The sequence below is a fragment of the Vicugna pacos genome, chromosome 3, assembly GCF_048564905.1.
Source record: "Vicugna pacos chromosome 3, VicPac4, whole genome shotgun sequence".
Classification (NCBI taxonomy): domain Eukaryota; kingdom Metazoa; phylum Chordata; class Mammalia; order Artiodactyla; family Camelidae; genus Vicugna; species Vicugna pacos.
In genome coordinates, this window is record NC_132989.1 from 35603939 (window position 1) to 35724768 (window position 120830).

General features: G+C 41.4%; 1 protein-coding gene across 2 annotated transcripts; it reads right to left on the reverse strand.

The window, feature by feature from the left end:
• Positions 1-3269: 3269 nt before the first annotated feature.
• On the reverse strand, positions 3270-98711 carry PRDM6 (PR/SET domain 6). Of its 2 annotated transcripts, XM_072957709.1 has the most exons (8): positions 98419-98711; positions 97344-97932; positions 88048-88355; positions 35083-35210; positions 31435-31559; positions 19848-20190; positions 10944-11120; positions 3270-4233 (listed from the first exon to the last, which is right to left on the reverse strand). In XM_072957709.1, the coding sequence occupies exons 2-8, from the start codon at positions 97915-97917 to the stop codon at positions 4119-4121; spliced, it is 1770 nt and encodes a 589-aa protein (XP_072813810.1). In that variant the 5' UTR covers positions 97918-97932; positions 98419-98711; the 3' UTR covers positions 3270-4118. The 2 variants fall into 2 exon arrangements, with proteins under 2 accessions (XP_072813810.1, XP_072813811.1); XM_072957710.1 differs by lacking the exon at positions 98419-98711 and having other exon boundaries at positions 97344-98042.
• Positions 98712-120830: the final 22119 nt, after the last annotated feature.

Sequence of the window (120830 nt, forward strand, 5' to 3'; positions counted from 1 at the left end):
GAAAAGCAACTAAATACAAGTATCTTACATGAACACAGCATAGTCAATTATTAGCAATTAGTTTTGCAATAATGTACCAGGTACTTGGGTGCCACTGAAGAGGAGGAGTCTCCAGTTTTACCGCGCCAAGAGCTTGATACTGAGGCTCAAAAGCAAACTTAATCCAACGACTGCTATTTTTAAACCAGCGGTAAATATCCCTTCTGACACTGCTCTCTGAAGCCTCTGAGTACAATTTAGGAGTCCCTGCCTCTGACAGCACCACAGCCACACCCTGGGGACAAGGGCTACACTGCCAAGGCTTGACGCTAACGAGCCCACTCAGACACACACAGAGTCTACAGAGCTCCTGCCCTGAGCAGTTCCAGCCCTGTCCTCATTTGTTGCCGTATCACTGGAATAGGGTCATAAAAACCTTAAGACCCAAACTCTAATCCTAGGATCTTGATATTGTTGCTAAGAACCAATAGCCAGGTTGGTCAGCCAAAGACAACCAAGTCGTGTACTGTAATTTGTTTTGAAATTTTCTACCTTCTGGTTTCCAGCTGAGTTTACATCTTTCTGATTCTCCCAGTTGTAACTTCACTGAGACCACAGTCTAAAAGACTAAAATACTCATGCTATTAGCCAGCCACTTACAAGAAGAATATTATTTTCTCACCAATAGTCATTTAAATAAAGCTCCTTATGGTGAACACCTAAAATGGAGTCTCTATACAAAATAAGAGTTCAAAAAATATTTGTGGAATAAATGAATGAAACAATGAAGCAACCAATTGATGAAAAAAATTTGATGACTTGGTAAATGTTAGTAAATCTTTCTATATCTGGACTAGAATGAAGTTCTTCCAAAGCACAATCCAATAAATTTGCCAGCCCCATGAGGATAGACATGTATCATAATCCTTTTCTGTTAGCTTCCCCCCATAAGGTTATACTTGAATGGATGTTCAATAAATATTTACTAAGTAAATCAAATGATATAAACTATACAAGATTTAGTTTTACCGCTTTAATTAGCCATACAGTAACTCTATAAAAGTGTATCTCCTCTGAAAAAAGTCATTTTTAAAGATAAAGACAACCCAAATGCAAAGCTTATATTAAAAAAAAAAATCATGCACATTTCCTGGGGAAAATATTCAGCTTTCCCTAAGGTTACTGAGATTCTTCTAGAAATATGATGTCTACAGGCCCACCAGGCATTACCCATTAGCTTAGACTCCTAGCTAGAGCATGTGCTAGGATGGCATGTCTTATTCTGGGTGAAAAAAGAAAAAAAAAATTCAGTCCTCATTGATAGAAAGGAATAAAAAAGAATTGCTTCGTGAGCCAAACACAGATTCAGCCCTGACAGTCTTCTGTCTCATCACAGATATCCTTCCCTCTCCTTAATAACTCAGTTTTTCTTCTTTTTATATCATGATTAATTAGGAAACTGCTAATCAGGGAAACCGGCAAATCTTGATGGCTGCAGTCTCTGCCACCCATTTGCAGTGTCCCTCGGGAATATCTGTCAGTTTTAAATAGAAAAGGCGAAAGCAGTTGCTGGGAGGTTTTAAGGAGTATCTCCCTCCCCAGCACATACTTCAGTGACCGCAATAGCAACTCCAGGGTTCCATGTCACTTTGGGCTCAGCAACGTGGAAATTCTGAATGTCCTCAATCTCCTATTCGCTAAGTAGCAAATATTTTTGGACCAAATTTGGTGGACAATACATGCCCCAAGTTTCCCCTACGAATAAAGGAGAAGAATAGACTTACATAAGCAGTAGTCTAGAAGACTTTTGGTAGAAAGGTTACTGCCACGTGAAGTGGGAGTTTGGGAGCAGCTGGCAAAGCCTTTAGAGTGGCAGGACCACTGTTAGGGAGACTCTGCCCACACTAGCTATGAAGAGAGGGGTGAAGGCTTCTCACACTCGCTTACAAACTCTGAGGGGGTGCACTGTGTCCACCTGTGAAATGAGGCAAATAGCCGAACTGACTTTTCTCACTGAAAAAAATATTAGAAACATACAGGTGAGTCCCTCATGATTTGGAAAAAGCACAGGCAAAGGTTTCAACTTGCATAAATGGAACAGCTTGCTCATGTGTACAACCAATCTGTTGTTTTCTGGCAAGTTTCGGGTTAATATGGCCACAGATTTTCCCCACCCTTGCCAATGGCACACATGTTTGTCAAAGGTCTCCATCACTTAGAACGAACAACTGTAATATCAGAACACATTTCAATCTACCAGAGAAAATATTTTCCATCCAAAACAGTTACATAGCAGCACACGTTGCTTATTACTCCCATGACAAGGAGTCGGCAAGAAATGGGGGTAAATCTGAATGACTTCAGATTGGACAACAGTCAAAATTAGCCAAATTCCTCTGTGGGACCGATCATCTTAGAGATCATTTTGAGAGCGATAATAAATAAATTACAAACACAGTTAGTGAGGCCCGGTTTTACTCCATTTTAAATGTGACAGCTGGGGGCTAAGGGATGGGGACAAGAAATGAAAACGGGAGAGAAATTTTCTGAGAATCAAATACACAATGACAGATTAAACCAAACCACGAGCATCCTCGCCTTTCAGCGGCCAGTTCAGTTACAGGTCTCCTATTTTTGTTAAGGGAAGATGATGGGAGGGCTCCTTAAAGGCTGTGTCCTGCTATCAGGTGATCAAGAAATCTACAAACAGAGACAGCTTCTGTTCAGCATCTAAACTGTTCAGTTTTAAGCTAGACTTGATCTCCGCGACGCTGCTGGGAGCTAACAGCCAAAAATGCGAGAGCCATCAGTTCTTCCTGATGTTGCATCATTGCGTGGAAGGGGACCAATCTGACAGGGTGCTGCTGATGGACTTCCCAAAGGCTAGCGGAGGTAATGCTCACTTTCCTAGCCCTCAAACAAAGATCCGAGAAATCGTTTACACACTCCTTTCTCTTTCGTGGGTCAACGTTGAGAGAAGAATATTTATCAAGGGCCAAAGGAGATGAGAAGGTAACTCTTCTTGATAAAATGAGCTGTTCCGGGGGCAGTCTGTTCTAACCACCACCCTCGCCGTGGCTCCTCCTCTCCAGGTTTCCTTGTTTGGGCTCTTTCCACCTATTTTTGCCGAAATGCTCCTCTGCACTCAGGAGGGCCTCCCAGGCTTCACCTGGAGGTATGAGGAAGATGCACCTGCCTAGAAGGATCTGGACCGGGGGGCTTGGCACTATTTTTGCTGACATATTTAACACTTTCACAGACACAACAAAAATTACTGGAAACCTAATACCTTATATTCAGCCTCGTACTTAAGAACTTTATTTTTGTGGGTTTTTTTTTTAAGCTAAAATGTTATTGATAACAAAATTTTCTCAACTAGCTGCTTCGGAACAAGATACTGTATTATGAAGCTCCATACATTTGAAATGTTTTTGAAATCCCGCCAGGACACAGTGAGTCCCTCCTTTTTTTTTTCCCTTGAATTTTGAAACCATCTTCTTCCTCTTCCAGGCTCTTCTGCATCAAGACCAGGCTGATAGATGGAAGGAGCCATGAGAAAAGTGCATGAGAAAGAAGTGTGGAAAACACAGAGATGGAGAGCCCGTGGGGCTGAAGATGGCCCGGACTCAGAGAAGGCTTCTGCTTCTGCTCCCTTGGTCCCCACTGGGGCAGTCCGAGGCAGGCCAGGCCGAACTGAGACAGCAGGAAGACGGGCTGTACAATGGGTCCCCGCGAATCATGCTACTAAAAAAGGTGCAATGAGAAACAAGTCCCTGTGCATTCTCAGTCACGACTGTGGGCAGAAGAACCCATACGATTCCTCCCTTTGGTATTAAATAACAGTTTAAAAAAGCTTTTTAGAAACAAAGCAAAAACACGGTGGGACTTGAAATGTGAGGCATCCCAGGTTAGTTGTCCACTGAAATGAGTTTCATCCCTAGTCATAAATAAATAATCTCTCTCCTGGTCTGAATCCCACGCCAGGATCAATATCTCTTAACATCTTACTTATTTTATTACTGCTTTTGGTTTTCTGGGACTGATTGAAAGTTGCTCAGAGGAAATCTTTGGTTTTGCTTAAGTGTCCATGACATTTAATCATGACTTTCCTTGCAGTTTAATTCCAACCAGTCAATCAGTTAATCCACTTCAATTGATTCTGGGCTCTCAGTTATTGGCTTGCACTCATTGGGCATCCGCTGGTGTCGACTCAGCTGGGTGGCCTGCGTGAAGCTCCTCTCACACCTCTCGCACCTGGTGGAGGCAAGAGAGAAAATTGAGACCAGGGAGCAGGGCCCGCTGGGTGATGGGCTTCCTCTCATCCTGCCTAATCAGAACAGACACTCCAAAGTGGCTTCAGATTTTACCGGCTCAAGAGGTTTAATTGGTGGCTCCTTCCAAGGCCTGGATGCCTGTGATGGGACAAAGCCCGTCTGATGCAGAACAGAGGGATCTGTCAATAGGCAGGGGGAAGGTGATTTCTCCAGAGAGCCCTGTCCTGCTGCAGCTCTGATCACTGTCAGTTCAAATAGATAAAGAACAAAAAGAGATTTTTAGGAGTGAGCCATCAAAGAAGCAGCTTGTCTGCAGTTTTCTGCTCCGTAACCCCAAAGAGAAATTGATGACAAATAGAATTTCACCTGCTGCTAATTTAAAATCGGGACTTCTACTCCCTTCAGCACAGCAGCCAAAGAGTGATTATCTCTGAATTTGGAAAAAAGAGGAAGCAATACATTAGTTTGCAGTGACTACATGGGTGGATGGGGTGGATGTGGGCAGCTGCTTTTGTGCAAAAGCTAGTTAGAGAAACATAGCCCAACCAAACGCAGGGTTAAAAAAGGTTTGTGGTGAGATAGGGGACTTGGGAAAATCCAAAATCATCCAATGTTAGTGTGCTTCAAGTTCACCTCACTAGTAGGTAGAAAAAAATGTACACGGGGGCCATAATTAAGGATCAGGGTGTCTGATAAGGAGAAAACTGGCATCACATTTCAAGAATATCTCCCCTCCTAAACCTAAAAAAAAAAAAAAAAAAAAGATGGTAGTCTAGAGACCCTGGACCCAATCCACCTTCCATGCAGCACACATTGACTAGATCGATGGCTACACAATCTTCAAAACACATACCCATACATATACACGAATCTAATGGTGGCCTCTGGTATTTCCGTGGTGCTTGTCACTCCTGGCTGGTTGTCTCAGATTACACACACACACACACACACAAACTGCAGCAAGCAAGCTGGGCATAGACAGTGACTTCCCTTCACCACTCTGCTCCTCGTGCTGCCGGGAGCACTGTGGCCACCCCGGCTCTCCCCTTAATATCCTCTCAAAACTTTGAAGGAAGGGATATTCAGGAGAGTTGCAGACCACTGTTTCTCTTTTAAGTAATGCAACCTGTGGTCTCAGGTCCTGGCACAAATTGGGGCTGTGGAAAAACCATCACCAGAAAGTCCAAATTGCCCTATCCCATACCATGTGCCCCAGTGTCAGCGGGCAGTCCTCTCTTTCTCCTTTTGAGTAAATTATACAAAGTGCCTTGCCACAGAAATAATTACCTGTAAAAAGAGAACACGTCCATCCATACTGGGGATTCTTGCATATCTTTAAGGCTGGGAGGCTGGAGCTGGACTATCACGCTGAGATTTTTCAGGGCTCCTGCGCCAGCTGCACGTGTCAGGGTGAGGAAGTTGTGTTTCTTTGATTGTCTTTCGGGGAATATTTTTAGCAGCCTGTTCCACTGTTAAAAACTGCACTGTGATCTTGACAAATGTATAATGTCAGCTTTAATGTATCCGACCTATCAGCTCAATGAAAATAACTCAGAAGTATTGATCAACTAATGATTTTTGGTGTATTCATTAACGTCCACGGGCAGCTCACCCCCTCTCCAGAGCTCGTGAAGGGCTGATGACAGGCTAGCGAATTGCTGATTGTTTATTAGAAAACTGATTACTTACTGGATTAGTGTGTCAAAATATACTACCTTTCACTGCTTGACAAACTTTCAAATTATTACATTCCTTTTTTTAAATTTTGAAGCTCTAGAATCAATTTCAAAGACAGCAGGATAATTTGAACAGTTCTAAGCAATGACCAGTTACCCAGGTCATGATTTTGCATCTCTGCTCTTGTGTATTAGAATATAAAGAATTCATCAGTGGGGAGTTTAGTGCTTCATCTAAGGTAAATGTATATGTCTCTATGTAATATTTAAACATCCATATTGGACAAAGACAGGAAGAGTGGAGTTAACATTTTTCTCCTGTGTTTCCCTAAGTACCTCACAGATATTTACACTCATGAAACCAGTTGTCTTAATAGTTGGGAAATTTACTATATCTATAGGACTCCTGAGATCAACACTGAAAAATTATCTCTAGTGCCATCTGCCCACCAAGTGTGAGTAAAAACACACACAGATGTGTAGAAAATTACCTTAACTTAGATCCCTTTCCTAGGAATCTCCCCTTCTTGAGGAAAGTGGGCTATTAGAATAATACCTATGTGTGTTGGTAATTATAAAAATACAGTTTGCATAATTAAGGAAGTAAAGTTCTTGATACAAAAATAATTTTTAGTAAGGGAAGAGCCTCAGTTTTATGTTCACAATCTTTAATTTTAGGGGAAAAAAACTCTTCACCAATTATTTTCATAGTTTAATGGAACTCATCAGAAAGACAAACTTAGGTTCTGGCAGGTCAGAGCAGAACTTCAGCTGGGCTGGCATTTAACTAAAGCTGAACTACAATCTCACCAAGTGACCAGGCGTGGGTACCTCTGAGCCCAGATTTTACACAGTTTAGCAGAATAAGAAAGGGAAAAAGATGCAGGTAATGATCTGGGAGCAAAAACAATGTTCTGACATACAAGGTACCTTATGGTGCTGGCGTCACAGCCTTGAAAGGAACATTGCACGAACAATGAAATGAAAAGTCATCCAAATATTTCAGCAAAGAGAAAGCCCCCAACTTTCTAACAGATGGACATCTTAATTACACTTGATTTCCTTTTAGTTTTGAGATCATTCTTTACTTAACATGATAGTTAACTTGCTTCTAGGTACAGAGGGAGCTTAACAATTGTTATCAAAACTGACAGAGGTGCAAACGATATCAAGTTCCTTTCTGTTACACAGAAAACCCATGGGAAGCTTGCTTTCTATTTCTTTATGGGTTGTCTCGAAATATTTTCTGAGTTGAACCAAACTGCTCCATACTTATGTGCTTAATGCATATTTACTGATGTGCTTTTTTGATTTGCTCTGATTTTGCCTAGATCTTGTTAAAATATCAGACGCTCTTTGGCATATCCTTTGTTTTTCATACTAAGCCAAACTTTACTTATGGTAAAAATGCCATGATGAGTATTTTCCCTGCTTCTAACGAAGATGAAGGAAAGAAACTCTCCTATGGAAAGTTCTGGTCTTCCCAGATGTAGAAGCCAGGCATTGGGCAGCTCACACAGATCCCAGGCAGAGCAGCCTCCTGAAATCTCGAGAGATTATGTTTAGTAATAGAGAAGGAAAAGCAGTCCTCACTGTAGAGAGTAAGTTTTAGACTGACAGTTTCCTTCTTTCCTCTTTTCAATAAAGCACTTGGCAATTGCTGTGAGATGAAATGATGTCTTGTTTTGGTTCCTTGTTCTCCACGACTTCCAGTCTCACAGCACAAACTCAAAGTACAAACTTCAGTATGATTCTGTGATACATGCTTTTCCTATGAGCTCCTTTGGCTTATAAATTCTGAATCCACAGCCTAGGTTAGATGTCGACAAGGCCATGATCTACCTACAACTTGGGGGATGGAGTCTTTCAGTGGGATTTGAGCCAATCAGATTGTGAGACAAAGCCAGACATGAAACTCTGAACTCTTAGTGTCAAATCTTCTCCAGCCTTCTTGTATGGCAATAATCTTGATCTGCCTTAAAAAGACACTTTTCAGCAGAAGATTTTTGGAAGCTGGAAAGGGCTTTCCCCTATTGTGATCTGGCCCCTGAGAATTCCTGTGAAGGCCTCCAGGGCCCAGGGTGGGTGGGACAATTTGGGGACAGAGCTGTTTGGGGCATCTATTTGGAAGCTGTCCAAGGAGTAGAGTTTAGGGCTGTGCGTCTTTACAAGATTCTTATCCCTCTTTGCAACATTGTTTAAGCCAATACCCATTAGTTAAAGCAGTAAAATTAACTGTTGTGGCAAAACCCATTTTATTGACTAATCTGCAACAAAAGTTTTTTTGAATGTTTGTTTTATAAGCTTGTAAAAGGATATCTTCATAATATTTACAAATGTCCACAGGATGGATACCCATGAGCTATGATTGGAAGCGTCCCAAAATTCCCTTGGGATAGTTCAGTTGTGAACGATCTGTTGTATACACTGAAGGATTTAGCTTTCCATTTCCTAGAAGACGTTTAAACTTTGCATTTATAAAATAAGTGTACACTCAGTTCTCCCTGGCAATATATATTTGATAAGTTAAAAAAAAACTTACAGCATGTGGCTATCTTAACACGAGAAGCAGCAGAAGGAACTAAAACATGCATGTAGAATCTAATCCAACCATCTCTGGTGTTTCCTTAGTTGTTTTTTCCAGATGAAATTAGGTTATGGTCCCCAAAAATACTTTGAGAAAGGAAAAACATACAAGTACTAAAGCCCTTAAAGGATTAATCTGATGAATTAAAATTAAGTTAAATGGCATCTCTATTGGAAACATGACAAAAACAGGATGTTAAAGAAAAAAAACTGAGTGGAGTCAACGAGGTTACACTTAAGTAACACCTTAACATTAATAGAAATCTATTTCCCATTTTGACCCTGGAACCTCTTCAATTAATTACTAAAATCTATTTACACAGCAACAAGATAAAAATCAATCTGATTCTTGGCACTGTGTCCGTCTGGCTACCCGCTCTAACATAAGGGGCCAGAAGGATTGTTGGTCCTCCTGCATCTCTGCTTTTGAAAAGCTCTCTTGCTCAAAAGCACGGGAAGTGTGCCATTGTCACCTTCCACATCCCAAGCAGTGGTGAAGACAGAATCTGTGAACTCTCTGAGGGCCTGGGGGGCGATAACACAGTCCACTATGCAAGACACCAGCACCTGCAAGGGGAAACTCTGCGATGGTGCTAGCCCACCTGGCCCTTAGAAGAATAGGGCCCCTGTGGGCTGTGGCAGCCCTAGAGGGCACTGCATGGCTGGTGTCGTGCAGCCTGGACTTTTAGACCGCATCTGGTCCCCTTAGCCAGATGTGTTTATGCAGTAAAGTGCACAGACAAAAAGTGAAATGTTTAATTATTAATGAATATCATAAATTAAACCACAAAGGAAAATAGTTAAGAACAATGAATAAAAGTAACTAATTCATGGGGAGGTGGGGGGAGATGACAGCCTTTTATGAGCTTCTCCCTCTGTTAGCAGACCCAGAGTCTGGCAGGACCGGGTCCGGCAGGACTCTACTACCCCAAGCCAAGCCTGGCTTCAGGCTGAGCACTATGGTGACCATGCGCCATGCCAGCAGGTCCAGAGGAAAATCACAGATTTTGGGAAACTCCCAGGCTGAGACCAAGCAAGGGGATTCGCCTCCTACTGCCTGAATTATTTCTTTTCTTGCAGGATCTTGTGCCACTGAAGGCAAATAGGCTGTACCTCTATGCCCTTTTAATGTTCCTTCTTAATCAGGGAAAGTCATTATGACAAATGAGCAAAGAGAGGTATAAGAGGGCTGAACAAGAGAGAGTCTATTACACAGACAGTAAAAACTGCTCTGAGATGAGCAACCCATCACATACGCTGGTTCACACTCCTAAGCCTTTCTATGTCCCAAGTGGGCTCCCAGAAAGCCTCCTTGCCTGTGTATGTCTGGAAAATGCCTATTAATCATTTAAACACATCTTGAACATCATCTCCTCCAGATAGCACTGATTATTCCACTTCCATGCTACCCTGAAACATGGTACATGCAAGTCTTAGGTTTTTCACTTTTGTACCTTTCACCCCATGTGGTAATACTTGTTTATTAACTGGGCTTCCCCATAAGCTATGAGGTCTTCAAAGACTGGGGATGGAGGGTGCTGAGTCTCACTCAACTTTGTAACTCCTGTGTCTAGCAGGGTGTCCAGCATAAAAGAAGGTGCTCAATAAATATCTGCTGTATGAATGAACACATACACATGAATGAACAAATGAAAGAGTGAGTGAATGAACAGGCCATCTTGCATGATTCTGAAGTCCACTCTTTTCATGATGGTGCTATGTCCAGAAACACACTCTCTCGCTCAAGTGCCCTTACCTTGCCAAAGCTCTTGGAATTCAGTTCTGTCTTTTCCCACATTTCCCAAATCCTCAAGAACTCAGACATTGCCCTGTGTTTGGTTTTGTTTTTCTTTTTCACCAACAGGGTAAGTCTAAGATCCAAAGGGCAAACTGAAAAGTCACCAGTTGGCTGCTATTACAGATTCAAACCTCCTTAACACATATGAAAGATGAGGAAATAGTCCACCAGAATCTTCTAAAGGGTTCAAGTTTCCCAAGAGACGATTACTCAGCTGTCCTAAATTGTGGCCCCACTACTGATGGTAATGGGACTGGCTGATGGCCACAGATGGCACTCTGCATGGCTCCTGGCTCAAATTCTAGAAGCAGAGACCCTCCAGAACTAGAAAAAAAAATCTTTAAATTATTTACTCCTACTTCCTTATTTTACGGATGAGAAAGCAGACCCAGAGAGACTGTCTTACATCCAAGGTCGCACAGCTCAAGCCAGGATCAGTGTTTAGGTTTCCTGACTTCATTTTCCCAGTGTCAGCCATTCAACAAGTAGGTCCTTTTGCAGCCTGGATGCTGATTTCCTAAACAGCCTCCTCCACCAGCTGGCTGAGCCGGGCAGTGCTGTGCCACTTTGTCTGGCAGCTCTCAGAAAAGGCTAAGAGAAAGAAGAGAGGCAGTGCAAGCCACTACTTACTTGAAGGGCTTCTCTCCAGTGTGGGTTCGGATGTGGTTGTTGAGGGTGGTGGCCCCAGCAAAGGCACGACCACAGTAGCCGCATTTGAAAGGCCGGTCACTGGAGTGAGTGACCACGTGGTTCCTCAGTTCTGAAGGCTGGGAAAAGGACTGGGAGCAGTGGCCACACTGGTAAGGTCTGAAACAAATGAAGAGACTGCCCAGTCATTACGTTCTACCTAAGTCAGGGGAAGTCAGCATCATGAGGCAGGGACCAAAACATGTGGGTGACATTCTCTCAGGTTTTGAAACAAAGCACAGAGCTTTGGCTGCTGGGATCCCATAAGTCCACTTGTTGCCACAAGAACGAAATTCACAGAGCTGCTGAGACACATTAATCCCCCTATGACTGTTCCTTTCCGGTCTTACTCAGATCATTTCAAGAAATCCTACTTTCCTGTTTTCATCCCTACCCCCGGGCAACTCGGGGAGCCTGGAGAGTATAGACTTGATGAAGCAGAATGTTACAAGAGAAAATATGTCGTTGTCTCTCATAATTCCCCAGCAATTCAACTTTTCCCAGCACTTCAACTTTTCAAAGGGCTTTAAAATCAATTATATAGTTTAATCCTTACAATAATCCTCTCAGGGAAAGCAGCTGTTATGATCTCTGTCAGTTCAGAAAAACTGAGGATACACTGTCCTCAGAGGAAAGAAGCTCTTGATGCCAAGGTTACTTGAGGGTGACTAGACCTTACTCTAAGTCCCAGGTAAACATGCAGGTAATTCAGCAAGGTGCACGTGTGTTTTAAGAGATACTAGACTGTCCTGGGGTCTATCTATATGACATCCCCAACTTGGGGTCATCTGATTGTGCACAGGTGAACACTGGTGTGCACCCAGATTTCTTTGTAAAAGAAATCCTGACTTCTACTTACTCTCTCCTCACCCCCAATCACAACGAATATTTATTCACTGGATCTTTTTCGTGAACTTCAGCTCCCCAGTTTCATCTGGTAGCAAGCAATGATTTATAGAGGCAGAGAGATGACAGGATATCACTGTGTCTGCCAGAAGGAGGACTAGGATGCAAAAGCAAATGGGAGGAAGTTGTGACAAATACCTGATAATTAGCAAGATTATCAGAGAACCTGCTTTTCAGCTCATGAGAAGAAAATCAATTTTTGGTTTTCTTAAAGTAGATTAAAATTCTGTCTTCTCTACAGAAGTTCTGCTTACTTAAGCAGAATCTGGTGAGTGATATAAAACCTGGGAAGTTTTCCCTATTCGAGGCTATTTCATAGCATTCCTTGACAGGGCTCTAATTTGTTTATCAAAATTTTTGTTAAGAAAATGAATAATCTGTCATGAGCGATATTAACCGAACTCAGGAAATCCTGGTTTGTGGCCCAGACACTGCTGGCTGCATTTAGAAAGCCAGTGGCCAAAGCAGATGTAATTGTTCTACCTTTAACAAATGCATAAGCTCTAACGACCAGAAACTGAAATGAAGGGCTAGGAGACAATGGTGACTGAGCATGTACAACAATTCAATTAAGTGCAAAATAAAGTGTACCCTCTCATTTGTCAAGTGAAGTGCTTAATTGTGGCTACTTGCCTCACTGAACACAAATACTATTATTTTACCAGGATTCAGCACACTGAGCACTGATTGTAGAATTTTTTAGCTTGATTAATAGTCCAGGATTGGTCAATAACTCAATACTATACAATTTTAATTACTTACATTTAGAAATCTATATAACTGCTCTCAAACAAGTTTCAAAGAAATATGTAAGAGTCCTTGGTAAGGAGTTTATCAATCTTGACAAATTGCACATGCATTTTATTACAAGTATAAAATAATGCTTCAAAGCCATTAAAATCACACGTAGATGAAAATACCCTTTTGCCAAATCTGTTCTTTGTAGTAACCATTAGCTTTAAGGGACGCCTCAAGAAATCATTCTCTTGGCATGAATTTTTAAAATTTTATTGAAGATTATTATAAGCAAAATAATACATTAATATATGCTATACCCACTGACAATTGATTTTTCTAATAGTGATGGACCATTAACATTTATTAGCCTCTGGTTATCTATTTTTAATAGCTATCACAATATACAATAAGCCGCTAAATAAAACCAATTAATCTTTTCTTTTTTTTTCTAACATTACTGTCAAAAGTTGGGGTGATTTATTTCAGAAGTCATTCCATCCCTTTTATGCTAAAAGTCACAGTGGCAAAATTTTACACACAGAAGAGGAGAAATGACCACAGAGAGACTTATGATGAATTCTTATCTCAAGGTAGTACTAATGAAAGGCAAACATCACCTTGCCCAGGACTGGCCTAAGAGGTTCTTATGAGGTACCCACTGGCCGACTGCACAGCTTTTAAAACTTTGTAGAATTGAGCTGACTGACTGGAAGGGCCTGGATTGGGGCAGATGGGAGAGGTGAGTCCTGCTTCAGCTTCTGATCCCAATCAGCTGTAGTACTTGACAAGTCACCCAACTTCCCTGACTCTCCATCTCCTAATCTCTCTGGTAAGCAGGATGGACTGAATCACATATCCTCTGGCAACCCATCATACTCAGCTCCTGCCTTCAGATAACCAACAAACGTGTGGATACAGCCTCACAGGACAGTATCAACGACGTGACCTCCAACCTCCATTGTGTGTACTAGCCAGTGCCGTGTATGGAGAGCTATCCATGGTTTTGTGTGTCTAGTCATGCTAATTAGAATATGGACCATTTAAACTTACTTGGGAAACAGCTGAGAATTCAGAGCAACAAGAAAATCTAGTACCAAGATACAGGACCAAACCTTACTCTAGTTGATTTTCAAAAAACAAAATGATAGCCCTTCAATTCTGAGGAACCTTGAAGAATAAGATTTTAGACCATATGGTCCTACTCACCTTTGTAGAAACTGTTTTAATGCCGAATTCAGAACTAAAATGTGTACTCTACTTGCCACTATAAAAACAGACTGTCTCCCTCAGTCTAGAAATGTACAGAAAGTTAGCCCTCAGAAAATACAGACAAAATCCTTCTTACCCTAGATTTTCAGTATTTCCTAAAAACAAATAAAAGGAAATGATCATAAAGTAATTTCAACATTGATTGTATCCTAGGGTTGCATCTAAAGACACAGGAATACATTCAAGACAGAATGAAATCTTCAAGTCCAAGAGCAGGGCTTAGAAAACATCACCAGTACAGAATCTCAGACATCACAACTTCTTTTAGGACAACTGGCCACAGGAGTTAAGACTCTGCGTGCACATTTCTATCAGCACACTATGACTCCTTACATCTCAGTTTACTGCTGAGGCCTTTAGGGCACAGAATCAGTTGGCACAACTCAGCTTTTTATTCTGATGACCAACATTCCCATTAACTCTTCAAGGTCTGGTTAAAGGGGCCTTACAGGGTGGGGAACGGAAGGCACAACCTGTTGGGTGTAAGATAGGCTCAAGGATATATTGCACAATGCAGGGAATATACCGAATATTATGTAATACCTGTAAATGGAAAGTAACCTTTTAAAATTATATTTTAAAAAGACTCAGAATAAAGCGTGGGGGTTTGTAAAGTTCTACAAATAATAAAGTGATAAAAAAGTGAAAAAATGAAATAAAATACATCATCAGCAATAAAAAAAAAAGATAAGGCTTAATTTATTAAACTTTGGATATAATCAATTCCAACTCCAAAGTTCTGTCTGCCTTCGATGTGTCACACCAAAGCGAGTAGGGAGGGCTGTGTTCAGCTTCACTCTTTGCAGGATCTGATGTCACTGAACAACTGTATCTCTTTTCTAAAGCACTTTGATTCTACCCAGGTCATCATACACATATTCCATCTTATTATTCTCAAAACAAATGCAATGAGCACTCTTCACAAAGTGATAACATCTCACAACCAGAGGAAGCTTTTGGTTTTTTTTTTTAATAACAAGTCTTGAGACATCTAGCAGTGTGGTCCAACGATGGAAATGTTCTAGATCCACACTATCCAATACAGAAATCACTAACCACATGCGGCTGAGGAACTAAAGTATTATTTTACTTAATTGCGATGCCTTTAAACTTAAATAGCTTCATGTGGCTTGTTCCAATCCAGAAATATCAAGCTTCATGAAAAACTAGATGGTGCTCCGTCCTCAACAATGAAGTATCTAAAAACCAGACAAAGCCTGCGTCAATTTAGTTAGCATATATCAATGCCTGGTAAATTTTTAAGAAGCAAGCAAGCCGTGAGACAGTTTTGCACAACCCCTGGCATTCTCCCTAAGCAGCAGCTCCTCTGCCAAAGACGACTCCAGTAAAACGTGCAATCCATTTACTTTGCATTCGTAATTAATTTGGTGTACACATAGGAAAAGGATGAAACATTTAACAACATTAAGTGTGGTTTAGTTTAAAATATTATTAAACCTTTGATTTTTCTTTCACAACATGAAAGCCTCCAAAACAAAAGTTGATCAGTTGGGCCCCATTCTTTCCTCACACCCCATCAGTCAAGCCCAAATGCACATCTCCTGAGATTTCAAACGGGGCACTACTGAGGTCACTGCTGGCTGTGTGGAGGGAGAAAAGACCTGAGCTCCACATAAAAAGAAAAAGATTTCAGGAGAGCGGCAAAAGTGCAGAGCCAAAACACCCGGAGAACATGGGACTCTAGAAAGAAGATGACCTTCACACTTGGGAGGGGAGAAGCTTGGAACTCGAGAACATGGACACAGTCCAAAGAAACTATTATGGGATAGATGATCTCCAGGCTCCTCCCCCCACACAGCACCTCTAGCATCATCTTCCCCTCTGGTACCACCAATTATAAACAGTGATGCTCAAAATACACATTTGAGCGGCTGACAGTGTGCCCTGGAGGCTAAAGGCAAACTTTCCCCAGGTGGCACAATCAATAAGGAAAAGAAAAGGATGCAAAATAAAGATAAGCATTACAAAGACGCTCTGCAGAAAAAAAGAGAATATATTCATCAGAAAATAATCCACTGTGACTAAAGGCTTTGCTTAACCCTTTCTGGAGCACTGCCCCACACTCCCTATGAGACTATTGAGAGTTTCTAAGCAGAAAAACAGAAGAAAAAAGGGATTTCTAATTCCTGGTTCAAGCACAAGTCAGTCAAGCTGTTCTAGCCTAGGTAATAAGCTTATCCTTCAAAACTTTATGAAGTCCCTAAATAAAATCTAGGTTGATCTAGATTCCAGCAGCTTTTTCCCTCTGAATTAACTAAAGAAAAGGAAAAGTCAGTAGGCTGAGAAAAAGGAAGACGAGATTTTTGGCTTTGTATGTTTTGTTTGTTTGTTTGTTTAAATGGAGGTACTGGGAATCGAACTAAGCACCTCGCACATGCTCAGGGTTCATGTACTCCACCCACTGAGCTATACCCCCACCCCCTGGCTTTGTATGTTTAATAATGACAAATCAAGAAACAACAATTCTGGGGCCCCTGGACCCTCATACGAATGCATTTTTATCTTTAGCACTAATTCCTAACTTTGCCAAGTGGAATTTTTTTCTGCGTTCAGCATAAATAACATGGTAATGAAAAATGGTAATGTTGGCAACCCTGGGTTTCCTCGGGTCTCTTTCCATCATATCAACATGTAGACTTACTGATGGTCCCTCACATGAAAAAACTTACAAATAAATTCATACACAATCTCTTTGGTGAAGGTTCAAATGTCTTGGGTTTCACGGCCAAATATTCAGTCTGTTGAGTGAAAACTCTTTTGGACCTGAGATTCAGGGGCCTGTTTCAAATCTGGACCTGTTTGAAACTCTAACCTGTTTACTTTCTGACTTTGTCTTCTGTGTCTCCCTTTCTTGCCTCTACTTCTAGCAAGATTATCCTATCAAAAAAAAAAAAAAGCATTTGAGTTTTTCAAACAGAAAGGAAATGGTTTCTGACTGGTATGTTCTAAGCTTTTTCAGTGTATTTGGCTGAATGGGCACAAACTGCCACTAAAAGCCAGCTAATTTATGGAGTCAATCACTAAGGAAAATATGTAGATTCAGCAGTTGTAACTCTCCAAATGGACAATAAGAGAAAAGACTCTGAATTTTACAATCATGCACAAACTAATGTTCCATTTGAGTTCTGTATATTTCTCCTCTTTAGAATTCACCTATGTGGTTAAGAATTACGGAGTGTACCTTCTACTTCCAAACTTGTTGGTACCAAGGGAGCGTGCTAGGTTCTGGAACACCATACAGCTTATCCAGGCCTGTGTGCTAAAAGTAAATTATGTACCTAGAATGAAACTAGTGGGTCAAAGCCACTGGGCATCTCCCTCTATTTCCCTTATCTCCAATAATCAACTCCTGTGTGAGGGAGTTATTCAAGCACCTCCCCATGAGAAGTAAGAAACACTGTATATGATTACGTTGCCTTTAAAGGAGTTAATTTTTTGAAGTCATAATTTTTAATTTTAACTTATTCATGAATGATGGTGATCACCTCTCAAGTTTTCATCAACAAGGCACCGGGAAAGGCAAAGTAGGAACCCACTGTTTGGGCAATTTGATCTCACCCTGGCGATCTAGCTGAATATCAAGCACCCATTACTTCACCTCATCTGGGAAGGCTCAACCAAACCATACCTGGGCATCAGCATCAAATAAGCCCATCAGGGTCTAGAATGGGATGGGAGTCTCAAACCACTTAGACTTTGGCCAGTAACTCTAGATTAGCTTGGAATCAGCACTGATCTAACCATCTCTCATGGAAGTGCATTTTTGTATATGTAAGTTTTCTAAATTTATCAGGTACTTTTCTGACAGTTTACAGAGATGCATGACAAATTCTGACCCTATTATTTGACGGGACACTTCATAGGGACTTAAACCACAATACACATATGTCTTTCTAAGTGTAATGGGGGTCAGACAAAACAGTCTGTTTCATTATCTTTCTATTTACCATGACATATTTTCATTGCTTTATGTGACATTCAGCATGAAATCGTATTGTATTGAAAGCTAAGCTGTGAGTTTCAGTATCCAGAAACTTTCAACTATCATTCTATCTTAACTTCTATGTTGTTATTATGATCACAATGAACTTTTACAAATAATAAAATAGATCCATACAGTTAGAGTCACTCAATTTAAAAAGCAAGTTGATAATAACAAGATTTTAGTGCACTTTTTGTATTTAAAAAAATAACTAAAATGCCTTGCAAACTTCGAATAAATATCTCGAGGCTATATGCATACTTGCAAGGAAGGTAAGCGTTCAAAAAACTCCTTCTGGAGTAAGGAAAACCTTTTCAAAACTTTTGTGTCTCCCCTAAAGCCAATAATACTGAGATGTGAAGAAGTCTGTTGATACTCTCACCAGGGGCTCTCCTATTGAAAGCAAAAGATTCTAAAGACACAGCTGCCTTCATAGCCCTAATACAAATGTTTCAACATTAATTAGTTACAGCAATGATTGATGCCAAGCATGTGGTTTCTAGAATGGGACAAATAAAAGCATATACACACGTAAGTGTGCACATGTATCGTGAAATGGATCATTATTTCAAAAAGGATCCACCTCCTCTCTGCTACCTTTCCATCCTCCCTACCTGCTTGGGTTCTACCACCTGCCGTATCCTGCAGACCTGGGAGGGGAGAGTTGGATGCAAATTATAAGGCAAGGAGAGCTGAGTGGTTTAAGGGTTAATCAGTGGCCAAATTAAGAAAATAATTCAGGAGTCCTGCTTCCGAGTCTCCTATCCTACCTCCAAAAATCAGTTTCTGCTTTTATATTCAAAACAGTCTAAGCTATTTGGGGTTTAATCAAATTTTCATAGGACGTGAACAGATAAAACACAATCCTTTCTCATTGCATTAATTTGATTTTTGTCTTTTGCGCTCCCAGCTATCAAGACTGTCGAATAAACCAGTTTTGATTCATAAATTATAGTTCCATTATATCTCCTGTGCCACTCGTCAGAGTACCTGAAATTTTAATTCACTTGTTCAGCTAAATTTCATCCTCAGTTCACGGCCATAAAATTCTTTATTGACAAACTTTCAAACCAACTTTGACTCTGAGGTATCTAGTCAACATTTTTCTTCTGTGTGGATATTAGTTTATTGAATAAGTGGCATCTGTTTTCCTCCACATCACTAGCAGAGGAGGTATTTCCTTTTGACAGCTTTGCAGGATTTATGGGTTTGCATGCTCTGAAGAAAAATAGTACTAAGCAAAAAATTCCAATTCATTACCTCTTAGTACTTAATTAAGTTCATACCCATGGCACACTGGAGGTGAACCCTGAAACAACTGTGACAGCAGCCGAGCAGCCAGCTAGATTATCTCTGGGAGACAGAGGGGATTCTAATTATCCTGACCTCATTTTTTCCATCTATGATATTCATAAATGTGCCTTCTATTTTTTTTTCCAGAGTACGTATCTTTTTTTTTTTTTTGAAGTATAGTCAGTTTACAACGTTGTGTTAGTTTCTGGTGCACAGCACAGTGATTCAGTTTTTTTTATCTATTTATATCTATATCTATATATATTCCTTTTCATATTCTTTTTCATTATAGGCTATTACAAGGTATTGAATATAGTTCTCTATGCTCTACAGTAGGACCTTGCTGTTTACCTATTTTATATGTAGGAGTTAGTGTCTGCAAATCCCAAATGTGCCTTCTATTTTGCTTCCCTTTAGACCTGGACAAAGCTGCTTAGAAAGGGGGGGCAGATTTCTCTGTGCAGCTACTATTCCTGCAGCCCTTCCAGACAATAAAGTCAAAGAGGGGCCAAACATTACTCTCTGACCTTACAGAACGCAGACCTCTGATTCAGAGGGCTTTCCCTGAGGTATGGCTGGAAGGCAAGCAGTGAGTCTCACTAAGCAAACACCTGGTGAGAAGTGAGAGGTGGGCTTACCTGTCGGGGTTCTGCGTGCACACATGCATCTGTAAGAGGATCCGCTGCGTAAAAGTCTTAAAGCACTGTCCACATTTCCAAAGATGCCAGTCACTGAACTCCGAGTGGAGCTGGCTGGTGGAAGTCGGGCTCGCCAGGACTCGCTGGTTTTTCACGTTGATTTGGTTAAATCCTGATTCAATGGGCCCGGACTTATCCAGGAGGGAGAAGTTCCTGCTGCATGGAGTCTGTGGGAAGACAACGGAGCGCTGCTGGGTGGCAGGGGAGAGTTTGCTGTTCTTGCTGAAGGGCTGCAGGGCGTCCTGTCTGCACATGGCTTCCATGACTGTCGAGGGTACATTTACTGGGAAAACAGCAAGAGTTTGAGAAGATCAATTTTAGTAGCCCTGAAAATAAGCATAATAGCACACACTTCTAAAAAAATCCCTCTAAGTCAACATTTTAAAAATTGGTGTTTCTGGACTCACAATGAACAAAAGAACAGCCAATTTGATTTGAGGGGGAAATCACTGTTATTGCCAGTTAACTCAGTCAGTGCCTATTTATTAAGCAACTACTGTCTGCTCCAGGTTTTTCCTAACTGGTCATTGCCCTCACTTACGACTTGAGATAAAAAGACTCCATAACTGGGGGGATTTGAGCTCGGAGGCACAGCAAGAGACAGGGAGAGAAAATGGGGCTCCCTAGAGAGGGTGGCCTTCAGCATGGCAGAGAAGGTAAATTCAGGCCTTCAGAATTTCAGGCCTTTCAACAGACCCTGCCAGCACAGGACAGATTTTCAAGGAAAAGTGACTAAAGAGGTGAAGGCAACCATATGAAAGACACCTGGAGACAGAAGTCTGGTACGCTGGTGGGATGGTGAGGCAATCAGGCTGACTGAACACAGTGTGGGTTTGCCAGCACTGTGGGAATAAAGGGTTGGGAGGGTAGACCTCAGAGGGCCTTTAATGTCCAAATAAATAAATACACAAAAGACTTCAGGCCTAAGAAATAGACACTGACTGTTTCTGAGCAAACGAATAGCAAGAAAAAAGAATCCATGTTTAGGGAAGGCTTGACAGAGGCAAAATTTACACGCAGGGTGCAGGCATAAGGTAAGAGTAGCAGGCATCAGAGTATGTGATCACAGAGGATGGTGCTTGCAACTCGGGCTTTGGAATCAGAAAGACCTGTGTTCAAATCCTAACTCTGCCTTTTACTAGCCTGGTGATCTTAGGCAAGTTACGCAGTCTCTCTGTGCTTGTGTCTCCATCTGTAAAATGAGGACAATGAAACTAATAATTTTAAAAGTAATGGCATGGCTTAGTGGGTGAGATGGTCTAGATTTTAACTCAACTACCTACAGCTGTCCCTTGGTATCCACGGCGGGGTTGGATCCAGAACCCCTGCAGATACCAAAATCTGCAGATGCTCAAGTCTCTTATATAAAATGGCATAGTATTTGCATATAATCTACTCACATCCTGCCGAATACTTTAAATCATCTCTAGACTAGTTATAATACATAATACCATGCAAATGCTAAGTAAATAGTTGCCAACATATGGCAAATTCAAGTTTTGCTTTTTGGAACTTTCTTAAATTTTTTTTCCCCAGAATATTTTCCGTCTGTGGTTGGTTGACTCTGCTGGAGCGGAAGCTGTGGATCCAGAGGGCTAACTGTGGGCAGGTATGGAATACCTAAATCCACAGTTTAGTCCTCGGTAAAATGTAAAGTGGTCACGGGAAGGAGTGAGAGATAATGCACAGGCAGCAGCTAGTAAATGCCAAGGTTGTCACTCAACAGATACTGAGTTCTATGAGCCCTGTCTTCCTCATCTTTAAACACCAGTTTGAGGTTTAAATGAGATAATGATAGTACTCATCACAGGGCCTACTATCAATATCAGTCACAATTCTTACTATTACAGAAGGAAAAGAGCCTCGAATGAAGGGAGATGGACCCAAGCGGGGTGGTGGCAGTTGGAGTGGGGAAAGAATGAGAAGAAACATTTTTGAGAAGGGAAACCTAATATATTTGAATTTTGTTTTTCTTTTTTCTTTGTCATTGTATTCATAATATACATCATGCGTTCACTTGTCAACCCACAGGTTCAGAGGTGATGAGAATCTTTACATTATGCTTAAAAACTATTATTCTTACTTTAATTATCTACTCTGGCAATAAAATTTGTTTCTTGGTATTTCAGGGATCATAGAGATTCAAGGTTACAGCATGGTCAAGAGAAGGAATTTAGAGACCAAAAAGTTTGAAAAGGATGATTGGCAAAAACGGTGGTGGTGGGAAATAAATGATGGCTGTTGACCATCGGGTTCAAGGTCATGTGAAAAGGAACACGTGAACTGGGTGCTCTCATTCTTCCCTGCAACAGACCATCTCTGAGATTCCAGTGGAGCAAGAAAACTCAGGTGTCAACTACAAAAAGAGAACAAGAGAGGACCACTACCGCCAGGAGGCTCCATGCTTGAGTGGATATGTAGACACCACGTGTGGCGGGGTTAAGGATGCCACTAAGGACTCTTCCACCCTGAGTGTTCTACACTTTCACATGTATTAGATGAATCCAACAAATGGAACAGCTCATCCTCTAGGGCTCTGTTGGCATGGCCCATTCTGTCTTATGAAGAAGAAATAAAGCAAGAGACTCACAGACCAGGAAAGAATGTGGAGTTTGTCTACTTGGTAGTTCTTTATCCTGATTGTATATTATACTCATAGAGATTTTTTTAAAATACCAGAATCTCTTGGTAGTGCCTGGAAATCTGCACTTTAAGTTCCCCAAGTGCTTCTAATATAAAATCAGAGATGAGAACCACTGATCTAGTCCTACCCTCTCTTATTACAAAAAAAAAAAAAAGCTGAAGCTCAAGCAGGTCTAATAACGCGTCACACATTCAGTTAAGGTCACAGCTAAGCTGGAAGCTTTAGCTTTCTTTCTGATGTGCAGGGTATTTTTTTTTTTTTTGACCATACTCCTATTCTATGTCTGCTCAATTGCTGTGGTGCAAAAATAAAAAGGACATTTTACAGCTAGTACAGACATTTGTGTGTGTGTGTGTATACACATATATAAATATACGTTATACAGGCATCTATGTGTGCACACATACACATATTTATGTACATGTCTATATTTTATATATAAGTATTTATGAATAATTTCAACTTTTGTGGCAAAAGTGTATAATCAATATGAAATGTGTGCACACATTTTAGACTTTCAAAAAACCTTTGTACACAGACTGTTAGTTTTAAAATATATATTGAAAAATAAGGAGAAATGTCTTATGTTTTCGCTCTTTCTTAATAAAAGACAAAAACAGCAGCATTGTCACAGACGAGGGTAGAACCCATCTTACTTAGCCTGTTTATAACTAATCTGGAAGAGACAAAGCACAGGGAAACCCACAAGTTTTCAGGCAACACTAAGCTCTTGCAGGCTAGGAAGGCCAGACTAGCAGGAAGGAAGACAGGGTGGGGAGACTGCGGAATGAAGATGTCATCAACATGCAGGAGGGCAGGAAAACCAGCCAGAAAGGAAAGCTTTCTGCTAGAAAGAGGAATATGATGCCTCCGGGGAAGTCACACAAATAACACTGTAAGTAGAGACTGTAAGTGCTGACTTCTTACTTAAGCCCCTGGAAAGTAACCGAATAAATTAATTCTCAAAAATTATTAAGGTCACAGAACCTTTCTATTAAACAAAAGAATATGCGGGCCAATGGAATTTTTCTAAGTTTAATAATCAATGTCAAAACAGTAATAAAGAAAAATGTCTACCAGTTTGTATAACAATCTGGGATAACGGGATCTGAGTTAATGATGATAGCATTTAGGCCGTAAGCATGGAGATGGCTGGAATAAAATGATTCTCTGTCTTATTATTTTCTCCTATGGGACACCTCTAAACAAATATAACACGTTTTTGGGACACAGTAGCAATGCTTGCTCTTTCTACTTTTGGCATGATCCTTTATTGTACTTGGGAATTAATTTAATTCTACTGAATGAAATGAGCTAGGAACAGCCTTAATAATTTCAGGTAATTTTCACAAAAGCAACCATATTTGACCCCAAAGCTGCCCTGCAGAGCCCTCACACACTTCCACAGGACCGGAGAGGTCAAGCTACAAAGCATACTTTTTTCAGCAGGACTTAAAGGACACAGAGGATCACTCTTCTTAAAAACCAGTCTGATTGGCCCAACAATTCAAAGTATTAACAAAACACAGGGAATTCACAGAAAGAGAATAGAAAATGAATCAGAAAACACTATCATATCCCAACCCAAGATAGGACAAACTGCAAGAGGCCAGAAGTGACTAATGAAAAGACCAAAAGGATGAAGAGATTTCTGTCTGAAGACGTACTGAGCAAGTAAAATCATTTCAGTCTATAAGACAGAGATTAAGGGGAAGAGGGCAAACTCTCAAAGCCCTAAAGGATTTATAGTCAAGGAGGATAATCAACTCATCAAATTTTACAGAACTATAACACTGAGAGAGTGAAATGCAGGATCCATAAAACAAAGTCCTACTTTACTCCCTCATCCATTCACTCAGTCCACAAGTGCTTACTGAGTATCTATGACGTGCCTGACACTGCTGGGGCTGTGGACACAGGGGAGCGAGAGTTACAGCTCCTATTCTCAGGTCACTTAATCTTTAGTGAGAGAGACAGATATCACACAAATGCTCTTACAGGTAAATACTGACTCAGTTTCATCAGATCTAAAATTCCATTCATTTTAAGTCACACCATCAATTGTAAGTCTCCCTGCATTGTGAGATATTTGCCAGGTCCAGAAAGATTAAAATGTGAAAAATATGTGAATTTGAGAACTGACAATATTCAGTTGCTCCAAGTGTAATAAGTGCTATGATAGAAAAGAAACGGGGCCAAGAAAACGTCTGTCAGAGATGGCTAAACCTGGGGTGGGAGAGATGGCTTCCCTGAGGTACTGACCCTGAGTGTGAGTCCTGAAGATGCGCTGGCATCAGATGGGGGCAAAGCAGGGAAAAGGCGATATGAGAGGAGATGGACTGTTGGCAGCTGTGCCACTGAGTCTGTGTGGCACACGAGGTAAGAAGGAGCTCAGGACACGGAATGGAAATAGGTGAGGGGAGGGAGGTTAATACAACAGAGGATGGTGGGGTCTGTAGAAGACTAAATAGAGCCAGGCTAGTCTGAAGATGTTTGAATTCTCATTTTGTAAAACAGTATGTGAGCCATACGAATATTTCTGGAGACTACGTAGCCCATTGGCTATCATATTAAAGAGGTGGGGACTGAGATGAAAAGGAGTATGAAAAAGTGTGTGTGTGTGTGTGTATAAATGAATTATTATGCTGTACACCAGAAACTAACACATTATAAATCAACTATACTTCAATTAAAAAAAAAGAGTAATGCCAAACCAAAAAAGGGTTTTAAGCTAGGGTATGAGGTCATCAGATTGATACTTTAAATGCACCATCACTCTATATCATTAAATGAAAAAGTGAGGTGCAGAACAAAGTATATAGTATTACTATCTGAATAAAAGGGGAAGGGCAGAGTGAGAGCCCAAGAAAGAGTGTGAGAATATGCTCGAATTCAAGAATGGGCAAAAAATACGCCCAGAAGGACACCAAAGAATCTGTCAATGGATTGCCTCTTGGGCGGACAATTACATGTCCACAGTACTTTCTGGATTTTGATCTATGGGACCAAACTCTCTTTTAACAAAACATGTGAGTAAACTGAGACAATAAAATCAGCAAATCAGTGAAACTCCACTTTTGCTGCTGTGATACCAAAAGAGGGAAAATGTGACCTGCAGGAGGCTACCGCAGGGGTCCAGGCCGAAGCTGATGGGGAGGCTGATCAGGAGGTGGCAGTAGCAATGAAAAGAAATGTATTTAAGAATATACAAGCAACAGGGCTTTCTAAATGCCTGGACAGAAGGGTGAGGAAGAGCGAGGTGTCAAGGTTTCTAGAAAGAGCAACTGGATGAATGAGAGTGAGAGGTAATGCACTAGGGGAGAGGCAGCTTGGGCGACAGAGTAGAATGGTTTTGGTTCTGAGATGTCTGTGAGACATGCAAGTGCAGATGGAAATCAGACAGGTGGATGGGAATCTGGGGCTCCAGTGGGAGAGGTCTGGATTGCCAGTATAAATCTGGGAGCACCTGTCTTAAGTCAGGTCCTTGGGAAACAGAATCTGAAATGGAGATTTGCAGTTTTGTGTGAAGGAAGTTTACTGGGGAGTGAAATGAGTGAAGACTTTGGCAAGGGCGATCAATAGCTCTGGAGGGCCTTCAGAGCTGTTCTGCTTTGGGGTAAGGGAAGCAGTCCTTCCTACCCGCCCACACTGACCAGTCATTGGACACAGGCTACGTGGGGAGGGAACATGACTGGGGGTAAAGCAGCTCTCAGAGGCTGAAGGCAATTCAGCTGTCAGCTGTCCCCAGAAGTAGGGGAACAGGGGCCTCAATCCTAAAGCAAGGTTGGGATCTAGGCAGGACACCACACCATCCCACAGCACCCAAGAGGTCAAATCTCTCATGATGGTAGGTTCCTATGTCCTCTGCCACTTCCTTCTGGGAAGGTGTTTTCAGTGGCTGCTGCCTTCTGTTAGGAGTCCTGTGCAGACACGAAGCCATCTCCCTGGGGTGACTTCTCTGTTTCTTCTGGGATCTTACAGGTTTCTCCAGTTCTGAGGCAATTTTTATACTAGCTTCTTGACCCAGGGTTTCCACAACTGGCAGGTAATGCAAAATCCAACCCTACACCTTCCCACAGTTAGGGCTGGTTTTTGGAGTGTGACACGGTGTTTTTACCAACAGCCCCAGATGGACAATTCCTTGGCCTATGGGCTTGAGGGTAGCACATTCCTATGTCCCATTTAGGGACAAAACAGTAACTTCTGGTTCCTGAGTTTATGTGAGGAGTCCAATGCCAGCTGCCCACTGAGCATGAGGGGCCAGAAACCTGACTTCTCTCAACTGCATTACTACTCAGCCAAACACCTGCCCAGCTCAGGCTCCCTGCAGTAGCCATCTCACAGCCCTGCATTAGGTTCTGTACTGTAGTTGCTTGCTTATGTGCCTCCTCCTACACTGAGGTGCTGGAGGACAGGGTCTGAGTGTCTGTACCCCATCACAGTGCTCCCACAGGGCCCTGCAGAGATGTTCTCATTGTCCTCAATGTTCACAGACAGAAGGCTTGAGTGAGGCCTGGTTTCCCACTGCTGGTGGGACGGTGGGGGGTGGGGTGGGGAGGGCACTCTGTAGAAGTGCTCCTTTTTATTTCCTGCTCTTTAAAATCAAAAGAAAAAGGAGGGCCTCTTAGAGGGAGAGTTGACTTTGGTGCAGCAACTCCTGCACTGCTGTCCAGTTTCACATTCTGCTACCTCAGCTTCCCATGCCAAGACCGAAAAAGCAGCAGGAAGACTTGTTTAACATTTATTCCCAGGTTTTTTTTTTAATTTCCTCTGAAATGAGTATGAACACACTAGGGCCTTTACACTCTGCAGGAGCTGATCCCCTACTGGAAGCTTTGGGGAACCTCATTCCTTCTTGCGGATACAATCTGTCAACAGAGGCGTTCCTTCATGGTCTTCTGAAAGGCCCACAGTGGTTGGAGTGGCTCTCTCTTTGGAGCTCTATTACACTTAGAACTATGGTTTTTTTTTTTTTTAACAGAAAATAACATAGGAATTGCTTCCAGAATCCAGATGCCTATGGGAAACGCTGCCTTCTCTTTCAATGGCTTGTCCAGGCAGTGAGTGTGCCCCACTGTTCTCCGGCCCCTGCCGGAGGGGCCGGTTACTGAAGCCTGAACCCACCCCACACACTCCATAGGAAATGTGTACTTTCAATGTTGAAAGAACCATGGGCAGAAAATGATATTTTTATAAATGAAAGTGCTTAATAAATACCATTCACTGAGTTAAATCATATTTTCCTTGACTGTCTTGGGCCATGTATCAATTCCACTAACAACAAAAAAAATAGAAATCTGGTCGAAATATTTCTCCTTTCTAACAATGGCAATATAATTCTCAGTATTTCTCCAGCGAGCATGTATTCATTGTTTGCTCTGTGCATAACCCTGGTAAGGAGGCTCTGTGGAGGTATTTTGTCAAGCAAGTCTTTGATCTCAAGAAGCTTCTTTCTAAGATACTTAATTTATTTTTGTGGCTAGCTCAGTAGGATAAAAATTGTCTTAGAATTGCTAATCCCGTTGAGATGATTTAAACTACTAAGGGCTGGGGAAGGCTATCTGTTAAATTATCTGTCCATGCCCTTTCACACATTTGTGCTTTTAAATCACACAGAGAATTTTCTCGGTACAGAATAAGGAACCCTCATTATAAAGCATTCCCAGGTCTCTCCGTCTCTCCCATATGAATCATACAGGAGAATCTATCTTAGAGACAACATCATATATCACCCCCACGCTATCTGATGAAGCTTTCTGCTGGTTTCTTGGGTGGCCAATCACATGACAGATATATGACTTTGAGACAGGAACTGAAATAAAATTCCTATAATACCCTTAGGGGGAAGGGGGATTGTCACTGTTGAGCACTTAAGTTAAAGAATTAATTCTCTTTAAACTTCCCTCCACCCTTACTTAGAGCTCTGAACTCAACCCAGAAGAGCTGCTCAGTTTACCTACTGAAGCCACAATACTTCAACCTGCTGTGGCTTTGTGAATTTTCTCCCAAGGTTTTCAGGTGCTAAATGATATATAACACATGTCCTGGTAGGGTTGATTCAATACTCTGCTCAGCAGCCTCAGGAATGCTTCACACAGGTTGGCCTACAAGGGAAAGGAGGCTTGAAAAGTAAAGCATGTGATGTGGCCAGAAAGTACACTTTTTGATGACACTATCACACTGAACCTGAAGCTAGATGGTACACTGTTAGATACCACTGGCAGGTGGCTGTGAATGGCACAGAGAACCCCAAATCTTCCAGTCCAGCTCCTAAATCCCTTTCGTCCATGTAACCACATCACAAGGTGGAAGCAATGTTGTAGATGTGTGACTTCCACCCTAGAGATCCAGGTCAAGGGTAAGAAACGCGTTCCCTGAGGAGTCATTCCAGTTTCCATTTCTGACTCATCACTCAGTAAATGGTCATTCCATTCATCCAGTTCCTCAGACCAAAGCCTCAGAGTTCTCCTTGCCTCCTTTCTCTCTCACTCAGTACCCCAAGTGTCAGCAAATGATGTTGACTTTCCTTTCAAAATATATCCAGAATCCAACCACTTCTCACCACCTCCACCACTTCTGCACTGGTCCAAACCACCATCACCTCTTCCCTGAATTCCAGGAAGAGCCTCTAACTGGATTCCCTGCTCCATCCTCAACCTATCTAGTCTCCACTCAGTAGCCAGAGTAATCCTGTTACAACTTTAGTCACATCACTGTTCAAAACTCTGCAATAGCCCCCTTTATCCAGCCCACACAGAGCAAAAGCCAGGGTCTGGACAAGATCCCTGCCCCCTCCCATATCTAAGTCTTCTCCCCACCTCATTCACTCTGACACACCTATGTCAATAGCTTTGTGATGCTCTCCCAGTAGGCCAGTCATATTTCCATCCTGGAAATAAAAGGAACTGAGTCTAGCTGCCTGCAACACTCTGCTCCCAAACAATACATGTCTTGTTCCTTTGCCTCCGTAAGTCTCTATCCAAAGGCTACCTTCCTTGTAGAGCTCACCCTGATCACAGCAACTCCCAACTCCCGGCAATCCTTACCCCTTCTCTGCTTTATCTCTGTGACACTTATCATCACCTGACACACTATCTATTTACTCATTTATTTGTTGATAATCTGCCTCCCTCTACTGAAGATATAACCCATGAGGGTAGGAATTCCTGTCTGCTTTGTTCACTGCTGTTTCTGTGGCACCCAGCAATGACACTGGCCCACAGTAAATGTGCAACAAATATCTGAGCATTTAATGAATGAATGAATGGAAGAAATTTCAGGCTGTGTGCTATATACACTAGAACTCTAGATTCTGATATGTTTATTCCCAGACATTCTGCAGCACACACACACCACAGTATGCTCAGAGTCTGTAATACGCTGTATTAAAGGAAGAAACGGAGAGTCTTTCTGGAATCTTTTGGGATCAGATTCCATCCTTAAGAAGGTGAAGTTATGCCAAGGTTCTAACGTACAGACAGGCCCCTGTCAGCAGATCGGGAAGCTGATACTGGTGCTCTTCCACACGTGGACCTAGATCTAGCTTCAGGGGAGCCGGGGCATGGAGCCATTCTGGGAAGACAGAGCATCCTGGCCTCCACGTCCATTTCTGCCTCTAACATCAACCACACACTCTTGTCCAACACTGAGATTTTCTCCTATGAAAACAGACACTCTCTCAAATAGGAGTATCACTGTGGAAAAGAAACTTTCCAATGGAAACTTGGGAAGTAAGAGGAATGTACTTATATGTCCAAAGATTCATTTTTTGATTTGAGATTGGTTTGGGGTTAGGGTAAAGTAGAAAAGGAAAGTTGAGAGTAATACGCTTTTTGAGGATTCTGGGTTTTTTTTTTTTTTGAGGATTCTATTTTTAACAAAGAAAATAAAGACAACATGGAAAAGAAATATCTGATCATCAGCATTTTGATTAATAGCATTATGAACATTCTTTTATTTTTTTGGAGTTTGTGTGAGTGAGAGAAAGTAAGTGAAGGAGGAAAAATTAAAATAACACTGTTTTTCAAAATGAAGTTTCTTAAATAGATCTGTTCCCTCTGCTTCATTTTCTACTGCATAATCCCAATTACCCGTTCACAGATTAGTCAATTTGGTGACAAGAAAAAAATAGCATCGTTGAAACCAGCGTTTCTCACTGAAGCATGGCAAAACAACCTAATTCTGTGCCAAACACTGGAAATCACCTGATAACATTTTCCCAAGAATTGATAAAAACAAATATATAAAGTTTAGGTGAAAACTGCTTTGGAAGTTGGCACTTGCCCAGACGTTAGATTATTTTTTAAAACATAATGATGGCCATGGTAATGATCTAAAATGAACCATGTGACTTTCTTCTAAGAAATTTAGAGAGAGATAAATTCCTCAGTCAGATGTCTACGGTTTTTACTACCCTTCTCATTCCCATGCCCACTTAGGAGGAAGCACAGCCAATCAGCCACAGGGCTGTTATTCCTGATTAAACAGCACTGTTTTCTCATTATTTCATTTTTGCAAACAGTGTGACTCCAGCAAGACTGTGCACCCCTTCAGAGCAGAACTCGTGCCTTATGCTGCTCTTGTAACCAGACACAGAGTAGGTGCTCGGTAAATAACAGTTGCCTTAACATTCCTGCCAGCGATGATTTAAAACTAAGACTGAGGTTTTGAAATTATCAACAGGCAAAGAAAAACTGGCCTGTACAAGTTAAGATTCCCTGTGAAAAAGCAAAGGACATACACGGAAGATGATGGAACAGACTTGTGCACGTTTCTGTTACATAGAATGGATCACATTTTTGGAGTTTCAAACAACACTCTTAAAAAGTTAGCTTTGAGATAGGTACTGTGAAATGTGAATTCAGAGCTAAAATAAATTCTTACAGTTTTCATCCTGGGCAATGCATTGTAAAGGGATCCCAAAGAAAGACGTATAGCTGTCATTGTACCACACCAGAAGCTCGGTACCCCTGGGAATATCTATACAGGCTCGGTAGAATATATTCGACCTATTCAAAACAAAAGAAAACCCAGCTTAGTAATCGGTAGGACTCATGTGCCCCATCCACATTTTTATTGCCCCCAAAAAGTTCTGCCCAGCTCCACCTAAACAATTTCTGTTTGTAATAAAATCTGCACCCACCTTATCATTCTCGGCAACCAATTAGAGCCTGTAACCCAGTAAAATAAATAGCTTACAGTTTACTACCACAATGTCTCTCCACAGAACATCTTGGCTGAAGAGACAGATATTTGGCCCAAGAGACAGCAGAAAGGAAGAGTTCGTTTAAAAAAAAAAATCTCACACTAATGAGAAAATTCTCTCTTGGCAAATTGCAGACTCTGGTTCCTCAACATCACATATAAATTAATATTATTGATTTTCTTATTTGAAAGAAAAGCAGTAGGTGTATTCTTACAACTTGGCATTGGGAGTTCTCAACTCTGTAATAAAATTAAGCAGCTTTGTGATGTAAGGGTTGAAAGAAATAAAAAATTTCCCCCTTGCCTTTCTCCTAAAGTTTGATACCAGAGAAGAGAGAAACACTCTTATGTGAAATGGATGGAAATTCAATAAATACAAGGGGAGCACTCTACTCTGGCTGAAAAATTACACTCTGAAATGATAGAGTGAAGGGATCAAAAAATAAACATTTTTTTTATAGTGGCTGTGGTATAGTAAAGAAAAATCTATTTCTAAAAAAAGATTAAAAAAGTAAGAGGAGTCTGCGACCAGTTTTCTCAATGAAGAATTGCTACAAATATTAGCCTCCAGTTCAAGATAAAAGTGTTTAGGGTTGGTGGACCTTAAATTTAGCCTATCTGTAAGGAATTGGCTGGAGCAGGGCAATTTGTTCCTTGTATAACACTGCAGACATAAGGCGAATCCTTCACCACATTTTTCATGGCAGTGAGATATGCACTTGTCAACATATTTTGTCACCACAAAGTGGCTCTTGGCAATAGGATCATAAAGATCAATAAAAAAGTGCAGATTCTCAATATTTTACTTGCAGCTGCAAAAATTTCATTTATCTTGTTATTTTCCTTACTTGCTGCCATTCCGTCTCACGAGGGCACTGCTAGCTAAGCAGAATGTTTTTTCCCAACATTCTATGAATATCTGACAAAAACTCCAGCCAGTGGTCCAGACCTCACTACCCTTCCTCCCGCCGCATCTCCAAGAGCTGTACATTTTATTAATTCTTTCCACTGCTACATAAAAAAATCAAAATGGGAGTCGAGCTATAAATCACTGGCCATCTCCTAACTTGAGAAAAATTGAGTCTACTTTGTACTTCACCCCTTGTAACATTTCATCTCTCGGTTTGGCTTCCCTTAATATAAACACAGCGCCCAGCAAATGAATGTGTTAAAACCAAATGACATACTTTGCCGCTGAAAGGGCAGAACTGTTTTCGAGCAATGGGTGGTCTTCTGAGGCTCGGAGGAGGCCGAAAGGGGGAAAAAAAACGTGTAAGTGTACACCGTTCCTTACAAGCGGACAGAGCTTCCAAAACTCGCAGAAATCTCTGCATGTTAAAGCACATCAAAGGGATTTTTCCCTTTTCAGATAATATTTCCTTTGCTGACATGTATTTAGTATTGTGGTTGGATGACTCATAAAGATAGCTTCATGGCGTCCCAACGCAGTTGAAGTGGAACACATGCCAACAAACATTATTGTCAGCCTCAAAATAAAAACAAAACGTTCAGCGAAGGGTCAATCAATCAAGGGCGCTTTGAAGAAAATTCCATTTAGATATTACAAATCATAACAGAATGAATCTAAACCAGCTGACTTTTTGTGAAGAGGACGTTCATGTACAATAAAAAATTAGGCTGGCTCTTCGGGGTCCAACTTTTCTATTTTCTTACTCTTGGACATGGTCACTGGTGAAGGATGCCAGTTTTTAAATTGTGTTTTTGTAGCTCATTTTATAAAGATCTGAAGTAATCAAAAACAGACTGGCAGGGAGAACTCGATGTGTGAGCGCCATTATGAAAGGGAACCATAAACCCTGCTCGATTTTGACAGATAGGTAATGACTAATTCGTGCCCACCTTCCTGTAGGGGCTTCTCCTTTTCCCAGATTCCAAACTCGTCTCAAGAGCTCCCTGGGTGCTCCTTACAGAACCAGCCCAGCTACCTCTCGCTGAATGGACAACCTTTACTCCTTTTCTAGCTCCAAGTTTCATAAAAACTTCATGGCAGAGATGCAGCTGCAGTGAAGGTGGGTGAAGCCAATATACAGACTGTAACCAGATACCCTGGTGTGCAAGGTCATTTAAACCCTTATGTAATGAAAGATAACAGCCTAGGAAACCACGACAGTGAGTCACACGCTGCCTAAATATGTTCCTTTTGAATTGAAGGCCTTTGGAGAGTGAGCCAGATTTGTGCAGCCTTTGCACACATAGAAGGGGAATCAAGTTTTCCTTTTTTTAAGGCTTCATTTTTTAAAATTAAGGGAAAAAAGAAAGAAAACGAAAATAAATAGTCATAGGCAGGACTCCAAGTCGCCGAGCAAGGGCGCTTCTACTTTGATGTGTCTGTGGTGCCTGATAAAGCTAAACAGTTGCTTCTGACTCTAAAGGGAACACGGCTGTTTATAACTGAGCTCATATATTTACATGGCACATGTTTTCTAGGGATTTTGAGAAAAGAAGGCTTAGTGGTAGGGCTTTTTTCCTAGGGGATGGATTTCTGCCCTCTTGTCTCCACTCCAGCCTTTAGCACAAAGTAGAAAGAAACGCTGACCAACAGGTGTGCTGGGCTTAGCATCTGGGAGTCCACTTTGCTTCTCTGTCTCTACCCCATCCAGGCCTCCCTCTCAGACTCCAGGCAGTGAGAGTGGCTCCACTTCATCTTTGTTACTCTTTGGGCTTTGCCCAAAGATCTCAGGAGACCAGGGGCTTCTCTATGCTCTGGAACCCCCTCAACCCCTGAAACAGGCTCTGAATCATCACAGGGCCAAAGCCAAATGCTTTGGCACCTTTTGAGGGATCAAGAGAGGTTACTCTGTCTCAACCAAGGCTGTCGAACAGAATGGTTTTGGAAAAGCAGCCTTGGGAAGGTTGAGAGTTCTTGGTTTTTCATGCCTTTGTGCAAATGAAACTATTTCTTCTGGGAGACAGCCTGACTGAAGGTGATTAAAGCAAAGGATCTGGGGCTGCACCTCTGAACGCCTATTTATGTGTGCACACATCTGCCGGGGGACTCACCCCAAGTCAGTGAGTTCGCTGGGCTCACTCTGGTCACTGTCAAAGGTCAGGTGATGATGTGGAAGTAACTTTATCCTAGGGACCAAGTACCTAGCATCTTTAACCCTGAATTCTCAAGCCATTACTGTTACAAGTACTAAGGAGAGATCACAAACCTAGCAGAAAAGTGTCTGCCAGTCCTCGCAGAGTTCTTCAGAACCCTGCAGGATTTTTTTTTTTTTTTACAAAACCAGCAGCAAGCCTAAATTTACATATGCAAGGCAAAGAGCTTCAGCTCCATAAGTGGTAAATCAAGGCATACTTTACCTGTACTGAACTACTGTTAGATTCTGTTCTCCGCAGTGCCTGGCACATCGGATATACCTCATCCAGCTCGACTTACTAGGTTCCCCACCATCAATAAAGTGCTGTAGTGTCCCATCTTGGTCATATATCTAGAGAAGAGGTCAGAAGGTCAAGTAGTTAGAACGAATCATCAGCAATCATTTTCCCTGCTTCCCTTGGTGTCTTTATGTGTCGGCTGCAGGAATTTACTGCCCGTAGGTTTGCTAGTGCTTACTGATGCTTGTGGAAACTCCACTGGAGTAACAGGAGAGAAATATTTTTAGGTGATGCAAGTCAATCACGTTTTTCTTATCAAGCCAATCTTCCCTGGATTAAACATATTTGTGGCATCTGAAGGATGTGAGGGACCATGTTTCCCAAAGAATATTTAACTGCTTTTGACAGGCGACTCTTAAGTAATGAGCTGCTGGATAAACAAAGCAAGCTGAGAGGAGAGGCCACATTGACATAGCTGGAACATCCACATAAGGGCTCCCATCTCAAACACGTAACTGTTCGAAGGCATCTGGGGGGCAGTAACCATCATCTGTTCAACAAGTTGGTGACACCTAACAGAAGCAGGAGCCTTACTGGAGCTACACAGCACTAATAAAACAGACTGATTCAGATGAAATAAATGGACTCTCACCTCGCAGAAGATGTAGGACTTCAGCTGCCAGGACCTGAAACTATTAGGAGAGGGTCATCAAAAAAGCGAGACCCTCGGAAAGAGAAAGGAAAAAAAAAATACTACCATTTCCTGTGAGTTTTAGATGTCTTAACTGAGATTGGTCTAATAATTATTGCCTTGGGTTATCTCAAGCAGATTTTCTTTCAAGGTTGCATCCAAGAAAATGAAATCTGCTTCAAACCAGCCAATGGACAAGGGACAAAAAGTCTGATGCAAAACAATTAGCCAGTCCAGCACACATGGAGTCTTTGCCAACAGCAGACAATGGACTCCCACCTTCAGAAACCAGATCAGCCCTGGGCACCATGGAGGGTGTGGTATCTAGAGGAACAGGAGATCAGGGGTTATATATGTACAGCCATTCTAGAAGGTCATCCTCAGTCCTAGGGGCATCCAGGAAGCAAGGAATACAGTTCTCAGAAGGACCATGACAAAGCTGGTCCTTTTCAAATAAAATCAGCACTGAGATTGCAGTAGCTACTGAGGTGTTCCCCAGAGCATCCTGAGAACTTGTATCTCTTACTCTTGCTCATCAGCCTTTCCACTTTTCTTTCCAAATAGACATAAAGATTAAGTTTCACAGAGAGCCTCACTGGTTACATTTAGGCCCTAAAATTAGTAGGATCATTCATATTAACTTAGCTCAGTATTTCTATTCTGGGGGCCAAAGGGCTTAGTGATGACAGCTTTTTTTGTTTGTTTGTTTTTGTTTTTTTTTTATCATCACCAGTCATTTTTAAACGGTTGATTTTTTTTTTTTTCGGCTTTTCTTGAACTCATCTGTCTTCACCTCCGACCTTTCCACTAACCCCTTGAGATAAAAGAGAGGCATCAATCTAATAAACACAATTGTTGGAGAAGTTATGACTGGGTAGCAGGCCAGCATGGTCACAGCTGATTATCAACGTAGCCTGAGAAGAAAGAAGAGATTCTTGGATTCCTGGATTATAGTGTATTTAAGATTAATAACTTCTTTAAATTCCTATTTGGGGATGATGGCAGAGAACAGATATATTTCATGTGGTGGATACATCTGCTCCCTGAGCAATCAAATGACAGATTTCGTATTTAGGTTAGATTGCACTGTGATTATTTTGGTGTTCTTGTTCTTGTTTTTGTTTTTGTTTTTGTTTTAGGAAAATGGTTCGAAGAGTCTCAACCCTGAATCTGCTGTTGACAGCCCGTGTGACAATCAACAAAGCCATCAGTTCCTTGAACACCACTGCTTATCTATAATGGAGCCCAAATGATGATGACCCAGACCTCTGTCCCTTCCTTCCTCCATGAAAAACCTTTCATGACAGTTGCTGGTGAAAATAATTATGAAGGATTTTGAGACATGCAATTCTCCCCTGTGATTCTAGCTAATGCCCTCAAAGCCAAGTAAAACCCTTGAACATTTATATGTCACGGGTGCTGCCTTGAGTGTGAGCTCATCTGAAAACCACACAGTAGCCAATCAGTCTTGACAATGCTTCCTCCCATACTCTTTCAGCAATCATCTCCTTAAAATAAGTAGATTGTGATTACAGGAATCCTAAAATGTTTGCCTGCCTGGTGAAACTGCTACCTGCCTTGAGGAAAAGTAGTGAGCTCTTTGTTAGGCTTTTTCCAAATATCACACAACGAGCCCATGGATTAAGGTTGAGCCTCCCTGGTTTTAGCCTGATACCAACATTATACCATTTCATGTGAAATTCTGATGAAAATCTCCTGCATCTACTTAGAGCCCAGAACTAGGCACTCAATCAGAGATGAGGAGACTCATTCAACCTTGACACTGTTCTCTCGCCGTCAGCTCCCAGAGCCCAGCCCCCACTAGATCCAGTTGGATTTGCCTCCTACTGTCCATATGCACCATCTCCCCTCTCCATTGCCACCGTCCTAGCCCAAGTCAGCTTTCTCTCTCCCCTGAAGGGTCTCAACAGCCCCTTAACTCATCTCCTGGCAGCCTCTTCAGAACCTCCAACCTTGTCTCTAAACTACAGCCAGAGTGATCTTTCCAAACACAAGTCTGATGATATGCCTTTCCTCCGACTCCCCCCACCAAAATAAAATCTTCATAAATGTCATAAAATGTCAAGTCATCACAACATATATTCACAGCACGTGAGATTTCCTCAAGGGGGCTCATCACTCTAATACAGGCAGCACCTCCCACCAAAGTTATTTAGGGAGGTTGGCCAAAAACATGTGTCTTTGAATTTGGTGCAAGACCACCCTGGGCCCTTTCCTGCCTGTGCTGTTCACAGCTAACATTTCAACTGTGTTTCTTAACAGCGGAACAATGGGCCAGAAGGCAATGATGACGATTTCTGTTCATTTTTCTAACAGAAGTAGAATAAAACCAGGAAAACTAAGGACGACTTCTCAGAAAAGGTCTGCATCCTAACTTGGGCCCTATTATTACTCGCCATCATTAGCTCAACTTTGTTCCCATTTAAGAGCTCAGTTAAATAAATTTTTAAAGGGGCTGGGGGGTAAAATTCTGCATGTACCTGAACCATACAAGGACACTGTGCCTGTATCCAGACAGGCTGATGTTATTCCTCCTAGAAAAGAAGGAATCACAAGTGAAGAAATGGTTCAGCAGATTTCAGTCTAGAGCAAGGTTGGAAAGTTGTTCTTGGAGGCTGTATTAATATCTGCAGTTATGTGACACTAAAATGTAATTTTAAGTTAGATACCTAACAGGTCTAAAAAAATTAAGGAATTTAAAGAGATGAATTAATGCCAAGACCAAGAGTTACTTTATTTTCATTACTTTTCAGAAGATTTAAATAAGGAAAAAAAATTGAAAATCATGCAGTGTTTAGACAATCTTTTCAGGACCCATGAAAATGTGGAAAAAGTCAGAAATGTTATTCATTCAAAAGGTAAGAATGAAGATAAGGGAGTTAGATGAGGGGAAAACTCTTTATTCCGCACTTTATTCTGAATGAATTTGAACCATCAAAGTTTTAATATTTGCTGTCCTTTCTAAGGAAGCTGAACAAATCAACCTCTAGAGGGAGGGGAAACACAAGTAAGGAAATACAGGACACTTGGTTGGAAAAGGGTTAAATTTTGTAATGTAAAACCCTCAAAACTGTAGAAAGTAGTTTTGGCATATTTGTTTTAGAAAGCTAGGTCCAGCACTGCTGAAAGGGAATAGAAGATGGCATTCATTCTGGAGAACATTTTGGCAACAATGAAACAAAGTTGACAATGCACATATCCTGTGACTCAGTAATTTCACTTCTAGGAAATTATTCCAGTGAAACTCTGATATATATGCCTAGGGAGACAAGTTCAAGGACATACAGCCTGGCACAGTTTATAACAGTAAATAATTAGATTTAATGGAAAGATCCATTATCAGGAGAATAAACTAATTACAATTTATTTCTCTAACAAAATGGTATAAAATACTTAAAATGAATGAACTAGATCTGCTTGTATTAAGATCTAGCTGATATAAACATCAAAAATGTAATGTTGATTGAGAAAATCAGGTTGCAGGTTAATGTATATGGTATCATTTGTTAATTCCCAAATACACAAAATAACACCCTTAATAGTATATTTAATATTTCTATATTTATGTATAATGTAATATACATACAGCAATATCTCTATCTGTATGTATCTATAGATACAGTACAATTCCGAAAAGACACACTGGAAGGATTCATGACAACTTCATCTTTTTCTTAAAAAAAGATTCTGAAGCAAATATGGTAAAGTGTTTACACTCATTTTTTTTTGGCTACCTGTATATCCACATTTATACATTATAATTTGTAATTTTCTGATTGTTTTTTAAATCAAAGAGAGAAAAATAAATGAAAAGAAAGCCTAGCCATTTATTGCTTTGTAGTTCAATTTTTGCATGGGTTGTTAAAATAGAGAAGCCAACTATCTCACCCAAGGTTAAAAACTGTATGTGTTATCCTCCTGAGAAATTCTTGGTAATAAAGTATCACTACATGATCAGCCACTGATTTCTTTCCTGATTATTCTGTTGCTATTTTAAAATCCTTGTTTTTGGTCTGTACTTTTATCGTGTATCAACAGGAGTAGAAAGATCAGTAAGGGGGACAGCTAATTCTTACCTTTTTAGGGGGATTTTTTTTTTATAGTTTTCAATCCAATAACATTTACTGAAATGCCACACATGTGGCTGAGATAATGATCACACAAATTGTTGCTCATTACCAACCATGCATGGCATTAACTGAAAACCACTATGTGAAAGGCGATTCATCGCAATCCTGAAGATGAGGAAGCTGTACTCTCTCCCATAATCTTATTTTCCTAGAACAAAAATCTTCTTTAGATGAGAACATCAGTAAAAATGGCACCCGTGCTGTGTGTTAAAAACTGTTGTGAGTGGTCTGCCCACAGCTTTGTCATTCATGAATGCTGTCAACTTACATTAACAATCGTGCCCATCATAGAAACAACATAACCCACTGACTGACCTGGGCGTATTTTAACATAAAGCAAGAAAACCATCTTCTGAATGATAGAAATTTGTGTATATTGGTGTTTTGAGCAATCTGTTTCTCTAAAGCAAGATTTGCGAACTGGTGTCTCGCAGGCTGAATTCAGGCAATTGATCAACCTGGTTTTTCTTCCACAGTGTTTTTAAAAATTTGGAAATATTATCTAATTTCTAACTTTTCTTGAGGAAAAATAAATCAAAAGATAGGTCCCCAATCTCTGGCACTAATCCACGGATGCGGAGAGAAAGAAGCTGGCCCCTTTAGGTCAGCCATGAACTTTTTTTTTCTCCACAGTCCCTACCACAGAGTCTTATGCGCTCCTTACTTTTCTACCTTACTTAACTGCTTGGCCTCAGTAAACATTCAAGTTGGTAATCCCAGCCGTAAAGAAATTACTGCTACCCCTGAAAATCAGTCTGCTATAGCTGGGGCACTTGCAAGCAAAATCGTTTGAACTGATAGCCTAGAAACAATGCAAACATTCATCACTTCTGTGCTGTCCAGAAGCCACCATCTGACCGACCATTCTGTGCTGTAGTTTTCCAGGGAGTAGGGGAGCAGAGAAGACAGTTCATTTCTTTCATTTTTACCAGGAGAGGCTCTCAGTGATCTTTTAAGCAAAGGATCCCCTTTAATTCAAAGAAGTCTTAAATGTAATTACACTATAGAAACAAATAAAAAGAAAGTTGTCCTGGTCTACTATAAAAACAGATAAAAAGAAAGTCCACCAGGAAGCACCCCACCAGCTCAACCAACCTCATCTATGCTCTCTGAGGCAGTGCCTGGGACATCACCAATGGTCCACAGTGAAGTAGGGAATCCTGTTTGAAAAATCACAAGCAGAGCACTTCCTCCAGGAGATAGGCTTCAGTCACCAATTCTTCTACTAGAACATTGAGTGCCTTGGTATAAATTTAGACTCCAGGGAAATCAGATTTGGAAGGGAACTTGGAGACCATCTGTTCCAACCTGATCAGTTTACAGTCGACCCTTAGTATTCACGTGAGTTCCACATCTGCGGATTCAATAAATCACGGAGGATTCACAGATACAGAGGGCTGACTGTACTCCACCAGTTTATATAGAGGACTGGAGCATCCACGGATTAGGGTATCTGCAGTGGGTCCTGGGACTCATCCCCCGCAGATACAGCAGGACGACTGCACACATAAGGAAATGGGGTCTCCAAAAGTTAGTAACTTAGTTGTGGAATGAGGTCTCCTCTCCTGGCCTCCTCACACCCGTCCCAGTAGGAATGTGCTGAGGCCTCCCTCACGTCCATTTAACTCTGCAAATACCCTGAAGGGAACCAAGGACCTTAAACAAAAGGAACCTGAATTATAACTCGAACATGAATCTGCTCCTCCCAGAACCTGGGTCTCTAAATTTTGGCATGGAAAAAAAAAATTCCAAAGGTTTTATTTGAAAAGATTGGCCAATTTTCAGGGAGTAGGGAGACATTTCAGTCTCCCTCTCTTAGGATTCTACACCATGACATGTCCCTGTGCCAAGGCCCCAGACAGCAGCAGCATTTGGTTGTGTGCTGAAATGCCAGCCTCCTTCAGTTCTACCCCCACTCCCCTCACAAACAGCTGAGGTGAGGCCACATGTTTTATGCCCAAAGATCTAACACAGGGCCTAGCCCATTGCAGGACTTCAAAACATGCTGAAGTGAACCTAATTGAATTCTCACAATAATTCTATAGCTTCCTAAATATATTACATTTTATTCAAAGCTTGGGAGGAAATCATCACAAAATGCAATTAAAACTTCACTCTGAGCACTAACAGCTACAGCTTTTCAAAGAAAACATTATACCCTTTTTGTATCTAACTTCTTTCCATTCCATGAAATGCAAAGGTGATTTTCATATGGTGATTAAAATGCAATCAATGATTACCACAGAAAAGGGCAGAGAAGAGGTCTTTGGGAGTTTTCCCAGTTCAGACCTGAGAACCCAGCATTGTTTTAGGTCCTTTCACAGCACAAGGAGGATCCAGAGAAGAAGAAAGACGGTTTCTTGGATCTTCTCTACCTATTCTCCACACGGTGCCTTGATAACAGACCCAACTTTCTGTAAAACTCAGAAAACTGGGGTTTCAATAATCAGGTGTATTAGTAATTCAAGAAACTCAACTGAAAAACATCCTGTTTGCCAAGATGTATAAAAATGGTTTACCATGAGATTCCTCTGTGTCAGGAGATGGAGGAGCAATATTTTGTTACACAAATCTTCACACAAAAGAATAGTTCTTGACTGTTTGGACTGTGAAAAGTTAAGAAATAGAATCCTTCTGTTGCTAAATACAAGATCTTATTTTTAATAGTATGGTTGTTGGAGGAGACTTTCTTCAGTATTACTGATGAGAACAGGTAAGTGAAGTCACTTCAGTCAGCAGTGATCAGGCCAGGCAGAGTACAGAGGTTAAGAGCACAAGTATGGGTGTCAGCTCCAATGTGCAAGTTACAATTGTGGCTTCACCTTGGGTGGCCCAGTAACTTTGGGCAGTTACTTAACTTCTTGGGAAGCTGAGACCTTCTACGCAAAAATTATGCTAATGACAGCCCCATCAAAGGGCTGATATGAAAATTAAATAAGCTAGTGTATGTAAAGGATATTAAATCAGCGCTGGGCACACAGTAAGAGCCCAAGAAGCATTACCTATCCTTAGACTGTCACTATAATTAGATGGGAAACGTCAGTTCAGGGTTACTCAACAAACTGGCTTGTGGACAATGACCACAAGACAGTATGTATAGCATCTGCAAACTCATTATTACTAAGATTATATGACCAGAAGATTACAAGCTCACTGAGGCAGGAAGACATTTTAAATATTTTAAGAATTTACCCATCGGGACCTTACACAAAGCTTTGTACATATCAGGAAATCACCCTTGTTCAAGTGAAGAGACAGAAAGAGAGAGAGAGAAGAACAAAATCAGGAATGACATAAGGAGGGTGTAGGAATAAGGCAGTCATTCTAGTTTATGCTTCTGTCCCCTCAATCAGTCTACCAAAAAATAAGGCAAAATATTAAAAATGCTGGATGAATGTGACTGCTATCCAGAGAACAGTAAGAAAGCATCTCTTCAGTCCTACATTTTCCATTTCTTAAAATTAAGGCAATGTTACAAAAGTGTCATCCGAAAGACACAGGCACCCACCACATCTTTAAGAGCATTCCTGGAGCATCTCTGTTACTAAGAGGTTGTGATTACAAGTGTTTTAATTAATCGTGGCTTCTGCCCTATTACTGATCATCACCTACCACATGGGATTGCTTGACTACTGAAGACACTGACATGTCTAGCCAAACGAGGCCCCAACTCACAGGGCCTCATGTCTACACGAACACTGAACTTGGTCAAGGCAGGTGAGCTGTCTGCGTGGTCAAATGTACCTGGAGGAGGAGCAGGGGACATTTGCGGGTGGTGGCCTGGAGCAACAGGGCAACAGAAAGCACTGTCAGCCATGACTTCCAGGCACTGCTTCCCAGATAGGAAGACAGCAAGAACTACACCCATGTGGTCTCCTAATCTTTCTACCTGTAAACTTTCAACTCTCTGTGAAAAGAGAGACCATAAAGCAAGGCTTTAAATATGAGTGAAGCATCTGCCTCCACCTTAACACAAAGAAGGCACAGCGGCCAATGACCAGGGCATACACATTTGGGTGGGATTTTAGTTTATAAAATACTTTCCCAAGCTTAATTGGTCCTTATCACTGACCTAGAAGGTAGGCTGGAACATTTATTTCATTTTACAGATAGGAAACTTTGGTGATAATTTGGAGAAAGGTGAAGTGACTTGCCCAAAGTCATACAGTGGGTATATGAGCATGACAAGGATGAAACCCTCCCAAATCACAGGCCCCCATGTTAACTGTTTTTTTCAATCACACCCCATTTGTCCTATTGGGGAGAAATAGTAGAGCTTTTTCCTTAAAAGCACCTTAAGCTCTTCAAATGAAGGAATGAGGGCCATAAAAATGTTCATAATGATTAGAAATGTCATTTATCAAACATACACCTATTTTCGGAGCAAATGTCAATTTAGTCAGAATTACTTAACCTGTTAGTGAAATTCACATAAAGCAACCATGTGATGTATAGAGACATGACTTTCCAACTCTATGTGAACACTCTCTCCACTGGCCAAGTGCCATAAAGACCAGAACCATCAAAAAACGGGCAAGGCATCTAAGACTGTGGGTAAAGATGCATATTTTAAAATGCAAGCTTTTTCATTAAAGCAAATACCAGTTAGTATGGCCATATTTATTTGCACTCAGTTCTTCAACTTTTGTCTCAGATATATAGTACTATACATGTTTTCTTCATTTCAATAATTTCTCCCTCCATTAGAATGAACTTATTTTGTGGTGATTTCTCATAAGGAATCTCTTTCCTCTCATTTTGGTTTGGAATATCTTGACATGTTTGGAATGCCACAATTCTGAGACGAGGCTTCAAAGGTCACAAAATAAATGCCCCATAAAATAAATGAGTAATGGTTATATACACCGTTGCCGTATTTTCAGTAATGCTGATATAAAGCTATATACTGTACTCTGTCGATTCACATTCATCAAGTTCCAGAAATATGAGAAAATCATTAGAGGTTTATGTTGAGTTTGCAGATAATACCAACATATAAGTCAAGCCTGAAATACGGTAATCAGAAAAACAGTTGAAAAGTGTCAATAAACCATAAAACACTGGTGGTGGTGGTGGCTGTGAAGACTGCGTCAGAGAGCCAGTCATGTGAGGAGATTTTGGTCACACTGCGGGGCGGCTCCTGCTAAGCAGCAGGCTACCAGAGGAGGGTGGGGGGATGGCAGATGCCAGCACCAAAATCAGGGGGTCCTGAGAGCTGCTGAGCATTTGATGAATCCCCTTATCTCTGAGGACTGTGGTGGCCATCCGTCCGAAGCCTGTCATCCATCAATCCAGGGTCTTCGTCAGACATCCTCTGTCTGTTGATCAGAGGATGACTTCGGGGAAGCGGACGTCCATAATCAGCACTTTGTCTGCAATCTGAACGAGCCACTGAACACTTAACTTTTCATTTGGCAAAAGCCTAGATGTTGGAAAAGTCCTGACAGTTCATTCATTTTGCTCCATCCTGGAGCCAGCTGATGTCTGACTGGGGAGACCCACCCTCTTTGATGTTGTACTCTGGTGAGAGTGCCCTGCTGTGAAAAAAAATTTTATCCATCCAAATTAAAGAGCAATATTTCTGTATCCAGCTGTTAACTGTGACACGTTTGCCATTTTTCAGGGCACTGGCTTGGTGCCATCCTCAGGCTCGGCTGCAAACCTATCTTTTCCCGTTTCCTCCACTGAAGCAATAACATCCACAGTGCACAACTGTCTCCAGTGTCCATACAACATCAACACTCAAAAGGAAAATTCTGCCAATCCCACATTGCTAAGAACAGCATGGGAAATATTTTCACACAGCAATTTATTTTTCATTTCTTTTCTTCTTCTTCATGTGTTTTTTTTTTTTTTGGTATTACCACTGATGTCTTTTAAAACTCACTTCAACTCAGTTTTTTTAATCTAGTTTTAATTCGAGTAACCAATAAGTCCTGGCCTCTAGTAAATACATTTGCAAATGAAATGAATTTGGATCCTGTGAAAACTTGTTTCATATGTACTGAGCCCACATTTAAAAATGGACATTTGTTCGGTGGAGAGAGCTCTGCGTAAATGAAGAAAAACTCATTAAGCTTGAATAAACATTTAGATCTAAGTAATCAAGAAAGCCTGTATCTTCTCATGTTTGTTAAGTGCCAATGGGGGCTTATAAAGATCGCTGCCATGAACCGTGTGTATTATAAACCAAGGGCAGCTCACAGTATTACTGCATTTTTCTCCATATACTGAGATGTTTGAGCAGAACATGGCAGTTTCCAGCTACCCTCCCATCCTGGCCCATCTCAATCTCCTTTCTCTTTTTCACTTTTGCTCAGATAGAAAGGGATCAGTGGAACCAGAGTTCAGCACTAAGCATCAGAGAATCCTGCCTTGCCACTGATCTCAGACTCTGATGAGCAAACGTGCACAGCTCTTTATCATCCTCTCTTGAACCAGTGAGCAGTGGGTTTTGAAAAACAACAACAAAAACATACTCTATGTGAGAAAGTATCAATTTTGGAAAACTAAGCCACAGGGAAATGTGAATTAATATATTCCTACACTTGGAAAAACAAAGCCTTAGTTTTCCACCAAACAGGAAAGGGGACTGTTCTTTTGTTAAAATAATCCTAGGACTATAACCAGGGTGAATGGATGGGATCTGCACACTATCTATGACAGTGTACCAAAGAGCTCTACACTTGAGAACTATAAAAGAACACAGTAAAGTTATTGCACACACTTGTGGCAACCACTCCAATCCTCTGCATGATTCATGTAGTAGATCTCATGGAGTACTACTTAACTCTTAGTGCAGGGGGAATTTCTGGTTTATAAATTCCATGGCGTAGGATCCTGTATAGACCTTTAGAGCTTGATGAAAATGCTTAGTGATTTTATACTTCAGCATGGTAAGTACCAAAGAATATGATGTCCAAGAAGCAGGCTGGACAAAATCCTAGGTGCAAACTGCTATGCTAGACAGCAGTCATATTAAAACTTACAAAGTACCAAGTGGGGAATGTCTGTGAAGAGAATATACCCCCAAAATCGAAGAGAGGCCACTTCCACGTATGTGCAGACACACACACACTCACACACTATGCCGTACAGCTCACCCACTTTTGGGGGGAAGAATTTTCTGAAGACACAGAAAGTTTATTCCAATGTAATAATGGTTTCCTATGGTTTCACTTTTTTTCAGAGTAGTCTACAGCCTTATTTCTTTGCTGAAATGTGTCACTCCTTAAATTACTATGTTTTTCCAAGTCTAGGACATTATTTTCCTGACCACACCAATAAAGTGTGATTGTCAGACCTGCTTTATTAAGGGGAAAGTGACCATCTGTCCAGGATAGAAAACGTATTTTCAAATCTTAAATAATCTAGGAGACACTCCTTATGTCAAGTTGAGACAGTACCAAGCACACACTCAATTACCAATTTATACCATCATGTCCTGGATCACAAGACAATGAAAGAAATAAAATCAACCCTTAGGTTCAGGGGGCTCAAGAAACTGAAAGGGTGAGAACAACAGACTCATGGATACAGAAAACATTTACCCAAGGGAAAAGGGCAGGGGAGGGATAAATTAGGAGCTGAGGATTAACAGACACACATTACTATATATAAAATTGATAAACAACAACGACGTACTGTGGCACAGGGAACTATATTCAATTTCTTGTGATAACACATAATGGAAAAGAATCTGAAATACATATACGTATGTACACGTATAACTGAATCGCTTTGCTGTATATCTGAAACTAACATTGTAAAACAACTACACTTCGATTAAAAATAAACATAAAAAAATGTGAGAGGGTGAGGGTCACAGCTGGCCTAGACCAGGTGGTCCTGAGGGAGAGCCCCCTGAGCTTGCTGTCCTCCCAAGATGACTGTTTACAGGAAAAACCTAGTGAAATTCCTTCTGAGTTTGTCCTGGAGGAAGAAACATCGGAGGGGAATGGATTTGGGCTTCTCGGAACCATTCTCCTTGAAGGAAGGTTTGCATGGTTGTACAGAGGCCTGAGTGAACTCACTGCTTTGCCACAGCTCTCCTCCCCATCAAGATCCAGAAGATGAGGCACCGAGGGCAGGAGGTGATGGCAGTAATAGTGAATCTCAAATGGAAACTTCCAACTTCGCAGACAGCATTTTTTCAACAAGCGTTTAGAAAGCAGCCACTATGTGCCAACCATGGTGCTTAGTGCAGGGCTTTAAAAACCTAAGACCCAGTCACTGCCCTCAACTAATTTACAGTTCAGTAGGACAGATATACACACAAACAAATCAGATGACATTTATTCTGGCACGACCATCTGTAGTCCCATCCAGTCTTTGAACATTTGATGTCCTGAATGGGGATCCTAGGTGTAGGAAAGGTAATCCATTACCATTTTGTAAAACAGACACCAAAACTTAAACAGTTAAAGTGAATCATTCAAACAAATTGTAGACTGTGAAGGCAGCATTAAACAAATGTTTGATTAAAATCTGCTAGGCTATAACCTCAATGAGGGCAAAGATAAAATCTGTCTTGTTTGCTATCGTATCCCTAGTGGTTAACAGAGCTCAGCACGCTGTAGTGCTTGGTATTCAATAAATGCCGGCTGGTTAGTTGGTTTGCTGGATGGATGGATAAATAGTTAGAAGGATATAGATGAGAGGACAGGATGCCTTCTAGGTACCCAAGCACTAAGGGCTGGACCACATCTCTCTGCTCTCTGGGCAAGCCAACACTCTAACGCAAAGTAGAATATTCAATTGGGAAAATTTTAAAGAATACAACAATGCCTGAAAAATTGTGCTTTGCCTCACTGGTTAAAATTAACACTCCTTTTTTTTTTTTAACCCTGTTTCTTTTTTTCTTAAGTTCAGCTTTACTGAGTATAACTGACAAATAAAATTGTGAGATATTTAAAGTGTACAGAGTGGTAATTTGATAAACTTTGTTAAAAGATTCCCTTATCTAGTTAATTAGCACATCCATCACTACATACACTTATATTTTCTCTTTTTTTTTTTTTTTGGTGAAGTGGGTGGGTAAGAACATTTCAGTTCCTTTAAAAATGCCCAGTAGAAAAAAAATGCCTAGTAGTCTTTGCAGAGCTGAGGTCACTGCAAAGCAGTTAGAGACTTCAGTCAACAGCAAAGCCAGAGGCTACTCTGAGCCTGGCACACACCTGCCTTTCCACAGCTGGTCCCACCTCCCATCCCAACATCTCCCCTGCTGAGGGTTACTGTTACTACCCTGGTGACTCTTTGTCTACCCTCCATCAAGTTTCTGGTCCTCTCTCCTGGTCCCAGTGCTTGCTACCATCAGGGTCCCAGCAGCTGAGATTTACACCTAGTTGTAAAGGTCAGTCAAGGTGCTACTCCTGGAAAGAACATCTGTATATTGAGCTTTATCTTCAAGTGAGGATTAACAGGGGGTGGTATGCCCTTTTAAAGGAATTTGAAGTACCATGGTAAAGGCTGAAGTCATTCTGGGGAGGACAAATGAAAATTCCTGGAACCCTTCTGTTGCACAGATGGTCCATTTTGGTCCTCAGTAGAAATCTGTGGTGCAGAACCAGAGCACAGGTGTCTTAGGAAGGGTAGGAGTTGGGAAACAAAGGTACGTGATTCTGGGCAAGCCCAGCTCCTCTTGCAGGAGAGTTTTCTGCACACCCTTACCAGGGGGTGCCGGCAGGGCCTTTCAGCCTCACTTACATAAAGAGCCTCAAATTTAGACCTTTGAAGTCATTTCCAAATGAGGTTATACATACAATCACAGATAGGCTGACAGGATTAAAAGAAGGCAGCCTTTGCACACTCTAAACTTGAGTCTTTGACCAGACCACACTGCCTGAAGTGAGCCATAAATTAACATTTTTATAAATCCTGTAATTAACTTATGAATAGCACAATTATATGTTTCTGGTATTAAAAGCATTAAGTTGTTAAGATAAACATTTAAAGTATACCACTGTTTTTGTAACCCTGTTTTGGCATTTTCCCCCCATATAAAGGACCTCAAAAAATGGAAGTAGCCCAGGTCTCTAAACAGCCCTGGTTAGGGCTTGTTAAGAAAGCTCCTTTTACACACTTAGGCCAAAGGGCTGGCAAGTGGGTTGTTGGCACTGGGACATGGTGCTTTTGCCCCAGAAAGACAGTCCTGGGGTCCCAGATAGGTAATCAAGTACACAAGGCATGATTCCCCAGAAATCCAACCAAGAGATGTAGTAAACCTGATCGTCTAGGGCATGAGGTTTGCAAATCCTTTGGCTATGGAGGTGTGCCTAATGTCAACACCTAAAGAAAAGCAACCAACTAATTATCACGTTATTAGAAACTGCATGCTTCCTAACTTTTATACGAGACTTCTTTCCAAAGGAAGCATCTGTTGTCTGAAAAGAAAGAATGGAAAGGTATCTCTTACATCAGGGTCCATAGGAAAGTTTCAGGCAAGGCTACAAGCACCTTGAATCTCAAGAAAATGATGTACGTGCATAGCAGTACACTTCCAGGAAGGACTGTAGGTCTTAGTACATTCCCAAAGAGAGTGTGTTTACATACACACATACACACAAAACTACTGCCAAATTCTACACTTTCAGACAGGAAAGTACTGAATGAAGAAATGGAGGTGAGACTCTCTGTGGATGAGCTAGAATCCTTGAGGTCTTTTATACACTTTTGAGGAGGTTCTTGTGGTCTCTGAATTATCTGATCTCACCCTCATTTCCTGCTCTCTGAAGCTAGGGACCCTGGGCTTCCCGTGATCCCTTTATTGGACGTTCATCTTGTATTTGATTGTAACTGTGTTTCGTTATATTGGTTTTGCCTAAATCTCTGACCACATTTTCATGATCAATAGAAAAGTAAACCTCAGTAGTAAACCTATGGTTGATTTATTTCATAAGACAGATATTTTTAGCTGAAAGATCATGTAAGTGGGCCAGATTACACCAGGCAGCTCAGTGTTACAGAATGGTGGACACTAAGCATTCTGGATTTAGTGAGTCAATGGTTATTAATATTCCAAAGCATTTCCTTTCAGCTCTGATCAAACCCTTTGATGCCACCATTTTTTCCTACTAAAAAGAAAGTATAAGGGGGTGGGGGTATAGATCAGTGGCAGAGCATATGCTTGGCATGCACAAGGTCCGGGTTCAATTCCCAGTGTCTCCCTTCAGGGAAAAAATAAAATAAAATAAAAATTAAGGGGAAAAAAAAGAAACAAAGCATATAATCACACTAAATCAGTCCGCCCAACAGAACCACTTGCTTTGTAAACTGTTTTTATAAATTAAGGCATGGTTTACCTTCCCTGGGCTTATGCGTTTATATTGGCAGATGAGCTACAAAATAGGAACCCTGGGTTCTAATTCTGATTTAGCCTGTACTAACTTTGATGTAGATAAGTCCCTTAACCTAACTTTTCAAGTCCTACAATGTGAAGGATGGATGTTCAATTAGATACTTTTCAGAACCCTCTAGCTCAACTTTTGTGATCCTGTGAATTGAAGACTATGTAAATATGTCCTAAATATAAGTATTTGACTGCTGGAATCCAGAAGCATAAAAACCATAACAAACATTCTGAGTCTATATAAAAATATTTCAGTGTCCAATAAGGAGGGATAAAATAACCTAACTGTAAGACATATTCTTTTGCATTAGACCTGTGCAAATTTCATGATCATTTATAGCTTCCAAGCTGGAGTGTTTATCTAAGTCAAGTTATATATTTTTCGATTCCGTGTAACTAAAAGTGAATTCAATTATGTGAACATGCAATGGATACATTCAGATTTCAGTGAAAAAGAGACACTTGTAACAGAATAGAATCAGACAGCCTGGGTCTCAGTCTGGGATTCCGCAATTAGGAGCTGTGTCATCCTGGGCAAAACATGTATCTCATTTGTAAGATGAGGAAGATGGGAATGCAACTTCAAAAGGTTTCTGTGAGGATGAAATGAGATAATCTATATTAATGCCTGACACGTAGTAAGTGCTCAAGAAATATCATTATCATTGCTTTTTTACTTGTGGGTTTGGATTTTCCTTTCCAAAAGAAATTTCCTTCTTCAATATTTCTGAAAAACTAAGGACAGAAGAAAATGACCAAGAATTTTCAACCCTTGCGTATCATGTGGTAAGTGCAACTGGGCGGATCAGGAATGTAATTTCAGCTGTGTGACTTAGAGCAAGTTGTTTAATATCTCCAAGTTCACTTCCTCATGTGTAAAACGAGAACAATAGGCGGTGCAAGGACTGAGAGAAATGAAGCACATATCAAGGGCTGAAAATAGTGGTGGATGCGCAGCTACAGAAAAGAATTACTAGAAAAATAAAACTTTTTTTCTGTAGTTCAGTAACCCCATTATCTTAAATACCAAAAGCACCAAAGAATAACACATTTTGAAAAACCTCTGAACAATTGTTTTGAATTAAAAAGATAAATGCCAAGGTACTCAATGACGTTTAAAATATTACCTGGGGCATATTCAGGCTTCAAAATAAATTTCCAAATCATCTCAGTTTTATCTCATTTTATTGAACCATATCGTATTGCTTTTGGGGTTAAAATAATAGTTTATAGGGGAAAAATACTGCTACTTCTAAAGCCTCAAAAGAATCAGAATTTGATATATTTATTTTGCAGAACAATTCTGAGCTTGGAATATAATTACTCAAAACTGATTTATAAAACCAAAGAAGCTTCACAGAATTTATGTTTTTCTCTATCTCAACAGAAATATCTAGTTCCTATAATCACCTTTGTAACAACTACCAGAATTAACCCTAAAAAAAAATTGACTTGATTCAAAAAAATTTTTTTACCTTAGCATCTGAGGTTCAATTTAAATGGCAGGACATGTCTGATGAAAGAATAGGCCAATAAAAAATGTCAGAAATAATAATACCTGTAACTATAATTTGTTTAAGAATTAACAGTTTGCCTTCTCTTGATCAGTAAACTATTTATAAACCAAAGTCCCAGCAAGAGTAAATATGCATAACAATTCCATGCACCAGAGGGAAGACTGGATACAAAGATTCTGTCTCATTCATAACACCCATTTCTTAGACCTCTGCTTTCATTAGAAAGTAGAATTATAGTCTTACCAAGATACGTGTGACTAATTAAGGGTATTTTTCCTATAAATCATCTTTACATTTTTTTTGCAATAAATTAAATACATATCAAATTCTACATGGCATAATTAAAACCCAACAAATTTTTTCTTTAAATTGAATAATTTTGTCCTGCTAAGCTGCACAAATCCTGACTAGTTTGTACATTTTTGCTTTCAAGGATGTAATGTGACCATTGGAGATGTTACATCATGTAAATAAATTTCAAAGATGGTATTAATATAAAAACTATATCATATAACCCTAAAAATTTAATATAGTTGCCACGGCAATAACCAGGTCATTTTTCCAAGCAAATATATATTCCATCATGTCATTTTGAACTTTTTCTGACCTTTTTTTCTAAAGAAAGAAAACTACAATTGAGACCAAATGTTTTGTGAAAGAAAATACGGCAAGCCAATTTGGCCCAGCACAGATAATTTCAGATTAAAGATGTTCTTATATCTTAGCACTTATACCGTTTTTTTCAGAAGCATAGTAATTATGAGACAATTATCTGGAATTATAATGTCACTAAGGAAATCTATAAGCTTGCAATTGTGCTCAAAGTATTTTTTGAATCATTTTGAATCATTTAAACCAGTCAAACTGTGACTACCAATTACACAGCTCCTTCTAAAACAACTCAAATGCAGGGTTTACTGCAGTTTGAAATTAAGGCTCCAATTATGTCAGCATCTTGCCACAAACAAATTACAAAAAAAACTTATATCAAATAAAGGGCATTCCTGCAGCATCCTTTTTGCCACCCATCTTTCCACCTTCCAGGTCATCCTCCTCCATCACTCAGCTAATCCTCATGCTCCTCTCTCTCCTACTGAGTTCATCTCATGCTGATTCCAGAATCTCTGCCTTCCTTCAGTTCAACTCTGCACCTGTAATAAACCCAAAGTCCCCAAATTCCCACATTTTAAGCAGTGGTTGGATCAGTCAATGGAATCAAAACAGTAGGTGCAGTGAACTTACAGAAAAAAGTCACCAGGGTCCAACACAGCCTGCATACACTAAGGGAGACTTGTGTCCCCAAGGATGGGTTCAGCACATACCAGTAAGGAAGTGACTCTCCAAAGACCCTTTCAAGAAAGACAAAGACACTATGGCCCTCACTGTCCGTATCCTCCTCTCTTTCAAGCTCACTGTAGCAAACTAGATACACACACACACACACACACACACTCTTACCAAAAAAATGGATGCTTATTTAATAATATACTAGTGAGACCTAACTTTCACTAAATATTATCTGTAAACTCCCAGCTGTGCTCCTTCTGAATCACCCACATGAAGAGATGAGTTCACAGACCACCTACAAAAAAACTGGCTTTCAGAATCTACCAACGGATTCCAAATTACACTTTAAAGCTGATTTGAGTCAGGCGAGACCTCTAGTTTGAAGGATAATTGACAACATCTCTTTTTTCTTATTTGTCAAAGAACTACGAATTTAATACTAGAATTTCATTCATTTAAAAAATGATCTAGTGCACTTTAAAGGAGGGGGAGACGGAGACATGGTGCTTAACAAGGGTTGGTAAGAGACACAAACTACTATATATAAAATAGGTAAACAACGAAGACCTACAGTACAGCACAGGGAACTATATTCAGTATCTTACAGTAACCTATAATGGAAAAGAATCTGAAAAAGAATATATGTGTGTGTATCTATATATATCTATCTGAATCACTTCCCTGTACACCTGAAACTAACACAACTTTGTAAATCAACTAGATTTCAATTTTTAAGAAAGGGTTGTTAAGAGCCCTTTCACTCCTCTCCATGAGACCAGCTGACATTTCCAATGGCTTTCCTCCATGCCTTCAAAAACAAACAGCAAACAGCACAAATAACAGCAACAAAACCAAACATGTGCTATCTAATATGCCCAAATCTTGAGCGTTCTGATTATGTCTGCTTTGCTTTAAAAAATGTGACCTATCAAAATCCACATTAACAAGCCATAAAGGGGTGATTTTGTTTGACAAAAAGCTTTGCTAGTTTTCCTTAGAATATTCGACTTCGGCAGAGCCCTAAAAGATAACTCAAATAAACCAAATTTAAAGTATTTTATAACATTTCAAAAATACAGCTACTGGGTGAAAGAAGGTTTACCTGCATGTGCACAGATAAAGAGAAGAGATGATACAGTCGCTTCCCAATCTTTGCTGAAAGTGAATGAGTAAATGTCTATCTACTTGTGATAAGATAGCCCGCTATCAGAGCCACTCCTGACATTTTGGTTTTCATATCTGCCTTTTCCTTCTAAAGTGCGTTTCACACTTCCCTCAGCCTGTGCAACTGCCAGGAATACTGCTTCCCTTTGCACTTAGAATTCCAGAACAGGACGTCATATGGTTAATCAGTAGCCATTTACTCATTTTTTGGTTCCTAGAATAGGAAAAACTCCTTAGGCTGAAGAAGTCTCTTATCTTCGGGCATATAATCATGAATTTTTAAAAAGATCTTTTTTTACAAGAAATTGACTACATTTAATTTCTCATAATGAGCCATAATGGAAAAGAAACTGAAAAAAAATATGAATTTATGTATATGTATAACAAAATTGCTTTGCTGTACACCTGAAACTAATACTGTAAATTAACTACACTTCAATAAAAATAATAATAAACAGATTCTTTTTAAAGATTTTTGTTTGTTTGTTTGAGGAGGGTAATTAGATTTTTTTTTTTAACAGAGGTCCTGGGAATAGAACACCCAGGACTCCGTGTAAGCTAAGCACGCACTCTACCAGTGAGCAACGCCTCCCTCCCCTCAAAAAAGATCTTGAATCATAGAAAACCATGTGGGCTTCACATAGTTCTGGCCTCTGTCAGTATCTGAAAGGGACCAGGGTGAACCTAGAACAGCAGGATTTCCCCATACCTCGGTGTCAGCATTAATGATTTTTGCTTTATCTTTACACTGCCTGTACCATTACCTACTTAATATTCTTTCTAAAATGACTTTAATTCAACTTGTTTATGTTACTTAGCCTCAGCATAAGCAATAAGATTTACAAAATTGTGAGTTTGTTGTATACTACCAATGTTACTACTTTAAAACTACGATCTAGTAATAAGTTTAATACTACTAATCAAGTTTTATTAAAAACACTTTTCTGTATGCCGCCTAAAATTATTTTAAATACAACAGCTCTGCCTGGTTATGTGCACCGTGAGGTGTGCAATTTCAAACTCTGTGGATCTCCTGGTTTGTTCATCCTTAAGTAAAATGTCAGGGTAACCTCGTCTCTTCTAAATTCTAAAATGTGATTCCAGGATTCCTAGACTGATCTGCACAGTCATCCAACAAAGGAAGTCAGAGCAGAACCAGCTTCAGATCTTGGGTTTCTCAATTCCCATTTCAGTGCTCCTTCATTCTCATTTCACCATGCACACAAGTGTGCCAGTGGTTTGCAAATGAACATATTGGGAAGTGATAGCAAACATCTACCTTGTGCTTATCTTGTGCCAAGGATCGTTCTGCCACTGCACCATATGTGATCTCACTTAATCCTCACAATCATCCTTTAACCTATTTCACAGATAGGAAACTGAGGCATGAAGAGAAGTCATGTGTACAAGATTTTAGGGTTTGGTAGGAAGTGATGTAGCTGGGAACTGGAGCCCCAGGAGACTGGCATGGGCTTTGACCACCACATCACACTATGAATTGGGGGTGCTCCTCAGCTGCTGAGGTTCCCACGCACACTTTGCTGATGGAATCCTGAAGATGTGAGGAGAGCAGCAGGAGAGGCAGAGAGAGCACCAAAATGTAACATGGAAAGTGAACATCAGCTGAAAAATGATAAGGAAACCGAAAAGAAATCCACTGCATAAACCTGCCTAAATTTACCATAAATGGTAATACTAAACCTTTTAATAACACTATGATCAACCGAAAAAAAAACACAACAATTCAAATAACATTACATCCCTGTCTTCCCCCCACCCCCCCAAAATGATTAATTCCGAAAAGAAAAATTGGGGCTAAAATGTTCCAAAGTGGAGTCAAATGTACTAAATGTATTTATAGTCTCTTAGATTTACTGACTACTTAAAATAGTTTGCAACTAGGTTATTTTTTTTATCTATATTTTCATTCTTTCTACAAAAGAACAGCAAATAGTAACAGAAACCCTTTGACTGGCCTCTTGGGTATCTACTTTGTGAAACAGTCTACTGTATTGGGTGAATAAGGTCGTATATCTCACTGCCAGTCTTGGCCAACATGAACCCTATGAACACATTAAAACAATTAGGGCAGAAATAAAATAGAAGTGGTATGTTTCACTTTGGGCCTATGTAGGTCACATGACAGCATGCAACATGTCAAGGAATACACTGAAAGTTGTAGTCATATGATCATAGTCTAAAAACTGAAATGGAATGATTTCCAAAAGGAGATAAAGGACTGACTTCATAGTGTGATGAGACTGAAAATATAGCCTTATAATTTAAATCTTCCCCGAAAGTCTCACAAGAAACCTCAGTCACTCTCACATCACAGAGACCTCTGAAAACTCATGAATAACAGCACAACAGTGAGACCTGACCTAACAAGAAAGTTTCACTTTTATTTTAAGATTGTAGACCATCTGCAAATATAATTTTAATACTTTACTTTCCTTCACTTAGTGAGAATGAGAAAGTAATAAAAAATCGAAAAAATATCCCAGGGCAATGTGACAGTTAACAAAACAAACTAATGAAACTCTAAAATAATTACGTTGAACTCTGCTGTCCAAATGGACTGGTCTGGTTATTTTACTATTTGTATAACATGAATAAATGTGTGTGGGGGTGCATGAATAGATTCTAAGGAATTTAGAAATTCATCCAAAATCCAGCAGTTTGAGATGACTTAATAAGTTTGATAATAGAATACAGAAACTTTAATTCTTAAATCATTTGTTTTATTTCAAAGCAGTCAGGGGTAATTAATCAGCTTTAGTAATAGTTTAGTGGCTTAGATTTGGTTCCTGGAGCTCTGGGTTAGGGAGGTGAGCGTGATTAGGGGTAGTTTTGCATTACCAACTTCCTATCTATAGCAACCATTCAAGGACACACCCTAAACTTTTATTAAATCCACGGGGTCTTTAATATGAAGCTGAAATGCAGCCCTTGGACATGAACACAGAGTAGGGCCACTTTAGTGGAGAAACTCCTGCATTCACTCTTGCAGCCAGCGGTGTCTTTCTGATTTTCTTTTGTTTTGGGGAACAGTCTTAGCTTTTTCAGCACAATGAATTTCACAATCCTATATTATCTTAAAGATGTTCCATAAATACTTTTAACTACACTGCTGATCTCTAATCCTCCCTCTGTTAGGATGAGTAAAATGTTTTCAATCCACATAAGCAGTATCCAAGTTCATATGCCATCACTCTGCACTTGTGTAGAACTTTACTGTTTTCAGATACTTTCATATATGTTACCTCACTATAGTTTACAGCCTCTGGAAACCATCTAACAATTGCTAATTCTAGGATGACCATGATCTTTCAAATCAAGACAACCACAGAGATTTGTTTTCAGCAGAAGTTTTTAATTACTTAATAGGGATCAGTCAGTTTTTCTTAAAGGATATTTTGCCTCTTTTCATACATTTATTTGGTATGATCTAGGTGTACTCCTCTCCTGCACAGGCTAAATATGTCAATCACTGTAGGTTAAATGTCCCTGCATTGCAATGTGATTACCTTCTCAAAACTGATGTCTTCTATAACGTTCTATTACACATCTCTATGTGTGGAGCAATAACTGGTGAAGAACCAATTTATGGAAATGTACTCAAAGAATTAATTCCTGGGAGCTAAACCACATAGACTGTTTAGGAGAAATCCTAACTGTAAATGATTGGTGGAGATGTGAGGTTAATAATTTTTATGTCTGTTTACAGTTATTTTGGCTCAATTCATTTAATGAATCCATTTTATGACAAACACATGAACAAGTTCAGGTCCTTTCAAAAATAAATTCACACATGTTCATAAATTAGCTTTCTGTGTGTGCTACTACAATTTAAAATACATAAAGTTTAAAATGCTTTTAAGTAGATGAGGGGCATCTAAATCTATCTTCTTAAACCAATTCATGTATTGTTAACAGACTGTACCAACCCTCTTCATTAAAGTAAGCTTAATCTATCACCTTGAAATTAACACAGACAATTTTCACTTGTTTCTTCTAGATGCTAGTTTGAAGTACTAAAATAAATATCTCTTAAAAAATTTAACTGATTTTGAATGCCTCCACATTCTTTTTGGTGTTATATTTTAGAGCTCAATTCTCCAATAATTAAGGCCATTACAACTGTTAAGAAAAAGAGAACAAGGAAACCAAATGCAGTGGTAAAATCATGCTAGGAAAAATATTATGTAAATCTCACATTTATTTTTCAGATACGTTCCGAGTTTTTACAAGGCGAAAAGAACTACAGCTTGGCTGACAATGAGATAAAGATCTCTGGTAAAAGGACAAAGTGACTTTGAGTTGCTTGAACTATTTATAAAGAAGTAACCCAAAAGTTGGTAAAGTGATCCTTAACTGGTTTGATTAAAAGAGGGTAATTAATAAATGACAAGACAAAATAAAAAGTTCATTGTGGCATTTGATAAACCACCCAAGAAGTTAAATCAATGCTTTTCTGTTTAATTTCACTATTTGTTTTTCCATTTGAGTTGCCAATTTTTTTAACATGTTACAGAAGGAAAAGAAACTTTCCCTTTTAGTGTTTTGATTGATAAACATCACAGATTATTGTTTCAACTCAACTCAACTTTTTCAAGATGATCCTTGCATTTTGCTGTCACACTTCTGGTGAAGCCATTATTCCATCAAAACTCTTTAAATACCCCCCCCCCTTTTTTAGCTACTTTGACAAGAACACCATAACAGTTCACATCACCCTTGACCTTCAGGGTGTATATCATCTTGTCAACATATAAACAAACACACTATTGGTTGTGTTTTAATAGATTTTGTAAATATCAAGATCCAATTTATCAAAAGGTTCACCCTAAGTGACAGCTCTGAAGTTCTGGATTGTATTTGCCATGCTAATTACAGCTTTTGGTGAAAAAAGATATTTGGGTTGTGTTTTGTTCTTTCGTCTCTTTTTTTTTTTTTTAAGTATAATAAGCTACCAGAACTATTCTTTTTTTGTCCTTTTCTATGATGAAAGCTCTGCCTCTGATTCCATTTCAAAAGGAGAAAACTACCAGTACTATCAAAGGTGGTTATTTCTCTCAGTTATAGGAGGAGCATACATGTTTGTACAGGAAGAGTTTATATGAGATTCCTACTCTCTCCTTAGTTTGGCAAAATGTATAACCTACAATAATGAGAGTATTTTGTTTTAAATTGAAAAGGAGATAATGACAAAGATGATTAACACTATTTCTGCAATTAAGTCATTATTTTCTTTTTACTTGCGTATTTATAGCCACCTCACACTAGGTGTCACTGACCTTGTTTCTTCTCTCTAAAACATAAGATGTGTTATCAATATCCTGTGTCCTCTCTCCTTGCAAGGCCCTTTACTAGGGAGATAATTATAGCAATAGTCTACATTTCCAGGGTTTGGAGAATTGGATGGACAGTATGTTCTATTCGTCAGAAAAGAGTCTTCTAGATAATATTTGTCAAAGATAACATGGAAGAGTTTAACAAAGTTCAACAACTGTAAAGCTGTAATATGTACGTGCTGGCAAAACAGGATAAAATTAACAAAAGCTAATATATCTGAGAGACAAAATGTTAAATAAGTAATTGAAGCCTCTACAATACTGATGTTAAGGAAAGGCAGGGGTCTGTAAGAGATAACCTGTGTATACACACATGTGTGTACAACCACAATTCTACCATTGTAGAAATCATCCTTGGAAACTATCTTGTGTAGGCACATGTCTTTGAGTCTAGGCCAACCACTTAGCCCCAAACACTGATGCATTTAGAAACATTCAAAGCTTCCTGAAATGTCAACACACTTTGAGAGTGCTCCACCAGAGATATGGGGGTGATATACCTGCTCTTGTGAAAAACTAAACAAGGAAACCCATTAGAAACTACTTACACAACATCCAGGATTTGGAAACTGCTCTTTGATAAGTTAGGAAGAGGAAGCCAACAAAAACCCCCAAGTAACTTCTTGTTACTTGGACAGAGGAATTTGTTTACCCTGCTTATGTGAAGGCTGAGACTGCCACAGTTCTAATTTTGAAAGGCCTGAGATGTTTCTACACCTCCATGCACCCTGTGTGTTAATGGATGAGATTCTTAGTGCTGAAAATACTACGATTTAGGAATTTAGCTAGAGTAATAGACAAAGGAAATTTGGGTCTCTCCACATGAGTATTTCTAAGTATAACATCAAGAAAGCTAACGTACAAGCGTGATGACTCTACTTAATAATACTGTACTGATAACGTGTGCAAAGTGCACAGAACAATGCCTGACACATGGTAAATGCTGTTAATATTAATAACGATCATTTTTAACATAATGAACAGAATATAGCAGTGTGGAATACTATGTGCTGTTAAAAATAAATACAAGTGGAACTGCAGCTGGGTCAACTTCTCAGACGATCTCTTGAGAGAATTAGTAACTGCTTATTGACTATCATTTGGCTCAAAGGCAATTTTTAATCTCAATACTATAAATACTCTAATGGAACACATGGAACTTTTATCATTTTTTAAAAATCCCTAAATAAACGAGAGAACTTAAATACAGTCATTACAAAAAGAGATTCTCTGTGTCTGATTCTAATCCAAAAACAAACATGCACTGCTGCATATATTAAGAAATTAGTTATTCCCCATGCTTGAAGATTTCCTGATCTTCAAGATTTGTTTTCAGGGCTAACTGCTGTTGAGAAAGAGACGAGAAAAGAGAGAAAAGGAAGGAAGGAAGGAAGGAAGGAAGGAAGGAAGGAAGGAAGGAAGGAAGGAAGGAAGGAAGGAAGAAAGGAAGCCAGTTCAGATGCTAGTTTAATAAACAGGAATTGCTTAGGTTTGAAATACTAGATTTTTCTGATTCTCTCTGGCTTCAATCCTAAGTGCAGCAGAACTTCAACCTCTAGATTTTTTTGAAAATGCAATAAAGGGAAGGAAACATTTACTGAGACCCTACCATGTGACAAGCAACAAGCTTCATTTACATAACTGAGTTGTACTGAATTCTTATCCAAGTTAGAGAAGACTGGCATTCTTCACTGACAAATGAGAAAACTGAAGCTAAGGAAAGTTAACAGTGACTTTCCCAAAGTCACACAAAGTGGAGTCAGGATCTGAACAACCTGCATATGGTTAGAATTTGGAGATGTTGTTTGTTAATAATAACTTAGATACCAAGTCCTGGATTTGATGTCATCCTAAATGGCTTCATAATACTAACATATTATCTGAGAGATCCCTTAGAATATCATTTCTCTAAAACTTCTGTTATAGGATCAAAATCCTTTGCTTTCTTTTCAACCACAGATCTTTCCAGGAGTGTATTTAAGTTAACAAACCTTGAAAAGGGTTAAGTCCCACTACTAACAATGTTTTCATTTTTTCAACCCCAAATATGTAGCTACTTCTCCACTGAATTCTCTCAATGGTGCAGCACACAAGACACCAGATCTTTCACCCTGAAACATACATTTCTAACTATTAGAAATGAGAAATTTTCTCCAACTTCTTGATTATTTTTCCTTCCACCTCAACTGTCAGGTTTTCCCAGTGCTTCTGATGATTAGGAGTAAAAGAAAGTAAGTGTTGGGTATGGGGTGGGATCTTTGCCTAAGTTTTGGGAGTCTGGCTTTTCAGTTAAATTTACTGCTAAGTCATTTGTACCAAAACAACACAAGCACTGAACATTTATCAACTGTCCTTACACCAACAGAAGAAACTACTTTGTGTCATATTATAAAACACAAAAATCTCATTAATATTACGATTATGATAATAACTCTTGGGAGGGGGGATCAGGTGAGTATCTGGAAGATTTCTTTCAAGTAAAACCTTTGGAAATTCCTGTTATTGGCCAGGAATATTCTCCTTAAGATTAATTTTATTTCTTACATTCAAAGAAAATGTAGGAATATGTATCACCTGTTGTCTAGGAAATACATTTTGCTTAAACAAAGCTTGGTTAAAACAGAATCCAAGAAACTATTAATGTATTAAAAAGAACTGGACTGGTTCTGAGAATGTGTCAGAACCCAGATATGGTGGTGGCTGGCATGAGATCATTTCTACATCTAATGAGCTAAGCCCGGAAAAAATGCTCTTCCCAAATAGTACTGGTCCACTGGTCACTGCCAGGGGTCTCAGATCTCTGTTACTATAGAGATGCTATATTCAAAATGTTACTAGAAAAATCATGATCAATCATGGTCAACAACCCCTGCTTTCAGACTTGTAAGCAATCACCCACTTCCTTTGACATTTCATTCTAAGCAAGAGATACAGTGATTGTCACAAATGTGACATAACCCATGGAACCCTTGTCCTTCTCTCTGCATTTGTTGATACAACCCTACATGCTCTCAGATGAATGAGGAAGACTGGGCCCAGTTATGCATGAACAAGAATGAGAAGCTAAAATGAATTTGTGAGAATTCCTTGCAGGTTGGTTCCTCATTCCCAGAACTTGTTTGCTGCACCAATTTAGTCCCTACTTTCCAACTGCTAAAATGTAAGTAATTAAGACCTTAAATGATATCTGTCCAGCCATAAATGAACTAAGTATCTCCTATCCCTTCCACTATACACATAAGCACAAAGAATAAACATACCAAGATAGGGACAAGGACCCTGGTCTTGACAAGGACCTGAAAATGAGCACAAGGGTGCTGTTCTCAGGGATCTCTGAGAAAGGACACTGTACAGTTTCTCTTCAGAACTTGCACGTTAGGGCTCAGTGACCTTCAGCACATGAAACTCCCCTTCACTTCACTGAGAACACCTGGGGAAACTGCCTCTTTTTCAGATGTCTGAAACCAAAAAAAAATTGGGGGGGCTAACTTTCAGGCCTCTTCCACTAGAAGCCACCAAAAAACACGAAAGAAATGGAGGGGGAAGAGTTCTATTTTGAATTTCAGGTAGCTTCTTTTCTCACCCTAATTACAGTGTCCCCCACCCAAGAGGATTCATCTAGCTTACATTTGCTCTGAGCTGATCAAGCACACAGGAGAAGTGAGAGTGGAGGAGGAACCACGTCAAGTGGACTTGGAATTTCTGGCAAATGGCTCCCCACATATTTCATTTCAAAGGCCCAATTATGTCTGCATAAATAAACTGTGCTACGCAGCATGATGCATGGCCATTTGTCATATTAAAACAATGGTATCCCAAGCAAATCCCCATTAACATTGTTTAATTTTAGTGCTTTGGGGTGTTTGCTACTCAAATGATTTTAAAAAATGGAGTGATTTATGATACCACCATTTAAATGAGGCAACACAACAAACAAACTGTGAGTCACCAAGACTTAAAATGTACTACAAGCCCCACTGGGTTAGCAGCACAAAAGACACCCACAGCTGAAAAGTCCCTGGGTGTTTGTGTGTGTGTGTGGTTATATGTATTGAGCAGGGTCCTGGGAACGTTTTCAGGAAAACGCAAACACAAAAGAATGTTTTATATGTTGTCCGTGCTGAGTTTCCAGGGAAACATTTGTAACGATGAGGTTCTAGCATCAAGTCTTTGGGGTACACAATCTGTGAATAGAGAAAAAGCAATTTTTTTTCACAGATCTGGATACAAAAGCATGGATTGCTTTTCCTTTTATTTTCCTTTTTTTAGAACACTATAAGTAGAAAAGTTTTACTTCATATGAAGAGAAACAATACAGAGCTTGAAGACATGTCCTTTCAGGGGTCACAGATCAATCTCCTAAAGTAAAACACAGTGCAAAGGCTAATAAATTAATAAATGACAGAGTTGTCTAACTGTCCAGACTTCTCTGGTTTTAATCATAAATATTCTGGATGCAGCAAATGTCTTAGTTTTCACTGCCGTCAAACTTGTCTACTTTGCTCCTGGGTAGAGTCAATTTATTCCCTGATCTCTGTCCCACCTAAATCAAGGCAGTGTGACAGCCAAAAACAGCAAAGTTTCTGAATTACACTGTATCTGTAAAAGACCTAAATCATTCCACTTAATGCCACCTCTATGTTGGGCTACTGTCTTAAAAAGTAGATTGGGACCAATGGAGTAATAATATTTTTTGCCTTAGGCCTTGAGAACCAAACTTCCTGTAAATACATCCATAAAAATACTTTGAGGTCTTTTAAAACAAAGCACCATATGAAGTGTGTCTAAACAGCATGAAAGTAAACTAAAATTTGGCAACATTCATTCTACCCATGTGAGTGGCTAAGCTGGACAATTTAAGATAAAATCATTTCCATTGGAGTCAGAGTTATCCTGCTGGCCATCTAGACTAAAATAATTATTTAGAAAATCACCAGATTGGCTCTTCCTGTTGGGCTGCATAAATAGTCACAAATGCAAAGTATTCTGGTGTGGTTGCTCAGGACAATTGCCGCACAAAATGGAGATGCACAACCCAACTTGCTCTCAACACAGAAGGAGCAGTAGCCCAGCCTGGCAGGTCAATCTCCAAGGTTGGACCACCCTGAGCCAGGCTGAAATTTGCAAAGGATCCTGTCTCCCCTAACTTTGCTCATTCCACTCTGATGAACTTCATTTAAATATCGTAGTCTACTCCAAACCATGGATTTCTCCAGTTTTTCAAAATGTTCAAACACCCCGGGTCTCCCTTTCCCCATCCAAACCTCAGCTGTCACTCTGGGTTATTCCTTTTCAGTCACCCAATAATGATCGCCCAAAGAGCTCCCGTCTGAAACAAGAGAACAGACTGAAGGCAGCCAGAAAAGCTAGATAAGAAATCAAGAGGCACATTAAGGGTCTATATCACCCAGGGCTAAAGCTTCAAACTTTATCAGAGTGGTACCAGAGTTTGTATGGGAGGAGAGAGAGATTATATGTCTATTACAATATCAATATAAACGTGGAAAGAGAATGAAAGGCAATAAAAATGAAAATCATACAGCCAAGTGTAAAATATTTTGTCTGCAAACTTGGACTCTATGGATCCTAAAGATAATTAACAAAGTTCATTTCTTTTGGATTCATTTTGCTTAGCCATGAAATGCAGTTACCTCTAGAACCAAGACATTTCATCATCTCTGCCACATGCATATTTAACATGATCAAACTAGACGAAAAAATTCAGTAGCCAGCTACATGGTTCTAATCATCATTTATCCCTGTAATGAGAGTTGAGGGCTTTGAACTGACCGCAGGTGGCACCGCTGACCTCTGAAGTATGCTTCCCTAACACTCTAGCCAAAAGGACCAAATACTGGATCACCAGGTATGATGTACTTCTGAAAGCATAAGTGAATGTAACTGCATTCCTCCATCAAAAACCACTAACATTAAAGAGGGAAGGACACATACTGGAACACACTGTAGATAAGGGGTCAGGGAAACAAATACTCTCTCAATCTCTTAGAAGAATGTAAACTCATACAATCCTTCAAAAGGCAAATTAGGCAAAATTAAAAGCGTTTAAAAGTGTAAAAACATTTTAGCTTAGAAATACAAAAACTTAAACCAGGAAAAGTCATATATATGTTAAAAAATCTGTAATGATTCTAATAGAGTATTATCCACACCAGGAAGAAATTAACAAGACAATATCTAATATTAGACCACATCCACACACTGGAATACTAGGCAGCCACTAAGTTTATAGTAAAGAATGTTCAGTCATTGAAACAAACATTTATAATATATCATGTTAGAAAGTTGCAAAAATGCTCATAAATAGGATTTAAGACTGTTTCTTTAAAAGTTTACTGCCACAGGAAAAGACTACAGTGAAATACAGTGGAACTACTAACTGATTACCTCTAAACAGAGACAGCATAGGTAGTTTTTATTTTCTTCTTACTTCCCTACATATTCTCATTTTAAAAACCTTCTGCAAAGCTAGACCACTACAGATATGCAAACAGATTGAGAACTTTTAGTACTGATTTCTTAAAAGGAAACAGTAAAAACACTGGTAAGGAGAAATAGTGATCGAGGGAAAAAGAAGGTATTGTGAGAAGAAACCATAAACTCCCTCAATCATCATCCGTAAAAAGAAGTCAGTCTCATTTCAAGAAAATCCAGTAAATAAAGGGTTCACATTTATAAAATAAATAAACCAAGAAATTATGTGGTGATTATTAATATTTCACCAATTTACTCCTCTACTAAAAAATTCACTCCGAAGATGTCTTAAGGATGCTCCTTTGTACAGAGACTCTCGAAGCTCTTTGTCCATAGAATCACTGCTAGAACTTCTATAAAATGCAGACCATCAGACTACCTCCGATGATTCTGGTTCAGTAAGTTACAGGGGAAAACTGAACAATTATCATAAAAAAAAGCTCCACAACTATTGAACTGTTACAGATTAAAAGAGACCTAAGAAATATTTCAACAAAATGCAATGTGAAGATCTTGTTTTGATTGTTACTCAAACCAACTGTAAGAAAGATATCTGGGAGGAAATAAGAGAATATGGAAATGAGATAATACTAAGAAATCATTGCTAATATTGCTGAATGTGATGATGGTATTATGGTTATGTCAGTATTTTTTTTTAACTTTTTTTTATTGAGTTATAGTCAGTTTACAATCTTGCATCAATTTCCAGTGTAGAGCACAATTTTTCAGTTATACATGATGGTATGTCAGTTTTTAAAATCTACCTTTTAGAGAAAGTATCTTTAAGTAAGATGCTATGGTCTCTGGGATTTACTTTAAAATATTTGAACAATAACAAAAAATACAAAATATTAAAACAAAGCAAAAAAAAAGCAGGTAGAAGAGAGGGAAAAGAATGAAAAGAAAAATTATTCAAAATGGATGCCAAGTATAAGAGGAATTACACTAGTTCTTCTTTCATGTGAGTGGGTTTTAAATTTCTATAAAAAGTTAGGAAAAAAGTATCCCAGTGACTTGCGAATCACTGCCCTAGTGATATTAAAATATTCAGTTTGCAAAACTGAACCTAAAGCAACTTTTCAGAACTCTCTCTCTTGTATAAAGCCAGGAATTTTATGTTTTTGTAATTATCATTTTCAAAACATCAGTAAGTTGATGTTTATACACACCAACTCACAGATCTGAAGACAGCTCAATTCAGCCCAAAGATAAAGAAAATGGGGCCCATATTTACTAAGAATCTACTACTTATTACATATTACTTTATTCATTATTATTAATACCCCTATAAGTAGAAATCATTCCCAATATGTAGAAGTCAAAACCTGGGTAAGTTACATGTCTAAGTGTGTTCATAAAAATAACAAAAAACTGTAAACAATACAGATGCTAAACTTCTAACAATATGGAAATAGTTAAGCTAATTCTGGCTCACCCATTTTCTGAACAATATATTAAATAAAGTGATTATAAAGCATATTAACTATGCTCACACATGTTTAGGCAATAATGTTAAGTAAAAGTTTTTTCAACACAATGCACACACATGTTTAACATTTTCTTTAAAAATACATTTAAAATTAAGAGTTTGTCTCCAGGTGGTGGGCTATGAGAATTTGATTTTCTTTTTCTATTTTTTTTTTTAATTTTGATAATAAACACCAATTACTTGTGTCATAAGAAAAAAAAAAAACCAATCCAATAAAGAAACAGCATCATACAGCTACAGGCAGCTACACCCCACAGACTAAGATTTCAGCCTGCTCAACCCTGCACATTTCACTCTGTCACTGTATGACATCATCCATCCAGATGACAGAGCAAAACATCACATTATGGTAACATCATATTCATTCTACAAACAAATAAACAACAGAACACCTGGAGGAGGAGTAAATAAAGGAACCGTAGCAAGACAACACTATGTGGATATAACACATTTTAGCATTAAAATAGTATCTAGAATATTTTAAAATTATGCTTGTTTCTATTTTCCATTCTCATCTTCCCAATACATTTATCCATCTCTAAATGGAGACTCTCTAAGAGCCATTTTACATCTTTCTGGATCAAGGTAAGATGAGAATAAACAAACACCTTTAATAAAATGAAAGATATTAAAAACTGAGCAGCAACTCTCTACAAGAAAGCTAGTGTGTAGCAGGCACTGCAAAAGACATGATGAGGGAAAAACCTCTAAAAATAATTTTTAACTCATCTTAAAATTTTCAAATTAAAAAACTGTTGAAATGGAAATTAAAATATAATTTATCAACCTTGTTTAAAGCTCTGGAACAAAACTAACCTGACTGAAGTTGGTAGTAAAATCACAGCTATAAAGAATTTAAATATCTTTACTTAGCTGGCCCCCTTAAATTCCTTTCTGTTGCTGTATTTCCAAACAACAGCTATTACTGCTAGTCTTAAATGGACAAATCATCCAAGAAGGGTCTCTGACATCGCTGACCATGTAGTTCTAAAAATAGAAAATTATAGATTATCAGAGAAGGACATTTAGAAGTATCAGTTTAGGATCTGAAGCTTGTCTTGCGAGGCCACCCAAAAAGACAGCTTTCCCTGTAGTCCCCCACCCGAAACGCTAATCTCCAGCCCACAAACAGATGCATTCCTCTAATTCCAGGAGGGGGAGGGCTAGGCATCACTGGCAGAAGCTTCTGGTCACTGTAGCAGGACCAGAGATGTTTGCAGCCCAAAAAGCATCAGGGTGGCCCTGAAGAGCTCAGGGCTGTCAGCCCCGCCTGGGACACACACCTGAGTTCCAGCTGCTCTCAGCCATGCTCCCTCCTCCACACATACCCCATGAGTTCTTTCTTCATTTCTCACAGACTGACATCCTCTTGCCCAGGTCCTCTTCTCGACTCCACCTTTATCACCAATCTGTAGGTTCTCATTCCTTCACTGTATTAAAATCTCTCATCTTGTTCTTCCCTATTCTAATCTTGACCCACTTAAAATTTTCCATTTCTTAATGTTCTTATGAGTGTAGAGGTTGGTTTAGGTTAATTTCTCTCTCTTTCTCCTTCCTTGGTATGTAGGAAGCAGTAACTGTTAATGCTACTCGCTACACATGAGGCACTCAGGACATCACCCAAATTTTTCTGGAACTGTCCTGTGAACACCCCCCACCCATCTTTCAACCAGTAAGCCGTGCTCCTAAACGGCTGAGTTTCAAGTTTGGGGTTTGTTTTTTCCCCTCAATGGGCACAGCTCAGTGCTGTTTGTTGAGGAACTACATAAGGGCAGAGACAACTAGATCCTGAATCTAACAAGATGCCTTCATTTGTGACAAAGCATAAGATTCTCTTCTTTGTTTAAACAGAAGGTCATACACCTGTGTGTGACCTTGACCCACCACCATCAAAAAGGAAAAAAGCTTCTAATACAGAGAAGGGCTCTCCATCTTAGAGAAGATCCTATTCCCCTTCCAAGCACCCTTCTACTTGTCCTTACTCTCCTCTACTCCTTTGTCCAGCTAATTAGATGTTTCTTGGAGTCAGATACGAAATCTAAGACATTACAACATTCAACTGCCCTGAGTACTGTGCCCCTTGGTTGACAGCTCACATTTAAGATGAACTGTTCTTTGGTCACTGAAATTCTCTGGGGTTCAGGGGTGTCCCTAGCTTTGTTATACTCTTTATCAGTCTAACTGAAGGGATGATCTCAAACACTGGTGAAACTTCCACTACCTATAGTCACACCAGTTGAAATAGTATCTGTTGAGTCCAACTCACACCTTCTTTATCTGCCACCAACCCACCTCAAATTACCGTCCTAAAGATACTGTTGGAGTTCCCTATTTGCTTCTCAATCTCAACTCTCGAGCCAATTTGTATGCAACTCACTGATGAATCTTACTGTTCCTTCAGCCTCATTTCTTACTAGCACCACACTGAGAGAGACCCAAGGACGACATCAAACAAAAACAAATTGCTTATTCCTCCTAGGGGCTTTGCATTTGCTCTGCTTCCCACTCGAACTGCCATCTCTCCGCTTGGTCACTATTCCACGTACCCGCATCCCTGCAAATCTTGACTGCAAACCCATCTCCAGGAGCTTTAGATGACTCTCCACCCCAGCTGACCCTTCATTCACCTCTTGAGCTCTCTCTCTGGATTTTCACAATCAGGTGCTCTGTTATACTCACTGGGCCTTCTTTGTTTCACTTAAATATCTTTCTAGGTTATTTGATGTCTTCTTCATGGATTATCAGCTCCTCCCAGGCACAGGCTATGTTTTTCTAACACAACAGTATCCTCCAACAGCCCTGAATAGTGCTTGGCACACAGGACATGACTACCAAATATATGTAGACTGACCAGATGAATGGCTCTCCTCAGTCACGCCACGAACTCCTCCAGATTCAAGACTACCTCTGTTAACACTACATATCTCCACAATTTCTGCTCCAGTTCTCAGTCATCATGCCTGCAAAGCCACTGCTGCCTGGACTTCACTTTCTTCCCTATGTGACACGCTCCAAAGCTGCTTTGAGTGAAGCTCTTTACTCTGGTAAAGAGTAAAGATTTAAACAGAACTTCCGTCATGAGAGCTGTTACACCAGCAGGGTGAATCTGAGCAAACTCCATCAGTGACCTGAGTCCAGCGGGAAAGGTGAGAAAACAACAAAATGCAACCCACCTTATTTCCTACTGGGTATCTAATCCTTGAGAATGTGTCTGTGAAACACCCAGTTTAAACTTTTCAGACACAACTTGCTGTGATCCAAAGTTAAGAGCATGAAAATTTCCATCCCACTGGGCTACTTAACAGAGTTTTCAGAAGCAGAAGTCACTGCTGCTCCCCTCCCTTGACCAGGAAAGAAAAATGCCAAAACCCCAAGGTACCTCAAATGACCCGCTGCCTTCTAGGGCAGTCCAACTTGGGCTGTCACTACTTAGCCATAAGCCCCTTAACAGAAACTGCTGGGTGTGTTTACTGCCCTCTCCCAGTACCCACACCTCTTATTAGGAGCCCTAAGACTGTTAAAAGTTGCATAGCTCTAGAATTACTCTGAACCTGGGTCCAAAATTAAATGAACTATTCGGATACTGGGTACCCTTGAAGGTTCCATGGGGAAAGTCACTGAAAAGCCCAAAGCCTTTTCCAGGACTCCAGAGCTCCCTGGTGGAGTGGCGGGAATCCCTTTGTGCATAAAAGCAGGAGGGACCACAACAGTCTCACAACAGAATTTGGTAGCTGGAAAGGTAGTTTATTTGAGGTATGCAACAAAGGAATTTGCCAGCTACAGAAAAGTGAAGTAAATTAGGGAGAACAAGGAAATTGCTGGCTTGGAGGCAAAGTTATTATGAAAAGCTGATTTCACTGCCCAAAAATATTAGCCTGCATTTATTCTAAAAATGATCCAAATATTTTAGCAATTATCTATTTAGATGGTTGTTTTTCTGAATCTATCCTTACTGTTCTTTTCCAGTCTTTTATATAGGGTGAAAGTGATTTGCTTCTGAAACCATTCCCTCACTTCCATCACAACCTGCAAGGCTTAATCTATCTGCCCCCTCTAGATCCCAGAAGGTCCACACTTGGAAAAGGATTTCAACTGGCCTGAAATGAAGTGTCCTGAAATAGCAAAAAAATTTTTTCTCTTTGCTACAGAGTCAAGTTTGATCTGCATATTTATCCCCTCCAAGAGCCACTGTGAACAGTGATCCAAATGTGCTTTTAAAAGATACCTCTGTTTTCTTGTAGAACTCCAGGCCTAGAAGACAAGATGTGTAAAGATATGCAGCAATTTCTCAGCTGGAAACCAGCTCCATACATACTACCTTCGCTACACACCGTTTGCAAACCAACTTCTCTCTGTTTTGCACATTTCAGAAAACAGAGCTTGTCATAATGAGCGCATGAGTCATTCGCATGGAGGTGACTTCGAATTCAAATTGAATTAACTGTAAATGTAAGCAATTTGAAAAAAATGAAGGCCTTATGTTCAGTGTTGTCACTACATTTGTTAGGGATTTCATCACCGTGTGGAGGCGTTTAGTTCCAGGCTAACATTTGGACAGATGGAAAGCTCCCTTGGAGCATTTGGGTCAAAAGAGCCAGCTCTGCCCGCCTGGCCTTCTGAGGACTCAGCCTCGACATCTCACTCGCACCAGGCGGGACAGAGTGCTCCCTGCATCTGAGGCGGCGCAGCAATGAAATCAACAAGCTGGCTGGGAAATCTCTTACAAACCTGAAAGTGCTGGACAAATGTTTGCTATCGCTCTCCATACTCTTTTTGTTAGTATAAAGGGAGTTTTTCTGTGTGTGGTTTTTCCTGCAGGTATGTTGGCAAGCATGATCCAATACACTCAGGATATCAAATGATGAGTCACATTTTCAAAGGAAGGAGAGAAGGTAGGAGGTGAAAAAGGAAGGAAAGGAAGGAGGGAGGGAAGGAGGAAGGACCAACACAAATGTTCAATTGGATTCAACCATATTCAGAATCTCTGGCCCATAAACATCACTGGCTGTACACACAAAGAATTTTCAGTCTGGTGAAAATGCTTATTGACTTTATGATAAAATGCAAATGGCATGTTTTCGTCTATATAGTAAAAGAAAAAACTAACTGCGACAAGAAAGAATGACACCAAATTACTGGAAGTTCATTTTTCTTTTCTTTTAAAAGTATTTTTCTGCATTTTCCAAATTCCCTTTCATAAATATATTTAGCCCTCATAATTATTTAAAAACATAAAGACTTCACAAGAAGCATGGTGAAAAACGCAAGAGAAATGGGAACACTTCACTGAGTAGAGGACATATATGAGATTTTCCATAGAACATTTAAGTGAGTCATCATATTAAGCATCCGTCTCCTGAGGAAGAAGTCTGGTATATATCGCATCTACGACATATAAGGGCCTTATGGTTCACAGATTCCAACACATTCAGGAGCAGTACTATCATTCTGAACTCACTGCCTCACTGCCACTCAACCACAGAGGCTAAAGTAAGGACCATTCCCACAACTGGCAGAGAAGGGAAATGAAGTGGGGCATCCACAACAATGCTTGACTACATAGTCCCTCATCCCCATTCAACCTGCAGATGCAATGGAACTAAAGACATCTTAATTCTTCTCTCTACCAAGCTCTGCCTGACCCCACTCCCTGGATGACCTCAAGTGGTCCTATGGATTTAAGTAACAGCTATATGCTCTCAACTCCTACTTTATTTCTCCAGTCACATCCTGTCCTCTGAGGTCCTCCTACCAGCACTCAGCCTTGCCCCACCACAGACCATTCTCTCCACAGCACCCAGTGATCCTTTTAAAACTTAAGTCAGCCTGTGCTACTCCTGGATCCAGATCTACTTCACTCCGGATAAAATGCAAAATCTTTCCCATGGTTTAACCGACCTGATCCCAGCTCCCTCTGACCTTACCTCCCAGCACGCTCCTCTGAACTCACTGGGACACACTGGCCTCTCTGACAGTTCATTCCTTTTCCCATCAGGTCTCTTCTCCACTGTCACCTTAATAGGACTGCACATTTAGCAAATAAAGATACAGGATACCCAGTCAAAGCTGAATGACAGACAAACAACAAACAATTTTTTAGTCTCAGTATATCCCAAATACAAGCTTACTGAACCAGGGCTGTAAGCAGTATCAGGTAACTAAACAAAACTTCAACCACTGTCAAGGAGATGGCTGAGGGAAAGAGAATGTGGAAAGGGTGGTGGTGACTGGGGTTTAATCCAAAATGAATTATTGGAAGATAGGACTCTAAAAGTAAAAGATCCAGGCTGACCAGAATAAGAAGGGAGAGTGTTCTGGGTGAAGTAACAGCTTGGGCAAAATCACAGCACTGGAAATTAGCAAGATATTGGGAATGAACAAGCAGCAGTTTGCTTAGTTGGAAATAAGGAACAGAGAGAAAGAGGGTAACCAGGCTGGGAAGGACTATGAGGGGCTGGCTGATCTCCACCTCAGAGCATCTTTCCCCCCAATCTCTGACTCTCTGACTATTAACCACTGATGTCTAAAGGTCAAACTCCTCCTCCTTCCCTGATCTTCCCAGCAGGAACTGCTTCCCTCTGCGCACCTAAAAAAGCACTTTTTGGACACTGCTTTGACTGGAATTACTCATGATCCTACTATTCTACAGTCCTTGAGGGCAGAACTGGCGTTGCCCATCTCTGGCATGTACACAGAAGTTTCTCAATAAATGTGCTTCTCTGAATGCTGGGGAGTTAACATTTTCTGGGATAATAAGTGTGGAGCCTATGGTCCTGGAACACAAGGTGGACTAATCATGTCAAGGGCCTGGTGATTAGACAAGCTATGGGGTCTCAGTGAAGCTGACTGGGCTGTGTCTGAGAAACCAAAGCAGTGTCCACCAAGGAGGGAGTGGTCCCAGCCAGCTCCAGAGCCAGGATCAGTGGCACGAAGAGGTCTGTGGCAGACTGGAGCCCCGTAATATGATGGGAGTTCAGGTCTGAAAGCAGGAGAGGCAGGCAGCATAGCAACAGATTGGCTGAGAACAACACCTCTGCGGCTCACACATCTAGGTGGGAATCCTACCTTTACTACCTACAACCTTGGGCAAGTTATTTAACCTGTCTGGACCTTCATCTGAAAAGTTGCTTCATTTGAAAAATACTGGAGTAGTCTTTACCTCATTGGGTTATTCTGAGAATGAATTAAGATAATTTCTGTAAAGCACTGAGAAGCATGCCTGGTACGAAGTCTCAACTTAATTGTCTTAGTTCTCATTCTTGCCGTTAGATCAACAGTGTTTATTAAGTGTCTTTTGTGTGCTAGATACTCTGCTAGTTGCCGGGAACACAAATATTTTAAAAATCCATTACAGTAAGTCTAAAATGTTGGGCTCATAGGCCAAAAAGGACGTTAGAGGAGATGTAAGGCAGGGGTGGTTAGTGAACTCAATTTGAAGCAATGTCAAGTATCTAAATGGAGACATCATATAGACAAGGGAGGATGGAGGATTTAAGAAAGTTCAGTGCTACAAATGGAGTCTGAGAGCCATCCCTTGCAGAGAGCAATTGAAACAATAAGAACAGATAAGGTCTCTGAAAAACACTAGCACTTTTGCAGGTAACCTTGGCAGATGGAACAGTTACAGACTGTAAATTGCAAATATCATGCAAGGAGCATTTGGCCTCTAAGATACAGGGCTGCACGGGAGAGACTAGGGGGAGAAACAGAAAGGACCCCGCTTTCAGATGTAGTTCTGGGAAGAGTTAAGGTGCAGAACTCAGACCCAGTGAGAGCTGGACCTCAGGCCTTGTGAAAATCACCAAATACCTTCCAGCAGGCCACCTCCTCCTGAAGCACACCTTGATTATTAAGGGGCTTAAGTACATACTGCAGTTGACACATAGTATAAAGCTTTCTGCCTTTTTGGCTGCTTTGGTACACCTGGCCAGGTGGGCTTCAGAAATACAGAAAAGGTGAAAGTCATGAGAGTCCATTCTGCCGCCTGTTAGCAGCTCTTTCAAGTTTATATCTATTTTTATCTATCTATCTATCTATCTATCTATCTATCTACCTACCTACCTACCTACCTACCTGCCTGCCTACTTACCTACCTACCTATCTTGTGGGGAGGGTGGCAAGGGAGGGGACTGGAAATGCCCAGAGAGGAATGAAAATAAGATTGAGACTAGAATTCACACAGGAACAGATGAAACCAGGTGTGGAATGGAAACCACAAAGATGCCAAGTTTTCTCCAGAGCAGCCAAGAAAAGGGAGGAAGCAGGAAGGAGAGGCGACAACCACGGGAATAAAGGAGACAAAGGTGGAGCCTAGCATGTGGGACATTAGTTCAGTACACAGTGTAGTTCCATCACCATGTGGGACGTTTGTTCAGGACACAGATTCCTGAGTCCTGACGCAGGACCACTGAATCAGAAGCTTTTAGGGGTAGACTGAATTTTGCTGGACTCCCTGCACCTAGAGTTTCTCTTGTATGTCAGAATTAGAGTTTAAGAATCAGTGAGCTAGAAGAGAAAAAAAAATCACTGAAAATATAGTCATTATTCTTTTTTTTACTGTAAAATACACATAACATAGAAAGTTACCATATTAATCATTTTAAGTGTACAGTTGAGTAGTGTTAAGAATATTCACAATGTTGTACAACCAATCTCCAGAACTTTTTCATCTTACAAAACTGAAACTTTATACTCATTGGAGATTATCTGTTTAATGGCTTTGCTAAAGCTCTGTTAGCTGTCCTAATTTTGGAGCTGATATCCAGCCCATGGAGCACAGACACAACTGCAGGTATCCAGGCTTATGGGGCAGGTCTAAACTTGAGTGATTATCAAATATTTTGAATATCACCTCTGTTTAGATTATAATCAGAGTAAAATCTCTAAATATCATAATAGAAATGATTTATATATTCAATAAATATATATTAGAAAAATACTAATTAGAGTTTACTTTTTGTCCTCTATGACATGTTTTGGTGTTTATCTTTTCATGTAAAATTTTGCCACTTGGAATTCTTGCTTTACACACAGTCAACAGTGACTGATATTCAGAAGCTGTGTATGTATTCATGTGTCAGCATTCACTGGTCGACACACAGCTGCACATGCATTTTTATGGACAGTGGGAAATGTGCCACTACATCGATTTGGTGTCATTTAATATTTATTGACAAGCCACGATAAGCTGGGCATTGAGATATTTTTCTGTTCAGAATTCAATATCCAGTGTCAAATCTACCTAATGAACTGCTCCTGATTTGAGGTCCACGGTCAAAAGACCTTCAGCTTTAGGGCTGCTTTGTGATTTTACTAAGTCATTCCCCTTGCATTTTCATACTGCAAGTCAGTTCTCTGCTGTGAGATTAGCAGTGATCATTGCACTTATGGAAATCACACACCTCCCGGAAATGTTCATTATGTGTCTAATACATGTTGTTAGCCTGCTGCTCTCCACTGGAAATGTTGTTTTTAAAATTAATGCCAGCCAATGATTTTTTTTTACATCCACATTGTATGGTATCCCTTTAATACATAGCCCTTTCTTTCTTGTAACCAGTGTTAAATAAATTTGCATTTAAATATTATTTAAGCCTGATTTTATAGTAAGTAACTTAATCCAAACTGTGTCATGATCTACCGTGTACAATCTTTTGTTTTAACAAATAATGAGATTCTTTATAACTATGTTCAGAGCCACTACAGACTTAAAAATTACTATAAAAATACCAATTGAAGAAGAGAAAATCTCTTTTTGTATGAAAATATCATAAATACTTTCACTCTAACTTGCATCATAGTTCAGTATGGCTCTCTTTTACACATGGAGAAATAAGAAGTACAGAGAAATTCAGTACTTTCCCTAAAGTCTCACATGTAGCTACATAAATCAATGAGTCTTCTTACTTAGAAAAGCATTTCAAAGATTGATCCTTTTTTGTTAACACCTCGATGTATTAAAAGAAACACAAAAATTTTTTCCTTTCTCCCTGATGACCATTAAAATCTCCCACAAAGACTCAGTCTTATTTAAAATGTACTATAAAACATACAGAAATACCAGTAGAAGTGTTTCTATAATATCAGTAGGGTCTGCAAACTGGTAATGAAATTTCCCACAAGGAAAGATACAGAGAGAAAAGGATGGGGCTAGACATAAAACCAAAATCTATTCATGGGTGAGCCAAATTTAAACATTTGCAGGAGAGCCTATGAAAACAGTGCCATTGGTTGCTGCTTTAAAATGTATTTTAGGGGAGAAGGGTACACAACAATAATCATGTAAAAACCTGCTTAAAAAATAAGAATAAAATGTATTTTACAGTATCAAGGAGACTGTGCAAAAAACTTTTACCAAAACAGTGTTCCAATGAAACAGATGTATATTACACTAAATAGCCATCTCTCAAAAGGCCACTATAAAAATCATCAAGAATGGTTACCACTGGATTATACTTTTATATAGCTTGAATTCCTTATGATAAGAATTATGTTTAATAGAAAAGTTCATTTCTACCATTTCAAATGTGAATAGACTTCCCACTTTGTAGATTATCCAGGACAAATTTTAAATGGCAATTAATTGCAATACTGAAATTAGGTCCTTTCCTTAGTAACACAATATTTTTCAAGACTCTCTCCCACAGGAAATATTTGGGCATTCTTCATAGCAAAAATAAATTTTAATATTAATTTGGGGTAAACATAACAGGTTCTAAAGGCATCATACTCTAATCTAGAGTTTATTTGTGGGTTATCTACCATTTCGGAGTTTGTATGGAGATCTGAGAATTCAGTACTGTTGCTTTTGCAATAAACATTAACATTCCCAAGTGCGCTAACAACACTTAAGGTCTTGGTGCTTTACAAGATACTGAAAACATGACTTGATTACATTTAATTTGATTCCAATTAAAAAGCACTTAAGAACTTTCTAGTGAATTAGATTACATTGAATGTTTCTATAGACGACACTTCATTATCTGAGGCAGCTTTACTTTAAAATGATCACAGAGAGTGAAAAACACTGTTTATTTTAATAAAATGGGCTTAATCCCATATTATTATTTCACAATTACATGCTGTAAGTTTTGGTTTATTAAGTAAATGTACAAGGGGACTGGCAAAAACATCTATAAAACTGAGTGCGTCATTCAAGGTTCCCCAAGACAGATCTAGTCACATGGCTTTTAAGTCTTAACAGAAACCAGAATACTGTGGAAAAAAATACTTAAATTAAAGTGAAGAGATGGTGTCAAGACACTGAACTGAAACTACTGCCTTTTTCACTGCATTTTTAAGTGGTGAATTTTACAACTAATTAAAAAGGAAAATGAACTTCTAATTTATTCAGCACAATAGTCAAATAAATGCAAAGTGCCCTGAAGCCACAAGACTTCCCCAAACATAACATCTCCCCATTTAAAAAATAAAAATAAAAATAAAAAAAAGAACAACCTTGAAATCAAATTCTTCTACCTTCAAATCAGGCAAAAATTTTTTGCCTTCCCAACAGTGTTAAATAATTTTCTAAAGTGTTATTATTTTACACGCCCCAGTCTGTCAGAGCTCCAAAGAGGGGAAATTATGATTAAAAGCAAAATGATGATTAAAAACAAATGTCTAAAGTTAGTTACTTTGTACTAAGCATAAACCACATGGCTAGCTTTCATTGGACAGAGCTTTGCAGACACAGTTGGCATGCCCATCTCTGATATTTCAGGAATAAAGGCAACTTTGTGGTTTGTGGTTAGTGATTAAGAACCAAGTGAACTTGTGTGTGTTACTATATAGGAAAATCTGCAGCATTTTGAGCGTTTCACACTTGTGACAATGTCTTTATTATGCCTTCCAGAATTAACTGACCTAAAATCCAGTGACTCTACGATATATCTATTGGATAATTAGAACTCTGAGGACCAACAAATAAAACACATTATTGACTTTTAGATCTTCAATCAAAGAAATATTTACAGCTGTAATCTGCAAAAACTATTTCCTTTTGAGTTGGCAACATCTCAAAATCTGTGCTACTGATCTGAAGCATATCAGAATCATCCAGACCCCCCGTTGGGATGAAAATATAAAAACGCTACAATCTTTAGAACAACCCGCATCTACCCTTCCCATCCTGGAAGGGTAGAACCTTCTCTGAAGACAAATGAAACTTCATAATCATAAGCTTCTGTAAAATCAGTCTGCCTGACCTTGAGACCAAGAACAGCAGGGGGGTGAGGACAGGCGACCTAGTTTAGTGACCAGTAGCTATAGATACCGGAGAATGTGCTTGTTGTCAATGATCGTTGCTGAAATCTGTCTATACCACACTGGAACAATCAATTTTGTAAATGATTGCAATAATCAAGGAAATTGCCTAATTTATAAATCCTTGCATACAGCATTTTAATGGATTCCTCCATTTTAATGCTGATGCCTTCAGAGCTAAATGAATTGTTGTCCAGGCTGTCATTACACAAAATGATAAAAACATTCCGTCTGGTGGGGAAACCACATCTCATGGATATTCAGACCCTCAACCCATAATCACTCATTAGTGACTTCCATGAAAGTTTCACCCTGCTGAGCCCCAGGAACAGCGAAAGAGCAGGCATGTTTGTGCCTGAGCCTGTCTGGAAATCTCTGTTACAGTTTTGGAATTTGAACTGATTACCTTTCACTGCACAGTAACGCACTGGATGCATCCCCCAGTTCTGACAGCCCCATATTTTAATAGTTTTTCTATCTCTTCTTTCTAATGCTGGTGCCATTTTTTACCACCCAACCAGTGTCAGCAGGCTCTGCCACTCTGAACTCCCAGATCAGGAGGTGTAACAACACAGTGATGCTGGAGGCACTGAAGCAAATGGGTAACATCCCAACCCTTATGCTCCCATTAGCAGGTAAGTCCACGGACTCCACCTGGAAACCCTGGCTGCACACTTAGCTCTTTCCCCAAGCCCACCACACGTAGATTGCTCTTCTCACTTAAACCTTGGCCAATTGATTCCAGCCAATAGTGTGCTGTCAGTACTTTACTTACTGCTCAATCTCACTAACCTGACATTTATGGTGCACTGATTGGCCTCTGTCAGTGGTGCTGGTTGTAAATTCACTTTGAAAAGCTTTGTGTTAACAGCCTTCAACCAGGCTCCAAGAAGAGTACGAACAGGCAGCCTGACAATTGCTCGACCTCCTGCCCTTATTACAGTGAGTAAATCAGGGTTTGAGCCATTAGGCTGGAGCCTGGGGCCTCCACAAAAAGGATTGACATGACGAAAGGTCAACCTCTGTCACACATGTGTAACAATTTGGATAATGGAATTCTGTAACTTATCTGAGTGAGGTGGCAAATGCTTACAAGGAAAGTATACTCTGCTCTGACTGCTCTGGCTTTTATGCTAAGTAGTTATCCCGGAGCCTGTATTTCTTGTATAAATACACAAGGAATGTCTGAACTCATGAAATCTTGGAGTATATACGATGCTAAAAAGAAAGAAAGAAAAAGAGTGAAGCAGTCTCATAGTGGTTCCGTGCACCGCATTCTTTAAAAAGGCAAAACCCTGTTTCTCACACCACCAAAGTATCACATCCACCCTCTGAGAAGAGAGAACTGCAAAACTGTGGACATGATTCCCCAGCTTAGTAATAAACAGTTTTTCATATTCAACCAAATATTTTTAAAACTCATATTATACCACAACTCTAAGTGGTTTCCAGGTCACACAATAGATTTACTCGAATAATTAAAACTGCCTTAATTGACACAGTGAAATAAAAAGTTTCCCCTGCAGGTTTCTCCAACCCAGTGGTACTATAATTACATTTTCATCGGATTGCTTGCTGCCAGGCAGTGATGGGGAGGGCAGATTTCATCTGTCCAGTAACCTCTGAGATTCTGATTTCAATTTTCGTACCTTAGTTTTAAGGCAGTGTGGAAAGAGGGGGAAAAATTATACAATGTAAGAAAATATGCAGTTATGGACCAAGAAATACTTGCGAATTGTTTTCTTCACGTGGACAAAATGCTATAAAAAGAAGCAATCTGTAAACAGTAGATAAACTGAACTGACTAATGAGAAAAATAGTCCTGCAGATACAGAACACATCACTCTTCATAAAGTATTTGCAACGAAAACACTGTAGTGTCACATGCACATTGGGATTAAACCTCACTAACGTGAGAATTTCCAAATGGCTGTTATAATTTTGTTAAAAAGCAGAGTCATTTTTGGACTTAGAAAACCAAGAGTGGCACTGAGCAGGGTCATACATAAACCAAAAGGACCGGGACTTTATACAGACCTTTTCAAAGTCAACTTTAAGTACTAAGTTTTGATTTTTAACACAATGTTGGAAACCAGTCCAAGAAGTGGCAGATGGTTTTACAGTTTATGTAAAACTACAAAATGTTCACACTCGATCAAATGGGCACCACTATAAAAGACATCTTCAAATCAAATGAGGCAAAGCCAAAAAGATACACCAGCTGTTACTCTGCATAATTAAAAACACAAAAAGTAACATTACTATGGTTTAGTTCTAAGGAGAAATTATTTGGATTTCATGAAGTTGACACATTCAAAACCAAATGGACAAGCAGTCTGGAATATTAAATGATAAATTCCTAAAAAATGTAATTTTTATTTCAATATAGCTACATAATTCTGTCTCCTGGTGTCTTGGTGAATCAAACCAAAACGAGCACAAACATTTTTCTCCATAAAACAAAATATAGAGTATACAGTTACAGTAATATCATTGGAACAATTTTTAAGTGATTTTAATTTAATTTAAAAGTGATTTTCACTGAATTTCAAATGATTATTTTAAATGATTTTTTCAACATCTAAATATATACAAATGGGTATGGTACTACATATGGAATTGGATCACTTATGGAAATATACATATTTAAAATACAAAAGCAATTCATTTCCTCCTAGTACCAATTACCTGTAATGGTTTTGAAATATAAACATTTAGCAATGTGTAATATATTTTTAATATTGGTTTTCATTAATGTCTTTTGACCTAAGCTAAACAGTAATGATGAAAAATAGACCATTTGCTTCAAAGCAAATCTCTTATTAAATCTAAAATATTATGGCACAAAATCAAACCACAAAAAGAACCACATTATGTTATCCCCCCTTGATTTTCTGAAGAAAAATAATGAAGTTTTCCACTTAGCATAAATGAAAATGAGATACTCAAATTTACTCAGGCAAAGAGAAGACAGATTCTGTAAAATTAACTCTTAGCTACTAGAAAGTACTTGGAGAATTTTCTAGTAACTTGACTGTAACCCTAACAAGTTACTCTATTATTTCAATTAACAGAATAACCTACCTACAGTGAAAATAAATGCAATTCATTTCATCACTGTTGCTAAAATTTCTTGTCAAATCAGACTTTGAGTTGAAAGGCCTATTTCTAGCCTACCTTAAATTGTAACTTTATTTTAAACTTCTGTATTTTCTTCCAGTACAATTTTAAGTATACACTGTGTACATTCCTCAGGTCCGGTCATATTAAATTCTGATGTTAAGCAGAAAGGGGAAACCATGCACAACCAGATTAATTTATCTCAAGGGAAAAGGGGCACATTAATAATTGAGATAGTGTTTTCATAAATGTTGGAATCAAATATGCCTTTTCACTTCTTTATTAGAAAACACATTAGAACAAAATTATCTCACTCTCATCAATAAGACCTAATTGCTGAGAAAGGCTATGTTTTCTTTGCAAAACATTCAGATTTTTCCCTTTATGTCCAAATACCTAGAAATATTTCATTCATCCAAGTCTTGTTTGAATAAATGTATATAAACAAGATGAGGGATTGTTTAATCCATCCTGTAATGTGTTTGTTTTAAACTATCTGAATCTATTATTTTTTGTAAAACACATTAAAATTTTGATTCTAAAAGAAATTGGCCCCAAAAATGACTGATATTTTGGCTTTTAGCTTCTTAATCTTCTTAAACGACAAAAGAAATTTTTACCTTGGCTTATTGCTAAAAAAAAGAAAAGAAAAGAAAAACTCTTAGAATTTCCCATGATGCCAAAAAGAGTCAAAACATATTGAAGGTAATGGAATGATATTCAACTTTCTTTAAATTGTTGTAATTTTACGAACCAGGATTATACACAAAGAAAATATTAACTAAAAGAGGATAGCACACTTACAACCAAACAAACAAGCTCTCTGTGGCTGATGTATGTTAAATATTAAAAAGTCATTTCCCCCCCCCCAAAAAAAGAGCTTTTAATGATTAAACGAGAGGAGTAACTAAGGTGAATCTGACTGTTTCTGTAATAAGCCTTCATGTGTATAATAAAGCACAACCATACTAAAAACAATGAACTGTAAACTGAAACAAAAATCCATCATCTACTTCGAAACAGTGACGGGAAAAGATTAGCAATCCATTTATTGTACTGAAATAAAGATAAGTAACCCTAGTAAGATCCAACAGGACCTAAGTATTGAACTCTAAATATAAAGACATTTCTTCATCAGCAAGTGACTTGAAAAAACGTGAGGAAGAGAAACGATTCCAGCTGACTTTTAAAATGAAATACTCATGATTCAATTACTTTTAATTTTTTAAAGATCTGCTTTATGTCGATCTGATATTCTGGAAGATATCTTAAAAAGTATGTTCTCAAAATGCATAATTACTACATGAGTCATTAAACAATTATTGCCAAAAGTTTCCTATAGTCTTATAATGTATTCCAATTACTGAATCTTTCTAATATAAATAATATAATGATTAAAATTTTTTCATAATAGAATTTAGATTTGAAAGAAAAGACTAAAATCTAAGAAACAATACAACGTTTAGAATTTTCTATTATATAGGGAACTTAATTCAAATAGTCACATTTCATTAAAAAGTAAATCATAATGCTTAAAAATTAAAAATAAACTTACACTTCATCTTTTTAAAATAATTAAACTAGTAAAAATCTGAAACCTATTAAAGTAAGTATTTTATCTTACAAATGGATGTGGGCACTAAGTTACCCGACCCCAGTCAGTCACATTTTATATGATCTCCCAAGAGTCTGATACATTTTGCATGGCTGCAGTTTTAATATCCTTTCAATCCCCTAAATGCATGTTATTCTAACTGTTCTTACAGATGATAAAAATAAATAGATTATGTCCCAAATTTAGAAGTAGATCGTTCAAACATAAACCTAGCAAGTCTTTTTTTTTATAACACAGAACCAAGCCTATGAACCAACCCCCAACACACCCAAGGCACATACCACAAACAAAAGGTAAAACTCACTTTGTATCCACTGAAATATCAACAACAACAACAACTAATTAAATTCCCCAGTCTCTTTACTAAAACAGAATTTTAACTTCATCACATACAAATAAAGGTAAAGAAGAAAGGCAAGAGTTTTCAGTATTGATACATATCATGATATTCTATCTGTACGGTGGTCTCCTGCCAACATCCCAATCATCCAAAACCTTTTGGCGGGGGGAGAGGGGGATCAACCAACAACAACAATAAACTATGGAATTTTTCTCATGTTTATGGCTTTGTCTCCTGGCATTCTAAAAACAGGTAAGCACTAAACTCAAGGCATCAGAGGGCAATATAATAATGCTCAGTTTTAACGTTTTCAGATAGAACAAATCTGTACCACTGAACAACTGCTGTATGATTTCCTCAGAAAAGTACTGGCAGACCTTTAACTGTATGGTATACAGTTCCTAATAATACCATTGGAACATAAAATGTGTCTGGAATTGTTTAATAAACTCTAAACCATATTGGAGGTTACAACTAATTAGTCAGAAACAAAAACCAACTACAAAATATTTCAAAACCAGACACTTTATTTCCCACTTGTCAGTTTTTCCTATCCAAAAGCTCTAAAGTCTAAACTGCCTGTATGTATTCTCTTGCCCCATTTTCCTATAAATAATTCTGTTTTTAAAAGAGGCACTATTTGGTAACATAAATATGCCTAACTTTTTTTTTCTCCATTCAAGAACCCTATCTCCAAAGACTAAAAATGTGTAATTGTTTTCAATAATGGAAATGTAACCTGGAAGCCTGGGCACAGTGCACCAGGTTATATCTGTAGGGTATGTAGCCATGGCTCATCTTGGGCTGCTGGGCTATGAGCTCACAGACTTAGCTCCTCCCCCATCAAAGGCAGCTGTGCAGACACAGGTCTTAGCACGCCACTGCCAATAATCACGTAAGTGTTCCAGAGACCAAGTCTGTTTTTCACAACACTGTAATCTCCAGGGCCTAACATAGTACTGGCCAGAATGGGTGTTTAGCAAAAATCTGAGTGGATTATCGACTCCCATAAGTTAAATTAGTGAGTATGAGGCAGTGTGTGGTAAAAATGACCATCTTGCAGGTGACTGAGCCAAATGTGGGGGTCAAGGTGCTGCAGAAATGACCCATTAAGGGAACTCTAAGGTCCCCGCCAACTTGGCCCCTGGCATTTTAAAAAGTTTGTTTTCTGGCTAATCCCACTCCATTACATGGCCTCACTCAGATTTACACACTACTTAAGAGTAAGACTTCTGGCACCTTATTTTCATCAACAACTCTCCATAGGTGGGAGGTATCTAAAACTGGTAGGGAGGTGACCTACATTAAGGGTCTGTCTCTTCAGAAGTGGGCCTCAGTAATCCAACATAAAGCTCTGAAAAAAACCTCAGGTTAATATTTTTCAAATACATGGTTGATTTTTAAGTCATAGTGTCAGGTAAAATTGTACCATTGAAGTATTATCAGTTGAGTTACACCGAAGTGCTCAGAGTTTCCCTATGTTATGATTTCCTATCTTGTTGGGAACTGCATAAATGTACTTTGTCAAAGAAGCAGAATTTGTGATTTCTGATTCATAATACAATTTGCTTTACTTTGGGCACTTGGAAAGTTGTGAAACATATTACAGTTTCTCATATTGAGCGTTTAGCAAACTGTTTTTATCTAAGAAAATGAGCTTGACTCTCCTTTCTCCCGTTTATGCTTATTTTCCTTCTTGCCCAGTGTGCAAAAACAAACAACACACTGGAAGAGTTTAAAATAAGCTACAAAGTTCACATAGCTCACACCTTAACGCCCCACCTCCTCTGCTCTATCTCCTCCAGGTTATTTCCTCTTTTTCTCAAAAGCAACAGCCAAGTCCATCACAGCTGGTAAAGAAGCTTATGGTGATTCTATTTTCAGAACCCTGTAGGCCCTGTCTTCTTGGCTGGGTTGCCTAGTGCCAGGTCTGGCCCTGCACCTCCTTCCTGCAACTGCTGCTAACACCAGGCATTTGCATGACCAGAGAAATCCAGTCTCCACTACCGTTTGGGGAACGAGGGAGACTCTTCCCAAAGCTGCCACCCGCCAAGGGCCAGGCTCTTTGCCGGCCAAAGCTCCGGCTGGACGGCAAAGTGCCGAGTGGCGAGCGACTTACCTCCCAGAGATGCTGCGTGTTCCTCACGGCGCCGGCTTGCACCTTCTCCGGGGGCAGCAGTACGCCCTGGAAGGGGCCAATCCAGGTGCCCTGCTGGATCCTCTGCGCGGCGCAGATGCCGTAGGCCAGGCCAGGCACGGTGCTGGTGCACAGGCACACCTCCCGCGGCAGGTCCCGCAGCCACTCGGGCAGCTCTGGCGGGGGTGCGGCGGCCGCGGCGCTGCTGGTGCCCACGAGCCGGCGCAGCGAGTGCAGCGGCCCGTGCATGGGGCACTCGCCGTTGCGGTTGTCCGCACACATGTCGCAACCTGCCAAGACACGCGAGAGGGAAGGGGGAAGGGAGAGGGTTAACCAGGCCGCTTCTGGAGGCCATACTCTGGTAAACCCCGAGACAACAGCATGCCCGCCCGCGTAAGCCACCTGACAAGGAGGTGACGCCGCGAGGGCGCCGAGGCCACTGGGAACACAGGAGCAGATGATCCAGCGCGCTTCCTTGTAATCCGCTGTACCCAAATACTCCTGGTACGGGATCAAGGTCCCCGGCATCCCTAAAGGCCTTCCAAGCTGGGTGGGGCTGGCGTCGTTTCCAAGGAACCGACGGCTCGCGGCTTCTGTAGGTCTCTGGGCCTTTCTCTCCCTATCCCCTTCTGTCTCTAGCTGCCTCCTACCCTCTCCCCTGTTCGCGTGGGTTCTCTCTCTCAATGAGGTTTCGAAGTGTGTTTATCATGGTACTAAGAATAAGCGGTGTGGTGGTCCGTCATTTGACCAGTCTGATACCTCGGAGAGATTCTACCTTGGTCGCCTGGGTGTGTTTGGTTTTCCTTTCTTTTCAATTACAGAAGACTCTTACAATCACCACAGCAGGTGGGCGACCCTTCCAGCCCCGGACGCCATCTTCATTCCTAAAATCACGCGAGAGGTTGGAGCCGGCTTTGGCCCCACGAGTGTGGGCGGAGCCGGCTTTGGCCCCAGGCGAGTGGGCGGGGCCGGCTTTAGCCCCACAGGGCCCCAGTCCTAGACCCCGGCTGCCCAGGGCACACTGGTGCTGGGGTCCCTCGAGCGCCCGCTCCAGCCAGGTGGGACGGGTGGGGAAAGGGGAGCTGTTCTGGCCGGTTTGGGGTGCCCTGTGCTTGCGTGCAGACTCTTCCCAGAAGCCCCCCTCAAAAAAAACGAATAGCAAATTTAATGATCAGATAATGGGTCTTTAAGGATCAAGATAAAGGTTCAATGGAAAGGGCCCCAACTCCGGCCCAGGAGGTTGATTCTCGAAGTAAATGCATCTGTTTTGCATTATAAACTAAGTGAGAGTTGTAGTGAAGCCTGCTGTCTCCTAAGTTCCTCAGAGCAGCCGGCGCACGAGGGGACCCCCCACCCTCTGCAGAGGACGGCCATGGACTCCCAGTGTCCGTCGACTCAAGCTGTGCAGGAACAGGCCAGGCAGACGCGGAAACCAGGCCTGCGGCGACCACGCTGTCGGATCGCAGCGCCCTCCGGGTTATTAATGGGCCTGGCGGAGCCGCCGTGTCTGCGCCCTGGCCCTGCGGACCTGCCTCTGAGAGGCGGCCTCGGCGCCCGCCGGAGAGACAGGCCTCCTTGGCCCAGAGTCCCTGGGGAGCCGCGGCGCCCCTGCGCAACAGAGCCCTGTGGCAGGGGGCTCATATCGCGAGAGTCTCGACCGGCGGAGACGGCAAGAGCTGGAAACCAGCAGACGAGCCAACGCTGGGCAGTAGGTTGCCCTTGGGGCCTTTGGGCAGCTGCGCCCAACTTCGGTCACAGCCAGTCCTGATGGATCGTCCTGGGTGTGCCCTATCCGTGCTGGAAAAACTGAAATGCCCAAAGAACTTGTGACAGAGTGAGTCATTGAGGAACCTTCGAAGAATACCTAATCGCAACCCAGGATGGTGAGCGAGTCCCCGTTTTGTCATTTGCTTCACAACAAGTTGAAGGTTGATTCTGTGAGCATCCTATCTCAGTGGAGAAGGGCTCCAGTCTACTGTGCGGTCAGTTATTCCTGCACTTCTCCCAAAAGAGCCCCAGGAATGAGGGGATCTTTGACTACAGCTTCTTGAAGGTGTCTCAAGTGAAAAGCAACAGCCTGCTTCTGCAGGTGGTGAAGTCCACGCCTCTGGACCTCCTTCACACAAAGGCCGCCTCTTTCAGCAATACAAACGAATGTCCAAACTGTGCCAAGTTTTTGACCCTAACACCTAGATGGAAGGAAGTATTCTCACCCTTATCCATATGTCAATCCCTCCAGAACACATACACTTCACACACCCTCTCGAGCTTCTGACTGTGAAAACAAAAACTTGAAGACAAAGGGGAGATGGAAAGGAAGACAATAAAAAGTCACAATTACCAAGAGCCTACTCTGTGCTAGTCACCTATCTTGAACCTAACAACCACTGTGTTATCTAAATATCATGTTTCCCATTTTGCAGATGAGGCAATTGAGGCTTCATGAGCAATGTAATTTGATCAAGGACCAGAAATAAAAAAGTGGCCAAGAAAGACAATCAGGTCTGCCTGACTCCAAAGCCTCCAAAGCTAGAGATCTAGGAAGATTAATGAAAGCTGGGAGAATTTTATAGCCAAACTGAAAACTCCATCAGTAGAATTGAAATATTTCACTGAAGTCACCATTTTGGGGCCGCAAAAATTGCTGTAGCATGATTGAATTACAGAGATTTCTCCATCTCTTTCCCACACTCTTGGGTTTCAGGAGGTTAAAGTAAAAGGATGATTTGGAAAGTAAATAGATAATGTCCATAATTTTGAATTTTAGTGCCTGACTTCAGAAATGGCCTTTCAGCACCTCAGCAAAAATAGCTTAAAACAAATGACAATAAGCAAAGGCAAAATGCCCATAAAAATAAAAATAAATCACCCCAGGGAGTTGATTAACGGACTTTCCCTTTCTGGTTGGCTCAAGGAAACAAAGGGTGAGAAGAGCGTTTGGTATTCACTCCCTAACAGTCCATACCAGAGATTCTGTCAACTTAACAAGATCTCCACAACTTGTAACAACATACCAACTACATCAGCAATAAAATAAGGAGCAAAGGTGCCAACTCCAGCCACCACCCAAAAAGACAACAAGCACACTCTTGATATTTGTTATGCATGACAGAGTATGGCTAGTCTGTTTTCTAAGTCCTTTGAAGCACTTCTACAACTTATTAAATTTCATTTGTCTCCATGTTGAAACACTTAATAGTGGCATTCTGCAGACTGAAAAGCTGAGGCTCTCCCAATATAGTAAAAGAATACCTGCAGGGTAGGCAAGGCCAGTCCACTTGCATTAGTCCATCCAACACAAGTCTTCTTAACTTATAAACAACTTCATGCTATTTCAAAATATTCTACCTGAAAAGCTGACCAATGACATAAAAATACATATTATATCCTAATGTTATTGTTAATGTTAATACACAAAACTTCTGCCACTGAAAATACTTGGCTTCTGACTTACGTCTCAGAGTCCCAAAGTAGCTTGAGGATGGTTCAAAACAAGTAACTGATTACTGGGGGTTGACCAATGTGGCACAAGGGGACAAACATTCAAGCCGAGTGTTTTCTAGACAGCGAGCCACAAACACCTGCATGAAAAAGCCTGAGGGAGAAGTGGGCTAAATGCCCAAACTACAAATTAAGTGTTCCTACTTTCTCTTAAAATCAGGGTAAATTCTTACACAAGTTCATAATTACTATTCATAAAGAGTCATCTATACTTGTGAGAGAGATCATCTTCTCTAAGCAAGATATTTTATGGTAGAAATACCATTTTAGCATTAAGGAATATGAGAGATTAGGGTCTCTTTTCTATCTTGAATAGATCTGTTAACGCTCCTGTTTATGGGTCCCGGAATGAGGGGAGGGAGGTATCATTAAGTTATAGATTTGTTCACCTACTGACTTTCGGAAGGCCAGGCCAAGTGGAGTGAAGAGCTGATTTGCACTCTTCACTTCTTACCCGTCTGTATTGTTTGAATGTTTTTATAAGGGCACGTGCTACTTGTGTAATTGAAAACGGATCTACTTTAAGGTAAAAGGGGCAAGGCAGGCCAGAGGTCTCTGGTATCTCATTTCTCGTTCTAGGAAAGGTGAAATATAAAACGTTGAAGGGTTCTTTTGGTGCCTGGAGACAAGGACAGGCTGGCGTGGGCGCAGGAGTCCGGACCCGCGGGAAGCGCCTGTCATGCTGGGCCTTCGCTCCCCAAAGTCTTGTCGCCACCTTCGCCTGCCCTTACGCGTCCCTCAGAAAGAGAACCGAGGAACAGCTGAAAAGCCTGGCTCCCCGCCTGGGCGGCGGTGACCGCTGGGCTATAAATCCTCTGTGACTGCCACCGAGGTCGCGGCCCTCTGTCCCGCAGGCCGAACCCGGAGGGGCCGGCGCCCATCGATCCCTGCCCGGTGACGGCGACGCGGCCCCTGGATTGCCGCCTGCTGGCAGCGCCGCGTGCGCGGGGGCATGGGCATCGGGCTTCGGGGTCGCCGAGGGGACTGGCCGACGCGCCGAGGGCAGGCGGAGAGCGGTGGCCGGGACCTCCCGCACCAGGGCCCTCCCCCACTCCAGCCCGCGCTCTTCCCTTGGCCCTCCACGCGCCTTAGCCATTGGCTGGAAGCGGTGGCCGTGGACCGTGCGGGGGGTGGGCACAGCACTTAATCTTTAAGGGCCTCGTTCCCTTCCTGCCAGCGAAGACCTCTCTTAGGAGACCAGACGTGATCGCTGCCACCTGCACTCTGGAGCCCCCACCAGCCTCCCGGCCCTCTTCTTCCACCAGAAAGGGGTCTTCCAGGCTCCCGGGAGCGGATCTAGAGGCAGATCAAGAGGCGTGGCAGGTTAGCCAAGCTGCCAAGAAGGGGAGCCAACTGTGGTCTCGCCCTCCGAGAGGCGGCCCAGCTTCCGCAGAACCTTCTGAAGGACTCTCTCCTGGAAAGTTTAGAGCTCCCCACGAATATCAGACACTCTGGGCTTTCTCGTCTCGGCTCGGCCGCTGGCTTGGCCCTGGGACCAAGAGGGAGAGAGAAAAGGAGGAGGAAAAGATAGAGGGAGGAAATGTGGATTTTATTTGTCTCCCTATGACTGTGTTAATAAATTAAACGGGAGCGCCAGTGTATGAGGGTGAGAGAATATTGCGCAGAGATAAACCTCGCCGGCCTCTGCCCCTGCGAGGCCGCCATATACAATACGGAGATGATGAATAGGACGCGCGAAAGGAGATCGAAGAGGGTCTGGGCTGGCTCCACTCGCTCCTACAAAACTATAGGGCAATTAATTGTGGCTTGTCTCCTCATCCTTCATCTCCTGGTGGCACATATCGATGGAGATTACTGCTGATGGACCATTTTATCACCTTAAATAAACAGTCGCCACCTCTTCTAACCTCAATCTAATATATGGCTCTATGTTCGGTTTCAGGGCGCTAGATAACGAATGATGTAAAATAGCTAAATCATGTGTGTTCCGGGCTGGGGCCGGGCCTGCACACAAAAAGAGAGAAAAGAGAAAAAGAAAAATAGAACAACACAAAAACCCACACACTGACGCCAAGCCTCCCTCCCACAGGGGACGAAATCTGAAATCTAACTTGCTGGCTGGCCACTTACAGCGGGGACGCTGGGCGGGCGTAGCGTATCGAGTGTGCCTCGGTGACAGGAAGATCCCACTGGTGGGTTAGCGGGCTCGGGAGCTTCCCAAACAGGACCTGCGTTTTCAAACTGGGTGGGACGGGATTAGGGAAGGTCAGATAATACTCACTCTCCTTATATCTCGTCCCCTGACCCCTCAACCAATCAAACCCCAGAATTCTTTTCTCCCCAGTACCTTTCCCCAAACCTTTGGAAAGGGGGGGCAGTATCAACAGGGGAACTTCGGGCCCAGCTCCTACACCTATGCACACGCCAGCGCTGTTCCCAGTGCAGTTCCCTGCGCGGCAGGGCTCCCAGAAATCTGGAGGAGATAGAGACACCTCGCTGGGGAAGCTCCCGAGTGCCCTGACTCGATTCTCGGCAGAGAGACCCCGGAGGGCTTAGTCCCTTCCTCTCTCCCAGGTACGAGGGAAGAACAGTTTTACAAGAAGATATGAAAAGGTAATTTGGCTCGGCCGTCTCCATACAAACACAAGCACCCGGCGCGCCCTTTTGTCGCTGCTCACTACCTTCCAAGAGTAGTGACAGGGTCTCAAGCAACGCATCGGGTCCCGGACCGCGAGAAAAGACCACTGCAACGGAGCCTGACAGAATCGATGGCTTCAGGCAATCCAGCAGCAATTGAAAGCAGTAATACCAGACGAGGAAGAAAGGTCCCCATCCCCCATTTATATTACACAAGCCCCACCGGACTTTAAAAGAGATGAAAAGAGAGCCAACTAAGCATTCAGAGCTTCAAGTGGAAAGTGTACTTCAATTACAGAATAAATTCATATATGGAGTTTGGTACATACTGGAAGAGCTCACCCGGGCTAGCCTGTATAGTTTCTGCTGTTTTTAAAAATCTTTTTGTGTGAAAGAAAGCTACAAGACCCTTCACTATGCCTTCACTATAGCATTTGCCATAGATGCCAATAAAGTTTCAAGGTGAAATTAGTGGTACTGATTCACAAGTGTTACTAGGTTGCTGATCCCAGTCAAAAAAAAAAAGTTACTTTTCTGAAGGGAAAAGAGAAGTACAAAGTCCTTTTTCCTTGCCTTATAAGAAAAAGAGCAAATGACTCAATACCCTTTCAAATACAAAGTCATAAAAATAAAGCAACACTGAGTGGTCACATCACAGAATTCTTTTAGAGGGAGAAGGCAACCGACTAAAAGGAAAACTAGGAAGATCTGCACATGATAAACTAATAGGTGCTTTCCTTCTGCCTGCCTCTCACCGCATCCCCCACCCACATACAACCTGGGAATGGGGAGAAGCTGTTTTTCACCATCTTTCAAGTGACATATCAACTTCCCCTGCCAAGGGAAAAAGTTTCCCACCCTTTGCACTTCTGATTTGTTTTGATCCCCAAGTTGGATTCAACTCAACCACTTCTCACTTCATCTTTGTAAAACGTATCTCATGGTTCAAATGAGTGCCTGCTCTTGTCCGGAGAAGCTCCTGGAAGAATGGCAGACCTGGGCTCCCAGCATTACACACAGAGCCAGCTCAGCTTTCTCTTTTCTTTCTCAATTGCCCTTTGATTAGAGAGCAACGTGAAGTGTAACTCTAATAGGGCAATCTGACTTCCTTTCCCTCTGTCTTTGCCCCTGCACTTTGCACACTGAAGCAGCCCAGTCGACTCTAAAAGATACCAGAAGATTAACACAATAGGAATAATTTAAATAAATCATAATTCATTTCCTCCAGCCAGGAAAAAGAGGTACCCAGGCAAAAAACTGGTTCAATAGCCACATGTTAATTAGGAATCTGGCCCAATTCTTTCTCTGATTAGGCTGAGTTTTCTCTGATGAAAACATATTCAATCTCAAGACTGCATTGTAAACAGTATAGGGAGCTCAGCGCACAGCCAGGGCTTTGGGGTGCACTGCCCGTATGTTTCCCAGCACTGATTTAATTCAGAAGAGAAACTGCAAGCTTCTCTCAGCCCACAGGACTATATTTTGCTTTTCGGTAAGAAATACCGTTTACAAAGCATTTCTTATCTTTTTATTTCACATTTTAAAGAACTGTTTTGATAACATAATTAAGAAATTCAGTAGGAGCTAAGTATTTTTTGACATCCACTAAGACAATAAAGTTTTATAAAATTTTCTGTAACTCTAAAATACAACAATCTTCTTAACTGCAGAGCAAATTTGAGCCAAAACCCTCATTTTAAACCAATGCTTTATCCAGAGACTCTAGAAAGGAAAAAAAGTAAATACAACTGCTCTTTTTATTAGTAATAACTATCTCCATCAGAACAATGATCTCCAACCATTATGAAAAGATTAATACACCTCAATCACTAGGCTTGTGCCCAGTGTTTTCAATCAAAATGATAACTTTGGGAGTCCTTTAAATAACTACAACCTGCAGTTATTTTGCTTTCACAACGAATTAAGAAGTTCACGGATTGGTAGGCATTCTGCAATAAGGGACTTGTTCAAAATCGAATGATCATACACATTTATGATCAACTTTCCTCATACAGAAGCTAGATGAAGGACTAAGATGAAGAGAAGAGCAGAGTGAGTGCTGATTTTTCAAATCCTGTATTGCTTTCAGTCTGAGTCTCAACTCACTTTAACGTTCTCTCCAGGAGTCTCTGGAAGCGTATTTAGCACTTACCCCAACACACTAAGTGTAAACATAGCATAACGTCTGAAATTACCATAAAGAATTGGATATAAAAAATAACACATTCTTGATCTTCATTTAGAGTTTTGTTTCAAAACCTCAAAATGGAACTACACTTGTGATGAGAGTTTGAAATTGTGAAAATAGAAACGGAAGCTAGAAGAGAACTGATGTTTAATTAGGCATTTGCCATTTACGTGGGGACAAGGAAGGTGAGCTCCTCATACTAAATTACTGTAACCCTCACTTTAAAAAATACGTAAGCCAACAAGCGTGGCTACGGACTGTAAGCGTTTGCAGGGTCAAGGGTGCACGGAGAATGCGGGATCCGCAGGGAACGACCCTGCCCTGAATTCGGAAATGTTTTCTCACTAAGCAACTGGGATTTTTCTTTTTCTTTTCTAAATAAATAGTAAACCTGAGAATAATGCCTGTCTGCAGGGAGAGACTGACCGTGTTATCCAAAACTCCGACTTCAACGAAGCCTGGCTAGCCAGCTGCTCTCGGCCGGTCCCCCGACAACCCAGCGGCCCGAAAATGAGCTGACGCAGTTAACCCCAAAGGTAAGATAGCGAGAAGGAGAAACCAGCCCTGGAATCCACGCTCTCCAGAACCGCTGAGAGTGCTTGCTTTGTCCCCGCCTAAGCCGGGCCGGTCCCCGGCACTCCCATCGCGCGCTGCTAGTACCCGCCCTGCCGAGGCGCGATATCCAGCGGGAGAGAATGATCTGTACGCCCCGGTCGGAGAGCAACTAGAGTCTTAAGAGACTTGAGCCTGGGAAGCAGGGGATGAAAGAAAGGGGAAGAGGTAACGCAGAGGTGCCACCCGGCCATCCTAACCGTTCTCTTTCCCTTCCTAACCGAGAAAACTTTGGCTACAGTCGTCTGGGAGGTGCAGGCCTTCGGCCAGGACAGCCCACCACCCGCTGTCTCCCTCAGCCAACCCGCCTCCCCGACGGGCTCCCGCGCTCGACGGAGCCAGCGCCCCGGGAGAGAGCGCGCGGGCTGCTACTACGTACGGTTGTTGGGGTCGCTGGTGTGCTGGTTGAGCGGGATGATCTCCATGCGCTGCTGGCCGTACAGGTAATAGTCCAGCTCCTCCGCGCTGCAGCGGAAGCGCGGGGCGCCCCGACCATCCCCGCCGCCGCCGCCGCCGCCGCCGCATTTGGAAGGCCCGGGGCCCGAGGCGGCACCGAGGCACAGGTCCTTAGAGGAAAGCGGCTCCGCGGCGACGGCCAGAGGCGCGAACACCGGCAGTTGCGCCACGGGCAGGGCCGAGAGACCCGCCAGCGCGGCGGCGGCGGCGGCAGCGGCGCAGGAGGCAGAGGCGGCCGAGGTGGAGGAGGAAGCCGGAGTGGAGGAGGCAGAGGAGAGCGAGGCGGGCCGCGGGCGCAGGCTGTCCGGCGGGGGCTCAGCGCGTTCCGGGGGCGGTGGCGGCGGCTGGAGGGGCTGCGGCGCGCCTAAGGGGCCCGCGGCGCCGCCGCCCTTGAGCGAACCGCCGCCGCCGTGCGGGAAGAGTTGCTGCCAGTGCTGCAGATAAGCCGGGTCCACTTTGAGGAAGGCCGAGCCGCCGGGGTCTCCGGGCTTCAGCATGTCCGACGCCTCAAGCTGGGGGCAGAGGGCGGAGAGGAGGGCGCGCGTGAGCCGGGGTGAGGGCCTGGTACGAGAGGGGCGGGGAGGACGGTCGCCAAGACCCTGGAACAAGAGTTTGAGTCCCTGGCTCCGCCGGCGGCAGCCCGGTTCGGCGACTCCCTCCCAACTCTGCTGGGGCGTAAAGTTTACTCTGAATCCGCGGCGCCGCACGAGGGGAGCTGTGTGCACAATGCCTTGCTCCCAGAGCAAGGCTTCCAGCGCCCACTCGGCATTGTGGAAGCCCGGCCAGAGGGCGCTTCCTCGCTGAGCTCGGGGGCAGGACGCAGCCCCCGCCCTCTGCCCGCGCCCGGAGCCGACCCGAGCCAGAGTGGCGCAGCGCCTGAGCCGCGCCGGCCTCCGGCGCCAGGAGGCGGGACAGTCTCGCCCCCCGCCCCCAGCCAGGGACCTCCAGCCTCCTATCCCCGGGCCCAAGACCCACAACCCTAGACGAGTCACGCTTACCTGAAAACTCAAGAGCCGCCGGCGGGTGCGTGCGTGAGTGCGTATGTCTCGGTAAGCGTGCGGGAAAGTGTGCGCCCCCAGTGCGCTACATTCCTCTGGGCAGCGCGACGCTAAGCGCTGGAGATCCGGCTGCCCGGTACCTTCCCGGGCCGCAGACTAGGGATGGGGAGGCCTACGGAGGGCAGTAACACCGAGCGCCAGAGCGCGGGCGGACCCGGGCACAGGACGATGCCGCCGTGGGCTGCTGCGCTCTGCCGCTACCGCGTCCCGGCTCCTCCGCTCCACGCTCTGGCAGCCTCCCGGCTGGACACGTGGGTTTTACGACAGCACAAAATACAGGAGTGTGTGGGTGTGTGGGTGGGGGGGTGTGTGGGTGTGTGTGTGTGTGAGAGAGAGAGAGGGAGAGAGAGAGAGAGAGAGAGAGAAACACGGGGTTGGGGGGAGGCGGGAGGCAGGCCTGAAGAACTGAGGGGAGGGGAGTGGGAAGAAGGAAGTTCTAACTCGGCTGTATTCACACACTGCCTGTGCGCCTCTCCTGCGCTAATACCTCCTCCGCCCTCCCAACCCCCACTTTTTTTTTTTTTTTTGGCGTGACGTCTCTCGTTCGCCTGTTGTCTCTTTCTGCCCATGATATGTCTTTTCTAGGTGCCGGCTCACTGCTCTGGTCCTGAAAGCAATGGAAACGCGGAAACCAGAATGCTTCTCGGCACGCGCTCGGATGTCGGTATCGCAGCGGGCGCTCAGGGTCCGGCGAGTGGACAAAGTCCCGGCATCTGGTTTGCGCTTTTGCCGGACTCAGTTTTCCAGGAGTACCGCTGGATGCTGGAGTCGACTAGCCCGCGGCGCAACCTCTAACATAAATCCTAGGTGGTGGGGGAGTGAGAGGGTAGTCTGGGGCGGGGTCGCTGGCGAGCTGGAAGGAAAACCTCAGTCCGTGGAGAAGGAGGCAGTTTTTGCCGAGATGGGAGGCGTGAGACCGAGGGTCTCTAAAGGACGCTGTTTCTGGAGGGACTCAAGCCGGGTCGCGGGGCTGGGAGGTGGCTGCAATGGAGTCACACCGCCCAGCCTACCCACTCTCGAGTTTTCTACCTGGGGGGCTCGCTCATTTTCGGTTTTGGCACACAAGGCAAGTATCTAGAGCTACGTCTGATGGTACAGTTGTTCCCGGACACAGGCGAAGCTTGTTTGTCTTTGGCTGCCCCGACTGCCCCGGAGGGTCACGTATAGGTCTCTCGCCCTCAAACCTGGCGTCGGAGGTGCACGTGGGAGCGCAGCCCCAGCCCCACCCCTACCCCCGCCTTGCGTACTCCCCGCGCCTTGGACCGAGGCAGCCCTTCCAGCCGTGGTTTCACAGCCACGAATTAGGCGTCCACCCCAAGCTTTCCAGGAGTTCGCAGTAGTCAGTGAGCTGAGGGCTCCGACCCGCCGTGTGAAATTGACCCTCTCAGGAGCTTTCTCATCGCCGGAGTTCTGTCCACACCTCCGAGAGAAGAAGTAACATTTGTCTTTCCTCAAACAAACCAATTTATTTAGCACCCACCACTCTGAACAACTAGTAGCCATTCTTTTTGTCTTCCCACCACTCATTTCATCTGAGCCTGAGAAATGCGATGTTTACACTTTGTCCGGGTCTCACGCAGGATGCCTTGGTGCTGGTTGGAACAGAGTTGGACCGAGAATGTTTTGACTGGCGTCGCTGTGACAAGGTCATCAGTCATCCTTGGATAGATTGATAGTACCCAAGTTTAAGGCAAATACCTCGAGGGAAAACCCACGGTGCCGCGGACCCCGAGGCTAACCAGGCAGTCTCTCTGCGTGCTTTGAACAACTCCATCGGGAGGACAGGATGAAGTTCTAGGCCTTTTTCAGTTAATCTGCTGCAGAACTGCTGAAGAGTAGCTGTTGCACGAAGGGAGAAGAGGCACACTCTGTCTTTCTCACAGTCTCCCGGTTCATTGCTGAGAAACGAGACTTCTCTGTTCTCTGGGAGAGACAGAGCACCGTGGGTGGGAGCCCGGATACTGCGGCAGCGGCCCCGCCGCCTTCTTGTTTTTGTGCAGACCGTCTACTTACAAGTACTCGGTCCCCAAAACTGACTGTCCCAAAGAACTCCTCCCCGAACTGCCCCTTAAACACGCTTGAAAATCTCGGAATTTTGAGACGCTAGCTGCAGCATCTGCTCCCGAGGCCTCTTGCCGCCCACACTCTGGGAAGCCCGGGAGTTCTCTTCCTAATAAAGACTAACTAACCATTTGTGAGAGCTTTCCACAAGTCAGGCGTGGGTAGGAGCTTCGAGTAAGCAACCATGCGGAGAAAGCATTATCACTAACCCCCATATTACAGATGGGGACACTGAGGCTCAGAAAGGTTAGGTAGGTGCCTGAGGTAAATGTCGTTAATTGGTGATGGAGACAGATACAAACCCCGGTCAATGAGGCACCAAGTGCATTTTCCTGCCCACCCTAGTCCGGAAGGACTGGCGCCTGAGGGCTGTGGGAGCACCTGTGGAGGAGATTTGGCTCCCCTCGCTGAGGGGACCCCGGGGAGAAGCAGAGACTCCAGCGGAACCCACCTCCCCCTCTATGCCTGTGTGTGGTGTCCCTGGCCCTACAGATTCAAGGACCTCCCTCGGTCCAAGGCGTACGGAGGTCTCGAGGCGATGGGACCCTACAGCCCAAAGGCCTTAGGGAACTCGTGTAAAGGAAGTGGGCGAACGTTAGAGAGGGCGCTCAGAGGGCCCAGGAGTCCAGAAGGGCACGAAAAGGTCTGGGGATGGGAGTGGGGGGAGCTTTGGGGGATCTGAGCATCCCGAGAGTCTCCCCAGCAGGCTCACGCATGATGCGGGGCGGGGGCCCCTGCTCGTAACCTGAGTTCCAGGAGGCGGGCAGGGCCTGGCTGGGGCATAGGTCAGCGAGCCCCACCCCAGGGCGCACTCGGGCTGCCTAGGCTGGCCAGCCGGCGCCCGGGGCCGCTTTCCGCTCACCCAGCTGATCCCGGACCGCTTCGTAATTGCCATCCCGTCACGTCCGGAAGTTTTTAGAAAGTGAACCCAGCAATCACAAGGACATGCACCCCTCAAATCCGCGCCCCTCTTCATTATTTAGAAGACCAATGAAACAAATCATTTCGACCACTTAGGAAGAGATCAAACCTTTATAAAAATCCATCGCTCCCAAATAGATGAGTGAATATTTGCTGGGAATTTGTTCCAGAGGAATAAATAAGGAGCGTGAGTGTATTAAATGCAAAGGAGGGGCACGGTGGTGTTTTTCTTCATTGATTAATGACCTCTAAAATAAAACAAGTGGGAAGAGGAGCTAGGATCGATAAATTAACTACCCAAATTCATCATTTTCTCGAGCAATTTTTTTTCCTGAAAATTATCCTTAGAAAGCCATTGTACCCTTAGCTTGGAGGGGAAGTGGTGGGTAGGGGTGAGGGTAGGGACAGAGCAGGGAGGGAAAGGCCAGAAGGGGAAGGAAAGCAAAAAGAGGATTCTGTCTGGGAGACTATCTGATTTCGTTTGACATACATTTTTAAAGTTTGCCTTTCCTATTAATTATTTTTTCCTGTGGAGGAGGGGAACAAAAGGTCGGTTGCCTTTGACAGGACTCCAATAAAGGATTCAGCAGCTCTCCTGTCTGCCCTGGGCTCTCCCTCTTCTAGGTTTAAGGTCATGGGTGGCTGAGTTAATAATTCATTAATATAGACATTTATTCAGAAGGGTTCTCTGAGATCCACTTTCCTGGTCTCCTCCCAGAGATTTATTTGCCTGGGAAATGGATGGCGGTGGGTGGGGGGCACTGCAGGTGAAAGAAGGGGAGGAGAAAAAGGAAAATGAAAAGGGAGGACAGACACAGCTAGAAGGAATCTTTGTTTAGCCAGATTAGTAGACAGGTCCCTCTAGCCTGCCATTAAAAACTTGGTTGAAAATGTGACATCCAAATGGCACAGGGACTCTGCCTCCAGTGGTCCTTTTTCCTACTTCTACATCTGTTCATTCACACTTATTCTAAAAGTTCCATTTCTCCATTCTTTAGGATGGGGAAGGGCCACCTGACTGAGGACTTTGGAACGCAGGCAAAGGGGGAAATCTCTGGAAAGAGACCACCCTAGCCTCCATCCCTATTAAGTTCCCAAGGGAAGAGCTTTGCAACTTGCCCAGAACTGGAATCTCAAGGAGGCTCCCCTCCTCAGGGCACAGGCAGCTTCTGGTGGATGTTCTATCTCCTCAGAAAGGGGCTGTGGGGACTTTAAAACAAAACAAAACCAAACAAAATCCAGATTCCCATGAAGTTTACACTGTGGGGGGTAGAGACAAAGAGTAAACAATGAACAAGTAATTGTCAGATAGCAGTAAGTCGAAAGCACTAAAGAAAGGATCAGAGGAGGGATGAGGGCAGTAGGTGCAGTAGGTGGAGTGTGTTACTATTTTAAATACAATGGTCAGAGAAGGCTTCTCCTGTAAGGTGAAATTTGGAGAGAGACATAAAGCAAGAGGAGGCGGATTTTGTGCCCAGAGTGGGGCATTCCCTGCCCTAACCTGTGACTCAGGAGTGAACAGAGTAAAAGGGGCTTCCCCTGAAGAAGCCCCAAGGCACTGGGTAAGGCTCCTGCCTCCTCAGCCTCTGGCCGTACTTGGCTCCCTTTGCTCTCACCTGTTCCCACAAGAGGCTGGTGAGCTACTCAATATCCTTTCAAATACATCTGTTCACTGTTTACATCAGCTGAAGTCACCTCTGCTGCTGGGGACTTAGGACTCTACACAGTGACTTATTCCAAACTGGGCCTCATTTTCTCAATGATCAAGCAGAAGGATGGGAGTCATGTGACTTTCTACTCAAAGCTCTTTATCAAGCAGCTCCCAAATTCTGCCCTTCCTCTCTACCACGCTTTATACCCCCACCTTCTGTATGCCATGAGCCGAAGGGGTGTGGTGTGTCAAATGCATTGAGAACCTGAAAACAAGAAAACCTACACCATTTATTTGAATCACTGCCATTTTCCCACTGATTGCATCTTCACTCAAACTTGTCCCAATGTCAGCTACCTTCTGAAGCGAGAGTGTGAAGAGTAAGATGCAGGAGGCAGAAGGAGCTTTTAGAGTTTAGTCTGGAGAAGTCAGCTCTCCCCTGATGATGCATCGTGAGCCTGGCCGTTCTTGCAAGGCCTTGGCAGTTTTATACATGTCTCCTCTGCTTTCCTCCTGTCCCAACAGTATTGGGGAGGCAAGCTCCTCACTTTGCCAGGTCAAAGATGGTCTCTGGGGCTGAGACACCAAGCTTGGCCCATTTCTGACCACTCTCATACTCTGCCAAGATCACCGCAGACAGCACCTGTTCACTTGAAATGCAGCTCAGTCCTCCAGCTCTTTTCACCCTGGTCACCTGACAGCTGTCACTCAAACAATGCCTCTCAGCCACCACAGGCCTGATTTGGATTTGACCTATTGACCTCGAGGTGAAAGGCTGGACAGTCCATTACAAATCCCTGGGGCCAGTTAATTCTCCCAGGAAAGCCTCTAAATATATCCTTTCCATTTGTAGGGAAATCAGCTATTATTATTTGCAAAGATCTCATGAGTTTAAAACATACCACAGCAGTTCAATCCCATAAAGATTTAATGAATAGCCACTAAGTGAAAAACAGCTGCTCTTTTTTCTTGAAGTCTTGACAAGTAAGGGGAAGGGTAATAATTGGACAAAGGGAACTGTCCCTTCAGTAACTCAACGGTCCCTTCATTATCTCCTTCCCACCCACCCTTCCCCCAAAAGTTTGCTCTTCCATTATTCCAAGCAGCTGTAAGAGCAAACAAGCCCAATTGGAAGTTACCTACCTACAAATGACCAGCTATGTATAATATCTGATGAGCACCTACCGTGTGCAAGAGAATTAGTAGGGATCTTTGGGATAATCTCCTTTGAAACTCTTCTAGCAAGTGCTACCTGGTTCTAATACAGTCTTCCTTTGGTTACCAGTTTGTTGCCTAAATTAGTTGAAGCCTGTAGGCCTTGAGTTATAACCAGGATAAAGCAAGCATATTGCAGTGCATCTGTTTGAATTTTAGAACATAGGCTCTTGCTGGATCACATTCTGAGGTTGGTGGATTCTAGTGGATGCTGGTTTCCCTGAGTGCCCAGCAATAGTCTCTAAGAGCCAGGATGGTTTCCAGGTACCCCCATAAATGAGAGGGCCCTGAGGCCTTTCCCTCAAGCCAGCATGAGGAAAAAGGACTCCCACAGAGGCTTTTACCTGGGGAACCCCAGAAGCTTGACAGACCCCTCATCCTCCACTCTCCTGGCTGGATTGGTGCCTGCTCTTACCCTCCTCCGAGACAGGGGATCAAAGGATGACACTGAGGCTTGTTTTTATTGTATTATTTTTGGTGAGTCTATGTTCTTTTTTAAAAGAGCCTCTCAGTTAAAAAAAAAAAAGAACCTATTCTCAGTTTCCTTTATGGAACTGGAAAACTTTTTTTTTTAAATTGAAGTATAGTTGATTTACAACTTGTATTAGTTTCTGGTGTATAGCATAGTGATTCAGTTATATATATATATATATATACATATTCTTTTGCATATTCATTAGCTCATAATAAGCTATAGTGAAAAGAATATGGAAAACCTGTCTTTTAACCAAAATAAAGACACTGTGGAGGATGCTGTGGGGAAAACCAAAAGAGTAGAAATTCAGTGCCCCTGTCTTCAATGATCTGATACTGAGGAAATCTTTCAGAGACTCAGCCTTCCCTCTCCAGTTCCCAGGACCTGGAACCAGTGAGTGGCAGAGGATTTCAGAAGAGGAAGCCATCCTTTAGGCTAAGAGATAATCAAGCAAAGCTTCACAAACGAGAGAGATCGTAAAAATCTTTTGCATTCAGGAGGGTAGAGAGGAACTGAGGAAAAGCATTTGAGGACAAGGGAACTGCCTGAGAAAATAAACTGTCTATTACCTGGGAGGCCAGGTGATTTTTCTTCCTCCATTCATGAGAATAATGATTGGCTAGCTGGCTGCCCCCTCTCCAAGGGCCAGAACGCCATTTCCTGGGGTCCCTGCATGGACCCCATAGTTACAGTCCATAGATCCAGAAAAATGTTTTCATGAGAATGTCCTGACCCAATATGCTGAAATTTAGATCTGAAAATCAACTCACAATTAAGATAACCGAAAACCAGTTGAGGGCTGCAAGATGAAGCCATCAGCAGAGCAGAAATGGCACTGGCCCATGATTTGGTAAGATGGCAACTCCATTTCCTGACTCTGGATGATGTAACCTATGACCCTCTGAACTGCTCTTTTTAAACTGTAAAGAATTATGCAAAAATATATAATATACATTTATTTTTATACATATATAAAAGAGCAGTGATCTAGATCTTTCTGAAGTAAAAGCCATATAGGAAAATGTTTTAGAATAGGCAGATATGTTTTCCAAGGATCCTTACAGACTGTGGTTAATCCCCCTTTAAAAGAAAAAAAAAGAATTACAGAACAATGACAAGAATCTTGAATCTTAAAGAAAAAAATCATTTTTTCACTGACAAGACTGCTAGATTCTTACGTAGAACTAAAAAAAAGACTATATATAATTATATAATACATTCTTACTGCATTTTTATAATGCAGTAATTGACAAGTGACACTGAAACATTGATTGGAAAAGTAACATTTAAAAATTCAGTAATTAGCAATTTGGCGTTTTAAGATATTGTTAAGTTTGGCCATATTTCGGGCATTTCCTCCTTGTCTACATTGGCAAACATCTTCAATTGAAACATATGCTTGAGTGGACAAGTATTTTATTTGGCAGCAATCTAATAGTTTAAGTATAGATTTCAAAATCAAATGTTTGCTCCATAAGCAAATGTTTTCCAACAGCAGCATTTTTCACAATTGTTTCCTCAAAATAAATGTTTGTCTTGGAGCCAGCAGAGGTGGCCAAGCAGTCCAGAAAACATCTTCCATAAATCCATCACTACTATTCTGTCACCTTCAAGATTCTTTATTGGTCACATTGTCTTATGGATTGCCCTGGGTTGCTCCACAAGGCTGATCCCTCAAAATGCTCTATAAAGCAAGGGCAAGTATATTCAAAATGATTTTTTCCTGTGGTAAAAATGAATCAGAAACACCTGAACATTTAGCAATGTTTTATTTCACTTGTGCAGATGCCATTTTATTTGTGATATGATTATTGGCACTGTTTTCTCATTTCCAGATATGGAGTTGTGAAAGTGAGTGACATGGGCCCCTTCACTCCCTTCTCCCAATAAAAAGGATCGAGGATCAAGTTGGTGTGAGTCTCTGAGTGACTGTGTATGTGTGTATGAAGATAGAGGACCACTGTGATTTGTCCCCCAAGGGTGTTAAGAAGAATCTGGGATGATGCAGTCTGGCTGTATTACTGAGGATTCTTCCGATTGCAGGTGACAGAACTTAAATTAAACTGATAATTCCTTTTTAAAAAAAAAAAAAAGGATTCAATGACTCATATGAAAAACCGGGTTGCGGGGTTTCAGGTATAGATGCATTCAGAGGTTCAACCAACCTCAGGAAGTCTTAATCTCTCTCATTTCTAGCTTCTGCCTTCCTCTGTTCTAACTTGAATCTCAGGCAAAGTCTACCATATGGTTGCCCCCAGCAGCTCCAAGCTTGCCTTATTCTTCTAGACAGAAGTCCCAAGGAAAAGGTCCACTTAACCCCTGTTTCAGCAAAAGTTCTAGAGTTGAGTCTTAACAGGCTAATTTGAGTCCCTCAATTATCCCTGAACTAACCATTGCAACCAAAGAAATAGCATATATTAACTGCCCAGGTCTGGACATTACCCCTGACCAAACCACATAGACTGAAGTTGAGAAGGAATAGCTTTCCAAAGGAAAACCAGGGTGCTGTTACTAGAAGAGTAGGGGTGAATACTGACAAGCAAATAGGAGATGTCCTCTCCACTAAGAAGTTTTCGCCTGCTAATACTTTCGGTCCCTTTTTGTAAGGAATATTACCATTGACAAGTCCTAGGCTGCTCACAGTGAATCTCTCTTCACTTACTAGACAATATGCAGCAGTACTATGCGTCCCTTCCCAAAGCCACCATGACTATCTCCTACAAGCAGAGCCTTAACTAGTAACTGGCTCCAAGAGCAAGTCATTTTGTGACACACAACAGCTGACTGACCCAACACCCATTAGCAACCCTTTTGTCCCTACTCACTTTCTAGGACTGATTAAGAAGTAGCCAATGAAATATAAGTTCTTGGGTAAAACTTTCAAGAAAGATTTTAAAAAGAGTTATCTTCAGCTGCCATGCCCTTTAGATTTTTGACTTTTGTCCTTTGCCTTTTCTTATTTCTTCTATCCTGGAACACAAACACAATGAAGGGAGGTAAAAATCATCTTGCAATGCTCAAGAAGAAAGCTACAGGCTAAATGTGGAAGAGCCAGGATGTAGAAGGAGCCCAGGTCCCATGTGGAATCATTAAATTACATTCCTAGCCTTGGACTATCTACCTGTAGACTTCTTCAGCAAGACAAAAAACACTATACTTGCAGCCAAATGCAATCTAATCAATACACAAACCTCCCAATCATTCACAGAATTTGTGATGTGGTTTACCATAAGGTTTTGCTAATTAGAACACCACCTGGTGGTTCCCTATTTTTAACTAACTACTCTAGCTAACTAGGTGCTAAGCTCATAATTTCTATGCTTTTGGAAGTTGAACACTGTCAACATAGGCATTTTAGTTAGACAGACATTATAGTTAGTGAATATAACTCAATCAGAACATTTAGATTCAAACCTAGCTCCAAAACTTAAATTAGTAGCTGTGTGGCCTCAGATAAGTTACTTAACATTTATGTACGCCACAGACCTCATCTATAAATCCCTAGTGTTGTTATGAGCATTCAGTGTGTTAGTCCTAGGAAAATATTAAGAACATAGAAGGTATTCTATGTTGTATCTTATTATGCACATTGCCTTTTTTTTTTTGGATTCTTAAAGATTTATGTCTCCTACCTTTTGGTATCATGGAAGTAATGCCAGTTAACACGTATAGCTCAGCAATGGACACACAGCATGTAGACAGAAATGGTTAATTGTTCAGTTCCTTGTCTTCTTGTTTGCCCTCCCACTTCCATAGGGTGGAGACAGTTGGCTCCAAGGACAGTTGGCACTTCCAAAGTTAGGCTGTCAGTTTCCTTATTCAACTCTTGTGGGAAACCAAGGTTAATTATATTTTTACCTCTAAATGTTTGAGCCAGAACCCCATCCATATGTAGACAGTGTTGTCAGGACAGTCAGTATGCCATATTTACCATATACCTCATCCCCTCTCTTGCAATTTGATTCCAGTCACTTTCAAGATATTTATTCTGATGTTTGGACTGATCTCCTAAATGCACATTTACTTGCTTTGGCTAAATATATTCTCTCTTTAACTGTAAGAAAAAGCTGGATATGGAATCAATAATTATGATGGAGAACATATGTATTTCACACAAAAAGAAATGCCTCAACAAAAATACATGCTGTTTAGAATCCATAACAGGTAGGCTAAGTGGCAGGTCACGGTCTTGATCATTAGGATACCCATCTTGGGTTTAACTGGTTAACTTAATACCCCTAGACCCACAACCCAAGTACATGCTGTTTGCCAGGAAAAGGACTGGGTTTCAGGATAAAGATAAATACTTTCAGCTAAAATTTACTGAGCATAGACTTTGTGCCAAGTCATGGATTAAGTGTTTTTCATGTATTATTTTATGTAATAGCCCCTTTGATATGAGTTACTTTGTAAGAGAAACATTTACATTTTTTCTTTACAGTTATATTACCTTAGAATGCATCTCTAAACAATATACTTCATGTCACTGTTTTTGAACTTGATGAACAGAGTCATACTGAATGCTTTCTTTAGAATCTTACTCCTTTTGCTCAAAATTACCTTTGTAAGTTTTATCCCCATTGCTGTGTTCACTCATTTTTAATGCTGTGTTTTGTAAGAATGCACCATAATTTACCCATTTTACTGCTGATGGACATTTGGATTATTTTCATTATTTGGTTATTATGAAAAATGCCACTATGAACATTCTTAAACCTGTATGCATAAATGTGTAAGGTTCTGTATGGTGTAGACCCAGGAGTGAATTTGCTGGATCATAGGGGTTTTATGACTTAAACTTTAGTAGAAAGTGCCAACTGTTTTCAAAAATAGTTACATTAATTTGTACTCCCACAAGGAATGGGAGAGAGTTTTTGCTATATCACACTTTGTTAACACTTGGCAGTTGTTAGTTTTTTAAATGTTTGTCGATCTGGTGGCAATTTTTGGTATTTTGATATTAATTGGCATTTCCCTGATTACTAATGAGTTGAACACCATTTTATTTGGTCACTGGCTATTTAGAGTTTCTCTTTTTTTGTGATGCTTATACTTTTGCATGATTTTATCTTGGGTTATGTTTTTTTAGATCTTCATCTGCAGAGTTTTTTTCTTTCTCATGTAGTCTACTTATGAGTTGTTTGTCAATAATATACATTGCAAACATCTTCTCCCCTTCTGTGACTTAAATTTTCACTCTTTATGGGGTTTTAACTTTAATATAAAATGTTAATTTTGTGTGAGTAATGTTCGATGCTTTTTAAAGAAATCTTTCCCTATCCTGAGATCATGAATATATTCTCCTATTTTTTTCCTAAAAAACTTGTTGAACTTCCATTTCCAGCCAAGATGGAATAACAGGGACTGGATTTATCTTCCTGTCCAAACGAATGGAGAAACTGAACAAAATGTATAAAACAATCTGTCAAAATATTGAACATTGGGCAGTGAAGGACGGTGATTCCTGAGAGGTCAAAAGCAAATGAGATGAGCTCTACAATTGCCCCAGCTGTTACTCATATAGTCGTCAAAACAGCCTTATCAGATAAGTTATTATCAACCCAATTTTTGAAATTAAAAAATGGATGCCCACCGGGTTTTATACATTTATATGACTAACATATATGTAGTGCTTATAATAGTGTCTGGCATCTAGTAAGTACCCTATAAGTCTTTTTTATTGCATTATTCTATTTGTATAAGTAAGTTTGTTCTTCTTGTTTAAAATTGTGGGAATTTAGATACATAACTGGTGCTAAATGTTCAAGAGAAATACAATTTGTTAAATATGTGAATTACTTGAACATTAATCAAAAACAAATAGAAGTAATTGTTTCAATTTTATGTAAAATTATTAGAGTTATAAATAAAATCCTCCCTCTTGCCCGGAGCTACATCCTGAGCCCTTCCTACAGTCTAGTTATGTGAGCCAATGCATCCTCCTTTCTAAATGAGCCACTGACCACAAGGCTTTCTCTCACTGGCGAACTCTGTCTGACTCAAGTTTACCCATGTAAACTTACGTCAGAAAGTTCTTAACTTTTCACACAGGGTTAGGAAAATTAGACATTAACCCTCTTTGATCTTTTTTCCTGTTCCCCTCCCACTGCCTACTAAGGAGGTTCTCTGTATGAGGGTTCACCTCCACCCTGTACTTGCAGGCACACCAACTGACTATTGGTGAATGGTGAAATCCTGATCTCAGGTTTATTGCAATAGCATCACATTTATATTCAGGAATGCCAGGGGTTCTCAGATCTGGACTGAATAAAGTCACAATGCACTGTTTCTTTCATTCAGATTCTTCCATCAGTTTGGCCCTGAGCTAATTTGATATTCACTGCCTACTCCTGAGCTAATTTGATATCCACTGCCTCCAACTCCAAATACGGCCCCTTTCCTCTTGCAGGAATGGTCTCTCCACTCTCCCCAATGAACACCATTATCATTTCTGACCTTCTGCCTTTGCTGATGCTGTGTTTTCTGCTTTGAGTTTCCTTTTTCCTATTCCAGACCTGCTAAACGCCCTCGTATTTTAGGGTCCTGCTCAAGTAGCCTCCACTGCTCATGCTCACCTAGCTCTTATTGTCTGGGTTACTTTTTTGGCACTGACATTCTGAACTACAATGCACTGTACTAAACTCTAAGATATGTGCTAGATTTGTCTCTCAAATAAAACAATACACTTCTGGAGAATAGGAATTATGACTTCCCTTTATCTTTACATATCACTCAACACCTGACAAGACACAGGCACATGGAGACTCTCATCACATACTGCTGAATCACCATCAAATGAGTAACTTTGTGAGTGAAGGAATTAATGAATGAACAAAGGTATACATAAAGACATGGACAAGTGAATGAATGAATGATCCCCAAGCCCCCACCACATGGAGGCTTCTCAGAGACAAAACCAGAAGGATCAAAGCCAGCAGGTAAGTCATGATGTTCAGAGCCCATGGCGGGGGTAGAAGGCAGGGCTGGCAGACCTGGGGAGTCTGAGTCTCCTCTCAGTGTCAGGAGAGTGTTTTCTTGTGCCCTACGTAGACAGAGCTCACTCTCTTTAATACTGCCAGGCATAAGTGACTACAAACTGAATTATTTCCTCATTAGCCTGTTTATACTCCTATATCCTGAAGAAGAGTCTTTGTCTGAGGCCTCCACATGGCCCTCACATAGCCCTTTGAATGCGATCAACTGCACCTTCGTAAACAATTCTTCCCAAGAAGGAAGGAAAATGAAGGGATTCCTTCCTTCAAATAGAATGACCGATAGGATGATCGCATTACCATTATCTCTTACAAATCCTCCCTCTGGTCTAATAATTCCCATTAAGGCCTCATAAGCACAGCAAGAAGTGTGTGGTCCATTTTCTTTTTAATAGGAAATGCCAGAACACATCTTTAGACTGGCAGAATGCACTCATCTCTCACACCGGAGTGACGCCACGACGTTCTAAATGATGTCCGTTGAGTGTAATAATGGTGTGGAGAAATCTCAGTATCAGGCATGATGTGCTCTAATCGACACAGAGGAGAAGCAGGAACTTGGCCGGTCCTAGCGAAGCCCCAAATAGTCTGAAAGAGCAATTAAATTAACTTTGAGCTATGTGGCTTTCATGAATTCCACCTGAAATAGAGAGTTTGGAAATAACATAAGCAGCATCAGCTCCTGGAACAATGGGGGAAATTCTCACTTGTTAAATCCAAATTCGCAGAGTTCTGAGTCAAAAACGAACAAACACACATTCCAATGAGAAACCCTGCACAGTTGGATGTTATGGTAATGGAGCGGATGGGTAATAGGGCAGGCCAGGGTAGATGGAGGTCTAATGAGGAAAGAAAGAAGTGGGGACAAAGAACAGAGAATTCCTCTCATTTCCTTGAAGGAACAGAATGCCAGAAATTAAGTGAGGGGCCTCCTGGGAAACTCTGTCATGCCTGCCATTTCCATCGCTTCCCCGGTGAGAGGCAGATGTAACACGTAGGTGTATCGTGTGAAACCACTGCAGTGGCCACAGCTAATTTGGCCAGGAATGGAATGCTGACCCCCTCACTGCTATTTATACATGACTAGGTAGACTTGTCCAGTCTCTGCCCAGAGGCACATTCTGTGTTAGAGGGGGACTGATGGACCAATCAGATCTTTTCTTTTAGATAGTGTGAATCTGGGATAGAGCATTTGGGTCCCTAAGAGTAGATTCTTGGGAAGAAGACAGCAAGACAATGAGTCTCCCTGTAGTCGCATAGTAGAGAAGTGAGGAACAGAAAGATGCCAGGTGTTGAAGGAACAATGAGACCCATTCTCTAAAGTTGGGTCATTTCTTAAAGAACATCACAGCCTTAACTGGGGCTGGGCTCCTTAAAGCATCTCAAGTTTCCTTCTTTTCCACTGGAAGTACTAACACACATATTCAGAATTATTTCCTGCCTGCGGTCTCTGGGGGTACACAGAGGCTGTTTAAGTATTTCTTGTGCTTAGTCTGCCCTCAGATTGAAAAATGCACCCCTACCACCTAAATAGTGTGTCCTATATTTGTGGTGGGCATCTAAGTTCCTTGGGCACAAGAGGAAGAAAGTCTTATCCCAGGTAGCAGTGCCTGGCACATGGTAGGACTTGAAAAGATATTCATTCAATGAACAAATGTTGGATAAATCAACTCCACTATAATCCCTCTCTATTAGGGTCAGAAAATGACTCAGCCCTGGGGGGAGACTAAAAGCTGGCTGACGGCTGTGAAAGGTGAGTCCACAGGCAGGGCAGACAGAAGATGTGTCCCAGAGAATTGCTGAGTTCCACCCTGGACAGGTCAGTTCCCTGTGGGTTTCTACGTGTCCTACACAGATCCAGATAGAGATCTGGGATCGGGGTGTGGAGGGGTGAGGGTGGGGGAAAGCCAGGCAGGGCTGGACAAGCTTGCTCCTTTTCCTCCCTCCCCTCTCTCACTTGCCCCCTTTCCTTCTTCTTCCAACATTCTTGCTCTGGAATGCAGAAAGGAAACCTGATGGCATCAAAGTCCCATCTACTCTTCGTTCCATCAACTACTTTACAATTTGTCTTCTTAAATTCTGGAAACAAAATTTTCCTTGGGAAATCCTAAATGCATTACTGCTGAAGTCTTTGAAAGACCTTACCTCCTTCTCTCCTCCTTGTCAATTGGCCTCTGGCCACATCGGCCTCTGCACCGATCCTCTAACAGGCAGGCTGCCCACTCAGGGCCTTTGCATTGGCTCTTTTCTCTACCTGGAATGCTTTCCCCACATAGCCTTGTGGGTCAACCCTTCTTCCCTTTCAGGCCTTTATGAAAATATCACCTTCTCAGCAAGGCCTGCCCTGGTTTCTTCCTTCCTTGCTTATTCACCTCCCTTGCCCTGTTTTTCTCCATGGAGTGTATCATCATTTTGAATAGCATGTGTTTAACTTGTTTAGTGTCTGTCTCCCACAACTGAATGGAAGCTCCTTGGGGGCCAGAATCTTTGTGTGTTTTGTTTCCTCTTCTTTCCTGGTATCTAGACTAGCACCTGACCTCAAGTAACACTTACTGAATTTCCAGTGAGTGTGCAACGTTGTGAGATGCATAAGTACCAGAACTTCATCTCCCACTTGTTCTGCCACATTCCCGTGAGTGACCTGGAACTCAGGCACCACTCAGTCCACCACCAGGTGGGATCAGGAGGGCGCCACTGAGTCATCACAGGATGGCTGCACCATATCGAGGGCCACATGCAGGACCTCGAGTGGCCCCATACAAGTGATTGCATTTGTATTGCTGGAATGAGATCAAAATTGCGTATAATTATGCTGTACATCAGAAACTGACACAACATTGTAAACTGAGCATATTTCAATTAAAAAAATTTAAAACTAAAAAACAATAACATTGGAACTTAGGTACATCACTGGCATGACATTCAAGAGTAGTGCTATTAAATTTCTTAGGCAGTTCATGTTGTATAATATTTCCATATCTATGATTTTATATACAATAAAATACCAAGATACCTTGTAAAGCCAAAAAAAGAAAAAAAAAAACTTGAGTGGAGAGTTTGTCCCACTAGGTTAAGTGATCGGCTAAGTTCCAAAGGCTTAGCAATACAATTCAATGCAAATTTTGAAAAATGTGGTGGTAAGTGGTAGCAATGACAGAAGACATCATCATTTGGTGTTTGAATACTAACAAAGTGTGGCAGGATCAAGGAGAGAATCTAGACAGATGAAAGGCCAATGACTCATTTGATTTTCCATGGGCTGAAATACTTCATCTTTACCTCTTTGTCTGGACTGAAAGGCAATGTACCTTATATAATGTTCAGGATATCCCTTCTTTATCAAAGTGAAATTAATGGTGGGCAAAATAAGAAACATTTGAGAAAGGAGAGTATTTGTTAGTGTTTCTCTAGACTAGACAGGTAGCTAAATTAGGAGAGAGTTTTCTATGAACAATTCTTTCCTAAAACTAGAATTTGAAGTGGCTGAAGTGTGCCAGCTTCAACATTATGACATTCCAGGATTTGTGATTCCAAAGTTCTAAGTATTGAAAGCTAAGAATGAGGCAAGCTGGTTTTAATGCTCCAAATCTTGTCCTAGAATTGGTTCATAAATTACCCATAATTTTTCTTCATGGAGCATGAACTTCATTAGACTATTTTCTTACTATAAAAGCCAGGGCAATTTTACAAGACAGCAGGGCAGGGTGCCTGTCCCGCATGGAATCTGAGCAGTAACCTCATCTGGTATGTGTCAAGGCAGCTCCTCTACACATTTACGAGGTGCCTTACATCTGAATATGTACCTGGGATCTGGAAGATTCAGATCATGATTAGCTTGCAGCTCACACGCTCTTTGTTATAAGGTCTGCAGAGCAGCAATAGCTACTAGATGGAGGGGTGAATCACCTACTAACATATTAGCAGAGGTACCAGCAGAGGCTACAAGGCAATAACAGGAACAAATCTGTAATTCCAAGTAGCAGCCTAGAGAGACGAGGGGAACATTCTAAAGTAGAGAAACACATCCAATTAGCAGAGGAGGTAAAATTCATCTCTTTTTCAAATACAGAATTCCCTCATTCATGTGAGGGAGTCTCATCTCTATATGCCAGGCATGCTGTAAAATCCAGGGGATGCCAAGAGGAAAAGGGGCCGTACCTGCTTGCAAGACGCACACAGTCTAGTGACATTGTGTCCACTGCACAAAGGCATTTGGCATATTCCTTCAGAGGTGATGAGGCAAGTCAAGAAAACTAAGTGATGTACAAGGTACAAGGTATGACCATGGCAGGGGATAGCCAGATGTGATAAGAATTCACATTTAAATGGAGGGGAGGGTGTAGCTCAGTGGTAGAGTGTGTGCTTAGCATACATGAGGTCCTGGGTTCAATCCACAGGACCTCCATTAAAATAAATAAATAAACCTAACTATCCCCACCCCCAAGAAACAACCAAAAGAATACACCTCATTTAAGAATATGTAAATTTTTTAAAAAGTGAAGGGAAAGGTTTAAGACAAGACTCCACAGTTCCAGATCCAACTCAAAACAAGTTGAGAGCAAAATAGAGAAAGAGTAATTTTTCAAACTCATTAACTCTAAAAATCAAATTGCTCAAGTAGTATTTTCAGCTTAAGCTATTTGTTTAAAGACTGATTTAAAAAAAATAAGGTGGAGAAGAATTTCTTCTTTCTAAAGCTCTCCTCTGATGGTGGTAATGGCAAGAAGTGGCTCTGGATAGTTTTAAGGCTCCCAAATTTCCACTAGAAACTCTCTCCCTTTAACCCCTACTCATTGAAAAGGAAAAGGACTTTTCTCCAATCTCATGAAGAGAGCTCTGCAAACATGGCTTCAAGACAAGATCTCTAGCCCTGGCAGCACTCTGTCTTTTACCACCAGACCATGGCACCCAAGACTCTTCCCATGTGGATATTCCAGTGATGTTCACCTCTTGGTCATGTCTTGGCAAGAGCAAAGAAGTGGTGATTTTGTGAGAAGTAAAAGGCAGGGGAGGTGCTGCGCTAGGCTGAACAGTGACCTCGCCAAATTCATGTCCACTTGAAAGCTCAGAATGTGATCTTATTTGGAAATAAGCTCTTTGCAGATGTAAGTTAAGGTAAGATCATATTGGATTAGAGTGAGTCCTAAATCCAATGACTGCTGTCTCTGTAAAAAGGCCAAGTAGAAACAAAGACAGACAGGAAGACAGCCACAGGAAGACAGAGGCAGAGGCTAGAACGATGCTGCCAGAGGCGAAGGAACATCAGGAACCACCCGAAGCTGGAAGAGGCAAGGGAACAATCTCCCCTAGAGCCTCTGAAGGGAGCATGACCCTACTGACACCTGTATTTCAGATTTCTGGCCCCTGAACCATGACAGAAGAAATTTCTGTTGTTTTAAGCCACCCTGTTTGTGGTGCTTTGTTATAGGAACTGGAAGAGACTAATACAGGAGTTGTGACAAGAATCACAGTTACAAGCAAAAAGCAATAAATATCGGTTGAAAGAATGAATGAGAGGGTGTGGAGAAAAGGGAACCCTCCTACACTGTTGGTGGGAGTGTAAATTGGTGCAGCCACCATGGAAAACAGTATGGAGAGTCCTTAAAAAACTAAAAATAGATTTACCATATGATCCAGCAATCCCACTCCTGGGCATATATCCAGAGGGTACTCAAATTCAAAAAGATACATGCATCCCAGTGTTCATAGCAGCACTATTTACAATCACCAAGACATGGAAGCAACCTAAATGTTCATCGACAGGTAACTGGATAAAGAAAATGTGGCCTATACAAATGCAGTGGAATATTACTCAGCCATGAAATGCCATTTGCAGCAACATGATGGACCTAGAGATTATCATACTAAGTGAAGTAAGTCAGAGAAAGAAAAATATCATATGATATCACTTATACATGGAATCTAAAAAAAAATGATACAAATGAACTTATTTACAAAACAGAAATAGACTTACAGACATAGAAAACAAACTTATGGGTTACCAAAGGAGAAAGGGAGGGGAGGAATACATTTGGAATTTAGGATTAACAGAAACACACTACTATATATAAAATAGGTAAACAACAAGGATACTATAGCACAGGAAACTATATTCAATATCTTAATAACCTATAACAAAAAGAATTTGAAAAAATATGTATGTATAAATGAAACACTTTGCTGTATACCGAAAAAAATACTGTAAATCAACTATACTTCAATAAATTTTTTTAAATGAATGAATGGCAGTGGAATGACTGTGTCTCACCTCCCTTCTGCAGGGAATCCCGTGAAGTAGACTAAATCATTCAATATGTAGGACCATTCAAACTGGCCCCAGCCCTGGAGGTTGTGAGTCAGAGGACTGGAAAAAAGAGTTGCCTTAGGGCCCTCCATGCTTGTTGTGGGGGTGGAACAAGTCCTCTGGAGTCTCAGCAAAGAGATCCAAGTCTAAAGTCTTTGAAATCGCTCACAAAAACCACAGTGTGAAGCCTACAGACCTGGGTTTGAATTTCTATGCTACTGGTGAAATTATTGTGCAACCCCGGGCAAGTAATAGAATCTACGGCAGGAGTCCTAGATCTCTTGCCGGAACAACAGGAACAAGAAAATACCGGACTCTTACTAGCCAAATATTTATGGTAAAACTTGCAAAAGTCACTCTCCAAATTGTAAAACTGCTCTAAGTAGAATGACCGTATAGCCCATGCTGCCTCAGAGAGTTCCAATTTCAGCTATTATCTCAACAGAGTTATTAACAGTTCCTCTTCAACTCACAGAACCTACCCCAATGAGACCATGAACCATCTGGTCACCCAAGTTCTGAGGCATCCTCATGGACACAGCAGAGAAAAAGTTAAGTTGCATACCTGAGCCACAGTCGGATCTCAGCCATTCACCCTAGAGGGTCACATTTTGTGATATTTGCATTCATTGTGTATCTTGATATATATATGTACAGTGTTAATTTTCATTACTGTTCATTTCAGTGTAGCATGAAAATATAGTCTGTATGTAATACTGTATAGTATTGTGTATCAAATGCAAAATACCCAGAGATGGGTTTAATAATTAGATGATGGGTATTCTTCATGCTTTATATGATGCAGAAATACTTGATGGAGTGTTTGTTATCTATATGTTTAAGATGTTCGGTGATATTTGGAGCAAACTGATTGTATTTTTAGGTAAGCCTGGAATTCATTTTTAAAAATATTTTAAAGGTCGGTGGTGAGAGGACAGGAAGGGTGGGTGGGAGGGATTACCAAGAAAACTTTCTGGGGTGATGAAATTCTCATTATCTTGATTGTAGTGATCGTTTCATGGGTATTAACATTTCTCAAAACTTACTACATTGTACACTTTAAATATTAGTAGTGTCTGTGTATTAATTATACGTCAGTAAGAATTATATTAATTAACCAAAGTCCCCCCCAGAATATTTTAAATAATGAAATACAGTCTCCCTCATGCCAAAAATCTTTCACCTGGCACATTTTCAGGAGCAAATGACATTAACAGTGAGGAGTCCTTACCTCACTGCGTTCTGAAAACTAACTAGAAGATACATACATGAAGTGTGGCCTACAGTAGATATCCCATCCCCTAGACTTGAAATGAAAACATTATGTATAAAGGAAGAATTTCAGCCCTCAAGCTCAGTGTGCAAGAATCATCGCTTCCTTTATTTATAGTTTAAGTGCTCATTTAGGCCAGGTGACAGAAGTTGAATGTCACTTGGAGGGAGCTCCCAGCCTTCCTGAGGACTGTGACGGGAAATTGTGGGGCACTCCTGCCATGCTAGGGCACTGAGTGTGGGAGCCCACTGGGTCCTTGGTCCCCCGTCCACACAGTCAGAGCTGGGGCTTCCTTGCGTGTGGTTCCTTAAGCTCTCCTGCCGGCTTCCTGCTGCTGCTGCGCCCCACCTGAGGTGCAGGAGATTCGCGACACAGCCTCCAGCCACCCCTGCCTCCAGCCCACTGTCTCAGTTCCCAAGTGTTGCTGTACCAAGTGACCACAAACTCAGTGGCTTAAAACAAGAAAGGCTCACACAGGCACCCCTCGTCTGTGTGGCCCGCTGTTGCCTATAGCAGCGTATCTATTAAACTTTGTCTCTTAAATTAAAAACAAAACAAAACAAGAAAAGTATTTATCTTACAGTTTTGGAGGTCAGAAGTCCAAATGGGTCTCAGGAGCTACCATCCAGACATCAGCGGGGCTGGATCTTCCTTGAAGCTCTAGCGTAGAATCCATTTTCTTGCTTCTGCCACGGCATCCCTCGACTTGCGGCCTTTTCCTCCTTCTTACGCCTTTTTACGACTTTTTGGGCCGGCAGTGTCAGATCATCACAACATCTTCCCTGATTGTGCTTACCTGCCTCTTGTAGGGAGCTTGTGAGGACGCTGTACCCACCTGGGTGCTATAGTCTAACTTTCCCCATCTCGAGATCCTTAATCTTATCTGCAAAGTCCTTTTTGCCACGTAAGGTAACATAGTCACAGGTTCTGGGATTAGAATGTGGACATTTTAGGCGGGGGAGAGGGAGCAGCATACCCACCCAATCATCTCCTTCCTGGGGCCTCGCCTCCTCCCAGGCTCTCCTGGAAAGCAGGGCACAGGCCCCTCGACTCCGTCACCCACACTCCTCTCTGCATTCATGCCCAGACCCACCCCAGCCCAAGAGAAACTTTCTTTGAGTTTGGGGGTAAAAGGAAGGCCCCCTCCCTCACCCAACTGTTTTGTTCAAATCCAGAATCTTCTCTGCCCCTCTAATGACATGGGCTCTCAGAGCACACACAAAAAGTAATTTGTAGTGTGCTTCTGCCTTTTGCCTAGTCCCCTCCTTTTCCTGAGATGATGGACCAGAGGCAACCATTTGATTGGTTGGAGGAGGTAAAAGGGAGAAATATGAGAAAAGCCTATAAATTAATACCTCAAAGAATTATCCAGTCACATTTGCAGAAAAATGTAGACCCTCATGAGGGATAAACACTGAAGCGAGTCGGGGAGGAAAGCAACCAGAAGCTGGCTCCCCTGC

Bases quoted from the DNA above. Each gene is read 5' to 3' on its own strand.
- PRDM6 (XM_072957709.1), bottom strand. From the start codon at position 97,917: ATGCTGAAGCCCGGAGACCCCGGCGGCTCGGCCTTCCTCAAAGTGGAC. The intron at 88,356-97,343 runs GTACGTAGTAGC...GTGTCTTGGCAG, and splicing joins CACCAGCGACCCCAACAACC to GTTGCGACATGTGTGCGGAC. The intron at 31,560-35,082 runs GTAAAGTATGCC...TGTTTTGAATAG, and splicing joins CTAACAGTAGTTCAGTACAG to GTCGAATATATTCTACCGAG.